General features: G+C 47.2%; 1 long non-coding RNA gene across 1 annotated transcript; it reads right to left on the reverse strand.

Moving 5' to 3' along the window:
* Window positions 1–2,217: 2,217 nt before the first annotated feature.
* Window positions 2,218–112,777, reverse strand: LOC138249208 (uncharacterized). The gene is made up of 3 exons (XR_011194785.1): window positions 112,677–112,777; window positions 63,280–63,349; window positions 2,218–2,365 (listed from the first exon to the last, which is right to left on the reverse strand). It is a non-coding gene; the product is annotated as an uncharacterized lncRNA (long non-coding RNA).
* Window positions 112,778–144,179: the final 31,402 nt, after the last annotated feature.

Here is a 144,179-nt window from a genome sequence, read left to right on the forward strand (position 1 = left end):
GCCATGACTTACAAAATAGCCAAATTCCTTATACCATAATAAGATATCATTAACCTGTGCTTAATGGGAGCTTGGCACAAAACAATCAGTCTTAATTCAGAGGCAAAGTGTAAAGCACCCAAACAATAATAAAGTGAAACAAAACATAAGAAAAACCCCAAACCAATTTAGAAAAATAGAATACATTTTAGTAAATAAAATGACAACACAACACATTAAATCCAATCAGTAGAAACAGAGTTACGATTTTTCAAAGATTTCAGTGTAAAATAGCGACTTAAAGATCAAAGCACCAACCACTGGTATCTGGTTACGCAAGACCGAGGTAGAAATTCAAAAGTTATATTACAGCAAAGCTGGGCTACACCAGGTGTTTTGGGCTTGGTCTTGGCTTACCTTCAGACTTAGAAGAATTTTTAAAGAAAAGTTCCTGAGAAGTTAAAGTTCAGTGGGTCAGGGCCGGTGATGTCCAAGGAGGCATTGTTGTCATTGTGGAGCCGTTGGCCGGAGTTACAGTAAGGATTTCTACCATTGGACTTTGTCACTTTTTTGGAAGTTGAAAACGTCCAGTGGGATTCACTGCAGGTTATAGCCAACAAGGGCTCTACAAGGCAGGATAACTTTGGTGAGTGGTCCCACTGAACCAGATTTGCTGCTGCGGTGAAGAATATAGCGAGAGGTACCGTGGTCAGGCTGGACAGCAATACACCTTGGTGCGGATCAGCTGGCAGACAGGTCCTAGTCTTCTGTCAGTTATTCTGGCAGTTGTTGCTGGATTTTCTTCTAAGTCCCAAGTTTTAAAGGTCGGCAGGAGCAGTACCTCTAAAACCACTACCAAGAATCCAGGACATGGGGGACACCACTTTGGAGGTTATAGGCTCACTTCAGGTAGAGTAGAGGCCAGGTACAGCAATAAAGGTCCCTGGAGCTTCTTATGTCCCTGTATCTCACAGAGGAGGCCAGCCAAGTAGACTTTGGAGTCACTCTGGTGTTCCTGGTTTCAAGGATTATGTCCTGTCCTCCTTCAGTCAGAAGGGCAGCAAGGCAGTCCTTTCAGCAGCAGGGCAGCAGGGCAATCCTTCTGGCAGAGGGCAGTCGTAAGAATCTTCCACAGGTCTAGGAGTTTACTGAAGAGGTAGTTCTAACGGTTCAATATTTATACCCTGCGACAGCCTTTGAAATGGGAGTGACATCCTAGCTGCCTCCACATCTAGTTCTGGAAGATTCTTACCTTCACCTGCCAAGGCTCAAAGTAGTCTACAGTGATAAAAAACTAGAGTCAAGTTTCTCTGTGAGTGTGCTGAAAGCAGCCATTTGAAATGTAAGTGGGGTAGGGAGCAGCTCTGCCCACCCATCCTAGCAGGATGGCCCATCCTGCCAACATTTAATCTCCCTTTGTCTCATTATGTGGGAGGAATACACAAAGAACAACTGCCAAGCTATTTCCAGTCAAGTGATCCAGGACACAGTTGCAGGCTCCAAATGGTTGGGACAAGAAAATGGCAACTTTCTAAAAGCTGCATTTTCAGAACTATGATATAATATCTGACTTTAACATCTCTAATTACATTTAATGTGTTAGACACTTCCCTTGTTTAATTCACAAGGGCAGTATCTGATGCCTTCATTGCTGCAGTCTCTGACAAATGTTTGCCAACGTTTGTGTGTGAGCTCCAGATTGCTTAGAAGCAGCTGTAGCACTGTTTGGTGGCTTAGGTCTGAAAGAAACAGCTAGTGTTTTTTGTTGTTCTATGTCCTCTCATCTGTCCCATTCCTCATGCTCTGTAGAGCCTTCAAAAAATAATAGAACATTTTGAACCTCAGGTGCTAATTGCCTTGTGTCCATGGAGGAACCTATTTCAAATTGTGATTTCTGCTCTATATCTAATAAAGACACTTGTTTGAGAGGAAGGACCATCTACTAGAGTACTTGAAGTTTCTTTAGCTCCACTGCTTGTGGTAGAGGTTGTGTCAGGGGTAGTCACATTGGTGGTGATTGTGGCTATAATTGAAGTCTTCTTTCTGGTAGAAAGTATGGCAGTTAGAGTGCTGCTAGTTGAAAGTGCATATTGCTCTTCCTCCATCTCTCCAACTTCCCACAAAAGTAAATTTTTAATATTCTTAGTATCCCTAAACTTAAAATGTTAGTACATTTTAGTACACTTTATAGTATTATTGACAGTTTGTTAAGAGTAATGGTAGTGCACCAACCTTCAAAAATACATTTTTGTTTTAAAAGTCCAATCCTTTAATGTGAGGTTGTAAAAAATCTTCTCTTTATTCTCTTTCTCTTTTCCAGCAATATATAAAACTATTACAGCAACAGCAAACGTGTTTCGTCCTCCAACATAGGAGTTCTTCAGGGCTGTAACATAACACATATAGTTCACATTGAATACCCAAACAACAAAAGACAAATACCAACTACATATATATTAAAAAAAATTAAAAAATTGTACATACAGACAAACAGAAATACAGAATACTACATATATTTATACAAGCAAACAAATAAAGCTCAACCCGAAAAGAATAGCAAGGGAATTCGTTTTCCAGAATGATTACTAGTGTTGCGAAATAACATAAACACACATATACAACATAACCAAATAATTATTTACCACATGTATATACAAGGTGAAATATGTAAAATAATATATGTCGCTCTCTACTCTATTATCTACATTTTATTTAGCGTTTTCTATATTATCACACTAAATTATTACAACATGATGTATCCCCAAGTGTTTAAATCACAACAAATTATCTAAAAGCCAAAATTGAAGTTTTTCTGTATAAATACCACTACCTGTACATACACAAACATTCATAACCAATTACTTTGAATATATCATCTTAAACATACCTAATCAATTTCAGACTGGTTTGTCATATCCTGTATTTCTCTTGTGCCCTTAATATCTCCCGTTATACATCTGGTATAAAGAGAAAACAACACCACTTCACATATTTTACAACGTTCACATTGATCATTTTTACCCCTAGTAGAGTATATTCTATTATTTTAGCCATCAATGTCATCCATCAAGGTTCAACCCATAGGAGAGGATGTCAAAATCTCAGAATTTCATTTTGCATATTCATTACCAAATGCCACATCCTCCTCACTCTTTTTGACAGTCAGTAATATCCCACACTCGAGTCACCTAATACCCAAATATTTTCAATACATTAGTAAAACATATACAAAGTCGCCATGATTTAAACTCTTTGTTCAAGTCTAATTTAAGCACTATATTTAGATTGCTATCTTATTCTTCATGTAACATCATGTGGAGTGTTAAAGAATACCTGATATCTTTGTTCCTTATAGCACATACATGTTCCTGTACTCGTAATTTCAAAGACCTTACAGTACTCCCCACGTAGATTTTGTTACCTGTGCAACCCAAAATATAGACAACATATTTTGTCTTGCAATTAATGAAATGTCTAATTGTATATTTTCTTGTTGTATTATAACAAAAGCCTTTTGTTTTATTCAAGCCCAACATACAGATGTTACATTCATGACAGACATAAAACCCTATGGGTTTAGTGGGAAGCCACATGTCTTTATTTGTCGTAGTAATATAACTCGGACACAAGTGGTCCCAATACTATTATTGACAAAGTTTTGATGCATAATAATAGATCTATAAATTGTAAAAGTTAATACTATACAATCTCACATGATGCTTTTTAACGTTGTATACTATAATTTTACACATATTGTGTAAGCAATTACATCGCTTACATTAACGCATAGGAAGGCCTGTAAACATAATTTAAAGACATATAGGCCCTCATTATGACATTGGCGGTAAATCCCACTTACCGCCACACTGACTGCAGCCAACATACCTCTGCCGCAGTGGATATCAGTTCACCATATTATAACACACACACACCAATCCGTCACTAGTAAGCCTCAGACACAAGTCCGCCACACCAAAAGTCAGTGATAAACTGGCAAAATCAAAACCCACACCGTTACGCCAACAGAACTACGCCCACCACATTATGACTCACAAATCACTGTGGCAGACAGTCAATGGTGTTAAACCATTGGCGGTGCATACCCCCACGCTAAAAATACACACACTCAAACAACACAACACCACATTGGACTATTCAAACTACACACACCTGACATTCCTACACACACCACATCCACACACCCACACCACTATAAAACACCCACCCACACTACCCACAACCCTTTACCATTACAAATCATTGGCACAAGACAGACACCACGACCACAGACAAGACCAGAGCCACACACCTCCATCACCAATACACCACCCACGCACCTCACAACACACATCCCAAAACATCACCCTACACACCCTCACCCACACTCCTCACACAACACCCATAGCACCACAACGACACCCCAGATTCTCTGACGAGGAGATAAGGGTCATGGTGGAGGAAATAATCGGGGTAGAGCCACAGCTGTTTGGAGCACAGGTGCAGCAGATACCCATTGCTAGGAAGATGGAGCTATAGCGGAGAATTGTGGACAGGGTCAACGCCGTGGGACATCACCCCAGAACAAGGGATGATATCATGAAGAGGTGGAACGACCTATGGTGGAAGGTGCGTTCCATTGCAGCAAGACACCAAGTCGCTGTACAGAGGACTGGTGGTGGACCCCCACCTCCTCTCCCACAACTAACAACATGGGAGGTGCAAGTCTTGGCAATCATGCATCCTGAGGGCCTGGCAGGAGTAGGAGGAGGACTGGACTCAATTCTATACTGCTTTCACCCCCTTACCTGCATGCCATCACATACCCCCACCCTCACCCTCACTCCCATCACTCCACCACCTCCCACAAACCCCACCATCACATCTCACTCATCCCAATGCCAAGCCCTGCATGCAATACCAATGCATTGACACCACTCACAACCCTGCATGGACACCTATCACTAAAGCATGCACACTAGAGAGAACGAATCATCCCACCATACACCAACGTACACAATTGAAAGCTGCCAGGGCAAATACAACCAAAGAGGGCAAGCCACCCATGCACAATAGGTCCCACACAGAAACAATAACACTGCATTTACATCCCCACAGGTATCCCAGCCAGTGCCACCGGAGAAGAGGTGCCAGCACTATCCAGTCCCCCCACAAAAGAGGCCTACAGTGACTCTGGTTGCCTGGATCTGGATGACCAACCTGACCCATCAGGGACCTCTGGACAGTCGGTTACCCAGCCACAGTCACACACCCTCACAGAGCCCCCCCACAGGAAACATCACTACAGCACCCACCCTGCATACCCATGCCTCTGTCCTCAGGACACGTCAATCAGCAGTGTCCACCACTACAGGGACCCCAGGGCACTCCTCACACCCAAGACAAGCAGGGACCTGGGGTCAGTGGCAGTGGGCACATGGTTCAGGGGACAGAGGAACAGGACAACAGAGAAACTGGGAGGAGTTCTGTGCACCAGGGGGAGGACAGGCCCAGGAAACCGATTCTCCAGGAGGCACTCACCTAGATCCTGGGAACATGCCAACATTCCCAGGATACGCTGGGCCAGATCCAGGCCAACGTGCAGGAGAACTGGTGGCTGCAGGAGGGACAGTACCAGGGGATCAGGGAAGACTTGCAGGCCATTAACACCACCCTGGTCTCCATTGCAGGGGTGCTGGCAGACATGGCCAAAATTATGAGGGAGGTAGTCTCACAACAGCGGGCCCCTGCCACTAGCTAGCCTACTGAACTGCCCTCCACCTCTGCTGCTGCTAGTGAACAGGAGGCCGCACCACAGGGCCAACAGGTCACCAGCACCCCACCACCCTGCAAATGTTCCCTGCGATCCAGGCAGAATTCAGAGACTATCGCCAAGACCCCCGCCAGGAAATGAGACTCTCCTGACTGTCACCCTGGTGTGCCACTCTGTCACCCTGTCCACTTTGAACTGCCATTGCTCCCCTTCCTATGTCCCCTTGGACAATGCACCTGTGCTACAAATAGACTGGAACAATACTCTGGACTTTCCTCCATCATCACGCCAGCCCATTGCATTTCCCCCTTTTCTTCATAGAACTTGAATAACCACACTTTGAAAAAATACAAGTATGGAGTATGTCAAATGATTTAAGTATGAATTTGTTTAACAAAGTTCAAACATTGCAAATCAACTGTACAGTGAAGTGCACATAGGATAGACCTGTAGTTGGCTGCAGTGAACACAAGAGGAGTGATAGTGGGGCACCAACATCTGCAAAAAGAGTGGCCAAAGGGTACAGTGAGTGGGCATAGAAGTGGGCAATCACAGCCTGCCAGTGACAACGTGAAACAAACAATTGACAATGAAATGTGAAGTTACACTGTCTTACCTATGTGTCATTGGGAGTATTGTTGAATCACTGCAGATATTGTTGCCCTCATCCTCATACTCTGCCTCCTCATCTCCCCTGTCCACAGGGTCCACTGCTGCCACACAGCCATCTCCAGCCTCCTCCTCCTCCAGAAAAGGCACATGGCATCGCAAGGCAAGGTTATGCAACATGCAGCATGCCACGATTATCTGGCAGACCTTCTTAGGTGAGTAGCATAGGGATCCACCTGTTAGATGGAGGCACCAAAATCTGGCCTTCAGGAGGCCAAAGGTATGTTCAATGATCCTTCTTGTTTGCCCATGTGCCTCATTGTAACGCCCTTGTCCTGGGATTCCTCACAGGGGTCAGTAGCTATGATAGGTTGGGGTAACCAGAGTCACCTGCAAATATTGGGGGACAAAATTTAGCCACACACTATGCCTTATGGCCCACACCATACCCATACACTGACATCCACTGGGTGGGAATCAGGGCTCACCTATTAGCCACATCCTGTGCCTCCGTAGTTGGCCCATCACATTTGGGATGCTGCTATTCCTCAGGATAAAGGCATCATGCACAGACCCAGGATACTTTGCGTTGACGTGGGAGATGTACTGGTCCGCCAGGCGCACTATCTGGACATTCATTAAGTGAAAACTCTTTCAATTTCTGAACACCTGTTCATTTTGCCTGGGGGAACAAATGCAGTATGTGTGCCATCAATTGCCCCAATGATGTTGGGGATATGTCCAATTGTATAAAAGTCAGCCTTCACTGTGGCCAAATCCTCCACCTGGGGGAAAACAATGTAGCTACACATGTGTTTAATCAGAGCATCCAACACTCTTATCAGCACTATTGAGAACATAGGCTGTGACATTCCTGCTGCCAAGCCCAATGTCACCTGGAAAGATCCAGTTGCCAAGAAATGGAGCACAGATGGGAATGGCACAAGTGGGGGTTCCCAGTCGGATGACGGGTAGCAGACATCAGGTCAGGCTCCAGTTGGGCACACAGCTCAGTGATCGTGGCCCTGTCAAGTCTGTAGGTGAGGATAATGTGCCTGTCCTCCATTGTTGGCAAGTCTTCCAGGGGTCTGTAGACAGGTATATTTCTCCATCTCCTATTCATCCTTAGTGGTAGCAATCTATGGGGCAAAAGAGTGAGGAGCCAGTCACAAACTGTACATTGTAGCCACAACAGTTGTGCAATGCATGATGTTAATTTGAAATGTATAAGTGGCATCTGTCGTGTATGGTACAATTGTGAACTGTGATGCAGTTATAATCCAGGACCTGTCCCCCCCGAAATGGTGTCCACCTGTCCTGTGTGGAGGGACAGGTGGAAGTGAGGTAATTCCGCTGACATTGTGAGGCGTTGTGGGAGGCGGTCGGGAACCTCTGTGCAATGCCTCGTTGGATAATATTGGGCCCTATGGGATACAGTGGCCAATGGTGATGTACACCGGAGGTGACGGTATGCACCACCGCAGACGTCACCGCCATTTTCTATTTGTTCACTCACTTGCTACCTGACCTTCAACAGGAGAGGACCTACACTGCTGCTGTGACTTGTGTCTGGAACCAACCATGGCGCGTGTGATTGGGGAAAGGGCCCCTGCCTTCACCTCGGCGGAGTTGGAGAGACTGGTGGATGGGGTCCTACCCCAGTAATGACTGCTATCAGGGCCTCCAGACCAACAGGTGAGTACACTGTGAGCACGATGCATGGGGCATGAATTAATGGAGTGTTATGTGTGAGGGCCTCGTGTAGGGGGTCTTGGTGGATGTCCCCTGGGCAGCATGCAGCTTGTGTGGTGGGCCAGGTCTGTTCTAATGGGGATGGGAAAGGGTATGGTGGGCCATGAGTGTAACAAGCAGGACTGTCTGACTAATACCTTTCCCTGTGTGCATTTCCTCTGCAGGTCAGCGCCCATCAAAAGAAGGGTATATGGTGTGCCATCGTCGCCAAGGATGTGTTGACCCTGGGGGTCTACGGCAGGCGGTGCACCCACTGCCGGAAACGGTGGGAGGACCTGAGATGCTGGGCACTGAAGATGGCGGAGGCCCAGCTGGGGATGGGCTCACAATGAGGAAGGGGAGCCCATCGAACCGATGCAGGGGATGGGCAGGAGCTTCCCCCCACAACCAGCAGCAGCAGCACCACCACCAGCAATGGGAAGCCATCTGAGGCTTCAGGGGATAGGTTGGAGATTCCCCCCACAACCACCACCAGCAGCAGCAGCACCACCACCACTGCCACCACTGAACAGCCGTCACCTCCGGCGGGCGGTCTGTAGTCTTGCCTCCATGGGCTATTGTGCGGCCAGCCCCATGCAAATCCTGTGGGAATGACACCCAGTTGAGAGACTGTTACCTTGCACTCCCCAAGATCTGCATCACAGGGCACGATACCCCCTCGAGAATCAGTGGGGAAGCCACCCTCTCACCCCATCCTCCCCAGGATGAAGATCACAGGGCACGATGCACCCTCCAGAACCAGTGGGCAAGTCACCCACTTGAGAGACTGTGGCCTTGCACTCCCCAGGACATTGCACAGGGCATGTTGCCCCCTCCAGAGCATGTGGGCATGTCACCCACTTGAGAGACTGTGGCCTTGCACTCCCCAGGACAGAGCACAGGGCATGTTGCCCCCTCCAGAGCATGTGGGCATGTCACCCACTTGAGAGACTATGGCTTTGCACTCCCCAGGACAGAGCACAGGGCATGTTGACCCCTCCAGGACCAGTGGTGTTGTTCCATCTGCCGGCTGAGGTGCCCCCCCATTCCCCATCCCCCTGAGGTGCCTGCCAATTTTCGAACTGATGTCCCTGCAGTGTTCTCTCCGTGTTGTTGCAGGAGACAAGTGGGGCCTTGGACTTTGTGATGTTGCCCTGTGGCCCATCCACCTTGAGTACTGGGCAGTGTCCCTTGAATTGTACATATGTATATACTTTTAGATAGGATGTACGTATTTCTACTGTATTTCTATTATTACACTCACTTTTATCTATTCATGTTGTCCCTGCATTATTCCTGAGGGCTACGGGGTAAATATGTTTTCTTACTGCATCTGATTGTGTGTATGGTGTTGGGGGTGGGGGACTGTGTGTTGTGCATGTGTGTGTCACTCTTGTTTTCCTCCCCCCCCCCCCTGAGTGCTAGGTGGCTGTACTCACTGTGGTCGTCTTCGCCGTCGTTGGTGTTCGTGGTGGAGCAGGACCTAGAAGAGCATCAGAAATATTTGCAGCTCGGGCTCCATGGCAGCGTGGTGGTTCCCTGTGTCTCCCAAGGTGAGTCTTTTCCCTTCTGTGTTCTGTTTCTGCCAGGCTTTTGATGTCGTTGGTACCACCCCAGAAAAGGTGGCAGATTGGGCTGTCATGATACGGTGGGGGGAACATTGGCTTCCACCTGGCTGTAGGTAGCTACTGCCATGGTGGCTGTTGTTTCCGCCCTGGCGGTCGGTGTGGTAAAGTGGCTGTCTATCTGAGCACTTTCCGCCATGGTCATAATTTGGTGGTAATTACTGCCAGCATGTTGGCGGTATTACCGCCACTTTATCACTGACCGCCAGGTTTGTAATGAGGGCCATAATACGTTATTACATTTCTTGAAAGAAACACTCTGCAATTATGAAAATTGCACTTGTCACCAAACAACCAAATGGATGTACATGTTCAACCATACTCTATTTTAGGACAAGCCCATATATTGTAGAGCTACAAGTTCAAGATTATAAGATGCATGCCTTTCAAAGGTGGCTAAATAGGTTATGTGTTAATTTTAAACATATATTGTGCATGCACATGTATTGTGCCACTCAATTGTTCAATTTTGGTAAACGGATGTCTCTGAATACAAAAAAATAAACTTTTTTCTTTAAAAAGCAATGAGAAACGGATTGACAGTTATTGCCTTCATTATAGGATGCAGGATGCTTTCAAATAACTAATCACTAATGTTCTATGACACAAATTGCAGTCTTAAATACTAGTATTTTCTGGGAATCATATAATTTTGAAGGCTCAGGATACTTTGGCATGTGCAGTAATTACACATGCAAACTTACTACACAATTTTGCATCAACTAAATTCATTACTGTGGAACCCAGAAAATACAGGTTTTTGTGTCATCCAGGCCCAGAATTATGATATTGTAAATTTATTACTAGGTGTGTTTCTACTGCACCCAGTGATAAAATAACTTTTATAAAGGCCTAAGTAGAATACATTTAGCCTAATTATGCCCAATACACACCTGTAAAGTCACCTGAAGTTACTTTATGATTGCATTTTGAGTTGTACATGTCCACAACTCCTCTTGTGAAGTGGTGGTGTACTCTCAATTTTAGGGTAGATGTACGCCCAGGATGGGCATAAATATACATGCAAGGGGATCTCAGCTGCTACATTTAATTTTGTGAATGGGGTTCAAAGAGTTCAACAGCTCTGTATTTGTAGATGACCATCTAATCCTGGTGTTCACCTTTATTTCCAAAATTTCTAATAATTTCAAACTTTCTATGATTGTTCATTTTCAATATTGAGAATCATCATCCCAGGGTAAATGATCTTTATCAAATGTTATGGACCAATTTCAAACTCACTTACTTCAGAAAAGAACAAACCATTGGTCCATGAATAATCAAGAATCACTTTCCTGCCGACTGGCATAATATGAGAGTCTCTACCTGGGTAGGCCTTAGAAAACCTCCCTTTTAAGGAACATATCTGAAGAGGCATCAGTTGATGTTAGTGCACCAATACCTATGACCCTCTTTTGTGCCATGGTACCATAGGGGTGCTATATATCACCCATTACACCTTGTCCACACAAATTACTATTAAAATCCCCTGTAACCATTACTGGGTTTCTACCATGTGCATCCCTTGCATAGTTTACTGGGTTGAACCCCTACCGATTTAGCAAATCTTCCAGTTGGTTTCCTTTTTATTTGCACATCTTTTATCATGAGAGTGATTTTGTCCGTGGGCATCTTCATGGTGCCCAACTGGTGTAGTGGTGAAGTTAAAGATTTTTCTTTGATGCATTATATCTGTTTTTCTTATACAACGGCCGCGACCTTCACACCCACTGCTAATAAATTATGTTTTCTCTCCACAAACCTAACTTTTGTACTTTCTTCTTGAGGCCCTCAGTCAATATTATATATATATATGGTTTTCTGCCCCGGTATGCGCTCAGTGCTCCTTTAACTGGGCATGATGGGGACACACCTGGTTAGTGCACCCTATGACAGATAATGTGCTTCCCACAAGGCAATCACAAATTCACACCTACCCTGGGGTCGGCGCATTACTGAAAGCCGGAACGGCTATTTAAAGCACCTAGTCTGTTTTTCAGTTTGCAGGTGGTAACATAGCCTGCCTATCAAAGAGGGGCAGAGATCCCTGTGTAGGGAGGTGTCTTGAATGACTACCCGCCTGTAGGAGGCTATCTAAAGGGTCCGCCAAACCTCCTTTCCTTTATTTCAATTGTCACCCTCATGGGGTTTAATGACTGTCCACAACTTCTTTTTGGCATGCAGTCAGTGCACCTCCTAACACAGTTTTGCCTCTGCACCTGTGTCTATAATACTGTGCAGATGCAGAGGCAAAGTGCTGTGTAATTTGCTTGGGGGCAACACATTTGGGATGTCTTTAAAAAATAATTTTCCCCTTTTTCAGCTATAACACAACCAATTAGAGCCTCACAGAAAACAAAATCAGAGAGTCCTAATTTGAATTACTAATTTATGTCCTATGGCTCAATTATGTTTTTGTTTTGAGTACAGGCCCTATTTTGTTGTTAAATCCTTTAGGGACTCTACTCTGAGTCACAATTTAAAATCCTTCAACCTATTGAACTTTATTGCTAGAAAGGAATAGCTACTATAGGATTTAAGTCATTAAATGACTCCTGTGTTGAAGAAATTTCTTGAAAAATCATGATTTGTAATCTAAGTTTTCTGATTTAGATGAAGGACAACCTGTTAGTGAAGATGACACACCACTAGTAGTATAATTATTTATTTAATTAAGGGCCTCTCCTATTGTTCTGGCCCGATCCCTTAATTAACTTTTAGTTTATTATTTTTATAGGCGTAGTGGTCATGTCCTTTCTCAGTACTCGACCAAAGGCTGGATCTCTCCACCCCCCATCTGAAACAGCACTTCGACCTTTGCAAGATTCACAATATCTCGAGCTCAACTTAAAACTGAGCATTTACAGTACAGGTGCAGTAGAAGGATCAAGCAACAGCAAAGTGCAATGGGGGGTAAGGTACAACACATAATAATCAAAAGTTTCAATCCCCATGCCACCTTGCAGTTTTACAGGTGTAAAGGTGTAGTTTTTCCCAGTAGCTGGGCTGTATGAATCTCTTGCATTAGATCAAAGGCTCTATGTATGTCCTATTGCAGCGTTCAAAACAGCTCAACCCCAACTCCGAATGGGCCATGTTCAAGTGAAGGTGCAGTATAAGGGTCAAGCCAAGCAAAGTGGAAAGCAGGGGAAAGCACAACAAGTAACTAATAAAGACTTCTCACTTCCCATGCCATCCCTCGGTTTTATAGGCATAGTGGGCTTGGTCTTTCTCTATAAATGGTTTCTTCACTGCCAGATCCAAGTCCCCCTAGTTTCCTAAAGTGTGTCTCCCTTTGCCGCATTCAAAGCAGTTGAGGTCAACTTTAAGTTGGGCAATTAAAGTGCAGGTGCAATAGCAACAATAGTTAAGTTGAACAGCCTGGTAAGGGCTAATGAGATTGCTTTCGTGCATTTAAAGTGAAAGCTTTTAGAGTAGAGGTAGCATGGTAGGAATACAGACGTGTGCCTGAGGCATGCACATTATTGAGTTTGTTGGGTAACTAGAACAGTGGAAAATTAAAATGAAACTGTTGTCGGTGTATTGTGGGTGAAAGGGGGACCTGAGAGTTACATGACTCAGTTACATACCTAAAAAGTTGTATTATCTATGGTGGTTGTGTACGTGAAGTGGTGTAAATCAGCTCAGACAAGGAACAGGTACAAGTTAATCACCTGCGGTGAAATGTATAGGTTCGAGGGGTAAAGGTGAAGAAGTACAGTAGAGAGAAGAAGTTGAGGAATAGGAGTAAGATTGGGAGCAGGCCTACGAGTAGGGGATGAGAGGCAAAACTAGTAAGTACAAATATTAGACAAAACAGAAGGAGGTGAAAAGCGAGATGAGTTTGGCAGAGGATAAGACAGAACAAGCAACATTATGAAAGTAAACCTGTGAAGAAAAGGAGAAGTAAAATTGGGAGTAAGAGTAGAAGCAACTATAGGAGTAAACAGGATGAAGTAGGACTAAATAGGTCTGTGTGTAGGTGCAAAAGTTTGAATAAGAAGGCATAGAGTAGAAGTAAAAGAATGAAGTGGAATGTGGGTAAAATAGAGGAAATATTAGGAACAGGAGTAGAAATAAGATAAGGAGAGGACATTGAAGTGCGAGTGATCAAAGAGGTGGAAGTAAGAATATAGATGGAAGTGGGCTGGGAGTAGATCTTGGTGTAGGAGTTGGAGTAGCAACATCAGTGGGGTTGGACAGGGAAAAGAGGCAAGATGAAAGGTGGGTGTTGGTTACAAGAATTTAAAGCGTGTGCCTCCATTGCAGTGTTCACCAACTAGCATTGCAATAAAAGCATTCTTTAGGCAGACTAATACATCTAATAAATAACAGTATGAGAGAAAGGAGAAAATACTCCTGTGGAAATGTGAATGACCCTTGCATAAAGTAATGGCTGGAGGGGTGTGAGCCAAATCACAAAGGGGCTTGCCCACGCTCATCTTTCATTACTTTGTTACTATTCATTACATGACCTTTGACTGTCTTTATGTCAAAATAAGAACAAGTAAAATTAAGAGAGAAAGTAAGTAGGAGTATGTTGGACCTGGCTTTTTTGACAGGGACATCCCCAAACGTTTTGCCTCCTTCCTCCTATTTTTTCTGACCTGTTGTTGTTGGCTTTTGACCTCTGGGCACTTTACCACTGCTAACCAGTGCTAAAGTGCATATGCTCTCTGTGTAGCTTGTACTACTGATTGGTTTATCCATGATTGACTATTTAATTTACTTGTAAGTCCCTGGTAGAGTGCACTACATGTGCCTAAGGCCGGTAGATTAAATGCTACTAGTGGGCCTGCAGCACTGGTTGTGCCACCCACCTCAGTAGCCCCTTAACCTTGTCTCAAGCCTGCCATTGCAAGGCCTGTGTGTGCAGTTTCACTGCCACTTCGACTTGGCATTTAAAGGTACTTGCCAAGCCTAGAACTCCCCTTTTTCTATACATAAGTCACCCCTAATGTGTGCCCTAGGTAACCCCTAGAGCAGGGTGCTGTGTGGGTAAAAGGCAGGACATGTACTTGTGTGGTTATATGTCCTGGTAGTGTAAAACTCCTAAATTCGTTTTTACACTACTGTGAGGCCTGCTCCCTTCATAGGCTAACATTGGGGCTGCTCTCATACATTGTTGAAGTGGCAGCTGCTGATCTGAAAGGAGCAGGAAGGTCATATTTAGTATGGCCAGAATGGTAATATAAAATCCTGCTGACTGGTGAAGTCGGATTTAATATTACTATTCTAGAAATGCCACTTTTAGAAAGTGAACATTTCTTTGCACTAAAATCTTGTTGTGCCCTTCAATCCACGTCTGGCTAGGTTTAGTTGACAGCTCCTTGTGCATTCACTCAGACACACCCCAAACACAGGGTACTCAGCCTCACTTGCATACATCTGCATTTTGAATGGGTCTTCCTGGGCTGGGAGGGTGGAGGGCCTGCCCTCACACAAAGGACTGCCACACCCCCTACTGGGACTCTGGCAGACAGGATTGAGCTGAAAGGGGGCTTGGTGCATTTCTTAGAGACTCTTTGAAGTCACCCCCACTTCAAAGGCACAACTTAGGATAAAAACAGGACCTCTGCCCTACCTCATCAGACACTTGCTGGAGAAGAAACCGGAACCAGAAACTACATCCTGCCAAGAAGAACTGCCTGGCTGCTCAAAGGACTCACCTGTCTGCTTTCTACAAAGGACTGCTGCCTTGCTGTTGCCCTGCTGCCTTGCTGAACTCTTGTCTGGCTGTGAAAGTGCTCTCCATGGGCTTGGATAGAGCTTGCCTCCTATTCCTTGAAGTCTCAGGGCCAAAAAGACTTCTCTCTTTTACTTGGACGCGCCGTGCGCCGAAAATTTCGACGCACAGCTTGTTTCGCGGCGAGAAAAACGCCGCACTCCGACGCTGATCGACGCGACGCTCTGGGGACGATCGAAGATCTGACGCACGGCCTCGCAAGGACAACGCCGCCTGACCTCTAGAGGAGAAATCGATGCGACGCCTGCCGTGACATCGTAATTTGAACGCGCAGCCCCGCAGATCGAAGTCTAGAGGAGAAATCGACGCAACGCCTGCCGTGAGATCGTAATTTCGACGCGCAGCCCCGCAGACCGACGCGCAGCCGGAGAACAAGCAGGAAAATCCACGCACAGACCAGGGACATCTGGTAATCCCTGCGATCCACAGAAAGAGACTGTCCACGCACCGGAAAACGACTCCGACTTCCCCGCGTGGAAAATAACGACGCAAGTCCGTGTGTGCTGCGGAGAAATCGACGCACACACACCCTTTTTCCACGCACCTCTTCTCTTGTGGCCCTCTGAGTAGATTTTTCCACTCCCAACCAGGTACTTGTGCTTGAAACAGACTTTGTTTATATTCTAAAGACTTAAGACACTTTCTATCACTTTTCAGTGATATCTTTACAAATTCGTATTGCAACTTTGATCGTTTTGACCTGAAGATACCCAGATAAATATTATATATTTTTCTAAATACTGTGTGGTGTATTTTTGTGGTGTTATGCTATGGTGTTGTATGATTTATTGCACAAATGCTTTACACATTGCCTTCTAAGTTAAGCCTGACTGCTCGTTCCAAGCTACCGGAGGGTGAGCACAGGCTGATTTTGGATTGTGTGTGACTTACCCTGACTAGAGTGAGGGTTCTTGCTTGGACAGAGGGCAACCTGACTGCCAACCAAAAACCCCATTTCTAACATTGGTGATCAGGGGGTGAGGATAGGACTTGTGTTTGTGCAGTGACATACAATAGCTAAGTATTTCACTACCTACCCACAGTTGAAGGTCAACTTGATTTTTCATCTTTTTTTTTGGCTTTTGGTTCTCTGATGTCCTCCTGGATATACTATTGATATTTTGGACTTTGGATTTTGGTTTTTGCTAGTAAGATCTTATCAGAATGGGATTGCTTACCTACTCATTCTTTGTTCGTACTGACCACCTCACTAAGGCTGACCTAAGGAAGCTTTGCAGACAATGGGGCCTTCCTGTAGCAAGGAGATCTACTAAAGCGGAGATGCTACATGCCTACATAGTCTGGGGGGAGGAAAGATGGGCAGAGAGAGAGGCAGCAAGAAACCAAATGACTAAGTACCCCTCAGATGAGGAGTAGGGCTACACACATGAGGAGGAAGACTGCTCACATGAGGAGGAAGACTACTCAGATTTGGACAGTGACCCAGAAATAGATGAATGGCTCCGAAGTCAAAGGCGACAGGAGCAACAATTAGAGGAGTATCTTGCAGAGGTTGAGGCAAAAAGACTCTTAGCCCTGGAAGAAGAAAAGATTGCAGCTCAAGAGCTGAGCTGTAAAGAACTGAAACTGGAGGCCGGAAGGGCTGAGTCCAGTTCAGATGGTGGCAGCAAAAATCTTGCATCTAGTACTAATGAAGGATGGCACAAGCCCAGAGATGTGGTACCCAACTTGAAGAAGGGAGTTGACACACCCCAGGCGGTTCAAGGGTATGAGGTAGTTCCCGTTATGCACAGGGTCCCTGAGAAGGATTGGGGAACTGGCAGAGGGAGTCATATTCCTACTGGGGGGAGGGACACTTTACTGACTCTAGCAGAGAGTGACAGAGAAAAGGGTTCCCCCCTAGTGGACGTCCTGGATATAGAGTGTAGAGACATCCCAGAAGAGTATGGGTTGAGTGTCAGGGACAGACAGATACTGTCTCACCAGTCTCAGGAGGGTGAAGTAGAGTGCTTTTCCAAGGTTGAGTTACTGGGTGGTTGGGTGAAGGGTACTGTGGTTAATACATGTGAAGGGCAGAGTGATGTAATTGCTGGAGAGCATATGTCTGGTCCTTATTTTCCAGAGCTACGCCAACACCAGGTGGAGTGTGAGTTCTCTGACCCCAGGGAACTTACAATGGAGGCAGACTTCTGGGTGAGTACCAGAGAGTCTGAAGAGGCATTTGGGGGTGCTCCTGAAGGGAGTGGTCTAGGTGGTTCCCAACCGAGTGAGGTGGGAAAGGATTGTAGTGTCCCAGGTAGGTCCCAGGTCCTAGAGGGTTCCATGAGGGAACACCAGGAGGGAAGCCTAGCCTGTACCGTAGGGCCACCTTTTGAGGGAAGCCCCGCAGTGTCAGAAGAACTTGGGGGGGTGACTGTAGCCAGCATCCCAACAGTTCTGGTGTCTGGCAGTACCCCTCCTAGTGAGGGGGTGCAGAAGTCCAGACATAGGGTTGAGAGGGGGTTGCGGACCCCAGTGGAGGACCTTGAGAGTCAGGGGACAGCTCTGAGAGCAGAGCCCCACAGGAATGACCCAGGTTAAACCGTTTCTGGTTTGGGGGAAACCCAGACTCTGCCGGATGGGCAGAGGTCGGGAGACCTGCGCCAACCAGACTCTTGTGTGGCCCTTGGGGACGGTATGTCCCTTGTGGGGGGTGAGAGTGCCCCCCAGGAAGTCCTGGCATGCCAGGCAAAGATTCAACCTCAGGGTGGTGACTCTGGGTTGGATACCCAGGTTCAGAGGTTAAACTCTGACCTGGTGGGAGGTAGATGTGCCTCCCAAGAAGTCCTGCTGTGCCAGGCAATTGTCCAACCTCAGGGTGTTGACTCTGGGTTGGATGACCAGGTTCAGAGGTTAAACTCTGACCTGGTGGGGGGTAGGTGTGCCCCCCAGAAAGTCCTGGTGTACCAGGCAGTGGTCAAACCTCAGAGTACTGACGCTGGGTTGGATACCCAGGTTCAGAGGTTAAACTCTGACCTGGTGGGAGGTAGATGTGCCTCCCAAGAAGTCCTGGCGTGCCAGGCAATTGTTCAACCTCAGGGTGGTGTCTCTGGGTTGGGTACCCAGGTTCAGAGGTTAAACTCTGACCTGGTGGGAGGTAGGTGTGCCTCCCAAGAAGTCCTGCTGTGCCAGGCAATTATCCAACCTCAGGGTGTTGACTCTGGGTTGGATGACCAGGTTCGGAGGTTAAACTCTGACCTGGTGGGGGGTACTAGTGCCCCCCAGAAAGTCCTGTCGTGCCAGGCAATTGTTCAACCTCAGGGTGGTGACCCTGGGTTGGAGAACCAGGTTCAGAGGTTAACCACTGACCTGGTGGGAGGTAGGTGTGCCTCCCAGAAAGTCCTGGTGTGCCAGGCAGTCACCCAACCTCAGGGTGGTGACCCTAGGTTGGAGAACCAGGTTCAGAGGTTAAACTCTGACCTGGTGGAGGGTCAGTGTGCCCTCCAGGAAGTCCTGGCGTGCCAGGCAATTGTTCAACTTCAGGGTGGTGACTCTGAGTTGGATGGCCAAGTTCAGAGGTTAAACTCTGACCTGGTGGAGGGTCAGTGTGCCCTCCAGGAAGTCCTGGCGTGCCAGGCAATTGTTCAACTTCAGGGTGGTGACTCTGAGTTGAATGGTCAGGTGCAGAGGTTAAACTCTGACCTGGTGGGGGGTAGGTGTGCCTCCCAGGAAGTCCTGGTTTGCCAGGCAGTGATCCAGTCTGAGGGTACAGACCCTGAGCTGGAAGACCAGGTTCAGGGTGTCCCCCCGGACCTGGAGGGAGGGGCTACTGATAACAGTGCCCCTACCATGTTGTCTTCTGAGGAGGCCACTCCTAGTTGGAGGGTGCTGGACCCCAGAAGGGAGGGCAGGGGGAGGAAAGCCTCACCCCGGGCCCTAGTCCAACCTGAAGGTCCAGACCCCAGGTTGGAAGGCCAGTTGCAGGTTAACAGCCCTGCACTGGTGGAGGAATGGTACAGGGCGACTTCTGTAAGCACCCTGACCATGTTGGACTCTGGGGGTACCGATCCAGGAGGGAGGGTACAGAGCCCCAGAGGGGAGGACCAGGTTCAGGCTGTCATCCCTGAACTGGTGGAAGGGAGAGTGGTTAAAGGGTGCCCAGCACCTGGGGCTACCGCCCCCCACTCTCCACAGCCACAGTGGTTGGAGAGCTTTGAGAGGCCTGGGGCCTGGCTCTCATCCCTGGCAGCTGTCAGTAATCACTGTGGCTTGCTGTCCGGGTGGACAGAGTTATCCCTGGGGAGGGGACAAGTGTCACACCCCGGGGGTAGAGTGGGCAACACCACTTTGTTGGTCATGGTGGTACTATCCTGCTCCTGGGATACATCTGTGAGCAAAGTAAGGTTAGGTGCTGCACAGATGGGATCCGCAGGTAAGGAGAAAGGTTCCCCATGGGTTGGCTTAGTGCGCCCTGAGAGTATGGACAGAGGGATCCAATTGGAGTCAGGAAGGCGAAGAACTGGAGCATGCCCCTGCTGTTGTGGGCCTGGGTCCTTGTTCTGTCGCCTCAAACAGGGAAGTACATCAGGATAGTGATTGTTCTCCCCTGACTTTAGGCTGGTAGGGGGTCATGTTGGACCTGGCTTTTTTGACAGGGACATCCCCAAACTTTTTGCCTCCTTCCTCCTATTTTTTCTGACCTGTTGTTGTTGGCTTTTGACCTCTGGGCACTTTACCACTGCTAACCAGTGCTAAAGTGCATATGCTCTCTGTGTAGCTTGTACTACTGATTGGTTTATCCATGATTGACTATTTAATTTACTTGTAAGTCCCTGGTAGAGTGCACTACATGTGCCTAGGGCCGGTAGATTAAATGCTACTAGTGGGCCTGCAGCACTGGTTGTGCCACCCACCTCAGTAGCCCCTTAACCTTGTCTCAAGCCTGCCATTGCAAGGCCTGTGTGTGCAGTTTCACTGCCACTTCGACTTGGCATTTAAAGGTACTTGCCAAGCCTAGAACTCCCCTTTTTCTATACATAAGTCACCCCTAATGTGTGCCCTAGGTAACCCCTAGAGCAGGGTGCTGTGTGGGTAAAAGGCAGGACATGTACTTGTGTGGTTATATGTCCTGGTAGTGTAAAACTCCTAAATTCGTTTTTACACTACTGTGAGGCCTGCTCCCTTCATAGGCTAACATTGGGGCTGCTCTCATACATTGTTGAAGTGGCAGCTGCTGATCTGAAAGGAGCAGGACGGTCATATTTAGTATGGCCAGAATGGTAATATAAAATCCTGCTGACTGGTGAAGTCGGATTTAATATTACTATTCTAGAAATGCCACTTTTAGAAAGTGAACATTTCTTTGCACTAAAATCTTGTTGTGCCCTTCAATCCACGTCTGGCTAGGTTTAGTTGACAGCTCCTTGTGCATTCACTCAGACACACCCCAAACACAGGGTACTCAGCCTCACTTGCATACATCTGCATTTTGAATGGGTCTTCCTGGGGTGGGAGGGTGGAGGGCCTGCCATCACACAAAGGACTGCCACACCCCCTACTGGTACTCTGGCAGACAGGATTGAGCTGAAAGGGGGCTTGGTGCATTTCTTAGAGACTCTTGGAAGTCACCCCCACTTCAAAGGCACAACTTAGTATAAAAACAGGAACTCTGCCCTACCTCATCAGACACTTGCTGGAGAAGAAACCGGAACCAGAAACTACATCCTGCCAAGAAGAACTGCCTGGCTGCTAAAAGGACTCACCTGTCTGCTTTCTACAAAGGACTGCTGCCTTGCTGTTGCCCTGCTGCCTTGCTGAACTCTTGTCTGGCTGTGAAAGTGCTCTCCAAGGGCTTGGATAGAGCTTGCCTCCTGTTCCTTGAAGTCTCAGGGCCAAAAAGACTTCTCTCTTTTACTTGGACGCTCCGTGCGCCGAACATTTCGACGCACAGCTTGTTTCGCGGCGAGAAAAATGCCGCACTCCGACGCTGATCGACGCGACGCTCTGGGGACGATAGAAGATCCGACGCACGGCCTCGCAAGGACAACGCCGCCCGACCTCTAGAGGAGAAATCGACGCGACGCCTGCCGTGAGATCGTAATTTCAACGCGCAGCCCCGCAGATCGAAGTCTAGAGGGGAAATCGACGCAACACCTGCCGTGAGATCGTAATTTCGACGCGCAGCCCCGCAGACCGACGCGCAGCCGGAGAACAAGCAGGAAAATCAACGCACAGACCCGGGACATCTGGTAATCCCCGCGATCCACAGAAAGAGAATGTCCACGCGCCGGAAAACGACTCCGACTTCCCCGCGTGGAAAATAACGACGCAAGTCCGTGTGTGCTGGGGAGAAATCGACGCACACACACCCTTTTTCCACGCACCTCTTCTCTTGTGGCCCTCTGAGTAGATTTTTCCACTCCCAACCAGGTACTTGTGCTTGAAAGAGACTTTGTTTATATTCTAAAGACTTAAGACACTTTCTATCACTTTTCAGTGATATCTTTACAAATTAGTATTGCAACTTTGATCGTTTTGACCTGAAGATACCCAGATAAATATTATATATTTTTCTAAATACTGTGTGGTGTATTTTTGTGGTGTTATGCTATGGTGTTGTATGATTTATTGCACAAATGCTTTACACATTGCCTTCTAAGTTAAGCCTGACTGCTCGTGCCAAGCTACCGGAGGGTGAGCACAGGCTGATTTTGGATTGTGTGTGACTTACCCTGACTAGAGTGAGGGTTCTTGCTTGGACAGAGGGCAACCTGACTGCCAACCAAAAACCCCATTTCTAACAGAGTAAAAGAAAAAGAAAATTAGGATTACGTGTAGGACTAATTAGGAAGAAGAATAGTGGTATGAGTAACAGTGAAGAAGTCAGAGTAAGAGTATGGGTTATAATGGTGGATTTAGTAGAGCCAGCAGGAAGAATAGCAGTATGAGCAATGATAGGCATGATGTGGGTATAGATAGAGGGATGGGGATTGGAATAAGGATAGGAGTGAGGATAGGAGTTAGGGAATGAGTAAGTCTAATAACACGAGTAGGATTAGGGCCAAGGCTTGGAGTGGAAGAAAGAGTAAATACCAGGATTATGGGTTGGTGTGCAGTGCGATTAATCAATGGAGTGCACATCCATTGTAGTGCATGGATGCTTCATCTTCTAAACATTTGAATGGAAGCATTGTTTGGTGAGACTACACCTAATAGCCAACATAATTACGGCAAAGAGACAGTATTCATGTTAGCCGACATAAATGAGAAGGACAAGTTCGCCAATGAATGGACCAAGGTGATAAGCCAAAACCCATCTTTGTTTATAAATGTGGTGGCCAACTTGGAAGAGGAAAATAATGATATAGTATGCACACTACCATTTCAAGATCGTTGCCCATATTACCAGCAGTGGGCACATAGCTGAGGCGCACAGAACGATGGAGGCAGAATCACATGGTGCAATTTGTTTAATTTAAAACAAACAGTGGGCGCATGAGCTATGATGTACTAAAAGAAAGAGGCAGGTTCATGCTCTGCATTTGTTTTTATTAAAAATATATATATAATCACCGCAAGCATATCACAAGAGCAGCCAGGCTATGCCAGTGGGTATTAAGGAAGAGCAGTGAGAGAATATCCAAGAGATGAATGGATAAACGTGGTAGCAGGAGAGGCTGCTATTTGTTTTCATTAAAAAAAGAAGTTCACAGATTACTATGTCCTCCTCTGCCTTTCAGTGTGTGTCTCTTCCGTACGTGTATGGAAACAGTAATTAGATGAAATGCCATTACTAACACTGCCTGACAGCCAAACGATGAATGGCTGTCCTGTGGGCTGTTCCCAAAGTAAATAACTCAGGCAGCGCAGTCCATGGCTGAAGAGGGCTGAACCATTGACCCACTCCATGTACCTTAATTGTGAATTGACTCAACTTTTCTTTGACATACTAACCAATAGCAGATATTGCTGACTCAAAGTCGATTTTCACAATGTTCAGGGATAATATTCGGAAATGGGTAATATACCTGAACATCTTACACATAGGAATATCATGCAATGTTGTATTTACTTACTCTTTGTTTGTATGTTAGCATTTCAAACAAATCCAGGTCATGTAATTTTAGTGAATCTGTTTTGTGGGTATTTATGCTGTCCCTTTAGGCCCACCATGGACAGCTGGGTGGGTTGTTGCTCAACGTTGTAAACTCATTTTGCACTGTACTCCCCATTACAAAATATTATTTGCACCAGAATTTAATATCATATTTTAAGTCAATCTAGGGCTCTGAGACAAACAGTTAAACAATATCTGATAGCCTAACGGGAGTTGACCTTTACACATAACACCTTTCTAGATTCTTACCCATCAAGAGACAGTTGACATGCCTTAAGTGCAAGGCTTGTAATCTCCTTTTTAAATCCACCAAAAGGGCAAGATATCAAAGGGAGTGGAAATGTGTGCTTTTCTGTTATGGTATGACTGCCATTTAGTCAAGTCAATCAATGAAAAGTCATCAGTTCAGAGTGGGTGTTTATCATTCTGCAAAATATTTTTTCAGACTAACATACCAAGAAGAGATAGTCCTAGAAACAGTGTGCATTGTGATATTACACAGAGAATTGAAGAGCATGCCCTGGAAATATGTACGTGCCTAAGGTTTGCACCAATGCATATGAGAAGCAGCAGTTTGTTAAGATGCCTAATGTTTCACTTGGAAACTTGTGACATTTCTCGTGACTACTATGATTACTACCATTAAATCACAAGGCCTTCGAAAGGTGGATTTTCATGTGAAAATTAAGACTTTTCTCTAACACTTACATCAAATCCACAATATCTATAAACAACGTATATTTAAGGTAAGTAGATGTGGAGTTAAAATAAACAAATCTATATGCACATATATACATACTTTGATGTTATATTGGTAGTTTATATTGTGGTTTCATTACATTTACAGGACAAAAATATTGACCTCAATTGTGTCACATGCAACCAGACACTTGAAAGATCAATGCCATAAATCAAGTTTCATATCATGAAGAAAAACTTTTTAGGTGCCACCTAGCACTCATGATAACCTATTGTCAGTTGTGGTGAAAACCTAGGCCAGGTTTTAACACAAGAAAAGTGAGAAACCATGTGAACTATGGATAGGTAAGTAAAGTTCTATGCAAGACTTTGCTCACATAATAAAAACTACATACATCCCTGGTAAAGAGGTTATCAAAGCACACGAGGTGATATTTTCATCCCTTGTTTCAACTCTGTGTTGTGCTTGCTACTGAAGAGTCTTTTGTGCCTGAAAGCCATCAATTATGTTAATGACTACGCCCATAACAACCCAGAAATCCCAGACATTGGTGTATTTAAGACACATAAAATAGCACTAATGCCAGAAACAAAGAAAGAGAATAAAGTGTGGTACCAGTTCTCTGTGCGCAAGTGAGGCTAGAACTATCAAAGCCCATATTGTACCTGCTCTGTCTGTGAGAACAAAGCTTCTTTCCTGGGGCACATGTGGCGCCGGTTCTGTGCTTGTGTGTGACTTGGTGGGGTATTTGGGCTCTTAGGGGCATATTTACAATCTTTTGATGCAGTGCAGTGCCGCAAGCCTTCGTACTGCGCTGCCCTGCATCAAAAGAAAAGGGCAGGAATGTGCTGCTTCTGCAAGATAGAACTCATTCCCATCTTTTTCCTCTGTGCTGGTGCACAATGGCCTGCCATGCGTCAATGGCAGGCACCCTTGCACCATGATGCAAGGGTGTCTGCATTGCAAGGATAATTGTTGTTGTGCAGGAAAGGATGCCTGCAAAATGCAGCACACATACAAAAAGGAAAAAATAAATGAAGAGAAAGAGTATTTCTCCTTGCTGCAGCACCATTACACCTCCCCTGGGGAGGTGTAGGCTTTTGATGCATTCCCTGATTTAAAAATCCTTGCAAATCTGGGAATGCATCAAAATCCATAGGTGTTCCATAGGAACACCCCTGCAATACCCATGGAACGCATCCTTGACACAGAGTAAGGCAACACAGCAACTTGTGCTGCGTTACCTTACTCAGTATCTACAAGGCCATCAAAAGCCATGCAAAGGGGCTTTGCGTGGCCTTGTGGATATGGGCCAGCACCATTGGTGCGTCAATAAACTGATGGTGCAAGTCGCTTGTAAATATGGCCCTTAGTATCCATATAGTATCTGTTTCATATATAGGAAGCTAGCCTTCATCAAGGTGATTCTCAAGATGTATTTTGTAATTCGTAACATTGTACTACAGTAGTACTACTCACGTACTACAAAATGCAACTCACAAACACATACACAGGGATCTTCTCCTGTCGTAACTTTTCTCTGCAGTGAGATATGCCATGGTAGTGGAGATCTTCACAAATGTAGGTACACGTTTTAGTAAATGTATAAGGGACAGTGGGGAGTGATGAGAAAATGGGGAAAACTCAAAATTGAGAGGGGTTTAAGAAAATATAAGGAGTGGGTTTGGGAGAAACATGTGAATGCCAAACACACACAAACGAAAGAGAAAAACAATTGCAATTTACAATACAATTCTAAAGTTACTACAACATTAAATGTGTCAAAATAGACTCAAATGTACTCCAGCACAGCCTTGGAGTATGTCATGCACTACACATATCCAACCACTGGCACTGCAACACACTTCAATATAAAACAATGCACACGGGAATTAAATAAAACACAGCATAGAAATGAATGTTAAATTAATTAAATGAGTCTGCCATTTAAAATGACATATGCATATATTGTTTAAGTGAAAACCAGCATATGTAAATATTGATTATTTGCTCTTTTAGAATTAAACTTTTAACCTTTTTAAAAAAAAAAGTTTTTAAAAAATATAAAATATTTTAGAATGAATTAAATGTATAAATTTAAGCAGGAAAATAAAAGTGTTGGTTAAGGTGAATATTTTTGTAATTGTTTTCAAATTCATCTTTATACATTAAATTAAAATATATAAATTATTTTATTATTTAGCACACATTTAATTGCATGAGATAGAGTGAAGTAGACTGTTAGACAGGTTAATAATAAATATTTTTTAATTCAATTTACATTTACATAACACATTCAAATACTTTACTATTTTTCATAAATAATAACATTTTTGAATAATGTACAATATACCTTTCAATATGGAGTTCTCCACCTCGATGCAGAGAGCTCTACATACCAGTGAATAGTTGTGAGTAGTAACTTTACACTCATAAATTCTGTTGTATGAGGCTATGAGGCAGCTAAGACTTTTAAGACTACCTACACCGAGGTGTACATTCCCACTCAGAAAATGTTAAATAGCAAAAAAGTGGTGTGTTACACCTCAGTGTAGTAGTAAATTTGCATTGTGTGTGTGTGTGTCTGTGTCTGTCTGTCTTTCTATGGCATACCTGTTCAATGGAAGTATGTAACATTTGATCCTTACACATTTCATTCTACAGTCCAGCTCACTTGCTCCTTGTACGCTTGCTCCTTGTATTCCACCCTCCTTGTGCCCTGAGCTCTTATTCGTCTTCGGCTCTCATCTTTTTCCCATTGGCACTGTGGATGGTGTCAATCACTGCATCATTTTCACTGTGAAAAGTTGTACACAATGTCTCACTAGCATGCAACAGAGAAGAAGGATGGGTAGTGCAGTGCAAGCTTCGCTGACATTAAATAGTTACAGGACCGGTGCTATAAGGGTATGCTTTCTCACATACGCAGAACTGGTAAATGTGCATCACAAGTACAAGATCCTCTGTATATTGCAAATGGTCCATACTACTGCTACCCAAATTCTTCATCTTCTGTGTAAGACTCATGCTTGTATCTTTTACACATTAAAAACACAAAGCGATTAGCATCTCCAGTTCAGCATCTTGTTTAAACATAGGACCTTGCATGATTGAATTTCTGAATGAAGTTTAACGTACATAACTTTAAGCAAGGCCACTCGAAAACTGTGATTGTGAGACATAATCTGCATAAATATCAGTATGTCACGCTCTCCACATATTCCATCCTGTGTTGCAGAATTTGCAGATCCTAAAGAAGCCACTCAGTAAGGAAAAAAACTGTTCTCTTTGCCTAGTTCCACATCACTAACAATCACCAACAATATATATTCTAGGATGTTGCTTTGCTTGATGATGCCTGCTTGGTTTTTAGACTGTGACATCATTCATTAGATGGCCCATTTAACACACCATTTTGTGTCTGTCTCACATTGATAAAATGTTATTTAAAATGTTCTAGGCAATGCAACACCAGACATTTTATGAACGTTTACCATTCACGTTCTTCTGTTGATTTCTGCAATTCAAAATGTAATCCAGTTATCAATGTTTCAAATACAGTATAACCATCCATCCATGGAGTAGACGTGCTTTTGTCCTCAACAGAACACAAAATCCGTAAATGTTGAAATGCAATTTGAACTGGGCGAAAATAATTATTATTTTGTCCTGGTTGATCCTTCCTTACACTATTAACACAGACACGAATGAGAGCTGGGATTGCAAAAAGATACTCAGACTTTAGAAAAATCATAACATTGTTGCATCTCTTTGTGAGCTCCTATGTCTTGAATACTGCAGTACTTTGTGAGACACGTACATAATAAGTATGAAGAGAGCTATACAGATGGTCCTGGAAAGCGGTTTTTGATGGAAAGAATAACCCCTTCACACTGTTGCAAAGGCACACTAGCTGACGGGGCCACTTTGGGGTCAGGGGAGGTCAGCTTCTTTGGCAGCCACGAAGCAGCTAAAGGGGAACATAGTTCGTCAGACTTGGAATCTGGTGGCACAAGTTAATAATATTCAGCTTTTATTTTAGGGCAGGCCATCTTTTCCAATGTACGGTTTTGCTGATACACAGGCGTATAATATATTCATATTTTTTTCTTTCAAACTTCCTCAGCGGCCTGTCTTTTAATTTGCTTTGCCCGCCCTGGCACGCACAGGCAATGACATGATGGATTACGCGACTGATGAATTTGGACTTCGCTGTTAAGTACTCGGAGTTCCTTTCGTGCCTGCATTATGAATGCTTCATATCTTCAAAAATAACCGAATCATGCATAGTAAGAAAGTAGGATGTTAAACCACTGATCATTAAAATAAAGTTCGCACCAGGGTCAACTGGTTCCATCATTTAAGAGGAGGTCTGGCAGAGCATTTAGCAGAGGTTACTGGAATCTTATTTTAGCTGAAGAAGATTTCCATTTTTATATGTTAATGCAAGTGCACTTCATGTCACGTCTCAAATCTTTAAGTGGTTTTATCAGCAGTTCGGATGATGAATTGAAGGTATAAGCACCTCCGACTTTCATCTGTTCACTGCCAGGAGTGACAAATGACTTTCAAAGGAGTCTTTCGTTTTGTCCTCAAAACAGATTTCAATTTCCTTTCTTCCTGCTGTGGTGAATGTTCCTCTTATGAATGTCCTGTTAACTACAGCACGCAAGCCTGGTCTGTCAAGATGAAGTGCCCCTTTCTCCTGATGACGTCAACAATTCTTTTGAAGAGGTAAACACGGCCGGACAGCAATCACTCACCGCGCCGCAAAATTACTTGTTGTTAAGGAAGTGGCGCCACTGTGCTTTTGTTATGAGCTCCAATACACAGACAACGGCCTCCACAAAGTAAGACCCTCATTACAGCATTCCTGGTAAAATCACCGGGCCTCCAGGAAGGTCTGAGGCAGAAAGCTGAGGCAGGAAGCTGAGACTTAGACCCGCCCCTACCCGAACCCCTCCCACAACAGAGGGGAAGCATACACCTCTCCCACCAGCCAACCCAGAGTCTGCCACCCCCCCCCCCCACCCGCTACCCACTCACATTTAGCATCTGGTCAGATCAGGTGGTGAATATGATCAGAAAAATTTCCCAAATCGTAAGGCCCTGTCATAATTCTTGGTCAACCTGGTTATTCCCCATTTTTCGGACTTTATCTCAACATGCCAGAAGTTATCAGCGAATATACGGCTAGAATAGGTATGTCACGCCCAAATATCTCCCTGTTTAACTCCAAGTATCTTGCAATGAGGCCCTTGGTGTGTGCCTCAGGAAATTCCTAAATGTGTTACTTTGAGGAATTCTTAGTTTTTGCAAGAACATGTGAATGAAGCGTTTAATACTCATTGCCAAATGTACGATAGTGGGGGTTGCAATTTTGCAACACCACCTTCCTTTTGTAATACGACTGATGTACTAATTCGCTCCATTACAAAATTCCCATTCAGAGGGAGTCACTGGGGCAGCAGTTCTTTTAAGACACCCTGCAATGTAGCTATGGTTACCTGTGAGGGGCTGCAGACCTCCATCCCTATAGTCACATGAATGCAACATTTTAGACTTATAGCCCTCCAGGACACAATCTCTGGTGGGTTTGGGACAAATGTAGTTTACAAGCTAGGATTCAAAAGCAAATAACTCCAAAACAGCTCAAAGGATTTTGAAGCCATACTTAGTTAAGTCTAGGAGGTTCAATTGAAGTAACCTGTAAACCACTACAGCAAGACCTTAGAGGAAGGGAAATAATGCAAATATGCAGGAGCCCAGGTCAGCAGAGGCCCAGCCAGCCCTGTACAGAGTGGTCATCCATTTTATGTTGCAATACATACAGTGAGGTCGAAAAGGATTCTCTGTGGCACCCTGTTTGACATACACACAGGCTCTACCTTTCAACCTGCGCCACATACACACTGTACAATCGAACTTTCACTTCTAACGCACACAGAAGAAAAAAAGGCTGGTAAGGGAGAAAGACAGGATCTTTTCCAAATGGGAGGCCGGTAGACATTATGCCGGAAGGTGGCAGTTGAAAAGGCTGTCCCTTTACTATGAATTACCCTTCCACCCCCACTAGACTTATAGAATATGGTTGGAGAGGGAAATTGCCACTCTCAAAGAGGGCCTCACTCTTGACGTGTTGGCTGTCATTGTACCAGTGAGACTCCTGGATTCAGGTGGCAGCACCACCAAGCTGTGGGGAATTTAGTCCAATTCCACACCTTGTGGTATCTGTCGGCCTAACACATTTGGCCTGCTAGCTAGCAGTACCTCGCCAACACCTAGAAGTGGCGGTGATTTGTGTCAGCCATGCGCATGACATTCTGACTTCTCAGGGAAATCATAGTGCAACAGATCTCATTCTTTTCTCTCAGTGTCCTTTGTCTCACACGTGCAAAGACATGCAGAAGCAAAGATTGGTTCATAAGGCATATTGTATCCTCTGGTAATTATCTATAAGGTTAAAAAACTCAAAATTGGAAAGGACCGCACATGTGTACTGTAAAGCATGTCCAGATGACACATTCTCCGTGTGCAGCAGAGCTGCTCAGTGAGCTGAATGCTCTCTGTCTAGAAATACGAGAATGTGAAGGTCACACATTCTAATGCTGGCAAGGCCTGATTGGCATACAGCTTTATGAGGTTGGTAAATTGAACATCATTAATTGAGTGATAGTCACATTTGATATTTAAAGTACTCAAAGACTGCACTGTTTAGGTCCAAAACCAAGGTATTACCAGCATAGGAGGTAGAGCTTGCCCTGAACAAACAATACTTCTGAGCACATGCTGGAAGCAACACAAATACAGTTTCTTAGGCAGAGAAGAGAAAGGGGGGTTCATGGAAACGCTGTCCAAAGGCCTGAACATGGGGTGCAGCTACACACAGACCCTGCACACATGTCCACTCTCAAATACAAACACCATTCAACCACAAACTACAGTCCGTAATTCAAAATTCACATGCTTTACATGGGGCGGCTGCAAGCATTGCATATTATTTGGATCAGTGGCGCAATGCCTTGCTGTTTACTGCACAAACTCAACTGCGATTTTATATACAAAAACTGTGAAGGTTGTATTTGAAAAACAGCAACGGTCCCAGTTCAGAAACCCTCTGAGCGTTAATTTGATAAACCTTTTGTCGGTCTCCTCACAGATTGAGCACATTCAGGGCAGGTGTTCAGATGGCGTGCAGGCATTGGTAAAAAAAAAAAATGGAGCTGACAAGCACGCTTGAAATGGGTGCAGCCAGGGGGACATTATGTGAAGAAGCACAGCGCAAGCAATACATTGAAATAAGTTTCCCAAAAGTGGATGGAACAGTACTTCACTGAAAGGGCACTAATAAGAGAAACACACTAGGAATAACACGAGGAACAACAGGAAACAGTATGCTACAGCCAAAAGAAACAGAGGAAAAGTAAGAGGCAAGCACAGGAACCTCTGAAAATCAAGGAGGCAGGATGTAAGCCCCTTTTAAGATTTAAATTGAATACAATAGATTTCACAAGCACTGTGCAAACAGAACCTAAAAATGAACCATTTAAGTTTTATTTTTTAAGAGGAGGCAGTGGTCTGTGGGACAATTGTCTGCTCTTAAAATATATTTGTATCAACATTCACAGAGGGAAAGGAGCCCCATGGAGAACCCTTCCCATTTGCTAATGGTTACCACCACCCTTGAGGTATTGATAAAAAATAAGTGTTTTGTGGCCCTAATTTGGTCACAAAACCTTCCTACATACCACTGCAAATTGGTATTAAGAAGGAATGCCCTGAACATGCCCCATCCAAATACTGATTTATAAACCCAAATTGTGATTCAGTAGCAGTTTACCGAATTGCAATTTGGTTTGTGTAAATTTAAAAACCCTTTTTTGCAGTCTCAAACAGCTTGATTCTGTGAATCGGGCTATTTTGAACCTCAAAAAGGTTTTGTATATATGGCCCATGGGGGTATGTATAGGAAAATAGAAAGTACCTGTTTATGAGTTTGTAGACTCATAAATAGGTAATCACAATATTGATTATAAATACGTTTTGGGTCATATTACTGATTCGTTATTGTTTGGATCGCTATTTAGGGAATTGCAAATAGTAATTACCTAAATAGTAAATTGTCTCACAAATAGTGAATGATACATATGCCCCTTTTGATAAAATCACTTCCAGAAAACAGTACACCTGTGAACATTAGAGAGGATTGCTTTTGGAAGAGTCGCTGAGAATCCACTCTCAATCTCCCTGAAGGCTTACCATCCACCCCTAAAGAAGCTAAACAAGTTGAGTAAGGACACTGACAAGGAGGCTGGAGCCAGAAAATGGAAATCAAAGATTTCAACTTCCTGACCAAGGAGTGTGTGGCCTATGATGATGAGCTGTTTGGAAAAACCTCCTTGCTGTGCCTCATTCCCTAAAAAAGAAAACTATGGGTAGCAATGCAGAATAAAATGCAGCGGGAATCACGCACAGGCCCATTGAGAACATTAGAAAAAGATGGTACGACCTAAGATCCAGGACAAAGGAGAAGGTTGCAACCCAGCTAACTAAGGTCAGAGGAACTGGAGGAGTCCCCCCTCCCACCCACTGTGCCCCCTTTCACTGCACTGGAGGAGTTTGTTGAAACAATTTTAGAGGCAGTGAAGGCTTCGGAACTATTGATACTTCTGAGATGCCAGGCACATCTTAGGGTAAATGTACTACAAGATTCTAATCACCACACTAATACATATTACATACTGACCTTTAGCACATGATACTGAAAATGTGTGTATATCAAACAGCAAATTCATATGATATGTGGCTCACACAGAAATGCCAGTGTGATTAAAATATCCTTGCACATGAACAGTGCATCATAGGAGATGTGGCGCATTCACAAAAGACTGCTGTAAAGTTACAAAACCTCAACATATCAACACAATAAAATTTAACTCATATAACATGGCCACAATACAGTATATAATACCTATTAACATATATCCATGCCGAAGAGACTGATGTGTCTGAAGGTGAGGCCCTTGAGGATGTTCCAGTGCAAGAAGAAGAGTCACTTGATGATAGCGAGGACACAATTTCACAATTGACAACGAGCTCCACAGTGCAATTACAGTCACAGTCATTCAATGTATAGTGTGCAGGAAGCACTTTGAGACCGAACCTGGAACCTGTAGTCAGGCAATGAGAACAGTGGGCATACATAGATGTCACACTCACTATGGGCCAGATGGAGCAAAGGGTTTTTCCCATTCTGTGTCAATGGGAAAATGTGTTTGTACATATTGCCCTATGGGGCTACTAATCCACCCCCACAAAACTTGAAAGTGGTGAGATTGCATAGAAGTTATGGTGTTTGGTTTATTGGAGGCATAGATGTTGAACATTCAATGCCTACAACAGAGGGAAATAAAGCAGATTGCTAACAAACTAACTAATATTGAGAATAGCATGGCAACAGGATTGAAGAACAGTGCAGCAACCCTCGTTGATAATCAACAGCACATGAATGCTAAGACTGATATCCTGAGAGATGCTGTGAAGACCCTATGTCTAAATATCAATGCAGACCATGTACAACTCACACTTAGGGAACATCAGTAGTCTATCAGCATGGGTGGCTTAATAGGAGCAATAAACAGAATTGAACATGTTATGTCTGTGTTATCTAGACATACTGTCAATCTCCAGGTTGAAACAGAACACTACAGCAGGGTTGTGGCCCATGGACTGGCACAAATGTAAATGCTGTTGAGACATTGCAAAACACTCAGATAGCAGGTGTCAATCAGGTAGTACATCCTGAGAGCGAGAACCACTCTAGTGTAAGTAGTAAGTCTGTCAGTGACACTATGAGTGTGTGTGAAACCAGGTGTCACCGTGCTGAAGGTGAAAATCTGGGTGCCAGCACTTCTGGTCATACCAAGCTTAAGTCATAGTCTGCTATCTTTGTGCTCATGTCGATTGTCCTGTTTGTCATAACCCATATGTCAAAATATGTTTCTAAGCTACTGGTGACATGAAGTAATGTCATTTTCTCTGCTTACAGTCCTAGACTAAAGTAGGATTAACGTTTGATGTTTTTGGTAACTGAAAAAAATGGCTTTGAGTTGTATTTAGTATTATTTTGTCAAGATTTCACTGTCCCAGAAAAAGAATTCTCAGTAATGTTGGCACAGTGCCTTTGACACTCTGTTGCTCCCAATTCATCATGTTGCAGACATGGTGGTAGCTACACTTCATCCACATCAGTTTCAGAGTCTGATACAGCAACATTTCAACCTCTGCATGTTGCTACATTGTGAAGAACTGAACATGTTGCAACAATCTTGCAGCAGATGTCGGGAGAGTACTGCAGGGCAACACTACCCTTGTGCAGGCATCTGAGTCTACTTTTCAGGATTCCAATGTGTGCCACATTGAAGCAGCACTCATTGCATGTGAATGGATTAATATATAGAGCCATTATCCAGGGGTGTATGGCATATGCACTATCACCTTCAATAGTCATATATATATTGATGCACATCACATTAAAAAAGTGGTCAGTTACGTCAAAGAATAACATAGGTTAATTACACAAAGTGTGTGTGTCATCGAACTCTCCCACTTTGTAGCCTTGCATGGATGCCACTATGTTGGAAAATGAATGAATAATGGGTGTTTCCGGAAAACCGATTTACTATGTCTGTGATCACATGTTTTGCATTACACAGAACCTTTATATTCTTAAAATGAGTATTTTTCCTATTGCAGAATAAATGGTATGTGGTGTAGGGTGGGCAGATTTGCATGTGTACCAGCTACAATTCCTATGAAGTTTGGGAATTTTGCAGTTCTGTAAAACTGAAGCTTGGTTGTATGCAGTTCATAGTTATTTCTAGGCAAATATGTGTGGCTATTGATTCATATTAACATAGAATCAAGGAATGCATAGAAGAATCACTACACCACCAGCTGCTGCAATCACACATTGATAGCTACCAGACGAAAATAATTGCAAACCATATAACATCTGCACACGGGTGGGGATGGCCTTACTATACAAGGTGTGTCTCTTAAGCTGAGGCTTTAATTCAGCAATTAGATCTAGGATTACTTCACTACTTCTATTACTGTCTTCTGCGACTTCTCTGCAATCCATCCAACATTCTTATTCCCTGTGTCACCACATACAGTGCAGCCATCTTTGAAAAACTCGGATTCATCCTGGGGCACTTGAGTTTGCAAATGATTACCACCTGGGTCGAATTGGTGGTAAATTGCCTGTGCAATCTGTTGCGTTTGTGACTATTCGCTATTTGATACTGTGATGTAGATATGAATAATGAACCAAATATATTGTTATCCTAATTGTGAATCGCTATTGAGAGTCGCTAAATTACAGACTTAGGGCCAGATGTAGCATTATTGCAAATTGCGACTTGCAATTTGCGAGTCGGAGCGACTCGCAAATTGCAAGTCGCAATTTGCAATGCAGAACGGTGTCGCTATGGGGTCGCAAAGACGCACCTCATTAATATTAATGAGGTGGGTCGCAAATTGCGGCCCCATAGCGACTATAGGCACTCGCAAACATGGAGGCCTGCTGTAGTCAGCAGACCTCCATGTTCGTGACTGCTTTTCAATAAAGCAGTTTTTTTTTTTAAGTGTAGCCCGTTTTCCTTAAAGGAAAACGAGCTGCACTTAAAAAAAAAAACGAAACCTTTAGTTTCAGTATTTTTTCAGGGCAGGTAGTGGTCCCTTGGACCACTACCTGCCCTGAAAAAATAGTTTTGGAACCATTCACAAAGGGGAAGGGGTCCCATGGGGACCCCTTCCCGTTTGCGAGTGGGTTACCATCCACTTCAAGTGGATGGTAACTGCGACTCCATTTGTGACCGCATATGCAGTCGCAAATGGAATTGCATTCCACTGCGAATCGCAAATAGGAAGGGAACACCCCTTCCTATTTGCGATTCGGAAATGCATTTTGCGAGTCGGTCCCGACTCGCAAAATGCATTTCTGCATGGGAAACACGCATTTGCGAGTCGCAAATGGCAAATTTTGCCATTTGCGAGTTGCAAAGTGTTTTCTGCATCTGGCCCTAAGAAAACATTTGCAATGCGAACTTGAGGACTGCGAATGAGATCCATAAATCCTATTTCTACGATTTAGCAACAAGTATTCAGTTTGCGACTTAATACCGATTCCCTAACCTTCTGTTCACATGTCCCTTATTATGCTAAATAGTGATTCTGCATTTTATGTCTCATTCCCAAGTTGAAACTCCAAATAGAAGATAGTTAGCCCACCATGGGTTAATTGTATTTACCATATTTATTTGATTTTATAAGAACAGTAGGCCAGAAACTGGTGAGATATTTACTCCTCAGGGTGGAGTATTTACCAGGTGTACTAAATATCTAGTAATGTAATTTCAGGATTAGTTATGGTCATTAAATGGAGCATAACATGCACATGCTGTATTTATAGCACCAAATACAAATTCCAAATACTTCTCCATTCGCAGGCATTTTCCCAGAGAAATTGTGGCAGGTTTAAGCATTCTGTATTTACTATATTACCCCTAATCTAACAGAAATGGAAATTAGTCCTCCGTTCATAAATAAGTTTTAAGAAAGGTAAATTCTATTTGAAATCCTATGAAATTGTTCCTCTTAATAGGCTAGCAGTACAGAGGCAAAACAAATCTGAGATGGTGCTACGAACGTGTTTCTAGTAATGCACAAAGTTTCTCATATGCGTTCAGACAAGTAGCAAAAACCCAAACTGCCTACTTAACAAAAACAATCTCAATGTAATAGTTTATCAAACTCGCCTACCCTAGCTTACACAATGTAATATACTCCATTAGGTGTTTTTTATTAGCTTAAGATATGGTAAACACAAATTCAAACAAATCATCATAAATAGTATACAGACATGTTTTCCAGCATATAAACATGCAAATATGTTTACAATGTTTAAAAACAGAGGATAAAGGTGCATTTATTAAAAAATCATTTAGGTGGGCTCTCTTCAAAGGCGAAAAGTGCCCCATATTCTCCTATAGACTGATATTTTATTCAAACGAGTATGGTACTAATGTTCCCTTTTACTTACTTTTTCCTCCCATCTACCCACTCCATAGAAGTAGGGCTAACTGATGATTTCCAATGTTTAGTTATTACAGATCGAGCTATCAACATAGATATGAAAATAAACTGTGAACTATCATCCTCTAAAAGGGATGGCCTAGTAAGGTCCAGTAAATCTGTAAAATACAAAGGTTTAACAGTTTGGCAGATTTTTGCAAGAATGTTCTGAAAGATGTCTTCCCAAAATCTGGCCAGTGCTTCACTGGTCCACGATAAATGCGCCCTAATTTGTCACATCAAGGGCATTTCCTATTCACTTTCCAGAATATTTTGTTCAGTCTAGCGGGATTATAAAGCAACCAGCCCCTGTAAAAAAAGCATTTTATGAAAATTTGATCCGATAGCGAGAGAGTGAGTAAACTTAACTAGAATACCTTTGCCAAGCGTTCCTATCTAAACTAATCCCCACCCAGCTCAACCATTTGGCACAATTATGTTTAATGGCTCGAGTGTGCTTCTGATGAAACTCTTTGTACCTAAAACACAGGGAGCCGTTGATGTCTTCTCCAACTCACAATTCCTTTACTAATTCTGCTGATAAATGTATTCTTAAGTTGTTAAAAAGAAAAAATATGCGACTGTATAAAAAAACTACAGAAGATAAAGATTTAAAACACTCTCCTACCTCACTAATGTTTAGATATTGTCACCTGCTAATTACACCCACTGACACAAAGGAGGATCAATGTTTACTATTGGCGAGGGGTGTTTTGGCATCTATTAGAAGGATTTTAAAGTGTGACATTAACTGACGCCTTTTAGCCCACAAAAACAGCAATTTCTTAAATGTGCACTTTTGAGGCAGTTTTGGCTCTTTTATGACCCTTGGCAAACTACTTATAATATATGTTTTTAACATTCACAAAATCTGATACCAAATTATCAAATTTAGGGCGTCATTTAGAGTTTGGTGGATGGGTTACTCCTTCACAAATGCGGCGGATATCCTGTCCACCGTATTACGATCTCTATAGACTATAATGGGATCGTAATATGGAGGACTGGATATCCATCACGTTTGTGACAGAGTAACTCCCTCCGCAAAACTCTAAATCAGGCCCTTGGAAACCTACATGGAAAATCTTAGGGACTCATTTACAAGGCCTGTGGCGCAAGGCGGTGCAGCAAATGCCTTGGTGCTCTTACCTGCACCACTGGGAAAGGGCAGAAATGCACCATATATTCAAGTTGGTACCTAGCGCTAATGCCAGCACTCTTGCACTATGGTGCAAGGGTGCCTGCATTGTAGGGGGGGATTGTTTTTGTGCAGGAAGGGACACCTTCTTGCACAAAACCAATCACAAGAGATGTTTTCCTCTTTCTATGTGTGCTGCAAAATGAGGTACACATAGAGGAAAAAACAGGGAGAAATTAGGATATTTCCTTCTCTTTTGACACTCTTATGCCACTCCTGAGGTGGCATAGGAATCTGACGCTTTCCTAGACTTGTAATTCTGGGAATGCGTCAGATTACTTCAGGTTCCATGGGTGTTGTGTGTGAACACCCCAGGCAACACCCATGGAATGCCCCTTTCATGCAGTGTTATGCATGAAAGGGGTCCATATTTACACGGCAATGAAAAGCCAGGCACAGAGGCTTTGCGTACTTTGTAAGTATGGGCTGGCACCCTGTTCCACATCAGTGTAAAAAAAAATGACACTATGGTGGCGCAGTGTGCCGCTCGGACCTCGTAAATGAGGCCCATAGTATTTTCAGTACAAAGGGGGAGCCTTTAATACAGCCTAAAATAGGCAGCAGAATGCCATTTTCAGATTTTGGCATTTTCTAGCATTTTAAACTCACTCAAGGTCTCTTATTTCTCCATATAAGTGAAGTCAAAACACTATCCAGCTTAACAAAGAAACCAGTGTCCAGCTTACAAACAACATTTGAAAAGAAAAATAAGAAGAGAGAAAGAATAGGCATTATAATCAGTGCAATTCTGCCAATAAGTGATAAGGAAGTAATTTCCAAACTGCAAAAAAGAGAATGAATTTTAAGTATAAGTGTAGTAAAATTCAAGCAGTAGGGATCCACTGCTTGTTCAGAGTAATAGACCGCTCTCATTATAATTAGCCCTACATTTCAGCAGTAGACTATCTGGGTTGGTATTAAATAAAAGAGACTCTGTTTTAGACTCATTAATTCTGCAACCCTCCAGATTATTGTACCTTCTTATGGCTTGAAGAGCTGTTTTAATATTCTAATATCTGGAGGCAGAAAAGAGTGACATCGTCCATATATAACTTTATCTTTGCCCCTTCTTCCAGTGGTTGATGAATTCCCCCGTGAGAATGACTATATTGAGCAATAAATAAAGCAAAAAAGATAGGGGAGAGGGGATAAGCTTTACAGGTTCCTCTGCTGGTGAATATTATGCCAGCACACTATTTGTTACCTTTGACTTGGGATCAAAGTACCTTCATACAGCCAATCAATGGACCTCATGAGTAGGGATGGAAACTTAAGTTTCTTGAGAATGTTAAGTATGAACCTCCAAGTCAAGAGGTTGAACACCTGTTTTAGCATCTAGCTAGATAATGGCTGCAGGGATGTTATCACTGGAAATCAAATCTATAAACCCTGATAAATAATGTGTACTAGGGCTCAAACTATGTCCATTTGCAATCCGTTCTGATCGAGATGAATATACTATTAATAATCAAGTTTATTTATTGTGTCAGCCTTTCATGCCTAGACCATACAATATATAAAATCTCATATCTTACATTAAAATACAATTACTGGACATAAAACACACAAATATACCTATTTTAAAATATAGATAGTCTTTATGCACATAAAAATTCAAAATATGACCCTGCTATCAGGGTAGGCACAGGTTCTTGATTACCTTGGTTAATTCCGAAGCGTTAACAACTTTAGAACTAATTTAACGGGACATTCCAGCAGTCCTCTAGTGCTGAATTCATGGAACATACAAACACTTTATCGCACTAGACCGGATCCATCTTGGCCGAAACGGCTTAAGGCAGTTAAAAAGTCATACAGCTTTAAAGTGCTTCAAGCAGCCCTGCCATTTGTGGCCGGAAATGCTAATTGGTAGACCTTAGGCGGCCCTTTACACATTGCAATAGGGATAAAAAAAACTCATCCAGGTTACATTGCTTCATACTAATCAGAATACAAATACTAATGCATCAGTTTTGACCAACCCCTAGAACAATCCATTAACACTAACCTTGATTTTGCCTTGTGATGAACCAATATCCTGCTGGATTATGTTTAGCAGCTAGGCATATGATCATATACATGGGTTTGGAACATTTAGGCAGTGTTGGCTGTCAGGACTCCAAAACCTTTGTTTGCCCAGCAAAATTAAAAGTGAACTATATACCATCACAATGATCCAACTGTTTGCCAATAACCCATAAGACTCCACAATTGCCCTACCAATGACTATTAATAATAGAATTGACATGATTAACTAATATTTTAGTAAACATTTTATAATCCGTGTTGAGAAGTGCCATTGGCCGATAAGAGTATGGTTTGGGTTTGTCTTTCCCTTTAAAAAAAAATGAACTTTCACTTTTTAAGGGAAGATGGAATCACAGCACAAAGCAGAATTGAATTAAATACCTTAATTAATAGGGTTATTAATAAGGTGAAAAATCTTTTATAAAATTCAGCACCAAGGCCATCCTCCTGTGGCGGTTTAGACCCTGGAAGTTATTCTATTACTTCTATTATTTCAGCTTTGGTAATAGGGCTAGCCACATGATCTGCAACTCTAGCATCCAATGTTGGATATTGGACTTCTTGCAAAAATCTATCTACTATTGAAGACTCCTGGCTCGGACTCTCTCCTTAATACAGGAAGGAATAATATCCTACAAAATTGTTTTGAATTTGCAAGAGTTCATTAGTCAGATTGCCTGTATTCAGATTTCCTAACCCTACAATCACATTTCGACTGCTCTTTTACTAAGACATCCACGCTAAAAAACCTCCCCACCTTTCACTCTCCTCATAAACCTGCCAATTGAGTCTATAGGTATTAGGAATCTCTTTCTCCAAACAGAACTCTTTTAAAGCTTCTTTCTTGCCTCACTAATTTTTTGATATGTTTGTTTTGACTGTTCCCTTAGAGCATTTTCATATGCCTTGTTGCCGGCCAGGTGTCAATTATACTGCTCCTTCCTCTCTTTCTTCTTCCAATAAGCTGATAATGAAATCAAAATGACCCTAATGGTGGCTTTAAAAGCCTCCTAAATTATAGCAACATCAGCAGTGTCATCATTGTGTTGGAAATAATATTAAATTTCAGTTTTCATTACATGATAAATTAAATCTTGGGACAGCATAATTTTTCGATAAACCATCTTCTTTCAAATTTAGGACAACTATATGTTTGAAAAGGCATGCACATGATACTGCAGCGAAATATTGTGGCAGTAAGAGGAGGTAATAATCTGTCTATTCTGGTGGATAACGTAAATTGTTTAAAAAAACAAGTATTAACACATCTGGTCAAATTCTGCCTTCTCCAGGTGTCTTGTACTCCTAACTGAACACAAAAATCATTAAACCTTTTTGGTTTGTTCTTCTTATGTTGAGTACGGTTGGGATTAGAAGAGTCCATACTGGAAAAGGACAGACAATTACAATCCCTACTGACGACAGGGAACCTCATAAATTACATAGTTCCCATTGTAGAGGACTTAGGGGTCGAATGCTATCATGAATAGGCCCATTATAAGTGACAATATGTTATCTCATATTCTGAATCGAAACTGGGAAGATCATCAGAAACGTTCCTCCTCAACAATGGGGCTTGAGCAACAAATATCAAATCTTCTATTGATGATTACTCATCTGTATGAGGATGCAGCTAAAGAAAAATCTGTTCTGTAACCCAAGAAATTAGTTTCCTGTAGAAGAATAATTGTGGGATTATATTGCAACAATCCTAAAAAATAGATCTCCTCTTGCATCTATTATGGCCTTAGAGCTAACTATGGATAATTCTTGCATTGGAAAAATATGATTCTCTCAGAAACTTTGTTGGGCTTAAAACAGTGAACACAAAGAAAAGTAAAACATTCGATATGCATATCACATATTTCAACTTCAGCATACCCCAAGCAGTTATTTACCCTGCAGGGCTCCTTTTCTCCTGTTTTCCAAAACTACCACCCAAGTTGCTATTTCCACCACCACTCTTCCTTACTACGCCATCTATTGAAACCCTGTTTACTTCAACTGATGTTCTGAGCCCTCGAAAACTAAGTGCAACTATCTCCTCCTTTCTGTTGTTGTGTTCTCACTGCACCTGCAGTGATCTGGAGCTTAGTTCTCTTCCCTCGAGCTGCACATCTGGGACAAAAAAAGTTCCAGGTTCTGAGAGTTCCAAGAGAATATGGAATCAGCATGCCCCAAAGGTTTTTGAACTATCCTGGTTGTATTAGCTGGGCTTGATCGCCCTTTGCTTTAAATGTTTAAATCAAATGTTTTAATGCCCAGCGACATTGAGAAGTTTTATATGCAAAATATGAAAAAAACATGATGGTAAAATAATGTTCCACTTTAATAAATCTTAACTGGATTGCCTTTCTTAAAACATCCTCCCAGATTCTAAAGTCCTGAATGTAGACCAAAATATTTTGACATTTTGATCCTTCTCTGGATGGACCAAAAGCCACTTTATGCGTTCCTTCATTAGAAGGATATATTTGATGGCCTGTCAAATCATACTTAGAGATAAATTTAGAAGTCTTCTCGGCCATGTCCTTATTTTGAGAAAAAATCTCAGGGTCTCCTACCAGCCTTAGATTAGCCAGCTAATATCTCTTCTCAAGATCCTCAAGCTTGTATTTAATGTTATGAATATCTTTCTGGAGTTGAGCCATCATTTCTGAAAGAGTAGATTGTACATCCTCTAAATTTGAAATCCTCTGTTCAGCTTCTGCACATCTGAAATTTAGGACCTGAAATCCTTTGTTGACCGAATCCAATCTGTTTTCAATTCAACTTACAATCTCCTTCTGTGCGACTTTCATTCCCTAAACTTCCACTAAAAGTTATCTGAGTAGAGCACACAGCTTATTGTTTAACTCCCCTGAAACTCCTGGCAATTCACTCATATTTTCCTAATCATTTAAACCTCTATGAGTTCTCTCAAAGCCTATACCATTCCCTCCCTCTGCGTTTTTATCCATTGAGTTTTCACCTGCTTGTAAGGAAGATGAAAGAGTAGTTGAGGTCATAAACAAGCTGACACTCTCCCTTTCAAGGAAAATGCCCCACCAGCCTAGACCGCGGTCTACATATCTCAGACTCGTTATGAGTACACTCCTATAGGTGAAGGGTTTTGATCTTCATACATATACTGAGATTCTATTGCCCCAAAGAGCTGCATGTTTACTGAAGATTGGGTATTGTGACAGGTGGTCTTCACAACCATTTTGGCATTAGATCCAGATGGCGACATTAAGGGTCAGATTTAAAAGCCCTTTACATTACAGGGTCATTTATTATTCCAGTAATGATGTTCTCTATTTGGGATGCCTAGGCTGTGCAATCCTTGCTTTGGGGGAAATACATTGCAACATTAATGTTGGATGAACCACTTCATAGTCCCTTATCACATTTCTATTTCCATCTTTCCATATTTCCATCTTTTTTTAATGTTCTCACATAGTTTAATTGCTCTTCGTATCAAGTGGCTATTCTCAACTCCCCCCTCCCTCCCGACATGTTCCCTGCCGTCGCATATCTCTTGTGTTCCTGCTGTGTCCAATGTCAGGGTATGGAGGAGTGTCACTAGAATTTTGGTAAGGATTTTGTAATCCATCGATAACATTGAGGCTGGTAGGATGCCACCTGAGTGCGTGATTTCCTGGGTTTCAACAGGGGAATGATAAGGGCCTCTTGTGCTGATGCAGAGAGGGTCCCGGTTGTCTTGGCCTCTTCGTATATGCTAACCAATCGGGGTCCCAGCATTGTCATATAGGTAGAATAAAATTCAACTGGTAGGTCATCTAGTCCCAGGTTCTTGTTTCGCGCCATTCTTGGCAACAGCCGCCTTCACTTCTGCGATTGTGATTGCCTGCCCTAGGGACTTTGTATGCTGCTTCGATACCATCGGAAGAGTGAGGTGGGCGAGGAATAATTGGATGGTCGAACTTTGCTCATGTAGACATCTGAGTAATAAGTATAGAATTTCTGAGTAATTGCAACTTGGCTATTGACCCTCTGACCCAGGGATGTATCTAACTTAACTATGACTGATCCTCTCTTCACCGGTTTCGCCAGCCATGCCAAGAAAGAGCCCACCCGGTCGCCCTCTGCATTAGCCCTCGCCAGGTCACCTTTATAATCATGACAAAGCATTCTTTCAACCCCCTTTGCTACTTGTTCTTGGGCTTCTATGACTAATGTTTGGAGCGATGGTTCCTCTGGCTGACTCTGCTCCAATACCCTGAACTCACGTTCTGCTTTTTCAATGTCACTTATTAGCGTGTGTGTGGACACCCTTGGCCACCAAAATGCATCTCCCCTTATCACCTCTTTGAAGGTGTCCCATTCCAAGAGTGTTGAGGCCATGGAGCCCTCATTCACTCCAATGTGGGCAGTTATGTCAGCTGCAATGGCATCTCTAAACACCTGTTCTTCTAACAGTTCCGTCCTGAGTTTCCACGTGTGGACCGGGGGTCACGGACATACCCAGTTGAGTACTTATAAAAGGGGATTATGATCTGAGATCGGTATTCAGTAGAGCGTGTCAACTCATAGACGTCTGGGGAACACAAAAATGTATCCAGCCGTGCATGTAGGTCATATAACGGAGAATAGAAGGAGTAATCCCTGCTCCCTAGGTGCTGAGTCTGCCATGAGTCCACCAACCCCCATTCTTGTTGCCAGACCCAGAATACCCTAGTGGTTCGCTTAGTCGGGTAGTCCTGCAAAGGGGTATGTGATCTATTGAGGGTTGTGTCAGTAATTCAATTGAAGTCTTCTCCCAGTACCACAGAACCTATAAAGTGGGAGGTGAGGCGCTCGGAGAGGGTCCTCAAAAATCCCCATTGATCGATATTAGGGCCATAAACACCCCCTATTGCTACCTCCCGCCCATCTAGCCTTCCTGTAACCTTGACATACCTTCCAAGTGGATTGATTATGGAATTGATGTGCTGAAAAGGCAGTCTGGGTTTGATCCATACAAGGGCCACCCGGACGTAGACTGAATAGGTAGAATAATAAACCTGGCCCCTCCATTTATGTTGAAGAGCTCACACCTCTTTAGCATCTAAATGCGTCTCTTGTAGCAGGGCTAAATGAATCCCTCACCTGGTGAGATGCGAGAATACCTTATGACATTTATGCAGTGAGCGCATCCCCCTAATATTCCATGTGAGTACTTTAAGTTCTAGTAAGTCAGCCATAGGATATACATGGAGTGATGGTCGGGGGCCATAGGGGTCTGATCTGTCCTCTAACTGGGCCCCCTCCAACAATAGCGCAGTTAACAGCAGGCATAGGCATCAGAGAACAATCCCCTTCGTAACTAATTCAAACACTTCCCAACTCCCACACCCCAGGACAAATGGTGTGAACCATTCACCCAAACCATCAAACAAGCAATAATCAAATATATTTGTGACCTCTAGCGTTCGGACTGTGGTCTGTAGCGGGTGAGAAGACAGTTTGTGGCTTCAGGCTCCGGGCCTCTCAGGCACCCACCTGATTCCCAAGACCTCATATCTTTCACGGTAGATGTTCGCCATATTGCCAGATCGGAGTTCTAGATAATCTCATCTGCAGCTCCCAGGGTAACCCCTAGCAGGATCTCGCTGGAGGGTGTCGAGCCTATCGAGTCTTTATCCGAATCCTCTCTCTGAGTGAGGATCTAGAGTCCGGTGATGAACCACCCAACGATGCAGCTGCATTGACTGCCTCCTGTCGTCCTTTCTGCACTACTGTCTCCATGGGGTGCCCAGTCAGTGCAGCCAGTCCCCATCTCTGGGAACGAGGGCATCACTTCCTCTTTTGTGCTCGGGGTAGATCACTCGGGCCAGGGTAGGCCTGTATCTCTGCCCAGTCCCATGCTTCCTGAGGGATGGAGAAGAATTGCATTCCTGTGGGTGCCACTACTCTAATTTGCACAGGGAACTGAAAGGAATATACTGTCCCCAGTTCCCGGAGTTGCCTCTTCACAGCAGTGACGGCAGCCCTCCGGCACTGTACTTCCCTGGAAAAATCCAGAAATATGGAAACCCTTCTGTTCTCCACCACAAGGTTTCCACCTGTCCAAGCCCACTATAGAATGTAATCTCTATCTTTAAAGTGGAGCAACCTTGCCACCACAGGTCTCGGGAGGCACCCATGGGGGAAAGACCCTCTGAGGTCACCTCCTTCTTGATCCATTCTTCCAAGTAGCGTACATGTTTGAGCCTTCAACTTTCTCTGGCAGTCCCACAACTCTAATATTGTTGCAGCACGCTCAGTTTTCCACGTCTTCTGCTCTGCCCTCTAGGGCAAGTAGTCAAGATTCTACAGAGTCCATTTGTCCTCCTACCACAGCTACTGTTGGTATTGCTTTGGAGATCTCCCTTTCAGTCTCAGTGACTCTCTCTGATAGACGCCTGTGGTTGTCTCATAGTAGGCCCAAATCTATACTTAGCATACCAATTTTGACCTCTATGGCCTCCCTCAATGCCGCTATGGCTTGCAACACATCTTGAAGTGTGGGGGCGGAGGGCTCTGTCCCCGATGGCGCAGGCATTACTTGAGCCGAACCCCTGTCAATGGTCCCCATACATGGGGAACCCCTCCAAGTCTCTATCCTTCTGTTTGAGAGCCTTACCCATGTCATAGTCTTAAGGGCCTGAAAACTGATTCTCACGTGTCCTTCAGATGCCACTATTGTTTTACTTGTCGTGGTGCCAGTCACCTTTGTGTTATCTTTCAAAACACTGGCTAATGGCCTCACTTTTCTCACTATTACTCACGTTTGCTGGGCAGTGTACCCTGATGGTGGCTTCAATCTGCGTGGGTTCAGCCCCTTGAGTGCTTTCAATGTGTCGCCCAGGGCTCACTTCTCTGCTCTAGCACTTTTCTAGGTCTCGGCCGCTATCTCGAGCAGTCCTGCGGCCGGTGTCCTCAGAGCTCCACAGGCGTCAAGATGTTTCCAGGGGTCCCTGGGGTCTGGCTCATGTTTTAGCTGCTGTGGGGCCCAGTAACATCTGCTCACCCCACTGCCTGTGGTGTCAGGCCTCTCCGCTGCAGTGCGATCCCCCCGGGACCAGTGAGCGGGGTCCCCGTCCTCCTCACTGGTTCCTTTTCTGCCAGGCAAGATCCACCCACACTGTTCGCAGACAGCAACTTTTCTGTCTCCCCTGTCTGTTCCTTCATGCGTCAGCCACCACCTTATGTGGTCACGCGGCCAGCTCTCTCAGGCCTTTCAAGCCAACAACTCTCCCGTCTCCCGTTACAAATTCATAGCAATTGCCTTAAGTCTGTCACCCGCATTACTGTTTTGGTCTTCATCATTGAAACTTGGTTGAAAGACTCCACCAATCCAGAATTAGCTATGGCTGTGCCTGAGCTCTATATTATAGTGAAAAGTGACTGGGTCATCATAAAGGTGGGGTAGGGTGGCAATTATTCATAAAACCATTTTAGTCTGTAAAGTAATGGATTCATTTTTGACAGATTGTTGGGAAATTATGCTATTTCAGGTCCTGTTAAAGTCCACCACTAAGACAGACAGCGTATTAATCTATAGATCAAAAAGCCCCATATCTCATCTCAGGTCCAAGCTGTCATCCTTTCTGACTCCTGTTGTTATGAGATATGCTCACTTTCTCCTCATTGGCAATTTTAATTTTCACTTTGAAGATCAATCTGATACAACCAAAATCAAAATACTGTACAGGTTAGAGTTAACGCAAAAAATAATTGCCCCAACTCAAACAGATGGTCTGAGATTTGCTGTTCGATAAAATAGACTCCCTCAGGATACACTTGGTTGACCCCATAAATTGGTCATACCACCTTCTTATAAAGCTATCAGCATCTCTCACCCAGGGCCGTAGCCACGGGGGGCAATTGGGGCCAGGCCAGCCCATATGTTTGTGTGCCCCCTAAAAATACAGCCTTTGCTGTGTTTTGTGTCACATTATTATTTTATTTCATTTTGGCCCACCACACGTTGCCCTCCTATCTTGACTGGGGGCTATGGCTGCAAGGCCCTTGTCTTGTAAGATAGTGGTGGAGGCTGCTGTCAAGCTGCGGGATGGACATTTCCCTATGCATTGAAATTGGTAAGTAAGACAAAAGAGGCCGGGTAGGGGCTGTGGGGCATGTCCTCCCTCGCTCTACCCTGATCTTCCTCCAGGAATGATGTCATCAACCAGGTGGTGTTTGCACAGAGCTCTACAGGCACGGTACAGGCCAAAGAACAGCTTCTTTTTCTCTCCCAGCCTAGCAGACAGTGTTTCAGTGACAGGCAGCACAGGGCTCCACAGTGGTGGTGCTGCTGCTGCTTCTAATGCATCTGCAGCCACCAGCCTGTCAGAGCTGCCTCCCCCTGTAGATCGAGCCCTCTGTGCCACAGCAGTCACTATCGACCATATGATATGCAGAATACACCAGTTACCAAGCCTGGAAGGAGCAGCAAGTCTGAACAAGAATCAGAGGCCTTCCAGACAGCCGAATAAAGGTCGTCATCACCTGCTCTGCAAGTAAGTCTTGCACGAGAGAGGTTTTCAGACATGGGCAAAGTGAGCTCTGGCCCAGGGCCTCTAGCCTTTCAGGGGACCCCTTAAAGAGCCAGATCTGTTCTGCAGAGACTTGCCCTGATGAACTTGAATAATTATTAAACAGCCCTGTTATGTTAAAACTAGTTTTCCTTGAATTTATTTTTGAGGTGAGTAATGTGTGAGAGTCTATTACAGACATTTTGCAAGTAAATGCTGTGTTTATGTTTCATGCAACATCCATAAAAAGGTTTCTGGTAGTTCAAAACAGGGGACCTCACATATGAGAAATTTGAGGGCGTCACAGAGATTACTTGCAGTAATATTAATTAGCTGCTGCTGTGTTACAATATGAAAAGAACATGTGACTATCCCTGAATATTAGATGTATACACATTGAGAATTTGAATGTGCCTGTGCGCTATCAGTGACGTGACCAAAGAGGGCATGAGTGAGCTGAAATCAGATCTAAATTCAAAACTGTTCTGAACAGGGGCCCTCAAAATAAGTTTAGACCAGGTGTTTTGCTTTACTTCCGACTGAGCCAAGATATACACACTGAAAGGAGTTGAAAAGATTCTCTGGAATGCACTTCTTAATCTGAAGAAGACACTTATTATAGCTTTTTGCAAGGTTTGTGAAGGAAGGTTTGAAATGTAAAAAGTGTACTTTCAAAATGTGCAACAACAACGTGAGACCATGAATAAAAAGTCTTCAATCTATAGACAGCAAATATATACAGGCAAGGACACAAACACTTCTATATTAACATTTAGATATATATTCATATGCAATGCAAAGCAAATTATTAATTCAAATTTATCACCATAGGGACTGCCAGATGCTTCATCTTTCTCATGCCTGCAAGAAGACGACACCTATTCAACTGCGAGAAAGAGATCCTCACCCTCACGGGAAAAATGTCAGGCATTTGACGTCCAATCCTGACCAAGGTCTCGGAATTCATTGCTACTGAGCAGGGCCATCTTTTTATATCTTAAACAACCACGAGAGAACCTTCTAGAAGGCCCTCCCTCTCAGATGGAAATATAAAAAAATGCTGGCTAGTTTAGGTAAACCTTGAAAGAAATGCGTCGGGAGCTGGCCATCGTCCCAAGGCATGCCTCCCAAAGTCAAACTGTTGTCTTGCCTCTGATAAACACTAGCTTGTTTCGGTCTTATCGTACTAACTGCTCACCTCCTACATGTCGTGTACCAGCCCTAGCTCTTCGGTGAGAAGAAAAACACTTGGATGTAGAAAACACATTGCATAACGTGTGCACGGAAAAATACTTAAATGTGGCAGTGAAGCTAAGCTGAACACAAAATGGAGTCTAGGCTGAATACAAAATTGAGTCTATAACCAGTGACCACTAAAGTGACAATAGGCAGCTAAGCCATGTGCAAAGTGGTTTGACACGACATCAGTGGTCAATACTCAAATAACATTACACCAGGGTCTTCAAAATCCTTAAGATGGCCCTCTTCTGTGCACAAAAAAGAAAAAGGACCCCTCTCTCATAAGAGGTGGCAAGACAACAAATGAACAAGGAGTGTCTGGCTAGAAGACAGCAAAGGGTCTCTCCTTTCTCTAAAGGGACCATGCAGCTAAGCCAATATTTGGCATGTAAATCATGCAGCAAATATGTAAAACAAAATCCCAGAATCAAAAAAGTGTATTAAACATTTGCAAACTGGGATTGTTTTACCTTAAAATATCAGATTATATCACTGTTTTGAGGAGCATTTCTATTGAAGCTGAGTTTTTAAACTTAAACTTAGAAACATGTCTGCACCTCTTTTACCCCACCCAGCCAATAGTGCTATTAATGAAAACTAACTAACAAGCAAGGCAATTGCCCTGTGTACCTTATATTTAATGTAGCAGGCAACATTAGATCCTATTAAATCAAAACACCAGAGGTTTGTGCTTTAGTGCAGCGCACACCCTACACTTACATATTTGAAGGTGTTCTCACATGTAATAATGACGAAAACAACAGCATGGTGAAATAAAACATTTGTGCAGGATCACACAAATTTGGTCAGTTGGTGAAGCCAGAATTCTATTGTTTCAAAATGTAGCTACTAGCTGGGGATCTCTTTCTCTTGTTTTACTTGAAAGGTTAATGCATTGACATTAATTCTTTGTGAATGAGCCTAAAGCATGGGTGGCAGGCAGAAGCCACTTTAAAACTGGCCTTGTTTTGAGCTGAAGGGACCAAGAAGACATCAAGCTGAGCTAGACTAGGCATCTGGTTTGAAATGTCAGTGGCTCACCAACCTCTACTTTCTGTTATGTTACATAATGTGTATTTGTATAGGGCAAAACCTACCCAGGAGGGTATCCTAGCGCTGAAGTAGGAGCTGTATTGGCTAAGTCAGGGTCGGTGCTGGTTGAAGAGCCAGGTCTTCAGTTCTCGTGGGATGAAAGAACTTAAGATGAGGATCTGATGTGCCTGGGTAGGCTTTTCCAGACTTTAGGAGTGAGGTAGAAGGCGTGTCCAGCGGATCTGGTTCTGCTTCTGTAGGACGTTTGTGCAAGTAGGAGTCCGGCTGAGGAGAGGTGTCTGGTAGATTTATGTGGTTGTTGCAAAGCATGGGGTCAATGTTGTGTAAGTCTTTGTATGTGTTCTCGAGAAGTTTGAAGGGCTCTTTTTGTGGATCGGGAGCTGATGTAGCTCTTTGAGGTGCATAGGTATGTGATCGCGAGGTGGGAGAAGGAGAGTGTGCCAGGCTGCTATGTTCTGGATGGTCTGAAGTCTTCTGGTCAGTTAAGCATTGATTCCAGTATAGGGTGCATTGCCATAGTTCGCTGGTGATGAGGGCTTTGGGGGTGGTTCTGCAAGTGTTTGTGATTCACCATTTGAAGACCTTGTTGAGCAACTTGAGAGTGTGGAAGCAGGAGATGGAGTCTGCATTCACTTTGGTGGTCATGGTGAGTCGTCTTGTCTGCGTTGAGTTTTGAGCCAGTTGATTTTCATTCCTATGGTGATTTCAGTGCGTGTCAGAGAGGGAGAGGATGAGCTAGGTGCCCTCAGCAAAGGGATATGATGTTAATTCGTTGAGCGCGGATGATGCTGACAAGTAGGGTCATGTAGGCATTGAGCAGAGTGGGGCTGAATGAGAATTCCTGTGCAACTCCGTAGATGAGGTTGACGGTATCCAAGGTGAAGGGGACCAGGCTGAATGCTCGCTAGGTGTGGCCTGTCAGGAAGGAGTAAATCCAGTGGAATATGTGACAGAACAACTAGGTCCTAAACAACTATAGCCTGAACCACTCCTGCTAAACAACTAAAAAGCCTCTACAACTAAGTACTGAACAACTACTGTCTAAACAACAATTGTGCCCGAATTTGTGGTTGGTGAGCACAGAGCATTTGGTGGCTCTGATTTGCCAATGGTAGCATCTGAGGGATTTAAAGGTGCTGTTATCGGTGTCATTTGTACTGCATCCATCTTTCTCATCACTATAATCAGAAGGTGTAGGGAGTGCCATTGAGTTGGGTAACCGAGTACAGTCCCACTATGGCTTGCTCTGCTGTTTGGTAAACTAGTACCATTTTCAAAGTGCTCATAACTTATTATGTGATGTGTACAGCTATACAAGTTTATTAACATAGATTCTATGCAGCAGGTGAAGGAGCCTGTCAGTTCAAGACCATATTTTATTTATGCTAATTATAGGGTGACCAGGTTTTCAAACCCAAAAACCTGGACATTTTGGGACATGTAGTCCTGGCTTTGTAATGGGATAAGCAAGACTAGAAGTACTGGAATGCAAGAAAAAAAAAAACCTAGACTGGAGCAAGTCCTTATGTTTATGTCATAAATATATGTACAATGTAGAACAAAGCTCATAAATATGTCTTCTATATTCATCTGGTACTGGCCAGATTGCCCTCTCAGGTTACAAAATGCCTTTCTGGCTACGACAACCAGTTTCAATGTTAGCATCAGTATTTTAGTGGGGGTATCCTTTTCAGTCTTGCAGTGTCACTTACCCGCCCTTATCATTGTCCCAGTATTGATGTTTGTGCCCCCATCTGCATTCCAGTGGTACATCCTGTGTCTGTGTGTCAGTGACTGTATCCTTGTATCAGTGTTGCAGTATGATTGAAGTGACTATATGGCAGTGGTTCCCATTGTCATTGTTGCTGCCACTAAGTTAGTGCCTATGTGTCATCTAAAGCTGAGAATAGTTTACCTACGTACCCAATTGGAGAGATTTACCCTTTTTCTGACGGCAATTTAAAATGTTGCTTGCTTCCTCTTAATCGGCCAGCCTGCTGCTGAAACTAGTTGATTGACAAAACATATATTTTACCCCATATGTGGGTTTGTTTGCTAGTGCCCGGACATTTCATTCAGTAAGGTACCAGCACTTCTGTGATCAATAAATTAATCAATCATTTATCTTTTACTATCACAATATCAATTCTCTTGTATCTGTGCCCCAGTGTCAGTAACCCTGTGTCATTGCCCCCAACAGTGCTACTGTGCAATTGTTTGCGCAGCAATGAATGGCTCCACTGAGTCAGTTCAGGTGCTCTAGTGCCAGCGACTCACTATCAGTGCCTTCATGCTGGTGCCCGAATCATATTGAAATCCATGTTTTGTGGCATCCTGCGCCATTGTCCCAGTGCTGCTGTTTTGTTTCAGTGACTAAGCATTAGTGTTGGAGGACTTCTTAGTGTTACTGGGTAAGTGTGCCAATGTTAGTGTAGCTATATATGAGCCAGCGTCCCTCTTTTTGTTTCCCCCATCAGTATTCCAGTGTAAGGATAGTGCTCCTATTTCTCAGTCTACCCAGTGTCAGTGCCCCACCATTAATCTCAGGATCACTGTCCCCATAGCCATTCTTTTGGTCGTATCACTGTAGTGCTAGGCCTTGGCAGTGTTGCAGGGCCCAGTGTCAGTATCAATGCCTGTGTCCCTATGTTAATGTCTCCATGTCAGTGTCCTCATGTCAATGTCCCAGTGACAGTGACCCATGTCAGAAACCAAAGATAAAAACTCCAATACTGTGTCCCTCCAGTAAGTGTTCTGGTTGTGTGTCTTAGCAACCTTTTTATAAGGGGAGTATCATTTTCAGTCTTGCAGTGTCACTTGCCTACTCATATCATTGTCCCAGTATTGATGTCTGCCCCCATCACCATTCCAGAGGCACATCCTGTGTCTGTTTTTCAGTGCCTGTATCCTTGTATCAGTCTTGCAGTATGATTGATGTGCCTACATGGCAGTGGTTCCTATTGCCGTTGTTGCTGCCACTAAGTCAGTGCCTTTGTGTCAAATTTGTGTGGTGGCTCATTGTTCCAGTTTCACTGTCCCTCATCAAAATCCCCATGTCAGTGTTGGTGTTTCTGTGTCGGGTTTTTAGTACATGTTAATTCACTAACGTCACATCTTTCAAGTCAGTGTCTCTATGTCATGAACTGGTATTGTGTCCTAGAGTGCACACCCTTGTGCTCTAGAGTTCCTGTGGCAGTGTCCCAGTGAAACTCCCCCATGACAGTTTCCCAGCAATAGTGATTGTGCCCCATGTCAGCAGTCCATTGTCACTGTTCCAATGGCATGTAGTGATGCTCCTGTTTCGGTGTTTCCTGTACAAGTGCCCTAGTGTCAATGTTGATTTGCCTGAGATATTATCGTAATGACAGTACCTATGTGTGTTAGTGTTTTCTTGTTAGTGTCCTCGTGTCACTCTACTTTTGTCACCATGTTGCTCAAATGACAATTTACCTTAAAAAAGCAAAATACAAGAGGCATCTGGCAAGGGGGCGTGGTCTGCCCACGAACAGAGATGCCGCCTAGGAGCAGAGCTCTGCTAGGGGGTGGGCCGTGGACCGGGGTCGGAGGTGCCCTGAGGGCCCCCCGACCAGCCGCGGACCAGTGGCAGGCGGGGCGCCGAGGATCGGTGGCGTGGGAGCGGCGCACCGCCCATGGGAGAGCAAGCTCCCCCCTCCAAAATGCGAACACAGAAGATGGCACTGAGGTCCGCGGCAAGAGGCTGAGCCGCGGCCTCAAGTTGCGGCTGATCCCGGGGCGATGGTGCCGGAGTGCGCCAAAGGCCCCCGACCAGCAACGGACCAGCGGCAGGCGGGGGCGACGAGGATCGGTGTCGCGGGAGCGGAACACCGCCTATGAGTAGAGCGCGCTCCCCCCCTTCAACAAGACGCGAATACAGAGGAGGGCACTGAGACTCTCAAGAGGCTGAGCCACGGCCTCAAGTTGCAGCTGAACCCGGGGGCGATGGTGCCGGGGGAGCGATGAGGGCCCCCTCCCCCGACCAGCAACGAACCAGCACCAAGGATTGGCGGCATGAGGGCGGCGCACCGCCGGTGGGGAGGGCGCGCTCCCCCCCTCTAAACAAATCGAGAACGTGGAGGGGGGCGCTGAGGCCCGCGGCAGGAGGCTGAGCTGCGGCCTCAGGTTTCGGCTGGGCCCAGACCGGGGGCCGCGTCTCCCTCCTGTGGCCTTCGAGGGGGGCGGGAGCCTGGAGGCTTCCTCTGCTTGCCTCACTCTGGGTCTCCCTCTTCTCTCTTCCCCCCCGGACCTCGGGGGCCTCCCATGGGTGCGCCGGTGACCTGGGCAGCCCGCGGAGAACGGAGACAACGTTGTGCCCCTTCTACAACCCTTGAAACCACGGGCACCGAGACCCATGGAATCCCCCCCTTTTCTCTGGCAATCCCGGGACTGCTGCTGTCTCTGGAGGAGCGAGGACACTGCCGGTGGCTCCCCGCTTGCCTCCCCCCTTCTCCCCCCATTCCGGCTGCATAGAAGAGAGGGAGAGCAGGAGAGAGAGAGGAGGAAGAGGAGAGGAGAGGGAGGAAGAGAGAGAAGGAAAAGAAAAAAGGAAAAAAAAATAAAGGAACCGAAAAAGAAAGCAAGGAAGTCAATGCAGTTGGTCCCAAAATAAAATTGAACAAACATAAAAATAAAAAAAAACACAAAGAAAAAAGAACGGGAAGAAAGCAAGGGAAAAGAACTGAACCCTGCCCACACCAAACACTTGTGGACCCCTAGACGGACAAGGGGCAGATGGCACACACCCTCCCGGATGTACGGGCGGAGAGGGGAAGGATACACTGCACTGGCCGTACAACAGTGGCGCAAAGCATCACGGTTGCCCTCCTACTGGAACATCTGATCTCCCACCTATACCCCCACTACCGCTGAGGCCGACGATGAAAGGGTCAGCCATAGCCCCAAGCATCCAGGAGCACAGGCATAAGAGGTGAGCCCCATTTCTCTTCATGCGGTCAGCGATGAGATATCCCTCTCTCTGTGGCCACGATGCTAGTACCTGGACGGTGCAGGGGGGGCGGGGATGACTCTACGCATCTACAATTAACGCCCACCTGGTCTTCCCACCGCACTGATCTCCTACCTTCCCCCGACAGGTGGGGGAGTGCCTCGGCCTGTACCTATGCCTGGATGCCTGGTATCCTGATCCTAGAAATACTGCTGCAAACGTCAGTTGCGTCACAGCCAGACACTTCTTGGAGCCCAGCCTGAACGGGGGAGCCTGCAATGCCCAGAGGCAAGGCGACTGGCAAAGCAACGGGTAAACCAGCCCGACAACTACTATTCTATGAAGCCCTCTGCCAGCAGAAACATCCCTCAGCAGAGGACCCCCCGCCCCTCCCCTGCGCCAACATGGCAGACGACATGCAAGGTACGACAATGGACCGCATACTGCAGGAGATATCGGCAGTAGGTCATAAATTGGAAGGTATGGACAACGCCATGGTGGCACTGACGGTGGAGACGAGATCCATGCGCCTGGATATAGCCGGCCAGGATGTGGATCACCAAAAATGGGGAATCACGGAACTTCTACAACCTGAAGGACCTGAGAGCATTTCTAGAAAGTCTGCAAGACCAAACCCAATCCACAGAAACGACTGTCCAGACCCCCCAGTCCACACGGGGTCCACCCTCGGGAATTGGTCACCCGCACCCTCATCTGAACCTGAAGTGCGCTCTACCATAGACCCTCAAATCAGGGGAAGAGATCTTGAAAGGCTCGCAAAAAGCTACGACGACAGGGGTCATGTACTTTAAGCAGTGGTGATGCACACGCAGCTATCGGACAGAGACAAATCCCGCTTCCCTTTGAAACCCACAATGGACCCCACCTGAGACAAGACAACATCATGCCCCCCCAGAACTCTCCATACTACCGACCACGGGCAGACGCGACCGCACCAAAGGGACCTCGCCGCGAAGAAGATGAAAGGGAGAGATGAGTACCAGTTTTTGTGAACTTATAGACATACTATTACTGGGGGACATTGCCTCTGTTTGTTCTTGATAGTGTTTTGAACATTCTTGCTTATTATTATACGTGATAGTATATCCTCTTCTGCTCCTCCTTTTCTTAGAAATCTAGTAACACGTTTTCTCTCAGTAACATGACACCCGTTTGTCTGCTAAAACAGATATCTAGCATCTCTTTAGAACTGTTACACTGTTCTCATTCATTAACTTGCCTTAATTCTGATCGCCCTCAAGGATGGTTGACAAATGCCTATTGCGATTGACAACGCATTATTGCATCTGAATAACCTACAATGGCAGGGAAATGCTTCTTCCCCCTAACAGCAACCCATTCGCACCCCCACTCCCCTCCCTACCCTCCCCCTCCCCCTCCCCCCGGCTTCAATAAAAGCGATAAAACTGACACACGCCGCCTTTCTTGAGATGTAGCCACACACAACCTATACACAGCTTCCCCCCTCCTGCCCCCCCCTCAATGTTACACGGACTTGCACGGGGATGGGGGAACTAGATTGGGGGGGGCGAGGCACCGCACGTGCGCCGCCTCCCCCGGTCAGGGGCCGCTGGTCAGGCTCTGGAGCTTGATAGACCTGGGTTCTAGACCCGTAGGTTACAGTCCTAGAACGTCGGGACTTTTGTCTTTTATTTTCTTTAATCTTCCTTCCCTTCTTCAGTTTCGTTCACCCGTTCTATCCCTTAGCAGCTGCCCATTCTCTCTTTCCTTTTCTCTTCTTGCCTTTCCCCTCCCCCCTACCTGCCTTCCGCCCCCCCTCCCCTTATTATCCAATCTCCTCACCTCCACAGTTTCCATCGAGCCCCCAGCCCCCTCCCCCTTACTCCCACCCCAATATTTCCTCCCTGCCCTGCTTCGAGTGCCCCCATACTTGGATAGTCTCGATAACGCGCAGGGATGTCCGATCCGAGCAGAGTACCAACAGCACCTCTGCGGATTATATCCTGGAACGTAAATGGCCTCACCCACTTCATAAAGCGGAAAAAAGTTCTATCCTATCTCAATTCCAAACAGGCGGACATTGCCCTTTTACAAGAGACACATCTAGATGGTCCGGAATCTGATAAACTGCGACGCGACTGGGTGGCCACCGTCCTGTTTAGCTGCACTCCCCCAGCACAGAGACTACCCCAAGAAAATGCGGTGTGGCGCTAAAGCTGCGTAAATCCCTCCCCCATACTGTTCTCAAATCATGGACTGACCCCCAAGGCCGTTACGTATTTGCTAAATTAAAGATGGGCGACTCCACACTGTGTGTGGGCTCAGTCTACGCACCAACGGGCCCGAAACGCCTCTCTTTCTTACAAATCAACCGACTCTTGACCGAGATAGGGGCATCTCGCTATGTAATAGGAGGGGACTGGAACATAGTCAGAGACGCAGTACTTGACAGAACGGGCCCCTTGGACGTCAGTAACAACGCAGACAGAGCCCTACAGACCGACATACTATCGGACAATGGCCTAGTGGACCATTGGAGATTGACCCATCCTATAGAACGAGAATTCACCTTTCTCTCACCGGTGCATGGCACCCAATCCCGACTTGACTACTTTCTCCTGTCCCACAACCTTGTGGCCCGTAGCTATGATGATCGCATACTGGAGGGCGGCCTCTCGGACCACTCTCCGATTAGCATAGCTATCCACTTGAACCTTGTATCCCCGGGACGTAAGCCTTGGAGATTTGCGGCCCACCGCTACCGCTCTCCCCAGGGTAAGTCACATCTATAGGACCATGCAGCCACCTTCGCTCAAAACAACCTGGGTTCTGTGAGCTCTAGCCGAATTATGTGGGCCGTGGCCAAGGCCTCGGTGCGGGGACAACTTATGCGGGACACAGCACTGGCGAACAGAGACAGAAAAGAGAAACAGGCGGCACTGGAACTTGATATCCGCCGGCTCACCAGAAAATACACTGCACACACCTCACTCCCAGGGCGTCGAAACTTAGAGCGTGCCCAAATGGCCCTCAACAAGTTATATACCTCCCAGGCAGAGTATGCTTTACAGAGACTACAAGGAAGACATTATGAACAAGGAGAGAAGACAGGGCGCCTGCTGGCAGCCCAGCTCCGACAGAGGACAGCTGCCCTTGCCACCCCGGCTGTCCGTGCCTCTTCCGGAAAATTATTAACACACCCACAAGCTATCACCAACAATTTGCGTCCTTCTACAAACACCTCTACACATCAGAGACTATATCCAGCCCAGCACAGTGAACAGTTTCCTGGCGGGCCTTGACCTACCCTCCCTGTCAGAGGAGGGACGCAACCTCCTAGAAGGGGAAATAAGTAGGCAGGAAATAGAGAGAGTTATCTCCGACCTCCCCTACCACAAGTCGCCAGGGGAGGATGGATTTCCGGCGGAATTCTATAAATGGACAGGGAGGGAGGCAACTGACATACTACATGCAGCTTTGAACGAAGCCTGCTCAACACAGTCCGTAGGGGCTATATCCAATAATGCCATGATAGCCATCATACCAAAACCTGTGAGGGACCCCCTGCTGTGTGATAGTTATTGACCTATCTCTCTCTTAAACAGTGACATCAAAATCCTAGCAAGTATCCTGGCCAACAGACTGCGCAAAGTCATACCGTCTTTGATCCACCACACGCAAGTGGGGTTTGTACCAGGTCGCACCTCAAGGAATCACTTGCGCACCCTATGCCATACCCTATGGGCCGCTAGGGACCTACAAGAGGAGGCGCTGGCTCTGTCCTTGGATGCGGAAAAGGCATTCGACCGCATTAAGTGGTCATACCTGTTCACGACGCTAGAGAAGTTCGGCCTGGGAGACAGCTTTATATCAATGGTGCGGCTACTTTACGACCAGCCCGCGGCAAGAGTCAACTGTGGAGGCTTCCTCTCAGACCACTTCCCTATCCGTAGAGGTACACGGCAGGGCTGCCCCCTCTCACCACTTCTGTTCCCACTAGCAATGGAGCCCCTCGCTGCGGCTATCCGCTCCTCTCCCTCCTTCACGGGTCTCACATTGCCGGTAGGTATTTTTAAAATCTATCTATATGCCGATGACGTCTTACTAACTCTTACGGACCTGGAAAGATCCATACCAGCCCTGCTGGAGATCATCAATGGATTTGCAATCCTCTCCAGCTACAGTATGAACTGGGATAAGAGCGAGGCGCTTCCCCTTTCGCGGATGACCACAAGAGCAGCACTCTTACGCTTCCCGTTTCGTTGGACACCGAAACGTCTCAAATACCTGGGGGTGCTAGTCAACCCGGGCCTAGTGCATATGGTGGCAGATAACATCGACCCCCTCATTGCATGGCCGAAGCTCGATTTTGCAAAATGGAGCCAATTAGGTCTATCTATGTAAGGTCGAGTACAAGCGGTAAGGATGGTCACGGTGCCTCGTTTCACCTATGTGCTGGGACTCCTCCCTCTACAGGTGCTTCTCCATATGCTACGAAACATAGATGCACTCATCAGATCATTTGTATAGGGCTCAATGCGACCACGCTTATTGTCCGCCAAACTCCTAGCCCGCCGCTCCCACGGGGGCATGGGACTTCCATCAGTAGAGCATTATTCAATCGCACTGCACTTGTCCCAGCTGTCCCATACCTTGTCCACAGTGCCGGACGCGCCCCAGTGGATCGCCGTGGAGAAGCAACAGCTATCCGCTCAGGAGGGACTCGGAGGGCCTTATCGCGACGACCTCCCATCCGCTAGTTCGGTGAACCCCATCTTGAAGGCGACACAAGCGGCCTGGAGAAGGGCCCACCGCCTACTTGGGATCCACCCTCTTCTCCACGCCCAAGCACCTCTGTGGCGTAACAGCGGACTCCAGATAAGCGGTGAAGTGCTTGACTGGCCGCAATGGAGGAGGGCTGGCATCTATACGGTTTCCCAGATTCTGAAAAATGACACGCTCAAGTCCTTCCTCAGGCTGAGGGAAGAATTCAATCTTCAACCTAGCCAAGAGTGGAGATATTTGCAACTTAAACACTGCATCTGCCAACGGAACGAGACCATTCGATGGGGATCCCGGTCTTCACCCGTAGTGGCCTACTTGCAACAGTGGGGACAACATAGGGGAGTCATGGCGTGTTTCTATGACTTAATCATCCGACAGCTCTACTCCCAACCCCTCTCTGATAAGCTGCGCTTAAAATGGCAAACTCGACTACAACAGGCACTAGATCCGGAGGACTGGGAAGACACCCTAGAGGCACTGGACAGAGGCACCCGAGAGGCACATCTAAAGTTCTGCCTCTTTAAGGTCCTACATGACTGGCACTGGTCCCCAGCAAAGCTAAACAGGACAGGACTTCTCCTGCACGCGAAATGCTGGTGATGTTCAGAAACATACTGTGACCTAAAACATATTCTAGCCAACTTCCCAACGGTTCGACTGCTATGGGACGTGGTGGGCTCCACCCTGGCTGAATCCATGATACACCCGGCACCTCTCCCCCTTTCTCTTATACTTTTACACGACATGACATCTCTCCCAGACTTAACCAGACCACATAAGAGGTTACGGCACACAGCGCTAGCCACTGCAAAAATGTGCATCCTACGGCATTGGAGATCGGCTATCTCACCAACCCCGGAGGAGTGGATCGTGGCTATGACCCGTATCGCCATGCACAAAAGAATCATTTATAACCTACAAGACCAAGCCCAATTGTTCAACCAAGTATGGGCCTTCTTCCTCACTGGGGGGTGCCAGCAGGCCGCCTGAAACCATCTGCCCTCCCCCACCCCTTTTCCTCCCCCCCTTTTTTCCCTTGGTGGATTACCCTCCCTTCCCTCCCCCTACTAGTTCCTTTTCACTCTTCCCCTTTTCTCTCCTTTCCCTCTTCTTTTTCTTTCCTTTACCCTCTCTTCTCTTTCTCTCCCTCTCTCCTCTCCCTTCCCCCCAGTTCCATCAGGGGCATGACCTAGGTCTCTTCTACTCTCACTAGCAAGCATCAGTCGTAGACCCATACATCCGAGGCAGCATACGAACGCTAAGTAACAAATATGACTGTGCGGAGTGAAGCTAAAGATCTCAGGCTCCGATACCTAGACTGACCCGCTACCCCGACAACTCGCCGCCTAGGCGTACACTACCACACTGATATCCTGCCCTCCAACACAAAGATACCCGACCTCAAATCGATAGCACACTGTAGCCGGCAGCTGGCAGTCCCGGCTACGAGACAGGAAGAATCGGGAGCGGAGTCCCAATTCCCTCACCCACATTACGAAAGCGGAGACCTCGGGAATCCTAGTGGGTGGATTCCCGAGTCACAACATAGTTGTCAGGGCAACTCGGACGCAAATATGGGGAACCCGGATGTCCGGGTTCCCGAAGTGATAGAAAGTGAAGAAGGACTACCGAGAGAAAAAATGCCATATAAGGAAGACGCAGGAGGTAACGAGGAGAGGGACAAAATCAGAGCGGACGAGAAGAACGGATTAACTAAAAAGACAGAAAGCCCAAAGACGTGGGGTGCCAACGTGACCAAAACAAAAGAGGAAGACACAGAAGGCCGAGAATCCCGCCACGTCCCAGGAGGGACGTGGCTGCACCAGGTACGGTCCTTTCTAAAGGGCTGCTTCAGATTAAACTTGGGAAGGGAGAGGGTTACGAGAGAAGGGAACAGAGGGGTAGGAGGAGTGGAGGGAGAAGACGACAGTGAGGAGGAGAAGGAAGGGTAACTCTCACATAAAACTATTATATAGAAGACCTAGGAGAGATAGAATAAAAACAAAACTTATACCCATACCTGTCTATCAATCACACGGAGGTGACTTACCCTTTCCAATCTGACTCTAGAATATCACTGACTCCTGGGGAGTGGTCTCTCTCTCTCTCTCTCTCTTTCTCTCTCTCTCTCTCTCTCTCTCTCTCAGAATTATAAAAACCTAAAACCCCACACTTACCCATATTTTCCTCTTGTTTTCCGGTCCATCTGGGAGACCTCGGGGACACCTTCGCCTGTCAAGAGGAATCCTGGAAGAGAAGAAACAACCTAGGATTAAGGATTAATAGTCTATATCTATATATCTATATATCAAAGTACTGTCACACATAACTGGAATAATAAAGAGACCACTTCAAACCCTGACTGAGTATATTTGTCCTTACTATCGTCTCACCCACTGCCACACACACCATCTACAAACATTACAACTTGCTCACATCCCGGACATCGATACAGAAAAGGAGTGAACTCCCCACTCCCAAGGGACCTGATGACGAAACACTATCCTTACTCCCATCCATCCCTACTATGCTAAATTAAATCATCTACCCCTCCTGTTCTCCTCTGCTCTCCTGTACAAAGATGTCCTATAGGACTATGCTCTACTCAACCCCTATCCCCGACTTCTGTCTCCCTTTTCCTTTCATTCTTCTGTTCCCCTTCTTGTTCTTTCTGACTTTTATTTTTATTAATGATACTACTGCGATTATCGGGATACGTTTTGAAGAACAACTGACAATGTTCCAATGTCTCATATATTTCTTGATTCTTTTTTTTTTTTTCTGTAACATTGTTTGTAAATGTTGGGACCTCGATCCCGTTAGGATTATGTATCACTTGCAGTATCTACAATAAAATAATATATAAAAAAAAAAAAGAGAGGCATCTGGCAAAACAGCAATGATTTGTTTAACCAAATGTTACAGCTGGGAGAGCAGTTACAGGATCTGAGGACTGTCTCTCCATGTGTCTCAGATTGAAGCAGGTTTGTAGACATTTCTCTGAGTACAATAGAACAATAAAAAACATTATTTTCTCAGTAAAAGTTCAAAAAGTTGTGATGGAGTCATAAATATAGTAACAGTTAGTAAATACAGGTGGGCCTTGAGCTGGCGTGGACACAATGCGGACCAGCGACTACGTGTCCAGATGTCCGACCTGAGGGGTGCGTGGTCGTTGGATTGGACTGTGTTCTAATTGTCTAACTGTTCCTAACTACATGTGGCATCTAATTTTATGGTGTTTTGGGGAATGCATGCATCCCTCTGGCCATATGTGTTTTATTTGGGCCAATCTCCGAGGACCATAGTGGTGTTGCTGTGCCTATCTATGGGATCTGATCTACGTTTTCCTGTTTGTGTGCTTGCCTACCGGTTAAGTGTTACCCCATCTGTGACCTGTCAGTTATTAACCTCAGGCTTAGGTCTCACAACCTGCCAAGACCACATACCTACATGCCAGGGTTGACGGAGAGTTCACAACGGGGAATCCAATAGTTGTGATACAACTACATTTGTGTATATAAATCTATTGCTGTGTGCATCAACATTGATTAATCCAATATTACCATTTGCCCCTCTATTTGAATTTTCAACTACACTATCAAACACACATGTCATGACAGTCACATTATCTGTAGCTTGTTGTCCCACTTCCATAGTTATTTTACTCTACCCAGTTTTGGGAAGGGCCTTTTACAATAGGAAACCTCTACTTGCAGGAAGCCACACAAAAACAGGAACACCACAAAAACGGGCAACAATGATGTGCGCAGATCAGTTAGCCACTATGGGAGCCAGAAGAACCAGTTTGTGAACCACTCCTGCTCATGGGCACCTCCCTCTTCACGCATGTCTTTCTGTAGTTGGTGCAATCCATTTTGATTTCACTTTGTATTACTTTGGTGCACTTTATCCATAAAGACTTATATCATGTCTTATTGGGTATAGATTGAAATTATAATCCATCTAATATATATTGAAAATTAACAGATCATGAAATCAATTAGGGTGGACTAATTAAAGATAGAAGATTTTCGAGAATTTAATATATTGAAAGCTTATTATTGAGAGATTATTAGTGTATTTTGTAACACTTTGGTGTTTTAATTAGTGAGTGAGTGGTAACTAATGTATGTGTATGTGTGGGTGGTTTGATTGATTTGAGGAAATTTATTTTATTTGTCTTGGGGGACAGTTTAGGTTTCTTCTTAGGCTTGTTTATTAATCTATCTATTATGTGTATACAATTATGTGAAAGCACAAAATAATTATTGATTTTTTATATGTATAGACTGTAATAAAGTAAACCTTGGAATTAGAACTAATGACTTGAGAAATATGCATCATTGCATTTAAACCACATTATTCTACTCATATCACATGTACTATGTCATCTTTAGGGTGGCCCATTATGTGTTTATACTAGCAATGCCTGAATGGCAAGTGTCAGAGTTCCATTGTCCATGTCATTGCCAGCTATAACAGTACAGCAAGATGTACCGATCGTCATGCAAACCCCACCCTCCATTGCGGTCATGAAGTCCAACACATACCGATGATGCATCACCATGAGGCGGATTGTTCAGTTCTTCCTTGTTTGCATTAAGGCTGATCTCAGTACTGTTCATCATTTTGAGCATTTCCCACCAGGTTATTTGCAACCATAAGCATTCGCATTTGTCTGCAAGGTAAAGAAGGGTATGGACCCTCCCGCTGATACTTGGGCGTCAGTGAACAGTCTAAATTACTCAGGAATGCCATTGTACTTAGCCCAGCCAAAATAATCAGCATTTCTTTTCTTTAGAGCCCGATGCAACTGTGTCATTTTCTGCCTCAGTGGGTGTTGGTACAGTTCAAACAGATCTTCTCCAGGGATGACCAGGGTTAGGGTGTGGATGGTGATGAGGGAGCAGAGGCCACGCCATCCGGGGACAAGCTGAGTGTAAGCAAACTCACTGCACTACTATCAGTTGTCCATCAGCGTGAAGGTGCCCCATTGCATGTCCAGACTGTGCAGTATTGTGCTACAGTTTTCAATTATACCCAATGGAATGGTTCTTTTGCCTCTGAAACATAAGGAATACAGTGTAAGTTTCCATACAATTATGGGTTGCCCCTTCCCTTCTAGCCACATAGACCTATGTATCTCAGTATCCCTGATCTCCTGACAATGGAAATCTACACTGTTGTTCAACCCTCTGCTACAAGACCGATTTCCCTTCATATCATCCAGGTGGATGGCCCTGCACTGAAACTCCATATCTGGCGTCCACTTGTTGTTAACGAGGACAGCCCCAGACATGCTAAGAGCCACCCTGGGACCACAGATGGAAGTGGGAGCGAACATGTTTGTGCACTGGTTGGGTGGTTTAGCTAGCTCAAAGAATCTCTTCTCTGGAAAATTTCGGACCAAATAGTGTCCTCCCTTCTAGCTACCTTTCTGCACATCCTGTCTAGCTCAGTATGGATATCGTTAAGCTAGGTGAGAAGTTACAGTGTTATAGGATTGGTCTTGTAGCGGGTCAGATTTACTACTACCCTATGGGATTCAACTTTTTTCGGTTGTATTTTGGCCCCATTTCTACATGGGTACAGGTGGGGAAGGCATTTTGCTTTTTCAGGGACTAGCTCTTCGGATAAGTAAAGCCTATCTGCGCCTACTGCATGTGCTATCAGCCAACAGACGTAACATGACCCAGCTGATATCTTGAAGCCCACGGCGGTCATGTGTTGATACCACCTGTTGTGTAAAAGAGCACTGCGTAGTGCGTGTGGAATACTAGTGTTGGGTGCGGTGTAATTATAGGTGATGTGGGAGAGATCCCTACGCAGGCGCACTGGTACTTTCTGAATAGACTCCATTAGACTAGACTGTTCTTTGGAAATGCATGGATGTGGTAGCATCACTTAGAAACAGAGAATGTTTAAATGCACGAAAACGCATAATTTATTAAACATTGTAAGCCTTGAGACAATTCTGGCAGAGATGTTCATAGTCTTCTTAATGATGGGAGTTTCTTGGTTAAAAACAGTCTAGAAAATAAGTATTTGAACCAAGGTGTGGCTTGGGATCTCGTTGGGGGTGTGGCTGCGAAACATCCTTGGGGTGGGTTGTGGCTCTTGATCCTGCTAGGTGTACTGGTGCAGCTGCTGATAATGTGATGCTCCGCTGTAGAGGTGGTGCACTTAGCGGCACAACTGCAGACCTGTTGGACAAGAGCTATGTTGGTATAAAAGAAAGAACATTTCTGTAGTTTTGGTAAGGCACCAGAAGGTGGCCCCATTATGGATACCTGGTTTGGAAAAAATAGTTATTGTTTATGTACGTATTGATTTTTATGGGTTGTTGGGTCTCCCCCCAACTCTGTGCCTAAGTGTACATCTGAATGGTATGCTTTCTGGGGTGATTCTCATGAATGTGGGTACTTTTAACTTTTAGCTGGTTCTCTGTTGTCTGTTGGCATCATCAGCCCTCCAGTACTCTAGTGTGCACAGAGGGGTGCCATCGGTGTGGGTGGTGTTTTTGACCTACACATGCTTGAGGGGGTGTAAAAGAGGAGGTGTGTCATGCTGAATGTTGGTAGTCAATCACAACATGCCTTGAGGTCACGTGTGTACCCCTCTAGTCGCAGCATGTGGTGTGCAACATGACTTTCCCAAATGGCAACAGGTGTCTTGGCTACACCCTTTTCTGGAGCTTACTTTAGGCAAGCTTTGGACTTCTTTGTTTGTTTTTGTTCTTTTCCCTAGACCTCCGATCTTTACTGTTGTGAACTGGAGGGGGTCAGAGACCTGTTCCACGACACCCATGTGCCTCTGATTTGTGGAGTTCAAAATCGGGATTTTTGCTCCCTTAAAACGGTGTGTGAGGCCTTGCGTGTTGTCTGATTGCAAGGCCTGCTGCAGGAGTGAGAACATTTCTGTGCTCTACTCTGCTCAGAACTTTGATGGGTGTTTTTGGACTCTCTTTTCTGGCACCCCACCTCTCCCTCGGACCATATCTTATTGGGCCTATAGTTCTTGGCTGCTATTGGGAAGCTCTGGGGGAAAAGAGAAGGCAAAGATATAGCTGCATGGAGAGGCTGGAATAAGGCCAGGAACTCGTCAAAGTTTGGCCGAATTATGGGAATGGACTGTGACAGCTGGTTGTCCTGGTGAAGCCCCTTTACTGACTCGACGCCATGCGGTGCTCCACAATCTATTGGAACTCATGCGTGCATTGTGAGGGTTATGGGGTCTGCGCTGCACCAAGCGCACGGGAAGCCTTGCTCCGGACACTGGAGTACAGCTTCATTTTGGAACAAAAGGGGGGCCTCCATTTTGACTGGAGGCCGTTAACTTTCTGTGCGCTCTATTGCTGCTGAAACTACACGCCAAAAGGAACTCTTGGTCCCGGCTGAGTGTTCGAGAATGGGGACCTTTTGACTTGATGATTGGAACCTGTCATGTTTGATTGATGGGTGCAGTCACCTGGGTGCCTGTTTTTTAAACACTCGTTGGGGAGCCACCCTGTCCCCCTTGTCAGGCTGCCCTCCATGTGGGGTGTGTCCAACCGACCCCACCTGGGGGATTAGCAGCAGAGTGGGGCCTAGGCTCCCGCCGGCACCAGGAATGGCAAACTCTAGTGGGAATACACGATCGACAGTCACACAGCATCCAAAATGGCAGACTCTAGTGAAGATACCCAGTCGACAACCGCGCAGCAACCCTGAATTTTCATAAATGCAAGCGAAACTTTAAATCCCTAAAGTTGTATAATTTATTTTTCTCTTGAGTTTTTGCTGCAGTGAATTTTAAGGTATGTGTGAAATGAATGCTTTGCTTTGGGGACATTAAGGTTTACTGCACCTTTGGTTTCTGTGTCTGTGTGAAAACAATTGCTTACCCAAACAGTTACCCCTCCTTGCCGTGACTGTGCCCCGTTCCTTGCTGGGCTGGTTTCCCTGTCTGTGGCTGCTGATGCCATGTACTGGTCCAACTACCTAACTCCTGTTGCAGTGGTGCAGCAGTCGACTGACTTCCCTGCAGCTGATACTATGGTGCAGTCAGGTTTCCCTGGGCTTGACTTTGCTGATGGGAATTTTGTGGGGCATGGTCCCAGCTTATTGACTTCTGCTCATGGTGTGCCTTTAGTCTACATCTGTCGACCATGTAACCCATTCTGTGGCAATCGTAGCCTTGTTTGGGTTTTTGGCTGCTGCCAACATCCCTGGTTTCTATCGTTATATCTACTGTTAAACCTTCTTGGGTCTTGTGGTGGAGTTCCATTCAGGACTGGTGCCATTTGCACGCTTGTGGTCAGTGTGTCCTCCTCGAGGGTGGTCTTCCAAAGCTTATTTTGGACCAACTTAGGGGTGTCCCTCTGGGCCTGCTGTTGTTCCTCCTTATCCTTTGCCTGTTTTCTTTTGTGAAAATGCTAAATGTGTGCTTGTATCTCCTGCCAGGGTTTGGTGTCTAGCCCTACTATGTCTTCCAAGCCACTTTGTATTTTGGTGGTCAGCCCCTTATTGAGGATGTTGTAAAAGAAGATGACCTGACGGTCTGTATCAGCCCATGGCTGTCCTGTCTCCTGTCCCCACCGCTCTGTCATCCTATCTTGAAAATCTGTTATGGTCTCCCCAATTTTCATGGTTTGTGCAATCAACCCCTCTACATCTCGACAGTCAGGGAACAATTTTCTCAGGGCCATCCATATTTGGTGCCTGGATGAATTGAATGTGGCCTCCTCATGCTCTGTGTTTATCAGCATGATTGCTGGGATGCAGGCTTGGGTGAAAACTGTGTTAGTCTGTTCCCCGATTATACTATTTAGCAAACGTTTAACATCACCTGTCGCTAGGTTTATTCCTGTGGTATTCTTCTCAAAGCATGAGATCCATTTCTCTGCTCCATCCAACAACAGTGGCAGTTTGGCTCTTAGCCCTTCCTTGTCCATCTGAGCCCATGGCACATAGATGGTCCCTGACATGCCCTTTTGTATTAAGGGACATATTCTCCTTTTGGGCAGCTCCACTGGTTTTCCCTCGACATAACGTTCTCACCTCTACAGACACTCCTGCATGTAAGGGAAGTTCCACTTGGTATCTCCCCCTCTGTGCCAGATGCAGTCTTCTGCAATGCTATGTCTTCTGGTTCAAAAGAGCCCTCCTCTGGTGAGGGTCTATCATATTGATCACTTTTCTCAGTTCAGCGGGCTAGCAGGTGGCAAAAGGGTTGAATCAAGATCTTGCCTTCCTCTTGAGCTACTGTATCCTTTGGGGTTAATTTACCTGTCTTGCGCATTCAGGAGGAGCAGCAGATGTCACCGTCGCTGCTCTCTTCATGTGCACGCAAATGTGCCTCCTTGGTCCTCAGTTTGCACCAGGTTGTCTTGGTCCATAATTTCCTGGCCAACCCCTCCCATTCACTGGAGCTCTGGTGAGGGACAGATCCCTGTTGAAAGCTTCCCTTCTGATTCAACCTAAGATTCTTTCATGACTGGGGCTCTGTACCAACCCCTGTTCTCCTCAGGTGGAGGGTGCACTGGTGTACTCTATTGTTGTGCTTCCAGGATGCAAGCTCCCTCTCTCGCTTAGTTTGCGCCACCTCCCCAGGGCTTTAAACAAATTAGATGCAGGGGGGCTATGTGGCCCCCAGCAGCCCTAGGGCCTGCCATCTCCCTGGGGCTTCACAGTAAAAGAATTCAGGGCTGCCTGGCCCTCCCTGTAGTCCCAGGGACCACCACATCCCCTGGACTTCACAGTAAAAGAATGAGGTGGGGCCACCTGCCCTCCCTTGCAGCCCTGGGTGGCAGACAGGGAAAGACAGGAAACATTGCTCTCACAAAGAGGGAACTACTATAGCAGATCCCTCTCTCTGACAGCAATGCCGGCTCCCACAGGAGGTAGGGAGGCAGCTGGGACTGCAGGGGCCTTCAGACTTCCCCTGCGGTCCTCAAAATTGTGGCAGGGTGCCCTGGGGGTCACATAGCTAGGCCCTAGGGGATGGGGTCCCAGGGGCTGAGATTGGCCTGGGGAGGGGGATTGTGCAGCCCTCCTCCCAAAAAAGAATTGAGCTATTTTGGCTAGGCTCCAGAGGATGGGGTCCCTGGGTTCAAAATCGGCCAGGAGGGTCCCCGTAGCCGAGGTTGGCCTGGTTGGGGGGGGGCGGCACATGGCCTCCATGCTCAAATAAAACTAAATGTTTAGGTTGGGCACCATGGAATAGAATCCCTGGGGCTGAAGTCAGCTTGGGGAGGGGGACCACGTGGCCCCTTCCCAAACAATACATTTAGAAGGCCAGAATCAGCTGGGGGGAGGCCAAGTGGACATGCTGCCAACTACCTCAGTGCATGGGCGAAGGCTATCCACAGTTTGGGGTTGGGTGGTTAGGGGTGTTGGCTGCAGGGACTGGCCGCAGGCCAGGCCCTTTGGTTAACCCCACTGTGCAAGGCCAAAAGCAACGCACAGCACAGGGTTGGGTGGTTATAGGGTTTGACTGCAGGGCCTGGCCACATGCCAGGCCTTATGGCCAACCCCTGCTGCGCATGGGCGGTTGGTCGGTTATACAGGTTGGCCGCAGTGCCTGGCCACAGGCCAGGCCCTGTATTCAACCCCTGATGCGCACAGCCTTTGGCCATGCACAGCATGGGGTTGGGTTGTTATAGGGGTTGGCTGCAGGGCCTAGCTGCAGGACAGGCCCTGCGCCCATCCTCTGCTGTGCATGGCCAAAGGCAGTTGGGTTGTTATAGGGATTGGCCGCAGGCGCGGTGGTGGTTGGATTAACGTATAGTGCTGAAAATTACTTACGTTAAAAAAACATTGAAATTCACAGAAAAAAACTAAGCTTACAGGGACGTTATAGTTAAGAAATGGAATAAAAAAACATAGAAATTCACTTAAAAACATATACATATATATATATGTGTATAATTACTTTTAAAAAAAAGGTTACAGGGACGTTACAGTTAGTCTTAAATGTATATATATATATATATATATATATAAAATCAACACAGCGGTTCCTTATTATTGTGACACACAGCACTACCTCGCCTGTGCCAGCCTCATAGAGGAACCAACACTGTGCATATCAAACAATTTGTGGTGATCTGAATGTTGCAGATTAAATTCCTTTACTTAAAAGTGCAGTAAAAAGTGTGAACGGTAAACAAACAACACATCTCAACCGTAGTTTTGGCCATTCTTTTACATGAATGATGGGAGTTGTAGCCCCCAAGTTTTCACCTACATGCACGTGCAAAACAGTAGCAGCTCAGGGGGATTCCTGGGGGCAGGGGGGCACGCAAGGGCAGGGGGCATTAAAACATTAACATTTATTAAAAAGGAGAAAAAAAAGTACCTTCTCTGCCGCGCGCTTCTCCTTTCTCCTGCGTCGTCGCTCCAGACATAGGCTCCCAGCCTGCCTTGCGCCAAACCTGATGCCGCTCAGAGCAGCATCAGGATTGGCTGGGAGCGACATGCCAGGGTGCTCCCAGACAAACTGGGAGCCTGTGAAAGGCTCTCTCAAGCCCGGCAACTGTGTTGCGAGAGCCTCCTGCATATGTATATACATAACATACATGCACAGTCCCCTGAGTGCAAGTCATCCCTGTGGCCCCGCCCCTTTCAAAGAAAAGGATAATAAACATGGTTTATTACCCTTTTCTTTGAAAGATTTTGCAGCTGCCGCTGCTGGTGGGGAGGCAACACTCCTCTCCCCTTATGGAGGAGCCACCCCTGGTGAAAAAAAAATAATCACTTATGTGCCGAATAGTATAGCATTTTCACAAAATGTCAGTCATAAATGGAAAAACTAACAGCAGAGTAAATTGTTGTTCCCAGTGTTAGCATTTTTTATTTAAAAAACATTGTACATATTACCATGCGCTGATTTCTTACTTGACAGTTTCTTACTTATTCTATTGACTAATTGTACTTCAGGTGATCCACTCATTCATCTACAATCCTGTGCCTTTGGTATTATCCTAATCGTGACACACACTCTGTATTCCACAGGTGTATACAGTATCTAGAGTCATGAATTCTTGGATATATGGTTCCAACTTACCACATAGCCTCGTGTCTCTGCTGCATAACCTGTAACTATCCAACATTCCACGTTCTTACAGTTCACGGACAGTTTCCATATGGTGGTATCACTGTCATTCCTGGCTGACTATCCTGCCCCCTATAGAAGGAAACAGGGAGGCAGTTCTATTAAAACCAGTGCTTAATTTGAGCTGGTGGTTTCTGGTGTGGGGGCACCGTCACTTATTTTTGGGGGCCGGCACTCATTTTTCTGCATCAGGCAATTACTGCGAGCAAAATACACATATGGGAACTAAGGGCCAGATGTAGCAATATTGCAAATTGCGACTTGCAATTTGCGAGTCCTTCCGACTCGCAAATTGCAAGTCGCAATTTGCAATGCAGAACGGTGTCTCAGACACCGTCTGCGAGTCGCTATGGGGTCGCAAAGACCCACCTCATTAATATTAATGAGGTGGGTCGCAAATTGCGGCCCCATAGCGACTATGGGCACTCGCAAACATGGAGGCCTGCTGTAGTCAGCAGACCTCCATGTTCGTGACTGCTTATAAATAAAGCAGTTTTTTTTAAGTGTAGCCCGTTTTCCTTAAAGGAAAACGAGCTGCACTTAAAAAAAATCCGAAACCTTTAGTTTCGGTATTTTTTCAGGGAAGGTAGTGGTCCCTTGGACCACTACCTTCCCTGAAAAAATAATTTGTGGTCCATTCACAAAGGGGAAGGGGTCCCATGGGGACCCCTTCCAATTTGCGAGTGGGTTACCATCCACTTCAAGTGGATGGTAACTGCGACACCATTTGCGACCGCATATGCGGTCGCAAATGGTATTGCATACCACTGCGAATCGCAAATAGGAAGGGAACACCCCTTCCTATTTGCGATTCGGAAATGCATTTTGCGAGTCAGTCCCGACTCGCAAAATGCATTTCTGCATAGGAAACTGCTATTTGCGACTCGCAAACGGCAAATTTTGCCGTTTGCGAGTCGCAAACAGTTTCCTACATCTGGCCCTAAGTAAGAAAACAAAGAAAGAAAAGCATCACAAAGGGAGAAAGCAGAATGCTGCAAGAGTGAGCTGAAGGGGCAGGGAGTGGCTGTAAATGGATTAAAGAGGCCCGAGATGACATTAGGATTACGCTGCTGCCTCAGTATTCTGTGCTCGCACATTTAATTGCAGCAGCCGCGTATTTCAAAGGAGAGCTTTGGGCGCCGGCAGGTTTTTATTTACAAATTAAGCACTGACTAAAACTTGAATCTAGGTGATTCTAGACTATAAATAAACAAGGCAGCTAAATGTCTTTAACATGGGAGAAGATATGCATGTACACTTGGCAGATTAATCCAAATGAGTTATGGGTGTGCGATAATACACATTAGCTGCTTTTTCTTTACACACTGTGTAGTTCAGTTCATTTTACAGTGATGCATAGTTTAGACGATAAGCAGTGTAACAGGAGGGTTTAAACAGTTTTGTACAGGAATTTCTAATTTTACTTCTTTAGTTTCAGTTTTGTGTATGTCTATGCCCCCCTGAATATTATAAAATCATATGATTGTTTTGGCCTAGAAAGAACAATTGAAGTAGCAACTATGAATTCATAATAATACTTTACTATCCTCAGTTATGTGTACATCCATACCCCTGGAACATTATAACCTCTTATTGTTCTAGGTAGACCAATTAAAGTGCCAATTATGATTTTATAAGAATAATCTACTATCTTCATTCTCGGTTAAGACACCAGGACAATATCAAATCAAATCAAATCATTAACATTTATAAAGCACGCTACTCACCCGTGCGGGTCTAAAGGCGCTAGGGGAAAGAGGGGGGTCACTGCTGCTCAAAAAGCCAGGTCTTTAGGAGTCTCCGGAAAGCGGAGTGGTCCTGGGTGGTCCTGAGGCTGGTGGGGAGGGAGTTCCAGCTCTTGGCCGCCAGGAAGGAGAAAGATCTCCCACCCGCCGTGGAGCGGCGGATGCGAGGGACGGCAGCGAGTGCGAGGCCAGAGGAACGGAGGAGGCGGGTGGGGACGTAGAAGCTGAGGCGTCGGTTGAGGTATTCCGGTCCCTTGTTGTGGAGGGCTTTGTGTGCGTGGGTGAGAAGTCGAAAGGTGATCCTTTTGCTGACTGGGAGCCAATGCAGGTGTCTCAGGTGTGCGGAGATGTGGCTGTTGCGGGGTACGTCGAGGATGAGGCGGGCCGAGGCGTTTTGAATGCGTTGCAGCCGATTTTGGAGTTTGGCTGTGGTCCCAGCGTAGAGGGTGTTGCCGTAGTCCAGGCGGCTCGTGACGAGGGCGTGGGCCACGGTTTTCTAGTGTCGGCGGGGATCCAGCAGAAGATCTTGCGGAGCATGCGGAGGGTGAGGAAGCAGGCGGAGGACACGGCGTTGACTTGCTTGGTCATGGTGAGAAGAGGGTCCAAGATGAAGCCGAGGTTGCGGGCGTGGTCTGTGGGGGTCGGTGCGGTGCCGAGGGCCGTGGGCCACCAGGAGTCGTCCCAGGCGGACGGGGTGTTGCCGAGGATGAGGACTTCCGTTTTTTCAGAGTTCAGCTTTAGGCGGCTGAGCCTCATCCAATCAGCGACGTCCTTCATACCCTCTTGTAGGTTGGTCTTGGCGCTGGCGGGGTCCTTGGTGAGGGAGAGTATAAGTTGGGTGTCGTCGGCATAGGAGGTGATGATGATGTCGTGCTTGCGTACGATGTTGGCGAGGGGGCTCATGTAGACATTGAAGAGTGTCGGGCTGAGTGATGAGCCTTGAGGTACGCCGCAGATGATCTTGGTGGGTTCTGAGCGAAATGGAGGGAGGTAAACTCTTTGGGAACGGTTTGAGAGGAAGAAGGCGATCCAGTCCAGGGCCTGGCCTTGGATCCCGGTGGAGCAGAGGCGGGTGATTAGGGTGCGGTGACAGACGGTGTCGAAGGCAGCCGAGAGGTCGAGGAGAATGAGGGCGACTGTTTCACCGTTGTCCATCAGGGTTCTGATGTCGTCTGTGACTGAGATGAGGGCGGTTTCCGTGCTGTGGTTGGTTCGGATTCCGGTTTGTGAAGGGTCGAGCAGGTTGTTGTTTTCCAGGAAGGTGGTCAGCTGTTTGTTGACGGTCTTCTCTATTACCTTGGCTGGGAAAGGCAGGAGAGAGATGGGGCGGAAGTTTTTCAGGTCGCTCGGGTCAGCCGTAGGTTTCTTTAGTAGGGCGTTGACTTCGGCGTGTTTCCAGCATTCGGGGAAGGTAGCAGAAGAAAAAGAAGAGTTGATGACGGCCTGGAGGTGCGGGGTGATGATGTCGTCGGCTTTGTTAAAGATGAAGTGAGGGCAGGGGTCCGAAGGGGCGCCGGAGTGGATAGAGTTCATGGTGGATTTGGTTTCTTCAGTGTTGATGTGGGTCCAGTTGTTGAGGGTGTTGGCCGGGGGTGCGGGTTCGGTGGTGTTTGGTTGGGTCTGGTGTCCGAAGCTGTTGTGGAGGTCGCTGATCTTGCGATGGAAGAAGGTGGCGAGGGATTCGCACAAATCCTGTGAGGGCGTCACGGCGTTGGCGTTGGGGTTGGAGAACTCCTTGATGATGCTGAAGAGTTCTCTGCTGTTGTGGCTGTTTTTGTCCAGTCTGTCGGTGAAAAAGTTCCTTTTAGCAGCGCGGATCAGGTGGTGGTGTTCGCGGGTAGCGTTCTTGAGGGCGGTCATGTTGTCAGCGGTGTGGTCCTTGCGCCAGGCCTTTTCGAGGGCGCAACACTTTTTCTTTGATTCTTTGAGGGTGTCAGAGAACCACAGAGGTTTTTTGGTGTTGGTCTGTCAATGCGTGCGTTTGAGGGGAGCAAGGTTGTCTGCGCAGTTGGAGATCCAGTTTGTGAGGCTGAGGGCTGCGTCGTTGGGGTCGGTGGTGAGGGTGGGTTGGTTGCTGGCGAGTGCGGAGAAGAGTTGCTCTTCGGGGATCTTGTTCCACTGTCGCTGAGGGATGGGTTGAGTGCGGAGGTGGCGGGTCTCACCTCGGAATGTGAAGTGGACACAGCTGTGGTCGGTCCAGTGTAGAGCAGAGGTGTGGCTGAAGAAGATGTGTCTGCTGGCAGAGAAGATAGGGTCGAGCGTGTGTCCGGCGATGTGGGTGGCGGTGTTCACCAGTTGTTTGAGGCCGAGGTTGGCGAGGTTGTCGAGCAGGGTGGTGGTGTTGGGGTCGTTGTTTTGTTCCAGATGGAAGTTGAGGTCGCCTAGGAGGATGTAGTCCGGTGAGGCGAGGGTATGCGGGGAGATGAAGTCGGCGATGGCGTCGCTGAAAGGGGCACGCGGTCCGGGAGGACGGTAGACGAGGGATCCTCTGAGGGTGGTCCTCGGGTCGGTGCGAATCTGAAAATGCAGGTGTTCAGCGGCGAGAGGGGTGTCTTCGGTGGAGGTGGTGACGCTGATGGAGTCTTTGAAGACGATGGCGATACCTCCTCCTACTTGATTGGTGCGGTCTTGTCTGGAGATCTTGTAGCCTTCGGGGATGGCGGTGGCGATGTCTGGAGCAGAGGAGGCGTTCATCCAGGTCTCCGTGATGAAGGGGACGTCCGGTGCTGTGGAGTCCAGGAGGTCCCAGAGTTCAACGGCGTGCTTGTGGACGGAACGAGCGTTGACCAGGATGCACTTGAGGTGGTTGATGGCGCGTGGGCTTGTGGTCGTGGTAGTTGCGTGGTGGAAGATGCATTTGCAGGAGTTGCAGGCGAAGGGTCTATGGGTGCGTTTGGGGTGAGCTTGGAAGCAGGTGTTGGAGCGCCCTGGGTTGAGGGCGTGGAGGGTGGTGGGGTCGTAGCGGATCAGCGGGGCTTGGGAGAGCTGGGGACCAGGGGTCGTGGCGCAGGGCGCGGGCCAGGCGCGGACGGGCGTAGGCGGGCTTGCCTCTGGCGCGCCTCCGGCACGCCCGCTGCGCAGTCGCGCAGCAATCGCCATATGAGGTAGGAGGGGGAGGGGTCAGCTGGGGGCGAATGGGAGCTGGGGGGCGGGGCGTGCAGGAGGTCGCGGCGGGAAAGCGCGAGGGAGGGGGGGACAGGTAGAGTGAGAAGAGCTGGGGGAGGGGGGATTAAGGGTGGAGGGGGGTGAGTGTTAGGAGGTTTAGGAGATTAGGGAGAGAGATAGGAGTAGGGTTGTGAAGATAGGGGGGTTGTAGAGGTGGGTGAGGGTGAGAGGTAGAGTGAGAGGATAGGAAGATAGGTAATAGAGGGGGTGGCGGGAAGGGGGGAGAGATAGAGAAATAGAGAAAATAGATAGATAGAGAAATCGATAGATAGGGAAATAGATAGAGAGATAGGTAGATAGGAGGAGGTGGAGAGTGAGGGAGTTAGATAGTGAGATAGAGAGATAGAGAGATAGGTAGATAGGAGGAGTGAGGGAGGTAGATAGCGAACGGGTTAGATAGGGGTGATCGAGAGGGGGAGGCGAGTGAGGGAGGGGGATGAGGCAGGAGGGGAGGCGCGGGGAGAAGAAGACGGAGGAGGCAGAAGAGCCGAAGGCAGAAGATAGAAGACAGAAGACAGAAGAACAGAAGACCGGAAGAACAGAAGAAAAGAAGACCGGAAGAACAGAAGAACAGGAGAACAGGAGAACAGGGAACCGGAAGAACAGAAGAGCAGGAGACCAGAAGAACAGAAGAACAGGAGACCAGAAGATCACAGAAGAGCAGAAGATCACAGAAGAGCGGAAGATCACAGATGAAGATACGGAAGACGAGGAACAGAAGGCAGAAGACAGGCAGAAGACCTCAGAAGAAGATGAAGAAGAAGAGAGGTGACAGGAGAGGCAGAGAAGCACACAGAAGAAGAGAGAGAAGACGGGGAGAAGAAGAGTACAGAAGAAGATTACAGACGAAGAGCGAGGAGGAAGAACAGAGAAGAAGAAAAGAAGAAAAGAAGAAAAGAAGCAGGAGAGAGGGTGAGTAGCGCGGGGCAGGGTGAGGGGCTGGGAGGTGGGGGGTACTTACTGTGAGATGGGTCTCAGGAACTCAGGAACCTGGAGTAGCTGGAGGAGCTGCAGCGGCAGGGGGAGCGACCTACCCTTGGGTCATAGCCAGAGTTCTGTCTCTGACAGTAGAAAAAATAGGGAAAATCGTCTTCAGACAGTATTTTTCCCCAGTACACAAGTAAAATAGCTATTATTAAAACAATGCACTATAAAATGTATTCTAGAGATTTCTCATTGACCCCTGGCTGATAACTAAAGTAAATATAAGTGACACAAAAAAATAAATCACATTTGAGGGCACGGAGGACACACTTCACAGGTGGTTTCTCGGTGGCCTCTTTTGCTGTTACTGGGAGGGCCAGGGGTCGTGTTTGGGCGGGCCTGGCCCTCCGGGCCTGCCCGGCACTGGAGCAGCCGTGCCCCGGGGACCCCCTCACCCAGGCCTGGCCGCCGTCCGGGTGAAATAACCGCCCCCACCGCCCGCATCAGTACACACCCTCGGCAGCGTTGGCCCGCGGATCCCAGGGATGCCGGGAGACGGTGGGGCCCCCGAAGAATCGCAGCTGCACCCAGGGGTCCCCCGACTTTCCCGCCAAACGAAAGTGGGAACTACAATAGAGGTGAAAGTGTTGATTTAAAAGACACAGCCCACAGGGCTAAGAGAATTTAAAGCTCAGTAATGGAAACTGTCTAAGGGTAAATTCAAATGCATTGCTCTGAACTAAATGAATTATATTCTACTCTCAAATGAAGGGATTGAAAAATTAGACATAGTTTTTCATCAAGAAGAGGGATAACACACTGGGGTGTGATGAACATAAGGATGCTTATAAACAGGAGAGAAGCTTGCAGCTTAAATTTCATAGATGGGTTGTAAACATTGGAAACAAAGGCACCGCAGGCCTGAATTAAAAAGGTTAACTTACACTTTTGTGTAAGTTTATGATTTTGTTTGCAAATGGCAAAGGAAATGTACGAGTCATATCTTTATGACTGCGTGGTGGAGACTCTGCACATAAAAAGATAGTAAGTTGTAAAAATGCTACTGGTATAATTGCTTTGTGAATTGCAAAAAATCTTAAACTTCCACAGAAGTATAATTTTACCTTCAATAACTCATAACTAAATGGGCAACAAACTGATATAAGTTTGATTCTGAAGTTTTGAACTGGAGCCAATATTTTAACTTGAAACCTTACTTAAGAGCAGGAATTATACTTACACTCGAATGAAGTATGATACAGAGGAAATTTGTAAGTCCAGATCAAAGAGATACTTTATTTTATCTTTATGGGATTTGTAAAGTCGTAATGGCAGAATTAATGGAGTTTATTACGATCAATCTTAAAGATGTTTGTTATTTATGTTATATGTTGACAAGATATTTTCTTCTGGTTGCTGTATAATACACAGATCTGATTGCAACTTTGTAGTTATAGTTAGGTCAAAATTTCCATAGTAAGGGTGTTTTTTGTTTTGCTAATAACTTTGGTGCTATTTTCTGAATCTTCATGTCACATTCCAAATAAAACATTTACCCACTGCAGCTCCTTCCTGGAATGTTTCGGGGTGATCTGTCAAATGGGGACTGAGAAAATGGTGGCCCACAAATATTTTTCCCTCCATGGAATTTCCATTAGAATTTTAGACAGTGCTACAGCCAAAACGGCTGAACAGATTACATTAAATTTGGCAGAAAGTTAGACCTTTACCAAGAAAGAGTGCTTTTTGTAATTTGGTGTAAATCTGTTCAGTAGTTATAAAGAAACTAAGGCTAAATATTTATAGATATATTGACAGTAGGTGTCCAGATATTTTCTAATTGGCCTGTTTAAAGGGGATTAGTCAACCTTGATTGGTTGGTCACAATCTGAACCAGATGTTGTTGCAGCCATTACAGGACTCAGAAGCATGGCCCCTATGTCCTGAAATAGGATTAAAAAATATATAAGGCAACAAGTCGAGTACTACCTGACCCCAAACGGCCTTCGTTGACTGGCCATTACATTGATACAATTTGTGGCAGCCATTACAGAACTCTAGGACATGATCCCTATTCAAATGCAATGTAGTAAAAGCCTGTGTTAGGAATTCACAAAAACAAGTAGATATAAAGGGTGATAACAGACTTTAGTCACAATATAAATCATTTGTTGATGGTACCATAATAATATTACGCATTGTGGTGTATTGGAAGGTGATTTTATCCTGTGCAAAATGCTGATCCTCTGCTTGAACTTGATGAACCATGTTTGAGAAAAAACTATTTTTCTTCATGATTTTCTCACAGAGGACGTATACTGTCCAAAAGCTAAAATGAGAACATATTTTCCGTAAATTCACACTATCCTCCTCTGCCATGTGAGCATAACGCATTGAGTAAAGCATGTACTTTCAACGGAAGCAACAGCCTGTCAGCTGATTCCCTAGTGTTCTACTGAAGCTTTCCTCAGTGCTATGATGAACAACTAGTGCACTGACATTCTTGTTAATGACAAAAGTGTGGCACACCTGAATCCATCTTTATTGAAATAAATAAGGGGGTGTTTTTACCCAACAAATTATGGTTACTTCTGTAGAAAGAAAAGCAAGGACACATTTTGTATGGATTGTCAAATATCTTCCACATCCTTTTCATTAAAAGATTTTGACATGCAGACTGCAATATGTATTTTTAATAGCAGCAGCAGCCTTCCAGTTAATTCCCTGGTAATGAACTGCAGCTTTACCACAGTGTTGTAATGAGCAGCTAGAGTGCCAACATTTTGTATTTATGACAAAAGTATAGCACAACAGACCGCCATCTTGATAAAACCAAAGCTATAAAACTGAAAGCATTTCCTACAAAAGATGCTTCAGTAAATGAAGAAATGACGATCCATGCAGAGGAAAAAAGTTAAGAAGTGGTTTTAAAAAAGGTGTTAGAAATAGAAATAAACACCCACAAGAACCAAAACAACCTCTGACAAAGCCAATAGTCCTAGCATTGGCCACCAGCCTTTTGGGGATTCTTGGTTATTTTGTCATGTTTCTTGCAAAACATTATTGTTCGGAAAGCCACCGGGCCCTCATTAAATCTAAGCAAAACAATGGCTAAAAGAAAAAGTGTTTTTCTGGTATCAGAAAGGTACACATTACAATGGTGCATCTAGGAAACTACCTTGTGTGTGGATGTGCCCCTTGTGAAAGGGAAGCATGTCATAACTCATAGTGAGGTCTGTCAATTGCTAAAGTAAGCTAACGTTCCTCCTTGATCCTTGTTAGAGTGGAGGGAGGGGATGTAAATGGCAATACTTGTCTAATGGATGAAGACTGGTTGAAAATGCCTATAAGTAATGTCATACATACATTTAGTAAAATCAAAAGGCTATAGCTAAAACTGACCTAAGAAAGTCATCAGTTTTGCTTTGGCTGCTAGCTTCGTTTTTGAGAAAGAAGGGAAGAAAGTAAGAGGAAGGACAAAAGGTAGGAAGGTAGACAAAAAAGGAAGGAAGGCAGATGAAAAAGGAAGCAGAAGGGCAAAAAAAGGAAGGAATGCAAAAAGCAAGGAATGGAGGGAGGCAAAAAGGGAAGGAAGGAAAGCAAAAAGGAAGAAAAAAGTGAAGAATGAAGGAAAGCAAAAAAGAAAGAATAAAAGAAAAAGGAAAAAAGCAAGACAGAAAAAAGAAAAGACAGAAGGTAAGCAAGAAAGAAGGAAAGAAAAAAGAAGGAAAAAAGCTAAGAATGAAAAAAGAAAGGAAAAATGAAACAATAAATAAAGGAAAGTAAGAAGGAAAGAAGTCAGAAAAAAGTAAGAAGAAAAGAAAAGGAAAGGAAAGGAAAATAGGAAAGAAGGCAAAAAGAAAGTGAAAAGGAAGAAGGTAAAAGGAAATAATTAAAGAAAGAAGGCAAAGAGAAGGAAAGTAAAGAAAAAAGGCACAAAAGAAAGAAAAAGGAAAGAAAAACAGGTACAAGGCAAGAAATAATGATAAAAGAAAAGAAAAAGGAATGAAGGCAACAACAAAAAAGAAAGGAAAGAAGGAACTAAATAAGGAACAAAGGAAGGAAAGAAAGGAGAAAAGAAAGAAAGAAGAGGGAAAGAGTAAGGCAAAGTATGTTATGTTATGTTATGTTAGAGATTTTGTCAAGCGCATTGCTGCCCAGACAATAGGGCTTCTCAGCACTAGTCCCAAGGCAACATACCCGCAAGACCAGCTATAGGAGGGCAAAAGCAAAGTACCCCAAGAACAGTGGCGTAGCGTGGGTTGTCAGCACCCGGGGCAAGGCAAGTAATTTGCGCCCCCTAACCTGTGGATTTTAGCACTCGAGTCCCCCCCCCCAGATGTTGCGCCCGGTGCGGACGCCCCCCCTGCACTCCCAAGGCTACGCCACTGCCCAAGAACAATAAAGAGGAGAGAAGCTAGGTCTCCAAGCCTTTTCTGAAGGACATATGGTGCCGGATAATTCTAATAGCAAGAGAATTCCTAATTCAAGGAGCTATTACACGGAGCGAGCGACCACCTGCTCCTGCTCTCTCAAACCGGGGAACAGCAACCAGCTTAAGACTGGCTGACTGCAAAGGTTGAGACGGTTGGTATAGGGTCGGTATACTCAACAGAATAGGAGCCCTCTGGGAAGATAAGATTTTGAGAGCGATGCACAGTGCTCTAAACTGCACCCGCTTTTCCACTGGAAGCCAGAGAAGTTAATGAAGCAGGTCAGAAAATGAGCAAAGCTTTGGAAGAAACAACAGCAGCCTGGCTGCAGCATTTTGGACACGCTAGAGCCTACAGATTACTGCCTTACTAGTGCCCAGGTATCAGATGTTACAATAATAGTCCAGTCACAATCAAATTGATGCCTGCACAATCATCTGACGAACGCTAGGGTAAAAAAAAAAAACAAGAATGGGTTTAAGACTCCACAAGAGACCAAAACATGTATCTGCCCCTGCTTTCGTCTGTGCTTCAAAAGTTAAATTGCTGTCCACCCATACACCAACATTTTTAGCTATTGTATTGTGGAGGAGACCTCAGAGGAGGGAGCCACCAGTGGCTATTCCTAAAAAGGGAATCTGTTTCTAATCCCATGATTTCTGTTTTATTAGCATTGACCGAACAGAGTTGGCGTCCATCCACTCTGCCACAGAGTGGCAAAAAAGTAGGAAAAAAAGAAAGAAGGAAAGAAAGAATAAAAGGAGGCAAAAGAGAAAGAAGGAACAAAGAAAGAATGAAGAAAAGGGACAAGAGAAACGAAAGAAGGAAAGAAAAAGGAAAAAGGGAAATACGGCTAAATAGAAAGAAAGAATGAATAAAAAAGGAAAAGAAAGGAAAAAGAAAGGAAAAAAAGAAAGGAAAACAGAAGGAAAGGAATACAAGAAGGAAAGGAGATAAACAAAGAAAGAAGCAAAAAAGAAGGAAAGAAGGCAAAAGATTAAAAAGAGAAGACAAAAGGAGAAAAGGAGGAAAGCAAAAAGGAAAAAGAAAGAAGAAAGGAGCAAAAATTAAAGAAAGAAGGAGAGAAGGACAGAAAGAAGGAAAGAAAAAAGGTACAAAGGAAAGAAAGAAGATGGAAAGATTGAAGGAAAGAAGGTTCTCAGTATAAAATAATGGATAATGAAACTCAAATTACAGCCCACCTATCTTTAGATGCAAATACAAATGAAACACCATGAAGTTTGGTTTTCTTCCTCCACAAAGTTTATCAAAGAACGATTGGTAAAACTGAGTCCAGGAACACAATATGGTATGCTATGAAACAGCATCAGTCCACTTCAAAAGGAATGTACAGCAGCATTGGAAGTGTAGAGGACCTGATAATGCTAGAACGTGTCCTGTGCTCACTTCAAATGTGACCTACTATCTCATCATGAAACATTGGCATTAAAGGGAACACCTTGTGTGGGATGTGCACCTGGTGAAAGAGCAAAATGCAGTCACTCAAAGTTACATTGAGAGGCTTGGGTAGTCTGACCCATTGCCCCATGCTGTATGCTGTAATGGCAGTAGCAAAATGTGAATGGCACAACAGCAGACCAATAGTTGAAGAGAGGTAGCTGAAAGCCCCTTTAAGTAAGTATATTATACATATTATTTTAGTAAAATCAAAAGGGCTTGACTAATCCCAGCCACGAAAGGAGCCAAACCTTTCAAGAATAAACCCAATCAAATCACTGAGAAGGAAGAGGACTTCCACTACAAAACAATTCACTATATAAAAGGTCACGTGTTCAACTAACTGTCTTTACACTCAGTCTCGCGTTCTTCTTTCTTATTGGTCTTTGAGTTGACTATAAATCATCATTCACATATCCAGTCATTATCACAATTTTCTCAAACAAACTGCAAGGAACTTGACATTTTTGCCAAAGCGCTTAGGTTCCCATTTTTCTTTATTTGCATTTGGCTGTGTCCTATCCACGTGAATATGTGTCTCATTAATTCCAAACTTACAGTGATTAATAGCATGTGCCTTGGAGCTCAGTAGCTGTTTATTGGTTAGCTCCTGGGAGGGTACCTCCAAAGTCACTAGTTGCATTGAAGATTTTCTCATTTTTGGTGCTGGTGTGCATATGTGCAGGTAGTTTGCTCTCTCTAGGCTGATCATATGATGTGAGCCACAAAACTGGACGTAACAGTTTGCAAACTGGTGAGCAAATTCAGTGTGTATGGTTGTGGGAGACCCTCCATTGGAATTGTGGATGCATTTTTCACCTTTCACAGGAATCAAATGTGCAACAAAGTTGATGGATCTTTGGACCCAGAAAGATGTGTGGTGAACCATCAACAATTACTTTAACACCGCCCCAATAATTCAGACAACAATGTGGCCAAGAGTTGCTCAAGACGATGAAATAGATTCAGGCGTACTAACATTAATAAAACTAAGCATTCAAAAAGAATGATACAGGAAGTTAACAGAAATATCTGTGACACAGAAATCACACAGTGCTTAGGTTCCACAATCATTAGTTAAATCAATTTTAGCAGAGTCAATAATCTCTGGCTGGGCACAGGCCAATCCTGCAGCTAACCAAATTAGGGAAATACATGTGTGGGGTGGAACACATGTGGGCAAAATACAAAAGTACAAAAAAGGACAAAAATAATTTGGAAAAAAAATAACTAGTGCTACAGGCCAGTAACTAAAAATAAAAGAAAATACGCATCAGCATGGTGGAGTTTCTAGGGAAACATCCTTTTTGACGACTTTTTTTTTACAAAAGTCGTGGTTAACAAAAGCGCAACAACGCTTTTTTTAACCACAACTCCGTTTTTTTGTGCCTTAACTACGTATGTTCTGAACAACAAACATGCGTGATTAAGATACAAAGAAGGGAGTTGGCGAAGGAGGACGACGCAGGTGACAAGGGGTTGACTAAGGTAAGTGGTGGGTTTAGGTTTTGGGGAGGGGTGGGGGGTTTTAGGTTTTGGGGTGGGGTTGGGGGGTGGGGCGTTTTTGGTTTTGGGGGGGTGGGGGATTAGGGGGTTTTAGGTTTTGGGGTGGGGTTGGGGGGTGGGGTGGGGTGTTTTTGGTTTTGGGGAGGGTGTGGGGATTAGGGGGTTTTAGGTTTTGGGGTGGGGTTGGGCGTTTTTGGTTTTGGGGAGGGGGTGGGGGGTTTTAGGTTTTGGGGTGGGGTTGGGGCGTTTTTGGTTTTGGGGAGGGGGTGGGGGGTCAGGGGGTTTTAGGTTTTGGGGTGGGGTTGGGGGGGTGGGGCATTTTTGGTTTTGGGGATGGGGTGGGGGTTAGGGGGTTTTAGGTTTTGGGGTGGGGTTGGGGGGTGGGGCGTTTTTGGTTTTGGGGAGGGGTGGGGGGTTAGGGGGTTTTAGGTTTTGGGGTGGGGTTGGGGGGTGGGGCGTTTTTGGTTTTGGGGAGGGGGTGGGGGGTCAGGGGGTTTTAGGTTTTGGGGTGGGGTTGGGGGGGTGGGGTGAGGGATGTAGGGTGAATGGTGCCTATTAGTAATGGTTTTATCAGGAATGCCTTTACAACGAAATATCGTTGTTAAGGCATTCGTGGTAAAATCATTAGTAGTAAGAACAAGGTCGGTGTTCCGACCCGTTGTTAAGGCAGCAGTTGTTTTTAAAGTCGGTGTTCCGTCGTATAATTGAGTTTCTAACATAGAAGGGCATTTCAAATGGCAGAGAGGAAGATACCTCTCCAAGGGATACAGCATTCAGGGAACCTTCATCAGCAAAGCATCTGCTCAGCAAGGCATCTGCAAGCATCAGATAAGTGTCTGTCTCTGACCAAGACAGGACTAGGTCTGCTTCTGACCAAGGTTCGAATGTCCAACTGTATATTAGTTCACAAAAAGTGTTCCAATTTGTCAAAGGTGTCAGGTTCATGTTAGTCATGTTACGTTGAAGGGGCATCATCCAATTAAAATTGATCACCAGACTCCAGGTTGCAACAGTTTGACAATTTCCCAAGTCTGTCATGGGAACATCTCCTTTCCGTGTGACTCCAACCAGGATGAAACATTTGTATACGAAAACTCCATGTTCCTCTACTTTATCATTCTCAAGGACAAATGGGTATGACTTTCCACAGTCAAACAATAGACGTTTTACAAATGGGACTTTGCTTTTCATGGGAACAAAATCTGAGAGAAGACTTCATGTTATGAAAAAAATAATCCAACACATTTGTGTAACTGCAGTGTCAGTTGATAGATTTTCTACTATGGTTGACAACTTCCTAATCTTGAGATCATTCAGGATTGCTCCCATTGATGGAATTATGGCACCAAATATATCTCCCACTATCTTTGACGCACTTGCTCCTCTTTTAATTCTGGAGTTTGATTTCTCATCCCAGACTGGTTCATTGAGGTAGTCCACATGAGAATTTTTTTGAAAAACTACTCCCAGGTAACAAGTTTCATACCAGCCTTTCGGCAGCATGTAATAAGCTTTTTTTTCTGCTTTTTTCCTGCATATAAAATAAACATCTATATTGCAGGATCCTGTCTATTTAACATAAAGGTCCATGTGTTTTTTAAAACAAAAATAGATCTACATTCGCTACTACCTACAAAATGTTTGTCTGTCTTTGACTTTGGTCTATATACACATAATTCCTACATGTTGCACATCTAAAGATAAGAATCTTTGACTCTCAGACACTGAGGTGGTCATTCTGACCCCGATGGGCCCGCGGTGAAGATCGCCACATTACAAGTGTGGTGGTTTGGCGTGTGCCAAACTGCCACTTTCTCCGTGCTTACCGCCAGGGCAGTCGGACCAGTGGGCCGGAGATAAGCATCTCCAACCCAGCGTCCACCCAATACCACTGGCAGTAGCACGAATCCCATTTCCACCAGAGATTTTGTGGCAGTAGGAAAGGCTGGTGGAAAGGCTACCGGTGGCAGGAATTTGCATTTCTGCCACCTGTAGATGACTCCACCTCCCCCTAACCCCCACCTCCCCGAACCCCCAGTAACCCTCATCACCCTGCTCCAAGTAGTGACCCCACTGCATACACTTAGTTACTCCCCACCATGATCCCTGTACTTACCCCCACCCCGCATACATGCACGCACCCACAGCTATGCACACCCTGACACTCACACATTCACACTCACACACCCTTACAATCACACACATGCAACACCCCCCAAATCCATACACGCACACACTCACAACACCCCCACTCACACATGCACTCACTACATTCACCTCTATTGACATGCATACACACTCCATCCCTCCACCCCCTCCTTTTCTCAACATACATACACAGACAAGCCCCACACCTGTCTACATGCATGCACACACGCACCCCGACCCAGCATTCACATTCACTCACACACGCACCGCCATCACCACATTTACATATAGACACACACTCACGCACGCACAAACATTCCACCTCCCTTCCCACATTCATGACATGCATACACACACATCCATTCACACACCCCACCCACTCCCCTTGTGGAGAATCCTTACCTCGTCCGACAAGGTGCTCCTCCCTGAGGGGATTGGACCCGGCGCTCTCATTGCTGGCAGCGCCCTGCCATCAATACACTGCCAGGCCGTATTACAGCTCGCAGAGTCCTTTTGATGGGGTGGGGCTAGTGGTGAAATTGCCTCTGCGCCTCCGACCGCCAGCACGACTACTGGGGAATTTCTGTCCAAATTGTGGCAGAACTCCTTCAGTACTCGTAATATGGCAGTCAGAAGACTGCCAGAACTGGTGGTCTTCTGGCACTCGCGGCTTCGGCAGTCTTAGGAAAAGACCGCCAAAGTCAGAATGACCACCCAAATGTTTTGCATCTTTTTCCCAAATGTAAAACTACTCCCTTTCCTGTTTTGGCTTTCAATGCCCTCCTTCTGTTATTGACTTGTTCAATGACATCTTCTTCTACTGTTAACTAAATAGGCAGGTCAAATTATTGTGGGCATATGCTGTTCCAAAAGTCAAGGTAGGCTCAAAAAATCCTCCCACTGTGTCAATGTTTTTCGCTTTAGCAGTACTTCTCAGGTGCTTTATGATAGGCATGAAAGAAAACACAAGATTATAGTTTGAATAGAAGTATTGAAAATACTACTGCTCATATAATAGAGTTAGTAACAGACTACAAGAAATTCCTAAAGTTAGTGGCAAGCTGTGATAAGTGATTCCTTCCTGTGCTGATGAAGATATTTTCTAGCAAACGTAGCAATCTTGGTCTTCCATGGTTTCAATATGTTCAGATAACAATTTATAATACACATTTAGTCCTTCATTTGGAGTTTGGTGGGCCGACTGCCATGCAAAGGCTGGAGGAAAGGGGACTAAGAATCCCCAGGGCAGTGCTGCCCTGGCTGATTGCGATCGCCGAGACCGCCAGGCTGTAGACAGGTGGCAACGGGTGGTTTTGCAAGGGTCGTAATGTCGTGGCCGGACCAATGCCAAAGCGGCGGTCTAATCGTGACTCTGGCGGTCTGGTGACTGCCAGGGTCAAGGTGAGGGCCTTAATGTCAAATTTACCTTAGAACAATTTGTGTGCAAATGTCTCTCATCCTCACATAGGGTACCTCGATTTGTGAGTGAATCTTCTAAATGCAGGGCACTTGCAACTGTAAACTTTTCTCTCTCAATATTGATAGGCAAAGTCAAACCAATAATCATCAAAATAATAACAATCACACATGTTACTGCTAAAACTACACACATATACTAAGGGGGTCATTCCGACTTTGACGGGCGGCGGAGGCCGCCCGCCAAAGTCCCGCCGGCAGAATACCGCTGCGCGGTCAAAGACCGCCGCGGTTATTCTGAGTTTCCCGCTGGGCTGGCAGGCGACAGCCAGAAGGCCGCCCGCCAGCCCAGCGGGAAACCCCCTTCCATGAGGATGCCGGCTCCGAATGGAGCCGGCGGAGTGGAAGGGGTGCGACGGGTGCAGTTGCACCCGTCGCGATTTTCAGTGTCTGCATGGCAGACACTGAAAATCTTGGTGGGGCCCTGTTACGGGGGCCCCTGCAGTGCCCATGCCATTGGCATGGGCACTGCAGGGGCCCCCAGGGGCCCCACGACACCCCATACCGCCATCCTGTTCCTGGCGGCCAAAACCGCCAGGAACAGGATGGCGGTATGGGGGTCGGAATCCCCATGGCAGCGGGAAACCGGCGGTACACCGCCGGTTTTCCGTTTCTGACCGCGGCTGTACCGCCGCAGTCAGAATGCCCATGGGAGCACCGCCAGCCTGTTGGCGGTGCTCCCGCGGTCGTTGGCCCTGGCTTTCCATGACCGCCAGGGTCAGAATGACCCCCTAAATGTACTGTTCTTACTTCAATCAGATTTCATGGCTTGTCTAGATTCAGACCACAATATATTTTAAAAAAAATAAAGCAATAAAGCAAAGCAGCTTTCAATTATTCTTTCAGTCTTTTCTTATTTTGAGCAAAGCAAATTCAATGACAGTCTTTTCAAAAACAAAATTTCAAAAGTTAATCAAAAGTCTCTCTCACCTACAAAAAATCAAACGTTCCTTCTAAAACTTCAAAAGTTTCTAGTAATAGATCATCTGATAATCACTTTTTAGTACTTCCAGCAAATGATGTCTCTGTTCATCAACTGGCAAGGATATTACAAAGTCCAGTTCCAAAGCAATTTCAAGTTCCACAATGTTGAGCTGGAGATGAATTAACACAAAAGGCAACAAACTCCTTCTCCCATTCATCACTTGTGAAATAAGTCCTTTCAGAAGCAAAGTATCTGTGACTTGGCACTCTTTTTCTCGTTGACCTCCTTGTCACACGACTTTCAGTTTCTTTGTCACTTTGATCTGGTTCTTCAGTTACTTCAGCAATAGTAGGAGATATTTTTATCACTGGCTCTGGCCTTTTCTTGGGCCACTGATCTCCAGTAACAACTCTTTTCTCATGCACAACTGGGGTTTTAGCGGTATCTGAGCTAGCAGGAGTTGCCTGACTCTGTCTCAACAATTCTGTACCTTCAACTGCTGCGGATTTTCATGCTCTGTGTTAGCCACTTGTCCATTCCCCCACAGCTTGGCTAACCTGGACCCTTGCTCTCTCCCTAACCGACTCTTCGGGAACAGGTGATGTTTCATCAAAAGGACTTGGAACTTTGCATGTGTGGCTTGCATGAATCCAGTTCGGGAGACAAGCACACGTCACAGCTGTCGCTGTTATTAGAACAATCTGATAAGGGCCTTTCCAACAGAGCTCCAAACATGTCTTTTCACATGTGTTTTCACTAACACCCAGGTACCCACGTTCCAGAAGTCAGTTTGTGACAATGTTCTTGTTGTGGCTGTGCAGTCGATTCTCAAACCTGGTGAGACAAAGAACAAACTAGTCCTTTGCAATAATTCAGAACCAAATCATCTGTTATGTTCACAAGAGCATTCGCAGGTACTGCTGGCAATCTCATGACTCGCCCAATGAGGATCTCATGTGGTGAAAAGCCTGTCTTTCTGTCAGGTATGCTGCACATAATCATCAGGACAAGAGGCAATGCATCTGGCTATTCAGCGTTATAGATGCACATAATTTTGCCAGTCGAGACTTCAGCATTTTATTTATCTGCTCTACCAGTCTTGAAGTTTCTGTCTGCAACTGCAATGCAATCCTTGCTCAACTTGTAATGCCACACAGAATAATTTAAGGATCTCACTGTTTAAATGAGTTCCTTGGTCTGATTCCAGAGAAGTCGGAAAAACAAATTGAGGAATCAACTCCCTCAATAACAGTTTTGCAACTGTGAAGCTATCATTTCTTCGGGTTGTGTGAGCCTCTACCCAATGGGAGAACACACACACCACCACCAAAATATACCTCAGCACATTGCACACTGGCAATTCAATGAAATCAAATTGCATTCTGATAAACGGTCCTCCTGATCTGCCTATGTGATTCAGGGTAACAACTGCGTGTTTTCCTACATTCATCTGCTGACACGTTACACATCTGTGACACAATGTTTCTGCAACCAATCTAAATCTGGGGTTGTGCCATGTTTGTCTGAATGTTCTAATCATTGCATCTCTACCAATGTGAGCCTGTTCATGGTAGTATCTTGCCATCGGGGACAATAAGCTCTTTGGCAACACTGCTGTACCTTCACTCAACACCCTAACATCATACTCATTCCTCTGGACACATCCTGCTCTAATCTAACCCTGTTCTCTTCCTGTGTCACTTCATCCTGCAATCTTTCGGCTTCTTACCAAGTATCAGTGGTTGTCATAAAGACATTTTTACTTGTAGCATCGTCACTTCCATAGCTCAATTCCTCATTAAAGGAAGTGCAATGTAGGGCACAATACATCATAACTTTGTCGGCATAGGTATTTCCCAGGGATATATAATCACTTGATTTCTGGTGAGCTGCACATTTTACAACTGCAATTTTCGCAGGTAACTGTAATACTTTCAGCAATTGATAAACCCTGTCACTGTTTCGGATAGGTGATCCAGAAGAGGTCATGAAGCCTCTCTGGGACCACAACTGTCCAAAGTCATGAATGACACCAAACCCATATTGACCATCAGTGAATATGGCCACTTTTAGCTGTACAGACATGCTGCATACTCCAGTAAGAGTGAGCAATTCGGATACTTGGGCAGAAAAGACTCCTCACAGCCAAGAGGCTTCTATCAAACTTGAGGCTGTGCAATTGCATAACCAGCTCTCAGGGCACCACCTGACTCAAGTAAACATTGAACCATCAACAAAAATGACATAGCCATCCTAGTCCAAGCGGCCATCTTGAATATCAGGTCTTGATTTGGTGCACAGTTCAGTCACATCAAGACAGTCAATAGGATCTGGCAAAAGAGTAGCCACATTCAGAACACTGCATCTCTTTATAATGACATTAGAAGAACCTAACATTATTTGCTCATAGCAGATTAAACAGGCATTGGTCAGGAAATGGGTCTTCGTACGGGTGAGTAAAATCTCCACTGAATGGCAAATAAAAACGTTCAATGGGCGGCCCATAACTATGCTTTTGCACTGTTTGATGTTGATGCTCAGGGTTGCCACAGCTCTTAGACAGCCTGGCAACACTACAGCTACAGAATCAAGTGTCGGCAAAAAATATTCCACAGACTTGTTGCCATTTCCATGTAACTGTGTCAAAACTGAGAGAGCACATCCATCCCTCTCACAGAAAAACAAAGAAAAACACTTGTTGTTATTGAGCATTCCCAGAACTAGGGCTCGGCACAAGCTTCCTCTCAACTCATTGAAGGCTTTCATGCATTTGTCATCAAATGGTACCGTATCAGACACATCCTTGTGTGTCTACCTCTGTAGGGGCTTGGACATAAGGGAAAAATTTAGAATCCATTGACAGCAGTAGCTAACCATTCCCAGGACCAATCTGACTTCCCTCTGGAAAATGGGGGGATTCATCTGCATGATTGCTGAAATTCTCTCTTGGGACACCTTCCTTTCACTTTTCTCTATGTGGTAGCCTAAGTATCAGACTTACTTTTTGCAGTACTTTAACTTTTCTGGAGAAACTGTTTGTCCATTTTCTCCTAAATGATTCAGGCGAGCTATAGTATCTCTTCTGTAGGCTTCTTGAGTATTTGATGAAATCAACAGGTTGTCAATGTACTGCACTAAGACTGATTTGTAGGGCATTTTAAGGGACTCTAAGTTCTTCTTCAAAATCTGATTAAAGATTGATGGCAATTCGTATACCCCTAAGGAGTACAACACCATATTAAAATACGACTGCTGTATTTAAAGACAAAGAGAAATTGGCTTTCCTCCTGCAAGGGAATGGAAAAGAACCCCAGGTACAAATGATTGACCATAAACCACTCTGCTGCACATCAGATCCGAAATAATATCACTACCGGATCTAGTTCCATAGGACAACATGGAAAGACAATCTTGTTTACCTTTCTCAAATCCTGAACTATGCAGTATTTTTCATTGGGTTTCTACAATCCTAAAATAGGGGAATTACAAGGGCTTCCCAAAATTTCCTTTCAGAACACCTTGCCCAATCAGACTCTCAAGCAAGGGTATTATTCCTGCAACTATCTCAGGAGTCATGTTCTAAGATGGTATCCTCAGATATACTGCATTTGGCTTCACTATTATTTTGGTTGGCTCAACACCTTTTCTGAGACCTATATCCTTTCTTGAAAAACCCCAAACCTCAGGAAGAACTCCTTCCTGCAATTTTTCTTGCAAATCATTCTGTGTCATCACTGGACACTGGGAGACAAGTGAGTACTGTTCTACAATTTCACAAAGGACATCTTCTTCCTCATTTGTTTGTATTTCTATTCCTTTGGGTGTGCAGCTAATCGAACAGATTAGCTTAAACAACTGATGACGTCCTAACAGATTTAATGGACTTGAATCGCAAACCACAAATTGGTGTTTATCTTCAAATGAACCTATTTTTACTGCCACATGTTCACGTAAGAGGGTTTGTCAGCTGCTTATTTGCTACTCCTACTACCTGAATTCTCCTTCCTGGTAGGGGCAAGTCTGGCACTTCAGCTGTTCCGACAGTGGAACGTGTAGATCCAGTGTCGAACAAAAATGACATGTCATGTCCCATAATTTTGGAATTTGCATAGGGACCACGTTGATCTACCTCTAGGGATGCAGCCAACATGCAATCCTCATCAGCGGATCTATCACTGTGAAATGTTTCTAAGAATTCCTCATCACATAAATCAATTATGGGAAATTATGAAGCTATCTGGTTCACGTTTGCATTTGCCAATTGCCATCTGATTCATGTTTTGCTGAGGAACAATCACCTGTTGCTGTGTGGTATCTGCGTCTGTTGTACTGGGGTCTTTGGCCTCCCTGAATTTGAACCTAGTTGTTAACTTGAGTCTCGGCAACTCCAGCATTCTGTACCAAACTATTCACATTATTATAGGGACATTCCCTCCTCCAATTACCTAAATTTCTGCAAGAAGACATGGCTTTGTTTTCTTCAATGACTGAACATCACCCACATTTCAACTTTGATCTACATGAACCCCACGTGCTCTGCCTCTATGCTGAACCACATTACTAACCTGATGTTGCACACCTTGCATTCAAATTGTATTCACCATCATTGGTGAGCTCTGATTTGTTCTATGAGCAGCCTTCAATTGCATCACCATCAACTTTTGCCTCAGCTTTTTCTGCTTCAGTTCAATTTCATCGCTACAATACCTTGCATAGTGCAGGATCTCATCAATGCGTTTGTTTTGCCAATAAATCAAGTGCTGCTGAATGATTGCACTAATGTCTGGCTTCAATACTGACTCATATCTTTTGACTCGATGTTCTCTGTACCACTATGTTGTTTAAAAGCTTGTAGCAATCTCTCATAATATGTATTAATACTCTTTGGTTTCCTGTGCTGTCCTGTCAATTGTCTTTCAATCAGTATTTTTGGGGACACTTTGTTCTTCTGGAGTTCAATTGCCTTATAATACTTTTTCATCACCTCTTCAGACAGCGCACCTGTTACTGGATCTCTTGAAGGTTCACGCTCAGGCTAATCAACACTTCTTTGGCACCTAGTCAACTGGAACTACAATATCAAACAATACATTCAAATCTTCCCACAGGCATTTTGTAAGTTACACAAATTGTTCTGTCTGCTTGTACCACTCCACTGGCTTCTCTCTTAATCTCGGGTAATCATTAGTGAATGATAGTATATCACCCCTACTCCAGGGTATATGCACATAACTTTCACCTGGTATCTCTCTCATAAACATCATTTTTACATTGTCCTCAGCTTGATTTGCTCCAGCTAGAGATAAATTCAGCTTTGCTTTCTTCTGATCTCTTTTCCATGCCCATCTGCCTTCCCATTTATGTAATTCTCCCCATGTTTGAATGTATGTAATTAATTACTTAATGTGCATTCTCATTCCATGCAATCACATGTTAAGAATATCTTTGGTGCTGAACTCTAATCTGTAACTTTTGTTTAAAGGTTTTCATTTTTCTAAGTCCACTTCATATTTCTTGACCAATTCTGCTAACCTTTCATAAGTCTGTCCTGCACATTAGGTGACATCCTTGCACATAAAGAGCAATTCATCTTCTGTGTATGTTTTCAACTGCCCCACATCTAACATTTCCATAATTCATTTAATTCTTATTTCAGCCTGGGCACATTCAGTGTTCTGTCTCGTTCTCTGATGTCTCTTCTGATATAATTTGTTGCACTTATTGCACCATGCAAACTCAGATTGTTTAACCAATCTGTTAATTGTTGTGCTGAAAGACCTTGCAAACTGATATTTCTTTGTGGTGCATTCTGAAGGGTACTGCAATGTCCACACATAATCTGATTTGATGTGGGCACGTAAAGAAGTGGGGTTTCCTGTGGAAACCCCACATCAAGAACTGGTCCTGCCTGATTTAATATCTGATTAAGGTCTGCAATGTGTGTACCAGTCAAGGGTGGATCCAAAAAAACTGATCTCTCCATCTACAAATTGTTTCAGTGAAATAATCTCTGCATGCTAATTGGTGATATCCCAGCAGATGCAGCTGGCATTTAAAGAACTGCTGAAACATTCATTCAATGGGCATTACTTCCAGGGTTACCTGAAGTATACAAGGAAACAACTGGACCTATAGTCACAGGAAAAAGTTAGTGCACCTGGAACCATCAACTTCAGCTCACTCTGTGGAATTGTCAATCCAGTACATTGACCTGTTAGAACAGTACTGGAAATCTGTTCTGTTTGATTCAGGGTGACATTTGACATTGTCTGCACTGGCATATACATAGGCATAGCGTGATTCTGATTAAAATTCTGCACAGGCATAGTCACATTAGGTGTCTGCATTGTTCGATTCACATTAAGACTTGGCATTACGTAGTTCATAACTGTGATTGCTTCTGCTTGATTTACAACTGGACTTGAAAGGGACTGTACTGAATTAATTGGGATCTGTGCAACTGGAGCAGTTTATTTGGAACGATGGGCCACATGTAAGAACTTCAGGTTTTGTGACTCTCAAATTGCGAGTCATACCGACTCACAATTTGCGACTCACAGAACCTGATGTACAACAATGTCAATAACACTGTTTGCGATTCCCAATAGGGTCTCAAATTACCGACCTCATGAATATTAACGATTTAGGTCGCAATTTGCAACCCCATTGGGAATGGCCACCTTCACAGGGATGGTGGCCTGCTGGAGACAGCAGACCACCATGTCTGTGACTGCTTTTAAATAAAGCAGTTTTGTTTTTTAAATGCAGCCCGTTTTCCTTAAAGTTTTCTTTTTTTTTGCTTTTCATTTTTTCAGAACAGTCAGTGGTCCGTTGGACCACTGACTGCTCTGAAAAAATATTTTCACTGCCATTCACAAACTGCGATTGTTTTGAGACCATATTCATGGTGACAAAAAAATCATACACGGGACTGCGACTCGCAATTAGGAAGGGAACAATTGCGACTCGCAAACCCTTTTTGCGATTCGGTAAATAGATTACTGAATCGCAAAAATGGGTCTGTACATCCCAAATAGCATTTTCCACATCACAAATGGCCCGATTCGCCGTTTGTGATGTAGAAAATGCTTTGTACATCTGGCCCTAAGTTCTGTACTGCTTCACTGCTTGTCTTTGCCTCAACTGAATGGTATTTTGGGGGACGGTTCATCCAAAGCTGATTTATTAACTCATTCTCTGAATCACTCTCAGATATGCTGTCTCCTCTGCTTTTGTTGTCTGTTTCTTGCAAGTCTTACGTTCTGTACTCCCATCACCTTCTTCTGTAATGGCTGGAAACATTCTCACTCCAATATCTCTGATCTCCACCTTTTTTGTGCTGCATTCCATCTAGCTTCCTCTAATGTCCTATTAACTGCTTTCTGCATCATATTCTCAAATTTTATCATTGCTTTCTGTCTTGCAACACGTTCCCAAATAGCAAGGACTTCAAACTTTGTGGGTTTTGAAGGAGACCTTAATGTGCACACTACTCTCCTCAAACTGTTTAGCACTCTCAAATTAAAGGCTCCTGTAAGGAAATGCCTCCTTGGCATGGTTACCCCCTGACTTTTTGCCTTTGCTGATGCTATGTTTTGAATTGAAAGTGTGCTGAGGCCTGCTAACCAGGCCCCAGCACCAGTGTTCTTTCCCTAACCTGTACTTTTGATTCCACAATTGGCACACCCTGGCATCCAGATAAGTCCCTTGTAACTGGTACCTCTGGTACCAAGGGCCCTGATGCCAGGGAAGGTCTCTAAGGGCTGCAGCATGTATTATGCCACCCTAAGAGACCCCTCACTCAGCACAGACACACTGCTTACCAGCTTGTGTGTGCTAGTGAGAACAAAATGAGTAAGTCGACATGGCACTCCCCTCAGGGTGCCATGCCAGCCTCTCACTGCCTATGCAGTATAGGTAAGACACCCCTCTAGCAGGCCTTACAGCCCTAAGGCAGGGTGCACTATACCATAGGTGAGGGTACCAGTGCATGAGCACTGTGCCCCTACAGTGTCTAAGCAAAACCTTAGACATTGTAAGTGCAGGGTAGCCATAAGAGTATATGGTCTGGGAGTCTGTTTTACACGAACTCCACAGCACCATAATGGCTACACTGAAAACTGGGAAGTTTGGTATCAAACTTCTCAGCACAATAAATGCACACTGATGCCAGTGTACATTTTATTGTAAAATACACCACAGAGGGCACCTTAGAGGTGCCCCCTGAAACCTAACCGACTATCTGTGTAGGCTGACTGGTTCCAGCAGCCTGCCACACTAGAGACATGTTGCTGGCCTCATGGGGAGAGTGCCTTTGTCACTCTGAGGCCAGTAACAAAGCCTGCACTGGGTGGAGATGCTAACACCTCCCCCAGGCAGGAGCTGTAACACCTGGCGGTGAGCCTCAAAGGCTCACCCCTTTGTCACAGCACCGCAGGACACTCCAGCTAGTGGAGTTGCCCGCCCCCTCCGGCCCCAGCCCCCACTTTTGGCGGCAAGGCCGGAGAAAATAATGTGAATAACAAGGAGGAGTCACTGGCCAGTCAGGACAGCCCCTAAGGTGTCCTGAGCTGAGGTGACTCTAACTTTTAGAAATCCTCCATCTTGCAGATGGAGGATTCCCCCAATAGGATTAGGGATGTGACCCCCTCCCCTTGGGAGGAGGCACAAAGAGGGTGTACTCACCCTCAGGGCTAGTAGCCATTGGCTACTAACCCCCCAGACCTAAACACGCCCTTAAATTTAGTATTTAAGGGCTCTCCCTGAACCTAGAAATTAGATTCCTGCAACAACAAGAAGAAGGACTGCCTAACTGAAAACCCCTGCAGAGGAAGACCAGAAGACAACAACTGCCTTGGCTCCAGAAACTCACCGGCCTGTCTCCTGCCTTCCAAAGAACTCTGCTCCAGCGACGCCTTCCAAAGGGACCAGCGACCTCTGAATCCTCTGAGGACTGCCCTGCTTCGACGACGACAAGAAACTCCCGAGGACAGCGGACCTGCTCCAAAAAGACTGCAACTTTATCCAAAGGAGCAGCTTTAAAGAACCCTGCAATCTCCCCGCAAGAAGCGTGAGACTTGCAACACTGCACCCGGCGACCCCGACTCGGCTGGTGGAGAACCAACACCTCAGGGAGGACCCCCGGACTACTCTACGACTGTGAGTACCAAAACCTGTCCCCCCTGAGCCCCCACAGCGCCGCCTGCAGAGGGAATCCCGAGGCTTCCCCTGACCGCGACTCTCTGAAACCTAAGTCCCGACGCCTGGAAAAGACCCTGCACCCGCAGCCCCCAGGACCTGAAGGACCGGACTTTCACTGCAGAAGTGACCCCCAGGAGTCCCTCTCCCTTGCCCAAGTGGAGGTTTCCCCGAGGAAGCCCCCCCTTGCCTGCCTGCAGCGCTGAAGAGATCCCTTGATCTCTCATTGACTTCCATTGCGAACCCGACGCTTGTTCTAACACTGCACCCGGCCGCCCCCGCGCCGCTGAGGGTGAAATTTCTGTGTGGGCTTGTGTCCCCCCGGTGCCCTACAAAACCCCCCTGGTCTGCCCTCCGAAGACGCGGGTACTTACCTGCAAGCAGACCGGAACCGGGGCACCCCCTTCTCTCCATTGAAGCCTATGCGTTTTGGGCACCACTTTGAACTCTGCACCTGACCGGCCCTGAGCTGCTGGTGTGGTAACTTTGGGGTTGCTCTGAACCCCCAACGGTGGGCTACCTTGGACCAAGAACTGAACCCTGTAAGTGTCGTACTTACCTGGTAAAACTAACAAAAACTTACCTCCCCCAGGAACTGTGAAAATTGCAGTGTCCACTTTTAAAATAGCTATTTGTGAATAACTTGAAAAGTATACATGCAATTGAAATGATTCAAAGTTCCTAATGTACTTACCTGCAATACCTTTCAAACAAGATATTACATGTTAAATTTGAACCTGTGGTTCTTAAAATAAACTAAGAAAAGATATTTTTCTATAACAAAACCTATTGGCTGGATTTGTCTCTGAGTGTGTGTACCTCATTTATTGTCTATGTGTATGTGCAACAAATGCTTAACACTACTCCTTGGATAAGCCTACTGCTCGACCACACTACCACAAAATAGAGCATTAGTATTATCTCTTTTTACCACTATTTTACCTCTAAGGGGAACCCTTGGACTCTGTGCATGCTATTCCTTACTTTGAAATAGCACATACAGAGCCAACTTCCTACATTGGTGGATCAGCGGTGGGGTACAAGACTTTGCATTTGCTGGACTACTCAGCCAATACCTGATCACACGACAAATTCCAAAATTGTCATTAGAAATTGATTTTTGCAATTTGAAAATTTTTCTAAATTCTTTAAAGTTCTGCTAGGGCCTTGTGTTAGTCCCTGTTAGCATTTCTTTTAGAGTTTAAAAGTTTGGTAAAAGTTTGAATTAGAACCTAGAACTAGTTTTAGATTCTTAAAAAGTATTCCAACTTTTAGAAACATAGGGCCTCATTATGACCCTGGCGGGCGGCGGAGGCTGCCCGCCAGGATGCCGCCCTCCAAAATACCACGCCGCGGTCAAAAGATCGCGGCGGGTATTACAAGTTTTCCCCTGGGCTGGCGGGCGGTTGCTGAAAAACCGCCCGCCAGCCCAGGGGAAAACGACCTTCCCACGAGGATGCCGGCTCGTAATCGAGCCGGCGGAGTGGGAAGGTGCGACGGGTGCAGTGGCAAGGCAGACACTGAAATAGTTTGCGGGGCCCTCTTACGGGGGCTCCGCAGCCATGGAGGATTCACACGAGCAGCGGAAAGTCAGCAGGAGACCGCTGACTTTCCGCTTCTGACCGCGGCTGAACCGCCGCGGTCAGAATGCTCGTTGGAGCACCGCCAGCCTGTTGGCGGTGCTCCCGTGGTCGGTGGCCCTGGCGGCCACCGGCCGCCAGGGTCAGAATGACCCTCATAATGTCTAGTGCAGAGATGAATGTGGTGGAACTTGACACCACACCTTACCTCCATCTTAAGATGAGGGAGCTAAGGTCACTCTGTAAAATAAAGAAAATAGTAATGGGCCCCAGACCTTCCAAACTACAGCTCCAGGAGCTGTTGGCAGAGTTTGAAAAGGCCAACCCCTCTGAGGATGGCAACACAGAGGATGAAGATAGTGACTTGGAGGAAAATTCCCCCCTACCAGTCCTATTTAGGGAGAACAGGGCCTCTCAAGCCCTGACTCCACAAATAATAGTCAGAGATGCTGGTTCCCTCACAGGAGGGGCCAACAACTCTGAAATCACTGAGGATAACTCCAGTGAAGAGGACATCCAGTTAGCCAGGATGGCCAAAAGATTGGCTTTGGAAAGACAGATCCTAGCCATAGAAAGGGAAAGACAAGAGATGGGCCTAGGACCCATCAATGGTGGCAGCAACATAAATAGGGTCAGAGATTCTCCTGACATGTTGAAAATCCCTAAAGGGATTGTAACTAAATATGAAGATGGTGATGACATCACCAAATGGTTCACAGCTTTTGAGAGGGCTTGTGTAACCAGAAAAGTGAACAAATCTCACTGGGGTGCTCTCCTTTGGGAAATGTTCACAGGAAAGTGTAGGGATAGACTCCTCACACTCTCTGGAAAAGATGCAGAATCTTATGACCTCATGAAGGGTACCCTGATTGAGGGCTTTGGATTCTCCACTGAGGAGTATAGGATTAGATTCAGGGGGGCTCAAAAAACCTCGAGCCAGACCTGGGTTGACTTTGTAGACTACTCAGTAAAAACACTAGATGGTTGGATTCAAGGCAGTGGTGTAAGTAATTATGATGGGCTGTACAATTTATTTGTGAAAGAACACCTGTTAAGTAATTGTTTCAATGACAAACTGCATCAGCATCTGGTGGACCTAGGACCAATTTCTCCCCAAGAATTGGGAAAGAAGGCGGACCATTGGGTCAAGACTAGGGTGTCCAAAACTTCCACAGGGGGTGACCAAAAGAAAGGGGTCACAAAACCTCCCCAGGGGAAAGGTGGTGAGACAGCCAAAAATAAAAATAGTAAAGAGTCTTCTACAGGCCCCCAAAAACCTGCACAGGAGGGTGGGCCCAGAGCCTCTTCACAAAACAATCCTGGGTACAAGGGTAAAAACTTTGATCCCAAAAAGGCCTGGTGTCGAAACTGTAGTCAGTCTGGACACCAAACTGGAGACAAGGCCTGTCCCAAGAAAGATACCACTTCTAACTCCCATCCAGCTAAAACTGGAATGGCCAGTCTCCAAGTGGGATCAACAGTGTGCCCAGAGCAAATCAGGTGTCACACTGAAGCTACATTAGTCTCTGAGGGTGGGGTGGATTTAGCCACACTAGCTGCCTGGCCCCCTAACATGCAAAAATACAGGCAGCAGCTCTTAATTAATGGGACAAGTGTAGAGGGCCTGAGGGATACAGGTGCCAGTGTCACCATGGTGACAGAGAAACTGGTTTCCCCTGGCCAATACCTGACTGGACAAACCTATCCAGTCACCAATGCTGACAATCAAACTAAAGTACATCCCATGGCAATGGTAACTTTAGAGTGGGGAGGGGTCAATGGCCTGAAACAGGTGGTGGTCTCCTCAAATATCCCAGTAGACTGTTTGCTTGGAAATGACCTGGAGTCCTCAGCATGGGCTGAGGTAGAACTGAAAACCCATGCAGCCATGCTGGGTATCCCTGAACTGGTGTGTGTCAAGACTAGGGCACAGTGCAAGGCACAGGGTGAAAAAGTAGAGCTGGAGTCTGGAAAAATGGCCCAGCCTACCAAGAGAAAAGGAAAGTCAGCTGGGAAACCAGCTGCAACACAACACCAAAAAGAGAACCTCTCTTCTCAGGAAGAAGTTCTGCCCTCTGAGGGAACTGAGCCTATGGAGCTGGAACCTTATCAGGTTGAGCTCTTGGGCCCAGGGGGACCCTCAAGGGAAGAGTTGTGTAAGGGACAAGAAACCTGTCCCTCTCTTGAAGGCCTTAGGCAGCAAGCTGCTGAAGAGTCCAAAGGCAAGAAAAATGGAACACATAGGTGGTCATTCTGACCCTGGCGGTCTTTGACCGCCAGGGCGGAGGACCGCGGGAGCACCGCCGACAGGCCGGCGGTGCTCCAATGGGGATTCCGACCGCGGCGGTAAAGCCGCGGTCGGACCGGCACCACTGGCGGGGTCCCGCCAGTGTACCGCGGCCCCATTGAATCCTCCGCGGCGGCGCAGCTTGCTGCACCGCCGCGGGGATTCCGACCCCCCCTACCGCCATCCAGATCCCGGCGGTCGGACCGCCGAGATCCGGATGGCGGTAGGGGGGGTCGTGGGGCCCCTGGGGGCCCCTGCAGTGCCCATGCCACTGGCATGGGCATTGCAGGGGCCCCCGTAAGAGGGCCCCTACATGTATTTCACTGTCTGCTGCGCAGACAGTGAAATACGCGACGGGTGCAACTGCACCCGTCGCACAGCTTCCACTCCGCCGGCTCGATTCCGAGCCGGCTTCATCGTGGAAGCCTCTTTCCCGCTGGGCTGGCTGGCGGTCTGAAGGCGACCGCCCGCCAGCCCAGCGGGAAAGTCAGAATTACCGCCGCGGTCTTTCGACCGCGGAACGGTAACCTGACGGCGGGACTTTGGCGGGCGGCCTCCGCCGCCCGCCAAGGTCAGAATGAGGGCCATAGGGTCTATTGGGAAGATGGACTCCTGTACACTGAGGCAAGAGATCCCAAACCTGGTGCCACTAGGAGAGTGGTAGTGCCTCAGGGTTTCAGAGAGTTTATTCTGACCTTAGCCCATGATATTCCCCTTGCTGGGCATTTGGGACAAACCAAGACGTGGGAGAGGTTAGTCAACCACTTCTACTGGCCCAATATGTCCCAGAAGGTTAAGGAGTTTTGCCTCTCCTGCCCCACCTGTCAATCCAGTGGTAAGACAGGTGGGCACCCAAAGGCCCCCCTCATTCCACTTCCAGTGGTGGGGGTCCCCTTTGAAAGAGTGGGTGTGGACATAGTTGGTCCACTAGAACCTCCCACAGCCTCAGGAAATATGTACATCCTAGTAGTAGTGGATCATGCTACTAGGTATCCTGAAGCTATTCCCCTTAGGTCGACTACTGCCCCTGCAGTAGCCAAGGCCCTCATTGGTATCTTTACCAGAGTGGGTTTCCCTAAGGAGGTGGTGTCTGACAGAGGTACCAACTTCATGTCAGCATACCTAAAACACATGTGGAATGAGTGTGGAGTGACTTACAAATTCACTACACCATATCATCCACAAACTAATGGCCTTGTTGAGAGATTCAACAAGACATTAAAGGGCATGATCATGGGGCTCCCAGAAAAACTCAAAAGGAGATGGGATGTCCTCCTGCCATGTCTGCTTTTCGCTTACAGAGAGGTGCCTCAGAAGGGAGTAGGATTCTCACCCTTTGAACTTCTGTTTGGCCACCCTGTAAGGGGACCACTTGCTCTTGTTAAAGAAGGCTGGGAGAGACCTCTTCATGAGCCTAAACAAGACATAGTGGACTATGTACTTGGCCTTCGCTCAAGGATGGCAGAGTACATGGAAAAGGCAAGTAAAAACCTTGAGGCCAGCCAACAACTCCAGAAGTTGTGGTATGACCAAAAGGCTGCACTGGTTGAATTTCAACCAGGGCAGAAAGTCTGGGTTCTGGAGCCTGTGGCTCCCAGGGCACTCCAGGACAAATGGAGTGGCCCTTACCCAGTACTTGAAAGGAAGAGTCAGGTCACCTACCTGGTAGACCTGGGCACAAGCAGGAGCCCCAAGAGGGTGATCCATGTGAACCGCCTTAAGCTCTTCCATGACAGGGCTGATGTAAATCTGTTGATGGTAACAGATGAGGACCAGGAAGCTGCGAGTGAACCTCTCCCTGATCTCCTCTCATCAGACCCTAAAGATGGCTCAGTAGATGGAGTGATCTACTCAGACACCCTCTCTAGCCAACAGCAGTCTGACTGCAGGAAGGTCCTGCAGCAGTTTGCTGAACTCTTTTCCCTAACCCCTGGTCAGACACACCTGTGTACCCATGATGTGGACACAGGAGACAGCATGCCTGTCAAAAACAAAATATTTAGACAGTCTGACCAAGTTAAGGAAAGCATCAAGGTGGAAGTCCACAAGATGCTGGAATTGGGAGTAATTGAGTACTCTGACAGCCCCTGGGCTAGCCCAGTGGTCTTAGTCCCCAAACCTCACACCAAAGAAGGAAAGAGAGAGATGAGGTTTTGTGTGGACTACAGAGGTCTCAACTCTGTCACAAAGACAGATGCTCATCCCATTCCTAGAGCTGATGAGCTAATAGACAAATTAGGGGCTGCCAAATTCTTAAGTACCTTTGACTTAACAGCAGGGTACTGGCAAATCAAAATGGCCCCTGGAGCAAAAGAAAAGACAGCATTCTCCACACCTGATGGGCATGATCAGTTCACTGTTATGCCCTTTGGTTTAAAGAATGCCCCGGCCACCTTCCAAAGGTTGGTGAATCAAGTCCTTGCTGGGCTGGAATCCATTAGTGCAGCTTATCTTGATGATATTGCTGTCTTCAGCTCCACCTGGCAGGATCACCTGGTCCACCTGAAGAAGGTTTTGAAGGCTCTGCAATCTGCAGGCCTCTCTATCAAGGCATCCAAATGCCAGATAGGGCAGGGAACTGTGGTTTACTTGGGACACCTTGTAGGTGGAGGCCAAGTTCAGCCACTCCAGCCTAAGATCCAGACTATTCTGGACTGGGCAGCTCCAAAAACCCAGACTCAAGTCAGGGCATTCCTTGGCTTGACTGGGTACTACAGGAGGTTTGTGAAGGGATATGGATCCATTGTGACAGCCCTCACAGAACTCACCTCCAAGACAATGCCCAAGAAAGTAAACTGGACTGTAGAATGCCAACAGGCCTTTGACACCCTAAAACAAGCTATGTGCACAGCACCAGTTCTAAAAGCTCCAGATTACTCCAAGCAGTTCATTGTGCAAACAGATGCCTCTGAACATGGGATAGGGGCAGTTTTGTCCCAAACAAATGATGATGGCCTTGACCAGCCTGTTGCTTTCATTAGCAGGAGGTTCCTCCCCAGGGAGCAGCGTTGGAGTGCCATTGAGAGGGAGGCCTTTGCTGTGGTTTGGTCCCTGAAGAAGCTGAGACCATACCTCTTTGGTACTCACTTCCTAGTTCAGACTGACCACAGACCTCTCAGATGGCTGATGCAAATGAAAGGTGAAAATCCAAAACTGTTGAGGTGGTCCATTTCCCTACAGGGAATGGACTTTATAGTGGAACACAGACCTGGGACTGCCCATGCCAATGCAGATGGCCTTTCCAGGTTCTTCCACTTAGAAAATGAAGACTCTCTTGGGAAAGGTTAGTCTCATCCTCTTTCGTTTGGGGGGGGGTTGTGTAAGGAAATGCCTCCTTGGCATGGTTACCCCCTGACTTTTTGCCTTTGCTGATGCTATGTTTTGAATTGAAAGTGTGCTGAGGCCTGCTAACCAGGCCCCAGCACCAGTGTTCTTTCCCTAACCTGTACTTTTGATTCCACAATTGGCACACCCTGGCATCCAGATAAGTCCCTTGTAACTGGTACCTCTGGTACCAAGGGCCCTGATGCCAGGGAAGGTCTCTAAGGGCTGCAGCATGTATTATGCCACCCTAAGAGACCCCTCACTCAGCACAGACACACTGCTTACCAGCTTGTGTGTGCTAGTGAGAACAAAATGAGTAAGTCGACATGGCACTCCCCACAGGGTGCCATGCCAGCCTCTCACTGCCTATGCAGTATAGGTAAGACACCCCTCTAGCAGGCCTTACAGCCCTAAGGCAGGGTGCACTATACCATAGGTGAGGGTACCAGTGCATGAGCACTGTGCCCCTACAGTGTCTAAGCAAAACCTTAGACATTGTAAGTGCAGGGTAGCCATAAGAGTATATGGTCTGGGAGTCTGTTTTACACGAACTCCACAGCACCATAATGGCTACACTGAAAACTGGGAAGTTTGGTATCAAACTTCTCAGCACAATAAATGCACACTGATGCCAGTGTACATTTTATTGTAAAATACACCACAGAGGGCACCTTAGAGGTGCCCCCTGAAACCTAACCGACTATCTGTGTAGGCTGACTGGTTCCAGCAGCCTGCCACACTAGAGACATGTTGCTGGCCTCATGGGGAGAGTGCCTTTGTCACTCTGAGGCCAGTAACAAAGCCTGCACTGGGTGGAGATGCTAACACCTCCCCCAGGCAGGAGCTGTAACACCTGGCGGTGAGCCTCAAAGGCTCACCCCTTTGTCACAGCACCGCAGGACACTCCAGCTAGTGGAGTTGCCCGCCCCCTCCGGCCCCGGCCCCCACTTTTGGCGGCAAGGCCGGAGAAAATAATGAGAATAACAAGGAGGAGTCACTGGCCAGTCAGGACAGCCCCTAAGGTGTCCTGAGCTGAGGTGACTCTTACTTTTAGAAATCCTCCATCTTGCAGATGGAGGATTCCCCCAATAGGATTAGGGATGTGACCCCCTCCCCTTGGGAGGAGGCACAAAGAGGGTGTACTCACCCTCAGGGCTAGTAGCCATTGGCTACTAACCCCCCAGACCTAAACACGCCCTTAAATTTAGTATTTAAGGGCTCTCCCTGAACCTAGAAATTAGATTCCTGCAACAACAAGAAGAAGGACTGCCTAACTGAAAACCCCTGCAGAGGAAGACCAGAAGACAACAACTGCCTTGGCTCCAGAAACTCACCGGCCTGTCTCCTGCCTTCCAAAGAACTCTGCTCCAGCGACGCCTTCCAAAGGGACCAGCGACCTCTGAATCCTCTGAGGACTGCCCTGCTTCGACGACGACAAGAAACTCCCGAGGACAGCGGACCTGCTCCAAAAAGACTGCAACTTTATCCAAAGGAGCAGCTTTAAAGAACCCTGCAATCTCCCCGCAAGAAGCGTGAGACTTGCAACACTGCACCCGGCGACCCCGACTCGGCTGGTGGAGAACCAACACCTCAGGGAGGACCCCCGGACTACTCTACGACTGTGAGTACCAAAACCTGTTCCCCCTGAGCCCCCACAGCGCCGCCTGCAGAGGGAATCCCGAGGCTTCCCCTGACCGCGACTCTCTGAAACCTAAGTCCCGACGCCTGGAAAAGACCCTGCACCCGCAGCCCCCAGGACCTGAAGGACCGGACTTTCACTGCAGAAGTGACCCCCAGGAGCCCCTCTCCCTTGCCCAAGTGGAGGTTTCCCCGAGGAAGCCCCCCCTTGCCTGCCTGCAGCGCTGAAGAGATCCCTTGATCTCTCATTGACTTCCATTGCGAACCCGACGCTTGTTCTAACACTGCACCCGGCCGCCCCCGCGCCGCTGAGGGTGAAATTTCTGTGTGGGCTTGTGTCCCCCCCCGGTGCCCTACAAAACCCCCCTGGTCTGCCCTCCGAAGACGCGGGTACTTACCTGCAAGCAGACCGGAACCGGGGCACCCCCTTCTCCCCATTGAAGCCTATGCGTTTTGGGCACCACTTTGAACTCTGCACCTGACTGGCCCTGAGCTGCTGGTGTGGTAACTTTGGGGTTGCTCTGAACCCCCAACGGTGGGCTACCTTGGACCAAGAACTGAACCCTGTAAGTGTCGTACTTACCTGGTAAAACTAACAAAAACTTACCTCCCCCAGGAACTGTGAAAATTGCACTGTGTCCACTTTTAAAATAGCTATTTGTGAATAACTTGAAAAGTATACATGCAATTGAAATGATTCAAAGTTCCTAATGTACTTACCTGCAATACCTTTCAAACAAGATATTACATGTTAAATTTGAACCTGTGGTTCTTAAAATAAACTAAGAAAAGATATTTTTCTATAACAAAACCTATTGGCTGGATTTGTCTCTGAGTGTGTGTACCTCATTTATTGTCTATGTGTATGTGCAACAAATGCTTAACACTACTCCTTGGATAAGCCTACTGCTCGACCACACTACCACAAAATAGAGCATTAGTATTATCTCTTTTTACCACTATTTTACCTCTAAGGGGAACCCTTGGACTCTGTGCATGCTATTCCTTACTTTGAAATAGCACATACAGAGCCAACTTCCTACAGCTCCAAAATGAGGAAAAGCAAATTAACCCTTTTTCTCAGTTATTTTACACCATTGTTTCAGCCATACAGATGCTGAAACTCTTTTTGTTTCTGACACTTCATAGACTGGGGTTCCTTCGGGCAGGACTTCTTTACCCTCTCGTACTCGAATGAACACAACTCTCCTCAGTGCACTTCTTAATACTTTGAAAAATTTCATTTTTGCACAAATTCAATTAACCACAACACATTTTGAACAAATCAGGAAGTAATTTAAATCCCACAATCTTTTTCGTAAGCTGTTTTTAACCAATAGCAACAAGGTACTGTCCACCAGTACCACCGCAGCTTCGCACTAATCGACCTATACTAGCACTATACAGAATGACGTCACAGTCTCTTATCTGAGCAGGTGCAATCGCTTCGCAATTGTCTCTCACACAATTGCTCACTCAGACCAAATGCAAAATACTGTGAGCAAAAACTAACAACCTGTCTGCACAGTATGGGTAAGAACTCAAGCACTCTGAAAGCTGTACAGGTATGCACTTCTGACTGTGGCTTTCATAACTACACAACGAGTGACGCTTGACCAGTAATTCTCACTCCTGGTTGAAATATATCCTCCAGAGGCCTTTCGGATTTAATAAATCCAACCACCGACACTCACTCAAGAAAAACTATTGCCATGCTCAACAATGTCGCATGACAAGTACCTCACTGCAGACAATAAATTAAGGCCCTCATTATGACTTTGGTGGTCAGGTGACTACCATGCCGGCGACGGCGGTAGTACCGTCGCCAGGCTAGCAGTAATGACCCTCAAATAATTACCATGGCAGTGATCCCTCCCATAGACAGCTAATGTACCACCCCAACCACCAGTGCGGTACGACCACTGAACACGGCGGTAGCAATCTCCAGGCAGGCAGAAGACAAGGATCCGCTCATCATATTATGACATAGCAGACCGCCAGGATTTCAGGGGCATCAGCAATGCCACCAAAAGCCTGACGGAAACACATCATTTAGAAGGAGACACTCACCTCCAGGGACACAGAGGAGTCCATAGCCACCATGGAACCAGAACTGGAAGTCTACTCAATGCTGTACCATGCCATGGCCATCTTGAAGCACCTACGCCGATGAAGATGAAGATGATTACAGCCGCCTAGCACAAAAGGGAGGGAGGGAACCATCCTCAAAGTTAATCCAAAGTAACAGAACCCAGGAGCAAAGAAAGCCGGATCAACAAATGGAGGGATAGGGATGAATAATGGTCCAGTGTATAACCTCCCCTATTGAATAAGCTATGCAACAAAATACACTGTTCCAAAAAGGAAGGAGGAGAGAGAAGTCCTAATTCTAGGAGCAAGAATCCTCACACACCTAAATGGGTGTCATGCTTCATCATCGGAATTGCTCCTCGTCAGACTGGCACTGCAATGTCTGACGGCCACCCCCGCAGGGGGGCTCTTTGCTGGAGATCTTTACTCGATGATGCCGAGACCCCAAAAGTGAGCTTGGAAAGAGGAAAGAAAGAAAGAGAGTAGCAATAAGGATTAAAATTGGCTCAGGACCAAAAACCTAGGAATAACAATTTTATTCAACCATGGAGGGTGAAGGCCAAGATTAAAACTAATGAGGAGAGTGAAATGAGTATAATGGTCAAAACACTCTCAACCACATATAATGGAGAAAGGAAGGTGTGGAATTACCAGACCGTCCCTGAAACAAGGGTCAACATGTTTCGTGTCTTTAATGGTCCAAAAGGATCCAGCGACGCTTCTTCAGGACCAGGTGGAAATATACTTCTCTTGTATACAACTGAAAAAACTCCTAAAGACTAAGATTGTCATTTATCTGTACTCCAGTCACTTACACTAATTGTGTGTATTTTGAACATCATATTCCTAACTGTCGCCCTGCACTCAAAAGAACACAGGTAACAAGAAAATCATGAAGTTGCAACATATTGATTTTGAACTACAAAAGAAAGTGTCGTTTTAGGTAAAAAAACACGCTGTGATGGTGCAGGTAGTGGCACACTAGTGCATGCAAATCTGTTAATTGGCTTACCCTCTCATTAAAGGAATGAGCTTCATGGGACAGCGGGGGCCCAATGGCCGGGCATAAACTATCTAGTCATTAAAAAAACAAAAAGAAATGGCTGTTATTGAAGGAAATCATGGTATAATGCCCACAGACAACAATAAAGTGAAAATGTCCACTTGTTGAGAAAATAGCTATGACGGGACACACTGATCTCTTACAACGACGTTGTGCAGGAATCCAAAACCATGTAATTCTTGATCAGTAGATGCAAGGTCAAAAGGACAATCACAATGAGCAGATAGAGTCATACTAAGTGAGCCCTCTCTGGTTTAAAGTTTGGTAGAATATTGATAACATTCTCGCACACTAGTAACTAGTACTGAAAGAGAGTCCAGACAAGCTGCATCATAATTACATATCATCAATAGCACCGACTGATGTACTTAGGTCCTTAGGGGCAGCCTGTAGGTTTACGGAACTCCATCAAACAAACTGCCAAAGAAAAAAGGGCAGCTGCAGTACAGCGCCCGTCTCTGACGAAAAGGGCCAAGCAAAAACGTAATAAAAATGAGTATCGCTTTGTAGAACTTACTTGAGTTGCTCCTTTGCCAAAGCGGTAAACCTACCCCTGGCCGGGCTCCCGAAGGAATAGGGAGAACGTGGAGTGCGGGGAAGAAAAACCCACTTGCCGGAAGCGGGTGCGTCGGGCTGACGCGTGTGTTGCTAAGCAACACAACCGTGACGGAGCAGAACGCTTCGGTCGTGTTAAGGAAAGAACAAAAACAAAAAGAGGACTGTGCCTCACTACCCCTTGCTATTGTTAGAGAATGATCGATATCCGAAAGGGGCTACGTCGGTCAGAGTGAAAAAAGAAGAAAAGCAGGAAGGATCTTAGAGCAAATGAGACTCTCATATCAAGTAAGCTCATCACAAGTGTAATGCACCCATATAAGTAGAGGCAACAGTACAGAGGGCTGGAAGTGAGCGCTCAATGATGTTTGGTTGAGTAAAACAGAGTCCAGCTGTATAAAATAGAATAATTTAATGGAAAAACGCCACAGTAGTCATGAAAACGATAATCCTCAAAGGGAGAACATGGTACAGATGCATGATGGCAGCGGGCACCTAGAAGGGACTAATCCAGGTGATTAGGATGGATTGACAGAGGAACAAAGTCTTGATTAGACCCCCACCATAGATCTAATTATCTTTGTGACAGGCTAATCCAAGGGATATCATCATTAAGTCCCCTGATATGGGTGTTTAATTTATACACCCAACGCTGTTCAAGTTCAAAAAGGGCTCACGTGTCCTTTGGTGGGCAGGTCTGCAGAATAACCCACCACATGTCATCTGGGCTATGGTTCACCTCAATGTTGTGTATGCTGAGTTTGGTTGTGGTGCGGCCACATCTGATGTTACTCCGATGCTCGATAATTCTCAGTTTGACTGCTCTTGTGGTCATGCCTACATAACGCAACTTACACGGGCACGTAATCAAGTAGACGCAATTACGAGTGTTGCAATTGGTGTGCTTCAGTAGCCGCCATGTGCCTATTGGGTCAAGTTCGAGGGTATCAATGCGTTTCGTGGGTATACACACATTGCAATTGCCACAGGGAAAATGGCCTGCAACCAGTGGAGTGTCCCACAATGCCCTTTGTCTACATGGAGTAACGCCAGAACGTGGTCGAGTATGGACCAACATATCCCCAATGTTGGTCATTCTTTTGAAAGCTAAGAGAGGTTTAGGAATGTCTACTCCTCCACTACACAGGAAGTTCCATCTTTTGTTAACCACCTTCTTTATGGTGTTGGACAAGGGGGTGAATGTGGATATGCAGGTCAGCTTATTATCTGTAGGTCAAGGACTTGTTAGCAATAATGCGTCCCGGTTACAATTTTTGGCTTGTTTGTAAGCTGTTTTCACCACATGAACCGGGTAGTGGCGTTCACTCAATTTGTTCGAAAGATCCTTGGCTTGAATGTTAAATGTGAGTAAACTGGTGCAATTCCGACGTAGTTGAAGGAACTGACCGTAGGGAAGATTATCTCCTATTGCTCTAGGGTGGTGGCTTTCATAAAGTAATAGGCTATTGCGATCAGGAGGCAAAGGAGCAACTCAAGTAAGTTCTGCAAAGCGATACTCATTTTTATTACGTTTTTGCTTGGCCCTTATCGTCAGACATGGGCGCTGTACTGCAACTGCCCTTTTTTGTTTGGCAGTTTGTTTGATGGAGTTCCGTAAACCTACAGGCTGCCCCTAATGACCTGAGTACTTCAGTCAGTGCTATTGATGATATGTAATTATGATGCTGCTTGTTTGGACTCTCTTTCAGTACTAGTTACTAGTGTGCGAGAATGTTCTCAATATTCTACCGAACTTTAAACCAGAGAGGGCTCACTTAGTATGACTCTATCTGCTCATTGTGATTGTCCTTTTGACCTTGCATCTACTGATCAAGAATTACGTGGTTTTGGATTCCTGCACAACGTCGTTGTAAGAGATCAGTGTGTCCCGTCATAGCTATTTGCTCAACAAGTGGACATTTTCACTTTATTGTTGTCTGTGGGCATTATACCATGCTTGCCTTCAATAACAGCCATTTCTTTTTGTTTTTTTAATGACTAGATAGTTTATGCCCGGCCATTGGGCCCCCGCTGTCCCATGAAGCTCGTTCCTTTAATGAGAGGGTAAGCCAATTAACATATTTGCATGCACTAGTGTGCCACTACATGCACCATCACAGCGTGTTTTTCACCTAAAACAACACTTTCTTTTGTTGTTCAAAATCATCTAACCCTGGCGGTCGGTGATAAAGCGGCGGCCAACCCGCCAACAGGCCGGCGGTCCAAAAAATGGAATTCTGACCCTGGCGGGAACCGCCAACACAGGCCGCCACTTTAACACTCCGATCGCCACGGCGGGACAAACAAACAGCGCGGCGGTCACCGCCAACAGACAGGCGGCAGACAATGTACCGCCCACACTATCACAACTCACCAATCCGCCACCTTTTCCGGGGCGGGAGCACTGCCGATAAAAACACGGCGGAAACAGACTACGAACGGGAAAACGCTCACCTCTATGCACTCCACGAGGAAGGAGGACAGCATGGAACCCAAATTAAACATCCTACCTGCTCACGTCTACCTGCTCAACTACCACGAGTACGAACGCCGGCGCAGACGACAACGGTGAGTACTGCACCTACGACACAGGGGAGGGGGGAGGAGGAAAGGTTACGGCACTCACATATGCGACCCCCCCCCAAACTATGTACACACCAATGCAGAGCAAAAAGTCACAGTGACACCACCCAAACCCCCCGGAAAAATGCAAAGACATAATTAAATAGAGAAACAAAATTTATGTAAAAAATAGCCTCTGTTAAGTCATGGTCAAATAGCAATAAAAATAATACAAAAGTAAATAAATATTTTGTGCAATCGATAAACCGAGGCCATTAGTCCTGCACATTTAACGAAATGCCAAGTGTCCGTGGGCCAAAGTGTAGCAACACAAGGGCAAAGCCCACACAGGAGACCTGAGTCCGTTGGAGAGAACACTGCTGGGGCCTCTGATGATAAAACTACAGGCACCTCAGGGGGAAGGGAAGGGGGGGCACCACAGCCACATGAGTACACGATGCCAGATCCACGAAGGGGCCACCATGCCCACTGTGCCATCCTGGGGAGTGCAAAGCCACAGTCTCTCAATGTCTCTACAGTGGGTGGTTTGCCCACTGTGCCATCCTGGGGAGTGCAAAGCCACAGTCTCTCAATGTCTCTACAGTGGGTGGTTTGCCCACTGTACAATCCTGGGGAGTGCAAAGCCACAGTCCATCAGGTGGATTACAGAGATCACTGGTCATGGAGGAGGCATGGTGGGCACAGTGAACCGGGAACAGTAGCTCGACACAGAACCGGCACTGTCATTGTGCCAGCGGTGCTTGAGACGGCGGGGCCCAGCGGAGCGTGCTTGACAGGAAGGACCCAGCGGAGCGGTGCTTGAGACGGCAGGGCCCAGCGGAGCGGTGCTTGAGACGGCGGGGCCCAGCGGAGCGGTGCTTGACAGGAAGGGCCCAGCGGAGCGGTACTTGACAGGAAGGGCCCAGCAGAGGGGTGCTTGACAGGAAGGGCCCAGCGGAGCGGTGCTTGAGACGGCGGGGCCCAGCGGAGCGCTGCTTGACAGGAAGGGCCCAGCGGAGCGGTGCTTGACAGGAAGGGCCCAGCGGAGCGGTGCTTGAGACGACGGGCCCAGCGGAGCGGTGCTTGACAGGAAGGGCCCAGCGGAGCGGTACTTGACAGGAAGGGCCCAGCGGAGCGGTGCTTGACAGGAAGGGCCCAGCGGAGCGGTGCTTGAGACGACGGGCCCAGCGGAGCGGTGCTTGACAGGAAGGGCCCAGCGGAGCGGTACTTGACAGGAAGGGCCCAGCGGAGCGGTGCTTGACAGGAAGGGCCCAGCGGAGCGGTACTTGACAGGAAGGGCCCAGCTGAGCGGTACTTGACAGGAAGGGCCCAGCGGAGCGGTGCTTGACAGGAAGGGCCCAGCGGAGCGGTGCTTGACAGGAAGGGCCCAGCGGAGCGGTGCTTGAGACGGCGGGGCCCAGCGGAGCGGTGCTTGACAGGAAGGGCCCAGCGGAGCGGTGCTTGAGACGGCGGGGCCCAGCGGAGCGGTGCTTGACAGGAAGGGCCCAGCGGAGCGGTACTTGACAGGAAGGGCCCAGCGGAGCGGTGCTTGACAGGAAGGGCCCAGCGGAGCGGTGCTTGAGACGGCGGGGCCCAGCGGAGCGGTGCTTGACAGGAAGGGCCCAGCGGAGCGGTACTTGACAGGAAGGGCCCAGCGGAGCGGTGCTTGACAGGAAGGGCCCAGCGGAGCGGTGCTTGACAGGAAGGGCCCAGCGGAGCGGTGCTTGAGACGGCGGGGCCCAGCGGAGCGGTGCTTGACAGGAAGGGCCCAGTGGAGCAGTGCTTGACAGGAAGGGCCCAGCGGAGCGGTGCTTGAGACGGCGGGGCCCAGCGGAGCGGTGCTTGACAGGAAGGGCCCAGTGGAGCGGTACTTGACAGGAAGGGCCCAGCGGAGCGGTGCTTGGGACAGCGGGGCCCAGCGGAGCGGTGCTTGACAGGAAGGGCCCAGCGGAACGGTGCTTGAGACGGCGGGGCCCAGCGGAGCGGTGCTTGACAGGAAGGGCCCAGCGGAGCGGTACTTGACAGGAAGGGCCCAGCGGAGCCGTACTTGACAGGAAGGGCCCAGCAGAGCGGTGCTTGACAGGAAGGGCCCAGCGGAGCGGTGCTTGAGACGGCGGGGCCCAGCGGAGCGGTGCTTGACAGGAAGGGCCCAGCGGAGCGGTGCTTGAGACGGCGGGGCCCAGCAGAGCGGTGCTTGAGACGCACGGCGGGGCCCTGTTCAGCGGTGCCTATCTTCACGGCGGGGCCCTGTTCAGCGGTGCCTATCTTCACGGCGGGGCCCTGTTCTGCGGTGCTCTTCTTCACGGCGGGGCCCTGTTCAGCGGTGCTCTTCTGCACGGCGGGGCCCTGTTCAGCGGTGCCTATCTTCATGGCGGGGCCCTGTTCAGCGGTGCTCTTCTGCACGGCGGGCCCTGTTCAGCGGTGCCTATCTTCACGGCGGGGCCCTGTTCAGCGGTGCTCTTCTGCACGGCGGGGCCCTGTTCAGCGGTGCTCTTCTGCACGGCGGGGCCCTGTTCAGCGGTGCTCTTCTGCACAGCGGGGCCCTGTTCAGCGGTGCTCTTTTGCACGGCGGGGCCCTGTTCAGCGGTGCTTGTCCAGTAATTCAAGGGAGCCAGACCTGGCCTGGACTCCCTGCTCAGTCGCCCTCCGACCGTGCAGTTGCTGGACCCTTCGGTGACGGAGTCCTGGGCCCTTGGGTGTCCTCCCTTACACCCGGGATTGGGCTTGTGGGGCCCTCCTGCTCTGCGCTCCTGCTGGCTGACTTCTCCGCCCTGCTGCCCTTTCGCTCCTTAGATGAGGCTCTCTGGGCCTCGCCTCCCCTGGATGTTGTGGCAGGTGAAGTGGGCGAACTTTGGTCCTTGGGGGCAGCCGTGTCAGTCTTCTCACAGCGGCCCTTGAGTTTCCGGGTCCTCTTGCCAGGGGGGGGGCTGGCTGTCCCCTTGCTGCTGACAGATGTGTCACTGCTGCCAAAGGGTGGACTCCAGAACCCATGCACTACAGTGACACTTGTAGCTGGGCTGGTGGTGGCTGAGGTGCTCTTGGGACTCTGAGCAGATGGAGGGGGTGGGTCAGGGGAGGGAAAGAGGTTAAGATTGGAGAGGTAAAGTTTTTTAGGACCAAGGTAAAGGGTGGGAGTAGTGGTGATGGGAGTGGAGGAAGAGGATGTGGTTGTAGGAGAGTCAGGTGTGCTGTGTTTGGGTGCAGGTGATTGTGACATAGGCTGTCGTGAGGTGGATGGCTGTTGGGTGGGTGGCTGCCTGCGTTTGTGTGTCTTGGAAGAGGGGGTGACAGACACAGTGGGAGAGGACACAGGGGACGTGTAAATGGCAGTGGGGGTGGTGACTGCACGTGTGCGGACTGGTGTGGAGGGTGTGCTGGTGATGGAAGCACTGGCTGATGGTGGTGTGCATGCAGGTGTGAGTGTAGACGTCACAGGGAGGGAGGAGGGAGACGAGGAGGAGGGGGACACAGAGGTGGTAGTGACTGTTGGCATGTCTGCATCTGGGTGTTGCTTGGGTGACTGTTTGTGGGATCTGTGGTGCTTGTGTCTGGATGAGCTGCCCTTGGGTGTTGAGGTGTGTGCAGGCTGGTCTGATGGCGTGGATCGGATAGGCTGAGGAACAGGAGACAGAGACAGAGTGGAGGCACATAGAAGAGGGAGGCTGGAAACAGGGACAATGGCTGCCGTCAGTGCTGAGGCCAGAGAATTGAACGATCGTTGATGGGCAGCCTGACCCGAATGAATGCCCTCCAGGTAGGCATTGCTCCGATGCACCTCCCTTTCTACCCCCTGGATGGCATTCAAAAGGGTAGTCTGCCCAACAATGATGGTCTGAAGGAGGTCAATGACCTCCTCACTGAGGGCAGCAGGGGTAACAGGGGCAGGGCCTGAGGTGCCTGGGGCGAAGGAGACGCCCGCCTTCTTGGGCGAGCGGGCACGGAGCGTAGGCTGAGGGGCTGCTGGGAGGGCGGGGCTGGTGCGCTGGGTGGCGGCTGTACCTGTAGAGGCGGGGGGCCCGGATGTTGCCGCAACCGCTAGGGAGCTCCCATCCGAGGACGTGTCGGTGTCGCTGTTGTCACCACCGGTCCCCGTTGTGGTGCTCCCCTCGCCCTCCGTATCACTGGTGCCCTCGGTGTCTGTACCACGGCCCACCGGGTCCTTGTGAGTTGCAGCTCCCTCGTGCTCCGATGCCAATTCTCCTCCGCCTGATGATGCTAATGCACACATGCACAACAAGAGTAAGAAAAAGGGTGGGGGGAGAAAAAAAAAACAGGTTGAGTGCATGCAATGTCAACACCGTTGGCGGAGAGGACAGACACAGGAGCCTCATGCACTACGCTGCGCAATCGGGGTATACTACTCAGTACTTGTGACCAGGCCTACAGGTCTATGCACAACAAATACACACATGGATGATGCAGGACCATGGATAGCTGTACTTGGCACCCTAGAGAGGTGGGGGGCGGGGGCACAGGGCCATGCCTAAAGGAGAGGACTACACTACAGAAAGCGCCCTGGCCTAATGTCACCCACAAGACTCCTCCCCCACCCAGACGCCTCCACTGCGCATATTGTATAGATAGCAGAATGTGCTGATACTCACCCCCTTGTGTCTGCTGTGATGTCCTCAAGCGCCCATCCAAATCAGGGTAGGCCACCGCCAGGATCCGGGACATCAGGGGGGTCAGGGTACGACTGGCACCCCTCCTAGGTTGGGAGGCCATCCCCAGCAGTGACTCGGCGGTCTTCCTGGTCCCGCGGCGGATGTCCTCCCACCTCTTGCGGCAGTGGGTGCCCCGTCTGATGTGGACCCCCAGGGCACGGACTTCCTTGGCGATGGCATGCCAAATGTCGACTTTCTGATGGGCGCTGACCTATTTGACATGTACAGGGTGGGAAAAGAAATATCATCATTTATCTGCATGTTAGATGTGATTGCCCCCCCCCCAACTTTGCCATTTGGCACATGCTCTCATCTGTCGTGCGTTGCACTCCTCATTCGCTCCCCACCCCACCATCTTACATACACCCCACTCAACACAGGCATAGCCCATTCAATGTGCAACCAGTGTACTTACCTGTTGGTCTGGAGGACTGTAGAGTAACGCATACTGGGGGAGGACCCCATCCACAAGTTTCTCCAACTCTTCAGACGTGAAGGCAGGGGCCCTTTCCCCAGTCGCAGCAGCCATTGTCTCTTCCAGACCGAGGTCACAGCAGCACTTGCAGTATAGGTCCTCTCCTGTGGATGATCAGGTCTCGAGTGATTAAGCAGATAGAAAATGGCGGTCACGCCCGCGGCGGTGCGTACCGCGGTGGTGCGTACCGCGACCGCCGGCGCACATCCTCATTGGCTCCTGAAACCTATAGGCTTCAATGTTAACCAATGCGTCTTCGTACAGCGGTCTTCGACCGCCTACCGCCACGGTGTGCCACGCCAGCGCATTGACCTCACATCCCATTGTCCCACTTCACAGGTCAGGCAGCCGCCAATTCAAGGGCCCACATGGCTTAATTTCAACTGCGTCACACAGGCCTAGGCCTTGCATTGCCACACATACACGCCTTTCAATACATAGATAACCGTGTGCTATGCAAGCTGTGGTGAACGTACCTGTGATTTGCTTGACTCCATACTCCATGTTGTCCTTCCTAGGCACCGTCCGCTGGGACTTGCGAGGAGAAGGATGAATCCTCGCGTGTACCGACCGCTGGTGGACCTGTCGACAATGGAAGAACGCCATATCATACTACGTTACCGACTTGACCGTGCCACTATACATGAACTGTGTGCCCAGCTGGAGTCAGCCCTGATGTCCCCCATCCGCCAACCCACAGGAATTCCCCCTCTAGTGCAGGTTCTGTCAGTCCTCCATTTTTTGGCAAGTGGCTCATTCCAGACAACAGTGGCCATGTCATCTGGAATGTCTCAGCCTATGTTTGCAAAGATTTTGTCCAGAGTGTTGTCTGCCCTGATGAAACACATGCGGAGCTACATTGTTTTCCCTGAGGAGGCTGATTTGCCCACTGTGAAGGGTGATTTCTATGCCCTTGGACATATCCCCAACATCATTGGTGCCATTGATGGGACCCATGTGGCTTTAGTACCCCCAAAAGACGATGAGCAGGTGTACAGAAACAGAAAAAATTACCATTCGATGAATGTCCAGGTGGTCTGTTTGGCTGACCAGTACATCTCCCATGTAAATGCCAAGTTCCCTGGGTCAGTGCATGACGCGTATGTTATGCGTAATAGCAGCATCCCTTATTTGATGGAACAGCTACAGAGACAACGTGTGTGGCTAATTGGTGACTCTGGTTACCCCAACCTGCCTTGGCTATTGACCCCAGTGAGGAATCCCCGGACCAGGGCAGAGGAACGTTACAATGAGGCCCATGGTCGAACTAGGAGGATCATAGAAAGAACCTTCGGGGTCCTGAAGGCCAGGTTTAGGTGCCTGCATATGACAGGTGGATCCCTGATACAGGCTGACTCCTGAATGATTTCAGTGCAATGAGTGATTTATTTATAGTGCTAGATATCTGTACATGATATTAAAACGGTGATGGGTGGGGGTGGAGTAATGTCCATGGCAGAGTCCAGTTCTCAGTTTCACAGGTGCATTGTCCATATGCCTGTGGAAGGATGGAGCAGGGGCTGTTTAAGGTTGGACAGGGTGACAATGTGGGACAGTGGGATGACATCAGGGGGTATCTTATGCTGGCGGCGGTCTTGGCATCCTACTCTGTCTTCCTGTGAGATCTCAGGTTCCGCTTGCGGGGTGGTTGTTCTTCAGCAGGAGGTGGGGTTCTGGTGGCCTGTCGTTGTGGTGGGGCCTCCTGTCCGCTAGCGCCGGCGGAGGTGGTAGGCTGTTCCTGGTCCTGGCTAGTGACAGGGGCCCTTTGGGGTGCCACATGGTCCCGCAATGTGTTTTCTATCCGGTTGAGGGCCTGGACTATGGTCCCCATAGCGGTAGCGATGTTCCTGAGTTCATTGCTGAACCCCATGTAGCGTTCCTCCTGCTGTGCCTGGATCTCCGTGAACCTGGCCAGTACCATCGCCATCGTCTCCTGGGAGTGGTGGTATGCTCCCATGATGGTGGTGAGGGCCTCTTGGAGAGTCGTTTCCCTGGGCCTGTGCTCCCCCCCCCTGTCGCACTGCAGCCCTCCCAGTTGCCCTGTTTCCCCGGGCCTCTGTCCCCTGGACGGTGTGCCCACTACCACTGCCCCCAGGTCCCTGTTGTTGTTGGGGTGTTGGGTCAGCCTGGGTGCCCTGTAGTGGCGGACACACCGCTGATTGACGCTTCCTAGAGACAGAGGCATGGGCCCGCTGGGTGGGGGCTGTGCTGATATTCCCAGAGGGGGTTGGGTCTGCTGTGGCCTGTATCTGTGTGTGGGGAACCGACTGTCCAGAAGTCCCCGATGGTCCGGGCTGGTCATCAGGTTCTAGGTCGACAGAGCTGCTGTCCTCACTGGGGGCCTGTTCTGGGGGTGGGATGGACAAATCTGGACCCTCCGTGGCGGTGTGTTGGCGTTCGGGCCCTGCAGGGGTAAAAGAGTATGGTTATTGCTTATGTGTGTGCCATGGCGTGTATTTTGTGAGTGCCCTTGTCCACCAGTGCTGGCATTCCCTTGTGGGAGGTGTTGTGAGGGTGGTTGGGGGGGGGGTGGATGGGTATGTGCAGTGGTCATGCATAGGTGATGGGTGTCTATGGTTTGTGTTGGCATTCAGGGGTTGGTGTTGTTTAGGGTGGGTTGTGCTGGTGAGACATTGGCAGGGAGGATGTGTGCTGGGGGTTGAGATTGGGGGTGAGGGTGGGGGTGTGGTTTGGCATGCTGGGGGGGGGTGAAGTAGTTGAGAATCGACTTACCAGAGTCCATTCCTCCGGGTACTCCAGCGAGGCCATCAGGATGCAGGATGTTTACTACCTCTTGCTCCCATGCTGTGAATTGGGGTGGAGTGGGTGGGGGTCCGCCGCCAGTCTTCTGCACAGCGATGTTGTGCCTTGACACCATTGAGCGCACCTTCCCCCGTAGGTCGTTCCATCGCTTTCGGATGTCTTCCCGATTTCTGGGATGCTGTCCCACAGCGTTGACCCTGTCTACGATCCTTTGCCATAGCTCTGCCTTCCTGGCTATTGTGGTGTGTTGCACCTGTGTGCCGAAGAGCTGGGGCTCTACCCTGATTATTTCCTCCACCATGACCCTGAGTTCTTGGTCCGAGAACCTGGGGTGTCTTTGGGGTGCCATGGGGTGGTGTGGATGAGGTGTGGGGTGGTGTTTGTGGTTATGTGCGTGGTGATGTGTGCGTAGATGTGGTGTGGGTAATGATGTTGGGTTCCTGTGGGTGTTGTGCTTTGCGTTCCCTGTGCTCTCTCTCAGTGTATTGCGCCTTCTCTCAGATATTTGTGGTCGTAGGGGTTTGTGGGTGATGTGGGTGTGTGTTTTATATTTAATTGGGTGTGTGGGAGTGTTGTTTGGATGTGTATCAGGTGTGTGTATTTCAAATTGTCCAATGTGGCTGTGTTTTGTATATGTGTGTGTATTTTGACCGCGGCGGTGTGTACCGCCAATAGAATACCGCGGTTAAAAGACCGCCGCGTGGATTCGTGGGTCAGAATGGCATGGGCGTGTTTGTGTTGGCGTGACGGTGGAGGTTTGGTCATCTCCAGTTTATCGCTGCCCGCTGATGAGGCGGCCTTCCGTGGATGTCCGGTTTTTGGCGGTTTGCCAGTTGGAGGTCAGAATGACCGTGGCGGTTTACCGCGGCCGCGGCGGTAGAATGGCGGACTTCTGACCGGCGGTAAGGGCCTTTTACCGCCGAGGTCAGAATGACCCCCTTAGTCTTTAGGAGTTTTTTCAGTTGTATAGAAGGAGAAGTATATTTCCACCTGGTCCTGAAGAAGCATCGCTGGATCCTTTTGGACCATTAAAGACGCGAAACATGTTGACCCTTGTTTCAGGGACGGTCTGGTAATTCCACACCTTCCTTTCTCCATTATATGTGGTTGAGAGTGTTTTGACCATTATACTCATTTCACTCTCCTCATTAGTTTTAATCTTGGCCTTCACCCTCCATGGTTGAATAAAATTGTTATCCCTAGGTTTTTGGTCCTGAGCCAATTTTAATCCTTATTGCTACTCTCTTTCTTTCTTTCCTCTTTCCAAGCTCACTTTTGGGGTCTTGGCATTATCGAGTAAAGATCTCCGGCAAAGAGCCCCGCTGCGCGGGTGCCCGTCAGACATTGCAGCGCCAGTCTGAGGAGGAGCAATTCAGATGATGAAGAATGACACCCATTTAGGTGTGTGAGGATTCTTGCTCTTAGAATTAGGACTTCTCTCTCCTCCTTCCTTTTTGGAACAGTGTATTTTGTTGCCTGGCAAAGAAAGCCAGGACACATACCTCTGTTCCAACCACTGTAATCCAGTAGGATGAAGAGCCCAAATCCAAACAAATAGAGACTTGCATATATACATGCAAGGCCAGTGGTCAGTTCAAAGTCTCAATATGTCGAGAAGGCAAATTCCAAGCCCCAACTTAACTCCTGACAACATCGGGACTCCACTGTGCAGAGGCATCATGGTGGAAATAGGCAGGTAACTCAGGGGGGCAGGGGGGTCAAGAGGGTAGGGGAGGCTTCTTTTTGGGAGGGGGGTTCCGCTGGTGGAACAGGGCTAGACTTGGTCCTTGAGGTATTGGGCTGGGGGTGAGGGGTAGGACCTCCCTCTTACAGGCAGGACGGGGGAGGGGGAGGGAAGAGGTCAAGGCAGGAAAGGAAAAGCTTCTTAGGACCAATGGGGGGGTGTGGGAGGAAGTATGGGAGTGGAGGTAGAGGGAGTGGTTGTAGGAGGAGGAGGTGTGCTGGACTAGGGTACAGATGCATGGACAGTGTAAGTGTGTAAAGTGGATGGCTTATGCAGATCTGAGTGTGAGCGTTTGTGTGTCTTTGGAGGGGGGCAGACAGGGTGGGGGAGGTCAAACAGGACGTGTGGATGGATGTTGTGCTGGTGTCTTCAAGTGAGGTGGGTATGCTGCATGAGGTGGTGGTGGTGACTGCGTATGTGGTGTGTGGGGTGCATGTCTGCGGGTCTGCTGTTGTGGTGTCTTTCGGCAAGGCTGTGCAGGTGGCAGGTGCTGGGACTGTTGATGGAGTGCATGCAGGTGTAAGTGCCGATGTGACTGTGGGGGTGGAGGAGGAAGGGGAGACAGTGGAGGCAGTGGATGATGTTGTGTGTGCATCAGTGTGTTGGCTGTGTGAGTGCTTGTGGACTGAAGTGCGCTGCCTGTGTTTGTCTGTGCGAGTCTTGTCTGTTTTTTTGGGTGCATGCTTGTCAATATGTGTGCGTGGGATGGGCTTCGGGAGAGGATACTGGGAAGTGGTAGTAGGAGGGTGGATGGAAGAAACGGGCACTGGCTGCTGTCAGAGAGGAGGCCAGAGCCTGAATCTATTTCTGTAAGACCACCAAGCCACTGTGAGTGCCCTCCAGGAAGGCATTGCATTCCTGCATCTGGGATGCCAGCCCCTGGATGGCATTCACTAAGGTTGACTGCCCTACAGAGATGGATCTCAGGAGGCCAATAGCCTCCTCAGTGAGGGCAGCAGGGCTGACTGGGGCAAGGCCTGAGGTGCCTGGGGCGAAGGAGATGCCCAACCTCCTGGGTGAGCGGGCTACTCGGTGTGGGGCTACAGGGAGGATGGTGCTTGTGGAGGGGGTGGCGGTAGAACCTGTAGCTGGGGTGGTCCTAGAGGGGTCTGCCACCACCAGGGATCTCCCATCAGAGGAGGAATCAGAGTCAGTTGAATGAGCTCCTGCCCCCTACCCCATGGTACTCCCCTCACCCTCCTTCCCAGTGGTCCCCTCAGCGTCAGTGGACTCTGCCTCCTGGGTCCCGTGGGCTACAGCTCACTCAACGGTGCCTCTGTTCCTTCACCAGATGATGCTAATGCACACATGGACAGGATGACAAAAGGAGAGGGGGGAGAAAGAAAGATAGCACAGTGTCAAACACAGCACCAACAACACAGATGGCATACACATCACTATCACACACAGAGACTAAGAATGGGCAGTATGGGCCACACTGGCATACCATTGGATAGGCACCACAGAAGGTAGGAGTCAAACACTGCCAGCTGCACACCAACTGAGACCAACTAAGCCCTGTCCGAAATGGAAAGGCAGCTACCTAGCTACCTAAAATATACATTACACCCAAAATACCTAAGTTGGACCATGCAGCAATGTTGAAGATGGCATATTGGGGCATCCACTGACCAGAACCTTGCACTCAAATCCCATGCCAGGCAACAAACATGGTTGTCACACACACTGTACTCACCTCCTTGAGGTTGCTGTCATGCCTTCAAGCGCCCATCCAGCTCTGGGTAGGCCACTGCCAGTATGCAGGCCATCAGGGGGGTCAGGTTCTGATGGGCACCTCCTCCCTCGTTGGGAGGACGTCCCCAGCTGGGCCTCCGCAGTCTTCCAGGCCCAGCGTCTCAGGTCCTCCCACCGTCTCCTGCAGTGGGTGCTCCGCTGGCTATGGACCCCCAGGGTCTGTACGTCCTTGGCGATGGCACGCCACAACCCCTTCTTCTGATGGGCACTGACCTGCAGAGGAAACACAAACAGAGGGACACCATGAACCACACAGTCCAGCCTTTCACACATATGGCCCACATACTGCATTTGCCCCTCATCAGGCAGACACATGACCCATACCTCTGCATTAACACTGCCACCAGCCATACCCCCCAAATGACACACTGCCAGCACACACACACACACACATCTACATGCAGCCATGTCACATGCAATGTACCCATCATGTACTCACCTGTTGGTCTGGAGACCCATCCAACTGCCCATACAGGGGTAGGACCCCATCCACAAGCCTCTCCAACTCCTCAGACGTGGAGGATGGGGCCCTTTTCCCTGTTGCACAGACCATGGCAGATTCCGGACACGCATCACAGCAGCACATGCAGTGGAGATGTGGTCCTGTGGAAAGTCAGGAATCAAGTGAAGTAATAGACAGAAAATGGCGGTCACATCTGCAGCGGTGAACACCGTCACCGCCAGCATTGATCATCATTGGTTCCTGAACTCCATAGAGCCCCATGTGGAATTGCACGCCGTTGCAGACCACCTCCCGCCATGACGCCTAACGCCGGCAGAGTGAGGTAACTTCCACCTGTCCCTGCATACAGTGGCGGTTGCCACTTTCTACTGCTAGTACACATGTACTGATTTAAAAGTGTGCCATTGGTGTTGAATGTACACACCTAGACAATTCCAGTATCCAACATACAAACATACTCTGTGTACACTGATGTAGTGTGTCCAAAGTTCCTGTTGTCACTCCCTTCTTACTCTTGGGTCCCTCTGGTACCAGCCACTTTGGAGGATTAGGAGGAGGAGGCAAGCACCTGTGTACAGACCTCTTATGGACTTGGCTACACTGGAAGAAAGGCACATCATACTCACCTATCGTCTGGACAGGGCCAAAATCACAGAGCTGTCTGTGCACAATTGGAGCCTGATCTGCTACCTGCTATCTGTATCACCACAGTAATCCCCCCTCTTGTGCAGGTACTATCAGTGCTCCATTTCCTAGCAACAGTCTCTTTCCAGGTGACAGTGGGCTTGGCTGCAGGAATACCACAGCCAATGTTCTCTATTGTGCTTGCAAGGGCTGTGGCAGCCTTGCTCAAACACATTTGCAGCTACATCGCATTCCCCCAGGTAGATGAATTGCCCATTATGAAGGCTGGATTTTATGCAATGGCACATATACCACATGTTATTGGGGCCATTGATGAGACACATATTGCCTTAGCCCCCCTCCCCCCCGGGCCAATGACCAGGTTTACTGGAATAGGAAGAGTTTCCACTCACTCAATGTCTAGATGTTGTGCCTTGCTGACCAGTGCATCTCCCACGTCACTGCCAAATATCCTGGGTCGGTGCATGATGCCTTTGCCCTGAGGAATAACAGCGTTCCACAGCTGATGGCACAACTACAGAGGCACAGTGGCTTATAGGTAAGCCTGAGTCCCCACCCAATGTATGTCAGTGTATGCCTTCAGGAGTCATACCCCATGCCATTGTGCAAGGTAATGTGTGTCCCTCACTTCTTACAGGTGACTCCAGCTACCCAAACCTGTTCTGGCTCTTGACCTCTGTTAGGAATCCAAAAACAGGGGCCGAAAATAGGTACAATGATGCTCATGGGTGTACCAGGTGGATTGTTGAAAGGACCTTTGGTCTCCTGAAGGCCAGGTTCAGGTGTCTCTCTCTGACAGGTGGATCTTTATGCTATTCCCTTGAGAAGGTCTGCAAGATTGTTGTTGTGTGCTGCATGTTGCACAACTTGGCCCTCAGATGACATGTGCCCTATCTGCAGGAGGATGGGGGAGACAATGCACCTGTGGCAGCAGTGGACAGAGAGGGCAGTGAGGAGGAGGAAGAGGAGGAGGATGTGGACAACAGGACACATATGATATACCAGTACTTCTAACGACACTCAGGTAAGACTTTGGAACTAAACATTTCTCCATTTAAGTGCTGTGCTGTGTGGCTGTAACATAATGTCAGTCACCACCTTTGCATCCCAACTGACTGACACTTATGCCTTCCCATATTGCAGATGTTGGTGTGGTTACAACAGTGTAGTACTGTGATATGTACAGACTGCTGAGACACATATGTAGGATGGATCAACATGTTACTGGAAATTTACACAGGATCATGCAGTTCAATACAGTTCAATACATTGTACATTTACTTCAGACAAAGCACTATTAGTTACGTTGTGTTCAAGGGTGTTTATTAATTATTCTGGTATACAGTGGAAAATGCAATAGAGTGGGGTGATGGTTGGGAAACGTTCAGTGTAGTGGGACAGTTTGTTTGTTGCACAGATCCAGTGTCCAAGGGACCATAGGAAGGGGAGCAATGGCAGTTCAAAGGGGACAAGGTGACAAAGTGTCACACAAGGGGGACATTCAGGAGGTGCTCATTTCCCGGTAGTGGTCTTGGTCTTGGCAACTGTCTCTGGTGTCTGTCTGGGTTGCAGGGAATGTTTGTGGGGTAGTTCACATTCTGCAGGGGGAGGGGTGCTAGTGGACTGTGGGTCCTGTGGCAGGGCCTCCTGTCCACTAGCTGCAGCAGATATTGATGGCTGCTGGGTGGAGTGGCTAGTGGACGTGGCCCACTGGTGTGCTCTGTCCTCCCGCATGGTGTTGGCCATGTCACCCAACACCCCTACAATGGAGGCTATGTTGGCATTTAGGCCCTGCAACTGCTGCATGCCCTCCTGGTGGTGTACTTCCTGCAGCCGCTGGTTCTGCTGCATGATGTTGACCACCTGACCCATCCTGTCCTGGAATTGTTGGTATGCCCCCAGGACATTTGTGAGTGCCCCCTGGGTAGTTGGTTACCTGGGCCTGTCCTCCCCCTGGCACACACCTGTCCTCCTGGTGTCCCTGGACCCCTGTGCCTGTATCCCCTGAATGGTGTGCCCACTCCCACTGACACCAGGACCATCATTGTCTTGCTTGTGTCGTGTGGACTCAGGTCCCTGTACAGGTGGGCACCCTACTGATTGACGTGTCCTGGGGACAGAGTTGTGGGGGCGTTGGCTGGCTGCTGTGGTGTTAGATTCTAAGGGGGCTCTGTGGTGGACTGGCTGTGGGATGGGGTAGCCAACTGGCCAGTGGTCCCAGATGGGCCATGGAGATCTTCCAGATCCAGAGCTCCTAAGTTGCTGTCATCACTGGGGGCATCATCTGGTGGAGGACTTGGTAGCCATGGCACCTCCTCGCCGATGACATTGGCTGGGGCACCTGTGGGGATGTAAGTGGCATATTATGCTACATGTCTCTGACATATTCTGCATTACTAGATTTCCTAATGTTATTGCTGTTGTCCTGACACCTTTGGTTGTGTATGGAGATGGATTGTGGGATTGTTAGTTCTCCATGCTGTGCATGCATTGGTGGTGGGTGTGCATGCAGGGCTGAAAGGGCTGTGCATGCAGTGGGTATGGCATGCAGGGCTTGGCATTTCGTATTGGTAATTGGGGTGATGCACTGTGTGGGATGGAGTGGGGTGATGGGGGTCAGGGTGAGGTGCTGTGGTGTCGTGGTGGCATGCAGGTATGGGGGCTGGTAGGTAGTAAATGTTGACTCACCAGTGTCCAGTCCTCCAGATACCCCATTGCTCCCTCGAGATGCATTATTGCCAAGGCTTGCTCCTCCCATGCTGTCAGCTGTGGGGGAGGAAGTGGGGTCCACCGCCAGTCCTACTGGTGCGAGCTGGTGCCCTGCTGCAATGGGACACACCTTCCCCTGTAAGTCGTTCCACCTCTTCCTTATGTCGCACGATTCTCCTCCATAGCTCCATCTTCCTGGCAATGGAGATCTGCTGGACGTTTGCTCCAAACAGCTGTGGCTCTACCCTGACTATTTCCTCAACTATGACCCACAGTGAACCGGGGGTGCCTTTGTGGGAATATGGGTGTTGTGTGGAGTGTGTTGTGCAGAGGATGATGTGTGAAGTGGTGGGGGGTGTGGTGTGTGGCAGATGTATGGGTAGTTGTGATATGTGTGTGCAGTTCTCTCTAGGATTGGCATGGCAAAGTGTAGCGGTCTTCTGGCATTTGCAAAGGATTGTGGGTGATGTGGGTGTGTGTTTTATAGTTCTGTTGGTGGGTGTGTGGGGTGGGTGTATTTGTGCCAGGTGTGGGTTTTTGGTTCTGGCCAATGTTGTCTTGTTTTGTACTTGGGGGGCCATATCCGCTGCGGCGGTGTACACCGTTGAATGTCCGCTGTGGTGATTCGTGGGTCATTATTTGGAGGGTGTTGTTTTGGTGGCATAACAGTATGAGTGGTAATACCGACAATTTATCATGTTCAGTGGGTCTGGCAAATTTGTGGTTGTGCTGTTTTCTGTCGGTTTTGTGTGTATGTGTGGTAATCTGGCAAATGGATGTTCAACTCCGTGGTGGTATGTTGGCAGCAGTCAGCGGGGTGGTATTCGGTATTTATTGCCAATGTCATAATAAGGGCCTAAGTGTCTTCTAAACTTGTGCATTATCATGGGATCTTAGGCCATGAAGGACCTGTCAACAACAACAACTGCACACATTTTTGAGCCCAAAGCACCACAATCATTTTGACAATTCAAAACACTTCACAACATCACACTTCACCACAATCGTCAAGCAAAAAGCATTGCAAGTGCAAAAGCCAATTTATACTCATGGAACACGTCACTTGTACTCACAACGCTGGAACTTCAGCAGTCTTTGGAACGGACTATGGGACGAATTACAGGGTTGGCAAATCTTGGACTGGGCAATGACATGGGATCAATCCTAACTGCCTAACACTAAACAAAAATATAGTACCCACTCTTATGGGACAAAACCATCAGTCTGCTACCAGAACTGTGGATACATTTTTCATCCCTCGCAGGAGTCAAATGTGCAATAAGGTTGACGGACCTTTGGACCCAGAAAGATGTGTGGTGAACCATCAACAATTACTTCAACACCACTCCAATAATTTTGATGCCATGATCAATATGGCCATGGAAGAAAGACTCTAATCAGAAATATAGTTAAAAGATTTATTACAAACTCAAAGTAGACAATGCACTAGATCAAATTATAGAGATACAAGGGCACAAGGCAACGAAATAGATTCAGGCGTACTAACATTAATAAAACTAAGCACTCAAGAAGAATGATAGAGACCGTCAGTAGAAATATTGGTAACACAGAAATCACACAGTGATCAGATTTCACAATCTTTAGTCACACCAAGTTTAGCAGAGTCAATAATCATTGGCTGGGCACAGCTCAACCCTGCAGCTAACCAAATTAGGGAAATACATGTGTGGGGAGGAACACATGTAGACAAAATTCAAAAAGGACAAATAATTTGGAAAACGAATAACTCAGGCTACAGGACAATAACTAAAAATAAAAGAAGATAAGAAACCCACACTACACCTAAAACAATAGCAACTGGTGGAAGTATTTGAGCAGCCTTGACACAAATTTTTCTTATGTATTAGAGGGGCAAACTGGTGTTTATATAATTTTCAGCGCATCATTTAACTGTTTACCATTATAGGTTTGAAGATGCAAGAACCTACAAAGTGGCATCGGGCTCAACTACTTGAACTCATGAATCTGAACTCCAGTAGTCAATTACTGCTGGGCCAGTGATGGATTGCTCTTCTGTCCAATCAGCAGTGGTATGGAGAGGAATATCACATAAAAGTAACACAAATGCATGTTTACCATCGACCATTTTTATGCGAGTATAAGCAGAGCATGACTCTAGGTCGTTGCAAATGTCTCAGCCTTCGTTTTTAATGACAGAACGGTCTGCCTCTATTTTATGCCAGAATCCTTTGTTGTTCTAAAAGTCATGATGACTATTACTTGTGCTCTGAACCGTGTGATATTTTTCTCAGTATATATGAACAGTTTGTTCAATGCACCATATAGGATCATCTTTTCAAAATAATTTTTCAGGTCACTTATTACACAGCTCGCTGTGTTCACTGGTTGATGTAATTAAAGATGCTATCATTGCTTTTGATTTGCATTCTTGTCATTTTTTAAATGATTAGCAAATGATTGGAGACATGATGCAATGTCTTCCCGTAGGCACTTTAGCGTGTTGGGGTTGAGTGAAGTTTTATTCCGCAACATCAAATCCATCCATTGATAGAAGTGCTTCCGACCAAAGACCAAAAAGAATGGGTGGAGATGTAGATTTAACTTTCAACAAATCAGATATGATTTTCCTGCTTCCTGTAACATCTACATATTAAATAACTGTACTTGCACACTAACTCAAAGAACTATGGCCCTCATTCTGACCCTGGCGGTCTTTGACCGCCAGGGCGGAGGACCGCGGGAGCACCGCCGACAAGCCGGCGGTGCTCCAATGGGGATTCCGACCGCGGCGGTAAAGCCGCGGTCGGACCGGCACCACTGGCGGGGTCCCGCCAGTGTACCGCGGCCCCATTGAATCCTCCGCGGCGGCGCAGCTTGCTGCACCGCCGCGGGGATTCTGACCCCCCCTACCGCCATCCAGATCCCGGCGGTCGGACCGCCGAGATCCGGATGGCGGTAGGGGGGGTCGCGGGGCCCCTGGGGGCCCCTGCAGTGCCCATGCCACTGGCATGGGCATTGCAGGGGCCCCCGTAAGAGGGCCCCTACATGTATTTCACTGTCTGCTGCGCAGACAGTGAAATACGCGACGGGTGCAACTGCACCCGTCGCACAGCTTCCACTCCGCCGGCTCGATTCCGAGCCGGCTTCATCGTGGAAGCCTCTTTCCCGCTGGGCTGGCTGGCGGTCTGAAGGAGACCGCCCGCCAGCCCAGCGGGAAAGTCAGAATTACCGCCGCGGTCTTTCGACCGCGGAACGGTAACCTGACGGCGGGACTTTGGCGGGCGGCCTCCGCCGCCCGCCAAGGTCAGAATGAGGGCCTATGTCTACTAAGACAAGAATTTTATAGTGCCTGTTGAGTCAGCATTGCTCCACCAAGTGGTTTCCATGGCTTGGGTTTCAAATAGCAGCCAATTGAAAGGAAACAAAGGAATTCTAGCTGCTCTGCTCAAGTTGACTTCCGCAGTGGGGCCTTACAGACTTCCTTCTAGCCTCTAGTCCTTAACTATGGGGGCTATATGGTGGTTCTCAAATGGTCTCAAATGGTCTCAGTGGTTTTGTCTTCCACTTTTATGAGTCATGCCAGGCTACTAGGGAGGTTAAGGTAAGACCAGAGAGAAAGGGAGAATATTGGTCCAGTGTACACTCTCCCTGACAAGACTGATAATAATAATGCAGTACACTGTTCCACACATAAAATAAACACAAAAAGAAACACAACTAGTCTACAGGGAAACAGAACAAATGGAGCAAAGCAGCCCTTACACATCCAATAGGATGTCAAGCTTCATCACTGGGCAAAGCTCCACATCAGACCAGCACTGCAATGTCTGATGGGCTGCCCTTTCAAAGAGGAAAGGGTGGCACTTAACCGGGGAACATATTTCCAATGCTGTGCATGCCTACGTGGGACACACACTAAAGATGTGTACAGGAGAAACGAAAAAAGTGTATAAAATTGACTCTGAACCACACACATCACATTTAACAATTCAGTAGAGAGAGCTCCAGGCCAAGATTGAAAATAAGTGTGGGGAGTGCTGGAAGAAATAATGCTCGACCTCACTCACACTCAACTAGGAAAATGATGACCTCTTCAAGTTCCTCTAGTATAATGTCAACATGTTTCGCATCTAGGTTGCCACAAAGGGTCCGGTGATGCTTCGCCAGGACCAACAAAACAAAATTTCTCCTGGAGAAAGTGCTGAGACAATGAAAGATAACAGGTCACTTACTTAAACTGCTCATTGCGGACAGTCTTAGTCAACAAGTCGCCCTGTAAAGATAAAAATCTATAATGTATGTATATTGAAAACAAGTTGTGCTTCAAAGAATTTGTGGTCAGTAGTGAGAATTAGCTCATATGAAGTGATTACTGTGCTCGTGGAAAAAAGCCAACACACTCAGGCAGTCGTAGGGAAAGGAAGATTACCATCCCTCATTACAGACTGGGCTCCATAGGAAAGTGCGTTGCCCAGAAACAGATATGCTATGCTAAGTAGGGATGATATACAAACAGAATAAAAAAGAAGAAGACATTCTTGAGAGAACATGAACACGGCACAAGAATGGAAAATACAAACTGTAAATCAATGGTCAGTCATATATCAAAAAATGAGTTAGTAAACATATCATTCATAGTACCATAAGCAGGTTACACATGTATTAGGTCCAGATAGCAGGCTCAGCTAGGCATCAAGAGCAAATATCAACCGGAAAATTGGAAAAATGTGACAAACTTTAAGCTGGCTAGATGTTATAGTCACTAGGCAAAACATAAAGCGGCCTGGCTACATGTATATGTTGTCGATATTGCAGGAAGAACGGTGCTCCTGCAATCAAGTCCGATTCATTTATATAAAAAAAGTATAATAAAATAAGTATAAACAGAACCGATCCAGCATGACCGGAACAAATGTAAAATGGACACTCACTAGCAATATTGCCTGTTCCAAACCTGAGACATACCCGGGTGCCGCGTTCCTGAAAAGACGCTGAGACAGAGTTAGGGGTTGTCCATGAAAGGAATGGCTAAACCAGATCACAATAATATATTATTCCAAGGGATAGAGTCATTGAGCCCCAGGGTATCAGTTTTAATTCTAAAGACCCAGCGTTGTTCAATTCTGAAAAGGATCTGAGAGTCATTATGAAGAAGTGTAGGTGATTGTAATACAACCCACCATAGGTCATCAGGGACATGTTTAGCTTCTAGATAGTGGGGGGTCAATTTGGTAGTTGTACGAGCGCACCTGATGTTACTACGATGTTGATTGATCCTGTTTTTAACCGGTCTATAGTCATACCTATATATTGCAAATTACATGGTCAACTGATCATATAAATACAATTGCGCGTATTGCAGTTGGTATGTCTATTCAAATGCCATGTGCCTAAGGGTTCCAAATCCAGTCTATCCAGACGCTTGGTCAGGCAACAAACATTGCATATGCCACAAGGGAAATGGCCAGCCACTGGGGGGAGATCCCAGAGGGTAGTCTGTTGGGATAGGTCTTTATTGATACGTGGGCGCGTATAAACCACAAGATCTCTGATATTAGCAGTTCTTTTGAAGGCAAACAAAGGTTTTGGTACATTTGTACCTCCACTAAGTAAGATTGTCTATCTTTTGTTGATCATTTTCTTCACAGAGTTAGACAAGGGAGTATAGGTGGAGACAACATGTTAACCAAGTCTCACTAACCGTGAAATGCTCATTGTTTTAATAAAATGCTTAGCAGAAGATTTCCATGAGAACTGACGGACAGGAGATGAGGTTTCTCGTAAAGTAGCGATTTGTGTGTAATGTGTGCTAGATGTACTTTCCCAGGACGCAAACAATGAAGACACTGGCTGGAGAAGAAGATGCAACAATTTTGACACCTGACGAGCCGGATGATGAGAACATCATAAAGCGGACCAATCAACAACATGTGAAGTGTGAATAGTAGAATTCATAGATTTGGTACATGGACACTATTGGATAGAGTAATAACATTTGAGTAATTGACGAATTGGAAATTGTGGGATAGTTTGGGTAACTTTGATATAACAACGTGGGAGAGGGAAAAGATTGAGAACAGATTCTAGGCAGACCGCTGTGGAGAAGAAGAAATTCAAGATTCTGTTACTGGGCTCATAATCTCTGACTGAGAGCCTGATGTGCAGCTGATCGACTGATGACCTGGAGACGAAGACTGATTCTGTTTGCTGACCCATACCGTGGATAGGTAGATATGACAATTTGACTGAAATGTATTTTTGTACCTTTTCTTTCTAGGTACCAACTGCGCTGTCTTAGTTAGTTTCCTTAGCTAGATGTTTTCTAAAATCTTGCTCTAATTCATTTTGCATGAAGCCCCACATGCTGATGCTAATTTGGGTTAGATGAGGGTTATCTACCTGACGACTGACAGATACAGAGACAAATGTTTGACGAGCTGTTTTGCTGAACTTTATGGATAGAGCTGATATCTTAATGCCGATCCTGTTATTGATTTGTGCTAAAGCTTTAGAATGGATTGTGATACGAGCCCTAATTAGATTGTGTTTTTGGCGTCTTCTGGCAGATTAACATGGTTCTTATATGCATTTGAAATTAAGTTTGAGTATTAATTCATATGACTTAGTATTGTAACCAAAGGGCAATACATTTACTAAACTTTACTAAAGGAGTGGTTATTCATGGCTGAGAAGTCATGGTGTGTGAAGATTACTGACTACATTGATAGTTGATTATTGATTTGACTAATGATTATTGATTTTTCGGTAATGATTATTGTGTATTATGCTACAACTCTGGCAGGATTATTCTAAGCGAGTCAAAAGGTTCATTGACCTATACGCATCTTTCCTGGTAAGTTTACTTATTAAGGACCAAAGCGCTAACAGTTCCTTACCTTTTTTTGCAGTTCTCCTGCTTGGAACATCATCTATTGGACATCCTTGTACTGAATTATTTTGGACTCTTTCTCAGCAACCATTTCGTATTGTCCTTGATAGGCTGTAACACTTCTCTTGAATTCTGACAAGGGCACAGATCCTTCTCAGGGTTTGGCACAAGCCTTACAACATTAAGCTCAAGAATTAAAGCAACATCAGCTTGAAAATATGGCCTTAAAAGAGACCACAAGGGGGTGATTCTAACCCTGGCGGTCGGTGATAAAGCGGCGGCCAACCCGCCAACAGGCTGGCGGTCCAAAAAATGGAATTCTGACCCAGGCGGGAACCGCCAACAGAGACCGCCACCTTAACACTCTGACCGCCACGGCGGTACAAACAAACAGCGCGGCGGTCACCGCCAACAGGCAGGTGGCAGACAATGTACCGCCCACACTATCATAACTCAACAATCCGCCACCTTTTCCGGGGCGGGAGCCCCGCCGATAAAAACACGGCGGAAACAGACTACGAACGGGAAAACGCTCACCGAAACACACTCCACGAGGAATCGGAACAGCATGGAACCCGAATTAAACATCCTACCTGCTCTCGTCTACCTGCTCATCTACCACGAGTACGAACGCCGGCGCAGACGACAACGGTGAGTACTGCACCTACGACACAGGGGAGGGGGAGGGCGAAAGGTTACGGAAACACACATATGCGACCCCCACCCCCCCAAATATGTACACACCAATGCAGAGCAACAAGTCACAGTGACACCACCCAAACCCCCGTGAAAAATGCAATGACAAAATAAAATTGTGATTATAAATTTATGTACAAATTAGCCTCTGATAAGTATTGGTCAACTAGCAAGAATAATAATAATAACAAAAAATTATATACATTGCAATGGAAAACCGAGGCAATTAGTCCTGCACATCTTACGAAATTCGAATTGTCCGTGGGCCAAAGTGTAGCAACACAAGGGCAAAGCCCACACAGGAGACCTGAGTCCTTTGGAGAGAACACTGCAGGGGCATCTGATGACAAAACTACAGGCACCTCAGGGGGAAGGGAAGGGGGGGGGCACCACAGCCACATGAGTCCAGAACGCCAGATCCACGGAGGGGCCACCATGCCTACTGTGCCATCCTGGGGAGTGCAAAGGCACAGTCTTTCAAGTCTTTACAGTGGGTGGCCTGCCCACTGTGCCATCCTGGGGAGTGCAAAGCCACAGTCTCTCAAGTCTTTACAGTGGGTGGGTTGCCCACTGTGCCATCCTAGGGAGTGCAAAGACACAGTCCATCAGGTGGATTACAGTCTCCACTGGTCAAGGAGGAGGCATGGTGGGCACAGTGAACCGTGATCAGTGCTTGCAGGAAGGGCCCAGCGGAGCGGTGCCTGAGACGGCGGGGCCCAGCGGAGCGGTGCTTGAGACGGCGGGGCCCAGTGGAGCGGTGCTTGAGATGAAGGGCCCAGCGGAGCGGTGCTTGAGACGGCGGGGCCCAGCGGAGCGGTGCTTGAGACGGCGGGGCCCAGCGGAGCGGTGCTTGAGATGAAGGGCCCAGCGGAGCGGTGCTTGAGATGAAGGGCCCAGCGGAGCGGTGCTTGAGACGGCGGGGCCCAGCGGAGCCGTGCTTGCAGGAAGGGCCCAGCGGAGCGGTGCTTGCAGGAAGGGCCCAGCGGAGCGGTGCTTGAGATGAAGGGCCCAGCGGAGCGGTGCTTGAGATGGCGGGGCCCAGCGGAGCGGTGCTTGCAGGAAGGGCCCAGCGGAGCGGTGCTTGCAGAAAGGGCCCAGCGGAGCAGTGCTTGAGATGAAGGGCCCAGCGGAGCGGTGCTTGAGATGAAGGGCCCAGCGGAGCGGTGCTTGAGACGGCGGGGCCCAGCGGAGCGGTGCTTGAGACGGCGGGGCCCAGCGGAGCGGTGCTTGCAGGAAGGGCCCAGCGGAGCGGTGCTTGCAGGAAGGGCCCAGCGGAGCGGTGCTTGAGACGGCGGGGCGCAGCGGAGCGGTGCTTGAGATGGCGGGCCCAGCGGAGCGGTGCTCTTCTGCACGGCGGGCCCTGTTCAGCGGTGCTCTTCTGCACGGCGGGGCCCTGTTCAGCTGTGCTCTTCTGCACGGCGGGGCCCTGTTCAGCGGTGCTCTTCTGCACGGCGGGGCCCTGTTCAGCGGTGCTCTTCTGCATGGCGGGGCCCTGTTCAGCGGTGCCTGTCTTCACGGCGGGGCCCTGTTCAGCGGTGCTCGTCCAGTAAGTCAAGGGAGCCAGACCTGGCCTGGACTCCCTGCTCAGTCGCCCTCCGACCGTGCTGTTGCTGGACCCTTCGGTGACGGAGTCCTTGGCCCTTTGGTGTCCTGCCTAAGACCCGGGATGGGGCTTGTGGGACCCACCTGCTCCGCGCTCCTGCTGGCTGACTTCTCCACCCTGCTGCCCTTTCGCTCCTTAGATGGTGCTCTCGGGCCCTTGCCTCCCCTGGATGTTGTGGCAGGTGAAGTGGCCGAACTTTGCTCCTTGGGGGCAGCCGTGTCAGTCCTCTCACGGCGGCCCTTGAGTTTCCAGGTCCTCTTGCCTGGGGGGGGGCTGGATGTGTCCTTGCTGCTGATAGAAGTGTCACTGCTGCCAAAGGGTGGACTCCAGAACCCATGCACCACAGTGACACTCGAAGCTGGGCTGGTGGTGGCTGAGGTGCTCTTGGGACTCTTAGCAGTTGGAGGGGGTGGGTCAGGGGAGGGAAAGAGGTTAAGATTAGAGAGGTAAACTTTTTTAGGACCAAGGTAAAGGGTAGGAGTAGTGGTGATGGGAGTGGAGGAAGAGGATGTGGTTGTAGGAGAGTCAGGTGTGCTGTCTTTGGGTGCAGGTGATTGTGACGTAGGCTGTGGTGAGGTGGATGGCTGTTGGGTGGGTGGCTGCCTGCCTGCGTTTGTGTGTCTTGGAAGAGGGGGTGACAGACACAGTGGGAGAGGACACAGGGGACGTGTAAATGGTAGTGGGGGTGGTGACTGCACGTGTGCGGACTGTACTGGAGGGTGTGCTGGTGATGGAAGCACTGGCTGATGGTGGTGTGCATGCAGGTGTGAGTGTAGACGTCACAGGGAGGGAGGAGGGAGACGAGGAGGAGGGGGACACAAAGGTGGTAGTGACTGTTGGAATGTCTGCATCTGGGTGTTGCTTGGGTGAGTGTTTGTGGGATCTGTGGTGCTTGTGTCTGGATGAGCTGCCCTTGGGTGTTGAGGTGTGTGCAGGCTGGTCTGATGGTGTGGATGGGATAGGCTGAGGAACAGGAGACAGAGACAGGCTGGAGGCAGTTAGAAGAGGCAGGCTGGAAACAGGGATAATGGCTGCCGTCAGTGCTGAGGCCAGAGCATTGAACGATCGTTGATGGGCAGCCTGACCCGAATGAATGCCCTCCAGGTAGGCATTGCTCCGATGCACCTCCCTTTCTACCCCCTGGATGGCATTCAAAAGGGTAGTCTGCCCAACAATGATGGTCTGCAGGAGGTCAATGACCTCCTCACTGAGGGCAGCAGGGGTGACAGGGGCAGGGGCTGAGGTGCCTGGGGCGAAGGAGATGCCCGCCTTCCTGGGCGAGCGGGCACGGAGCGAAGGCTGAGGGGCTGCTGGGAGGGCGGTGCTGGTGCGCTGGGTGGCGGCTGTACCTGTAGAGGCGGGGGGCCCGGATGTTGCCGCCACCGCTAGGGAGCTCCCATCCGAGGACGTGTCGGTGTCGCTGGTGTCACCACCGGTCCCCGTTGTGGTGCTCCCCTCGCCCTCCGGATCACTGGTGCCCTTGGTGTCTGTTCCAGGGCCCACCGGGGCCTTGTGAGTTGCAGCTCCCTCGTGCTCCGATGCCAATTCTCCTCCGCCTGATGATGCTAATGCACACATGCACAAGACGATGAAGAAAAAGGGTGGGGGGAGAAATAAAAACAGGTTGAGTGCATGCATTGTCAACACCGTTGGCGGAGAGGACAGACACAGGAGCCTCATGCACTAAGCCGCGCAATCGGGGTACACTACTCAGTACTTCTGACTAGGACAACAGGTCTAGGGACAACACACGCGCACATGTGTGATGCAGGACCATGGATAGCTGTACTTGGCACCCTACAGAGGTTGGGGGCGGGGGCACAGGGCCATGCCTAAAGGAGGGGACTACACTACAGAAAGTGCCTTGGCCTAATGTCACCCACAGCCCTCCTCCCCCACCCAGACGCCTCCACTGCGCGTAAAGATAGCAGAATGTGCTGATACTCACCCCCTTGTGTCTGCTGTGATGTCCTCAAGCGCCCATCCAAATCAGGGTAGGCCACCGCCAGGATCCGGGACATCAGGGGGGTCAGGGTACGACTGGCACCCCTCCAAGGTTGGGAGGCCATCCCCAGCAGTGACTCGGCAGTCTTCCTGGTTCCGCGGCGGATGTCCTCCCACCTCTTGCGGCAGTGGGTGCCCCGTCTGATGTGGACCCCCAGGGCCCGGACTTCCTTGGCGATGGCACGCCAAATGTCCACTTTCTGATGGGCGCTGACCTAGTTGACATGTACAGGGTTGGAAAGAAAAATTCATACATTTTCTGCATGTTAGATGTGAATGCCCCCCCCCCCCAACTTTGCCATATGGCACATGCTCTCATCTGTCGTGCGTTGCACTCCTCATTCGCCCCCCACCCCAACAACTTACATCCACCCCACTCCACACAGGCATAGCCCATTCAATGTGCACCCAGTGTACTTACCTGTTGGTCTGGAGGACCGTAGAGTAGCGCATACTGGGGGAGGACCCCATCAACAAGTTTCTCCAACTCTTCAGACGTGAAGGCAGGGGCCCTTTCCCCAGTCGCAGCAGCCATTGTCACTTCCAGACCGAGGTCACAGCAGCACTTGCAGTATAGGTCCTCTCCTGTGGATGATCAGGTCTCGAGTGATTAATCATGTAGAAAATGGCGGTCACGCCCGCGGCGGTGCGTACCGCGACCGCCGGCGCACCTCGTCATTGGCTCCTGAAACCCATAGGCTTCAATGTTAACCAATGCGCCTTCGTACAGCGGTCTTCGACCGCCTACCGCCACGGTGTGCCACGCCAGCGCATTGACCTCACATCCCCTTGTCCCACTTCACAGATCAGGCAGCCCCATTTCAAGGGCCCACATGGCTTAATTTGAACTGCGTCACACAGGCCTAGGCCTTGCATTGCCACACATACAAGCCTTTCAATGCATTGCGATTCTTTTACTGTGCAAGCTGTGTGAACGAACCTGTGGTTTGCCTGACTCTGTGCTCCATGTTGTCCTTCCTAGGCACCGTCCGCTGGGACTTGCGAGGAGAAGGATGAATCCTCGCGTGTACCCACCGCTGGTGGACCTGTCGACAATGGAAGAACACCATATTATACTACGATACCGACTTGACCGAGCCACTATACATGAACTGTGTGCCCAGCTGGAGCCAGCCCTGATGTCCCCCATCCGCCAACCCACAGGAATTCCCCCTCTAGTGCAGGTTCTGTCAGTCCTCCATTTTTTGGCAAGTGGCTCATTCCAGACAACAGTGGCCATGTCATCAGGGATGTCTCAGCCTATGTTTTGTAAGATTTTGTCCAGAGTGTTGTCTGCCCTGATGAAACACATGCGTAGCTACATTGTATTCCCTGAGGAGGCTGATTTGGCCACTGTGAAGGGTGATTTCTATGCCCTTGGACATATCCCCAACATCATTGGCGCCATTGATGGGACCCATATGGCTTTAGTACCCCCAAAAGACGATGAGCAGGTGTACAGAAACAGGAAAAATTACCATTCTATGAATGTGCAGGTGGTCTGTTTGGCTGACCAGTACATCTCCCATGTAAATGCCAAGTTCCCAGGGTCAGTGCATGACGCGTATGTTATGCGTAATAGCAGCATCCCCTATGTGATGGAACAGCTACAGAGACAACGTGTGTGGCTATTAGGTGACTCTGGTTACCCCAACCTGCCTTGGCTATTGACCCCAGTGAGGAATCCCCGGACCAGGGCTGAGGAACGGTACAATGAGGCCCATGGGCGAACTAGGAGGATCATTGAAAGAACCGTTGGGCTCCTGAAGGCCAGGTTTAGGTGCCTGCATATGACAGGTGGATCCCTGATGTACTCACCGAAGAAGGTGTGCCAGATCATCGTGGCCTGCTGTATGCTGCACAATCTTGCATTGCGACGGCAGGTGCCTTTCCTGCAGGAGGATGGTCCAGATGGTGGTGTTGTAGCAGCTGTGGAGCCTGTGGAGAGTGAAGAGGAGGAAGACGACGGGGACGACACAGACAACAGGGACACAGTCATCCAACAGTATTTTCAGTAGCACATAGGTAAGAATCAACCACGCCATTTAACATTTACTTAAAGGCTCCTGCATCTCTACTTTGTGTATTTCCCCCCAGTTCTTTATTATTGATTTTTTATTTTCCCTTCCCTTTTCAGTGCTGTATGACCCACTGCGTGACTTCTGCTTGGTTAGCCCATGGACTAATGGTTATTGACATTGGTATGTTGTCTTCATAAATTGACTGACCATTATTGAACATTAATGTATAATACATTTGTAAATAATACAGGCTGACTCCTGAATTATTTCAGTGCAATGAGTGTTTTATTTTTAGTGCTAGAAATTGGTACATGATATTAAAACGGTGATGGGTGGGGGTGGAGTAATGTCCATGGCAGAGTCCAGTTCTCAGTTTCACAGGTGCATTGTCCATATGCCTGTGGAAGGATGGAGCAGGGGCAGTTCAAGATTGGACAGGGTGACAATGTGGGACAGTGGGATGACATCAGGGGGTATCTTATGCTGGCGG

This window comes from Pleurodeles waltl, chromosome 8 (genome assembly GCF_031143425.1).
Source record: "Pleurodeles waltl isolate 20211129_DDA chromosome 8, aPleWal1.hap1.20221129, whole genome shotgun sequence".
NCBI classification, from domain to species: domain Eukaryota; kingdom Metazoa; phylum Chordata; class Amphibia; order Caudata; family Salamandridae; genus Pleurodeles; species Pleurodeles waltl.